Genomic DNA, 138,577 nt, shown 5'->3' on the forward strand with positions numbered 1-138,577 from the left:
TGGCCAGTAGTATACTGAGGACAAGTCCAGACCTGCTGTGACCACAGTGACCCCAGTGAATTTGTAAGCACCCACAGGTTAAAGTTAGTTCCTCCCCAGGGCACAGCTGGATTCCAGTGGCAGAGTATGACCCTGCAGAGCTCAGTTTGCTAGGGATGGAATACATGAGAAGCCAGGTCATGCATTATGGCTAGTCCCATGTCCCCTGTCAGCAGGTCCACAGAACGGGGCCTGGAGCTAATGAGTCTCCAGGCTGCTTCATCCATGCAGGGGGCCCTCTGCCCTCTCTGCCTCCACTGAAGAGGGCTTTACAGACAGGACAGGTTCCAGGAAACAACTGTCAGTTTATTTGCTTACAAATCTATTTCTCCGGGGGCAGCAGGGCTTTGGTAGAGGGGCTGCAGCCTCTCAGTCGCCCCTCACCTTCCTCCTCACTGCCTGCACTAGCAGCTCCGAGTAGTGTTCCAGCAGGGCCTGCAGGTTTGGGCTGGCCAGGGGACAAAGTGTAGGTGGGGAGGGAGGGCCTGGGCTAGGCAGTGTGAGGGGTGGGGCCACGCTAGCTGCACCCACACAGTTGCTGGCTTCCAGCTGGTGGTGGATCCAGTGGAAGGCGGAGGCCAGCTCAGTCTGTGCCTGCTGCTGCTCCGCACCCAGCTGGTTGCTGGAGGCCAACTGTAAGGGGTGGCAAACTTGTTAGAGGACATCCAGGTTGTGTCAGGGAGCCCTCTCCACTGTCCCACCCTGCCCTGGGCTCCTTGGCTTACCATTCGGTAAAGGTCAAGGGCTTCTTGGAAGGCAGTCTGCAGCCTGTACAAGACTGATTCCACACTGTCTAGCTCAAGGGGTCCTGGGGGTGGGACTTCAGCTCGGCGCCCAGGCTCCCCACAGTGTCCAGGGCTGTCTGGGCTCCCACTCGATGCATCTAGGCGTAGAGAGGAGTAAATGGCTAGGATACTTTGACTTTCTAGATGGCCCAAGACAAGCCAGGTGGCTGGCCAGGCTAAAAGACTGCTTGTCCTGGACCACTGTCTCCGGCCCCTAGGCTCCTCTTTCCCATAGGGTTCTGCTGGCCGTTACCTATCCCCTAAAACCTTTTGCTGCCACCCTGAAACTTAAGCTGCACTGCCGGCCCTTCTCTTATTGTTCTCACTAGCTTCTATCACCATGATATGCTTGACACTTAAGGTTTTTGTCTGGGCTTCTCCCCTAGGGTAGGAATCAACCTTTGCTGTTTGCTACTGTGTCTCATGTATGCAGGAGCAGGAGCTGGAACAAAGGCCAGCATGTGCTCACCGACTATGTAAATGAGGGAATGGATGGGTGAACGAGTGAACCTGGCCCTCCCCAGTGGCCAGGCTGATGTCCCACTTGGGGAGGTGAGTCAAGCAGCACAGGGGACAGGCTAAGGCTCTAGCCGCCTCCCAAGGGCAGTACTCACCAGGAGTGGGCTCCAGGAGAGCAGGGGTGCTGCCAGGCATCCTAGACCTGGTCTCTAGAAGTTGGAGGCTGTTGGGGTGGGCAGGAGGGGTGAGGGGCCCAGAGGCTGAGGTCTTTGGAAGAAACACAGAACTGTGGAGTCCCAGGGTGCTCATGTCTTCAGGGCTGGGTGCTGAGAAGCTGGCTACTGTGACTGCCATACTAGGTGGGACATCCACAGCTTCCTGAGACCACACAGGTGTGGTGGGTGGCTCCAGTTGCGGTGGAGAGAGGAGCTGCTCACAGACACTGGATAAGGTCAGTCTCAGGCTGGCTCGGGCCTCATGGTTGCCCCAAGCAGGCAGTGCAGGCTCATGGCCTTTGACACTAGAAGTGAGTGCTACTGTAGTGGGAACAGCCTGGGGTTCCTGGCCGGGGGATACGGGCTTGTGGAGTGGCCTGGGTAGCTCGCCTGTCACAGGGCCCTCACTGTCCCCGAGAGAGGTGCTGCGAGTCATCTTGGCATGTGAGCTTGTTGTGGACTCCAGGTAAGAACACGGAGATGGGGCGGGAATACTCTGCTCCCGGCCTGTGGTCAGTCCAGACGTGGGTGTTGGAGGCTTCCTGTCTGTGGGTATCACTGAGGAAGGAGGGACACAGGATGCCAGGCCTGTGATGGGAGGGGCTGTAAAAGAAGTAGATGGTTCACTTGCACCCCTGCCTCCTAAAAAAGTTTCAAATCTGAACAGACACTCCCATGGCTCTGCTGGGTACCCAGGGCTGTTCCTCTAGGATTAGGGAGACTTACTTGGTAGACACGAGGCCTCTGGAGTCTCTTCAGCCATCTGCCCAGAGAGGACCTGCAAGCACAGCTCTTGGTAAGAGAAGGCCTCCTGGCTTGCAGCCCTGTGTCCTGAGAGAGTGACCCCAATACTCACATTGGTCCCATCTGAGGACATGTAGCCAGTACCTGCTCTCAGGGGCCCTGCTTTGGGCTGGTTGCCCCCTTGGCCCACAGGCTGAACCTCTGGAGACTTCATAAGGTGCAGGGGCAGCCGGGGAGGGAACCTGGGGAGGAAGCCAGGTGGGAAAGGCACGCTCACATAACCTTATCCTAGGGTAACTGAGGGGGTGTTTCTACCTGGGACTGGGGTAGAAAGAGGGGAGCATAGGTAGTTTCTAGCTTCTACCTGGAGGTCTTCTGGAGGCGGGAGAGGAACTGTGTGGAGATGCTCAGCCGGGGATTGAAGAAATAGTCATCAGTCTCTGAGATCTTTATGTCTCCCAGTGATCCAGGAAAGAGCTCTAGGAAGACACCCATAGGCCCTCAGGCTGCTGACATCTCAGATGCCTTAGGTATGAATGGAGGGGCCAAACTGTCTGCTCTCTTACCCATCTTTCACCACCTGACCATGGAAGACTGCTCAAGAACACCCACACTGTGCCTGGCACTAGACAGACACATACACACACCAGGACACCAGGGTGCAAGACAGACAGACAGACAGACAGACAGACAGACAGACAGACACACACACACACACACACACACACACACACACACACACACACACACACACACACACACACCAGGGTGCAAGTCAGGTCCTACCTTCAGCAGGGGCATCAGTAAGAGTCTCAAAATGGTGGCGGAGGAACTTCTCCTGCTCAGGCGTCTGGGGTAAGGAGCCATTGCCCAAGCCCGGCACCCCAGGCTGGGCAAGCTCGTCTGTACTTGAGTGCTCTGGATGGGAGGCAGGGTGGAGAGTTGTCAGCACTGAGTCACAGCAGGCGACGCTTGACAATGGAGAAATCCAGACTTGCCTGCCACATTCCTGGTTGCTACCAGGCTGAGAAGGAAATGGCAGTCTTCCATTGAGGAAACTGAGGCTCAGGGCTGATAGGAACCTTTACCTGGCTTACCTGTCATGGTGAGGTGAGGGCCAGGGTCCGTTCGAGGAGCTGAGACATGGGCGGCAGCAAAGCTGCACTCCAGTTCAGCCTCTGATTCCCCTGAGTCTGAAGGGAGAGGGGGTGTCAGGAGCCTGCCCGGGGGAGACGGCCCACTCCAGAGGCTTCGGAATTTGTTTCCCATCTGGAGGATGGGGTGATCTATATGTATCCCCTACATTCTATGGTCCAGCAAAGTCCCCCAATCAAGCAGGGGCAGAGCTGGGTGCTCAGCGAGTGGCTTAGCATACTCAGGTAATGGCAGGAACGCCTTTGTTTTCTGTGGCATTATCAACATCAGAAAACTGGATCACGGCCTCTACCAGTGCCCAGAGGCCATTGCAGACCATGAGGGTGCCTGGTTGCTCCCCACTCACCCTCAGGAGGGCTCTGATCCTTTGAACTGACGGAGGAGACCCTGAGATAGGAATCGCCTTGCTGGTCCTCAGGTCCTGCCTCTGCCTCCTCATAATACTCCCTGCAACACCGTCAGGGTGGGGTTATACAGGCAATGAAGAGCTGGCCTTGCCCGCAACCATGAGGCCCACACCCTGCTCCCAGAGCACACCCCAGCCTCTCCTGCCTCCAAACAAAACCCCTCATCCAACCCAGGACTGAACCAAGGAAAATGAGGCTGCAGCTGAGTCTGTCTGAGAGAGCCTCTCAACTCTCCCATGTCCACTCACACAAGCCACTGGGAGAACAGTTTTTCCAGGTAGGGCCTCTCACCAGGGCCCCCTCTCTGCAACTACGGCTCCCTGTGGTGCATAGGACATTCACCTGTGCATCCCTGTAACTGTCACTTCCACCTCTGGGGAGCAGAGGATGAGTTCTCTTGTCTCAGTGCCTTCCCTCTGTAGAGGCAGGTAGGAGGGGTGTCCTCGGCTGTCTTCTTTGGGGCTCCCTGACTAGGAGTGAAGAGCAGAGCCATTCTGAGGTAGCCAGATTCATCCCAGGTCCTTGAATGCTGCCAGCGGTTATGCACAAGTGGCAGAGGAGTGACCCCACGGACACCACTGCCAGACACCACATCAGAGACAGTGTGAAGTCAGCCCTTGGCCAGACCTCCTCCCCGATGTTGGCAAAAGCAGCCCCTTTATAGATAAGGTATAGTCTGGCCTAAGGCCAGAGGAGGCCTAACCTCTGTCTGTTTACAGGACAACCAAGAATAAGCAAAGCACTAACCGGACAGGCTCAGCGGCACACACACAAGGCCCCAGCATCCAGAGTCAGAGACAGACGGTCTCTGAGCTCACGGCCAGCCTAGTCTATGTAATGAGTTCCTGTCTAGCCAGAGTTACACGATCAGACTGTCTCAAAACACAACAAATCAGGCAAACCAGTTCATGAGAAGTGAGAACATGGGCTCCCTCAGTGGGGTGCGTGGGTACTGACTCTGGGTCAGGAGGTAGAACATGCTCTGTGGGGATGTAGGTGGCAAGTACCTCTGAGTGACAAAGGTAGCTCACCAGGCCTTCTCCCGGGGCCGTGTGTCCATTCTCTGGTGAGCACTGTACCACAGCAAAGAGGAAATGTATGCATGAGCATGGGAAAGGACTGCCCCCGAGGAAGGAAGAGTAAGGTCCGAGCCCTGCATCTGTGAGTCCTCTGAGGCAATAGAACCATTATTTGGAAAACTAAGACAAGAGAGGCAAGCCTCTTACCTCAGGTCAGAGGCAGGGAGGGGCTAATCTAGGGTTCACCCACTTGAGCGCTCCCCATTTAGAAGAGAAGTCTATCCTGGGGCCCAAGCTTGAAGAGCTTGGTCAAGCCTCTGAGTGACCCACTCCCAAAGATTGCTTGTTTGCCCTCCACCATTCTGTGACTCACTCTCCTCACCCAAGTGAGCAGCCACAGTACAGGGGACGGCTGGTGGGCTTGGGGGACTGGCTGTACCTCACTTAGCAGGCCTGCCAGGTTTTGTGGCTCTACTGAGTCCAGAACAGAGTCTTCAAGATTTCCAGGCTTCATGGGTGTAAAGTAGGAATCCAGGGCCCAGGCATCCAGGATGGTCTTGAGGGGTTCCTGCTCAGCCCGCTCTGCCCAACGGCCATGTGGCTGGTAGCTGCGCTTGGCGTGGAAGGCTGAGCTGTCTGTCACATCATCATCCCCTAGCTTGAGGGACAGGGACAATAATCAGGCAGCTAGCCATAGCCATTGGTCTGCTACTTTCAACAAGGACTATACAGATCTGCTGCTGTCTCCTGGCTTTACAACCCTTCAAGAGAACAGCTTCCCGAAATTATGAGCCTCCATCCCAAACCTATCTACCTTCCCTGCTACCACCCTTCTCTCCTTCCCTCTCCTCCTCCTCCTCCTCTTCTTCTTCTTCTTCCTCTTCCTCCCTCCTCCCCTCCCTGCCTGCCTCCCTCCCTCCCCCACCTCTCTCTCTGACCCAGCTCTCAAGAACCGGGACTACAGGTGTAAGCCACCAGGCCAGCTCAGAACCCTTACCAAGGTTTTGCCATCTCTCCACATGGGCGTCTCAGAGTTACTATGTTGGGGGCTCTACTTCTGATTCCCCCTTAGCTGCCCTCCTGAAGTCTCACCAGCCCCAATGATGCTTTGCAGTTCCTTAAGCCCCAAACTGGCAGTCATTCTTCTCATGATGTGTCCTGTCCCTCCCATGTCACTTGTATTTCACCAAAAGATTCTGTCAGCCATCACTCGAACACACCCAAACACAGCCCCGCTCCTCCTATCCTACCCACTGAGTCTCCCACCAAAGCTGCTGCTGGAGAGGACACGCTTGTGGTTTGTGTTAATTCTACATTTTCTTTTATTTATTTATTTTTTTAGCATACGTCTTTTTTTAAAAAATTTAATTATTTTTTATTCATACAAGTACACTGTAGCTGTTTTCAGACACACCAGAAGAGGGCGCCAGATCCCCTTACAGATGGTGGTGAGCCACCATGTGGTTGCTGGGAATTGAACTCAGGACCTCTGGAAGAGCAGTCAGTGTTCTCAACCACTGAGCCATCTCTCCAGCCCCCAATTCTACATTTTCTAATGAGCAACTGGGAGACAGCTGAATAGGCACTTAATGTCTCTGGGCCTCAAATTTCCTGTCTGTGAAATAGGGATAGGAAAAACCCCACTGAAGGTTTTGTTTTGTCTTTTCAAGGTGGGGTTTCTCTGTGTATCCCAGGCTGTCCTGGAACTCACTCTATAAACCAGGCTAGCCTGGAACTCAGAGATCTGCCGGCCCCTGCCTCCTGAGTGCTGGGCTTAAAGGTGTGCACCACCCACTGCTCAGCTAATTTTCTTAAATACTCAAATAACTTTTCACAATGTAAAGTAAAATTGTTTTACAGGAAATTAAGATATAAAGCAACCCAATAATAGACGAATTATTTCCACACCAGTGAAGACTGAGGAAAAGACAACACAGAGGCTTAGAAGTAAGGAGTAAGTAAGGAGTAAGTAAGGAGTAAGTTAGGAGTAAGTTAGGAGTAAGCAGAAGGGACAGGGGGTGGGGTTTGCAGAGGGGAACTGGGAAGGAGGATAACATTAGAAATGTAAATAAAGTAACCAATAAAAAAATGAAGAAAGAAAGAAAGTAAGCATCTTATCCAGGCTGAATATCACTGCATTGTAAAGTGTGGGCAGGGAGAAGCTGGGAGAAGATCAGGCCTGACCATGGGCTTGGCCTTGAGGATAAAATAAAGTCCTGAACCTTTGTTTAGCCCTTGCAGTAGTGGGGATTGGCCTGAGGCGTCGCAGAGCTACAACCCATTTCCAGTTGGCTCTTCACCACTGTCTTGTTGCTGAGACAGGGTCTTGTGCTCAATCTGATGTGTCCCTGGCTGGCCTGGAACTTGCTACATAGCAGAGGATGACCTAATCCCGTGTTTACCCTCTGGTGCTGGGCCTACAGATGTGCATCACTACAGTTGAGGGCGTCATGAGTGCTGACAAGCACTGTCACCTCCAACCCATCATTTTGTTAGAGACAGTCACATATACCGCAGGCTGGCCTTGAACGTCCATGAACTTCACATCCCTTCCTTCCCCTTCCTCCCAAATGCTGGGTGTTTGTCAGGGGTCTTACAGAGCTGCCCAGGGTGGTCATTTCCTCACTCCTCAGTGCACGCAGGCCCTGACCTGGTGACCGTCCTGTGACAGTCTCCTGAATACCTGGGATTACAGGCCTGTACCACAGCCCTGGCTCAAGGCCAGGTTCTGCTACCAGTCTCTACTCACAGGCTCCTAGCTGAGCCTTCGCCCTAGTACCAGTCTCTACTCACAGGGTCCTAGCTGAGCCTAGTACCAGCCACTCCTACTCCGTCACTGTCTTTGTAGTACTTCTTTCCCTTATATCCAATTGAATGGTCCCTCCTTTGAAACCCCTCTAGATTCTGCCCATTTCCTTCTGACCCTGCTCCCCAGCCTCTCTTCTAGGCCTCTTACCTTCCTGTCCCTTGACCTCTTTCCTGTCACTACTTCTTCAGCTCTGGAGACTTCAGCAGACACCCCTTGGCACTAAACCGACACCGTGAACAGTCTTTACTTCCCATTCTAGTGTCCTTTCCTCTTGCATATGTCGCTCCCACATACTACACGCTTACTTACTTAATGTGGGGTATACGCCCTCTCCCGCTCCCCTTCACAGGTGAGCAGGCCTTGGAGAGCTCCCGTCCCACCTCCAATGGTGAGGACAGTGGCAGGCATGGGGTGGACGGTTGTCTGAACCAAGGGCTGTCTCAGCTGAGACTGCAAAGACGAGGGGGTTCTCCACAGAAAAGAGACGCAGAGAGAAGAAAGGACTCCCTCAAGGGAGCACGTGGGGAGGGTTCCCCAGCCGGCCATCCTCCCAGCACACTCACCAGCCGCTTTGCCCACAGTGGCAGCTTGCCATTGGTCAGCAGGCACCGAGGATCTGCAGACAATGGTACGTGAGGACACGTCAGGCAACCTCAGAGATAGACCACACTGACAACTCAGTTTCTCCAACAAGGGTGGCGCAAGGACCATAGGTGGATCAAAAGATGTTCAACCTCACTAATTGTCAGAAAAATGGCAGTTTAAATACTAAGGTATACTGGTACTTATAAGACTCACCAAGTGTAAGAACTGGGGGAGAAGGGCTGGGTCTACTGCTACATGCCTATAATCTCAGCACTCAGGAGGCCCAGGCCGGAGAAGCAAGCGCTCCAGGACAGTCCGGGCTACAAAACCACAGCCTGTTTTCAAAAGACGAAACCAAGAGCACGGGTGGGCTGGGCTGCAGAGTGTTAGCCCCATGGGTAGGCTGGGCTGCAGAGTGTTAGCCCCATGGGTGGGCTGGGCTGCAGAGTGTTAGCCCCATGGGTGGGCTGGGCTGCAGAGTGAGCATGGCATGTGCAGGGCCCACCCTGAATTCCATCCACATCGCAGTGTCAGGGAAAGCAAGTGTGGCCTCACATACCATTTTGGATAACGTATGAATTTGGAGCACTTTTGGGGTTCCCTTTTAAAATATAAAATGTTCTGATGTCAGGATCCACTGTGCCTGTTCAGAAAAAAAACTCAACGCCCAAGTAGGTGACCCAGGAAGGTGGGTGCAGCTCCTCAATATAGTATGGAATTAGAAAAAAACTGAAGGGGGGGTGGTGGTGGTGGTGGTGATGGCACACACCTTTAATCCCAGCTCAGGAGGCGGAGGCAGGCAAATCTCTGTGAGTTCAAGGTCAGCCTGGTCTAGAGAGTTAGTTCCAGGACAGCCAGAAGTACACAAAGAAACCCTGTGTTTCCCCCACATCCACCCCCCAAAAAAGGAAAAGAAAAAGAGCAAACAGCTAAATGCCCACTTTTGTGGGAAATAACTATACAAGGATGCTGTGAAAGACAGACAGAAAGACAGGTTTCTGCTTTACATCCACTCATACATGGTCGGATAAGCTGTCTCTGGGAGCACAGAGCAGGAAGTGGCTCCAGTTCACCGTACTTCCATCCCTAATAGCATGTGTGCCGCAGTGCACACAGAATATTAGTGTTCAGGGGAAGGCTGACAATCTACACCAGCCTAGTCCTAGTGGTCACTGGAGCAGCAGACCACGAGTGTGAGGAGACAACACGAGAAATTACACCGGCTTTTTCCAGCTAAATTCTCATATTGTTATTCTGTATCAGGAAGCTGAAGTCCTTCTGTCCCTGGGGAGAGCCACTCTACAGGCACCCGGTTCTGCCTCTGCTTCCAGCCTCCCTTACAGCTGGAGGCATGAAGGCCAGTGAGAACTGTGAGAAGCCTGAAAGTGACCTCTGAGGAATGGCTTCCTCTGTGCGTGCGTGCGTGCGTGCGTGCGTGCGTGCGTGCGTGCAACTGCACCCAGGATCTCACATACACCAGGCAAACACTTAACCACAGAGCTCCTTCCTCAGCCTTTTTTTTTAGTGAGCCAGGTTCCCAGGCTCACCGAGTCCCAGGCCAGCCTGGAAGTCTGTACCCAGATTGGTTCTGAGGTTGCTCTCTTGTCTCTACCTCCTGAGCCCCTGTGATTACGGGTCCACCAGGAGCGTCTTTGAGAGAGACTGTCTTCCCTCTTTAGCCAGCTCTAATGCCTGGACTTGAGCAGCCATCTTGGAACCATAGGCAGACACAGGGCCCACAGCTAGCTTTTCATCAAATGGAGCTAGTGTTCACCCTTTGCAGAACAATGGCACCTCCATCCCTGGGAAACCCTTTGGGGAAGCTCCCTTAGTCCTCAACTACGCTCAGGCACCTAAGCAGAGCCGACTAAGTCAGCCTGCAGGATCTGGCTGAGCACAGCAACTGACTGGACACGGGCCACAATTTACTTGAGGAACACAGATCACAACTCCAGAACTCTGCTTGAGAATTAGGAAGGAGGGCTCACTTCTCTGCAGAGTTTTATAAGCCTACAGCTAATCGAGGCCTCTTCTCCCCTCAAAGGGGACAGTCTGCCTGCGCACAAAGGCAATGTGAAGGAAAGCAGAGGGAGAGGATGGAGAAAAAGATCTTCCTCTTCTTTCTGGTTTTGAGATAAGCCTTACTGACTATGCAGTTCAGGCTGGCCTGGGACTTGCAACCCTCCTCCTTCATCCAAAGAGCCGCATTCTATGTGTGAGCAACCACACTCAGCCAAATTCCTCTTTTTGAGACAGTTTCTCTATGTAGTACAGAGTGTCCTAGAACAACTTCCTATGTGGACCAGGCTGGTCGTGCATTCACAGAGATCTTTTGGGGTTAAAGGCAGTCCCAGGCCAGCCTCAGCTCACTGTGTGGCTAAATGCTGGGACAACGGGCAGGTGTACAACACTCAGTGGGAAAAGTATCTTCCTTTTGACATCACATGACTACCTGGGCCCAGCAAAACTTGACTAGGATTCATTTCGTCAGTGACATCACCAAATGGCTAGCTCAATGTTACACTCATAGTTGTGACCGCAGGCTCCCGGCCCTGCTCCCTCACCTGGGTCCAAGCTCTCTTTGGACGGTGTTTTCAGCGTCTCTTCTGGTTCACACTCCTCCTCCATCTCATCCTCTGTCTGCTCCCCAGGGCTCAGGGAACGGATCTCACTTGGGGTGGATGCAGAGGTCTCCTGGCTGGGAAGGGAAACAGAAAGGAGAGAACGTAGGTAATGGGGCGGGACAGGGGTTTGTCCAGAGCGGGGTCTGTCCAAAGTTTCAGTTCTGACTCTGGAGGTAGCCACAAGGAAGGGTATTAGCCTCAAAACTATAGCACCAGCAAGGCCCATTCCCTTGGTGCCTTGCCCAGTCATCCCTCACAGGCACCTGGGAGCCCGCATGGAGGCCCTTTCCATGGGGAAGAGCTGGCAGGAATAGACCTAGAGCAGAAAAGAAACCTCTGAACATTCCTGCTAAAATGAGCGCCCACCAACACCTTCAGTGGCAGATCGGAATCTGAGCCAGGCATCGTGGTTCATGCCTATAATCTTAACACTTAGGGGCTGAAGCAGGAGAAGCGCCTTGAGTTTAAGACCAGCCTGGGCAAGTTGGCCAGACTATACTAAAAGTCACTGTGGGAGTTCACTCCAAAGCATTCTGAGCAACGAATGTGTTTATGGGACTCAGAAGTGAATGACCAGCTCTGTGCTGAAGGGTAAGAGACACTCAGTGACACTGGAGTCCCCTGCTAACCCCCCTTCTCCACCGATGGGAAGGAAGCACCTTCTGGTACCAAGCATGAGGTCCCTGCACTTTAAAGCCTGTCCTAAGTAAGCAGTCTTTGGAACTCAGTTTCCAAAGTCTGGCATCCCAGCAGGCTAAGGCTAGGGAGGGCTCAGCCAGGGCTTCCTTGGCCAGGGCCACTTCATTGGTCTGGGGGTGGCAGGACCTGGGAGGGCCACTCCACTTCTGGTCCTTGGGCAGATGCTGCTGCTCCTGGTGGTTGATCTCCATCAAGTGCTGCTTCATGCAGGTGGTGATCTCGGGGCCCAGGTGCCAGATGAACACACAGCTGCGAAGACCGGGCACAAAGCAGAGCAACGTCCATGCGGGCCACAGCCACAGTCGGGCCTGGACCCCACGTCACCATGGCTAAGATCCTACCCCACAGATGCCCCATCGGCTTAGTTTAAGGGCTTTGGACCCTGGCTCAAGGTCCAGGCATCCCAGCAATCTAGGGCCTGCTTTGGGGCTTCAACAGCTTTGGGGAGAAATCAAAGGGAGAAACAAAAGACCTCCTTCCCCAGGACCAACTAATGCCATAGGACAGGGTACAGCATCGTGCTTTCAGACAGATGGGGGCCACCTCTCTCATAGAGCAAACCAAGGCTCAGAGGGGAAAGGACCTGTTAGCATTACAAGGAAATGACAGATCTGGTTGGAACTTAGGGCTAGAAATGACTCAAGGTGTACAGTGACCAAAGTGAGAGTACGCTGGGACTGAACCCCTCTCCCCATGATGCATGCCCACCTATTTCTAGAGTGAGGCCCACCCAGGGGCAGCCTCCACACTTGTCCTACCTGTCTCCGGATACTGTGATCAAGTGGCGGCAGTCATAGGTGAACTTCATGCCAGTGACAATTTCTGCAAGTAAAGGAGAGGCCATTCTTACTCTGGGTCAGGCTGTGGGAGCAGGGGAGGGGGCACAGACAGTCACCTACCTGAATGGCCAAACATCTTGGCAACACACTCGCCTGAGTAAAAGTCAATTACGGAGATGCTTTTGTCAGAGCAGCTTGTGGCCAGGAAGGTGCCTGAGGGGTCCACATGGACCTGAGGGAAGAGGCACATGTCACCTTGAGCTGTTTGCTTTATCCCTATTGGGAGGCCTGAGACAACATCTCAGTACACCCTGAGTGACCACCCCTCTTGTTCTGGACACTTGGTACAGGGAATCAACTCAGGGCCGTCTCATGACACCGTGGCCGGGCAGGAGTCTCTGCTCTCATTTTGCTGGTAAAGAATCAGCAGCTACCAGGGCAGAGATGGTGGTGGCCAGGCCCTGGGCTAAGGACTGAGATGGAAGACAGCCTTAAGATGGAGGTCGGTCTGTGCATCTCACAGATGACCAAGCAGGCCTAACACCTGCCCGCGGGCACGTGTTACACGGGCACAGCTGGGAACTGCTCAGGGGCCTCAGAACAGCTCCCTAGGCCCAGAGTCTCTGAGAAGTGCCCACCTGTCCTGTGGGAGAACAAGCCAGGAGAGGAATGAAAGTCTCTGCTTCTTCCAGCCACACCCTGTTGTCAAACTAGAGCCCACTCAGCAAGAGAGGAGTCCTCCTCCTACTCCAACTCAAGCACCCTTGGGTAGCCAGGCCGGAGTGGGCACTGCTCAGTGTATGGTAATAAGCACCGAGGACAGAGACTCGAGGAGGCAGGGTGGGGCTGTGTTGGGGCACATCTGAGGTTCACACTCACCTTCAGCAGGGACCCTTCGTCACCCTGAGAGCCCTTGTAGCACTTCTTCTGTTTCCCGCTCACTGTGTTGTAGACCCTGGGGAAGTGAGGCTGTCATGTGGGACCTGGCCCTGCTGCCCTCTGCACTAGGCGCCTCTTCTTCCTCCTGCCTATGATGTCTGGGAGGGAGCCCCCACCTCGAGCAGAAGCCATGTCCTAAGTACTGCTGATTTGGCATCTTTCACACAGCAAGTTTAGGGGCCAGCCCCAGGCAGGAGCCCATGAAGGACGCAGAGAACGCATTCGCCAGGCCAACCGTGATAGCTCCCGATTCTCCTCCTACAGGCCACCCATGAGTCCCAGGGCTCCATTTCAGCCCTGACCACTAGGCACTGTTCCTTTCATGGACTGTGAGCTTCATGAAGGAGGACTGGGCTACCTTGGTCCCCACTGTGACAGCAGCATTCTCCTGCCCAGATAGGAGCTCAAGTGAGACAGGTAAGTAAGCTATGAGTTTGTGACTTCTCCATGCCTACAGTCCCGGGAGAGCCAGAAGTCCTCTGCAGGGCTGCTGGCTAAGCTGGCTGGAGCTCCTCCTCCTCCAGCTTTGTGATCCTGGGCCTTCGGTAGGCTTCCAATGGCAACTTCCAATTTGCTATGTATCCAAAGCTGGCCTTGAACTCCCGATGTTTTTCCCCAGTGCTGGGATTACAGGCAGGCACTGCTATGTTGAGGATTAAGATCCTGACTCTCTCTTCCCCTTGAAAAGAGGCCGATCTTGCTTCGCTCTTTCTCAGCTACAGAGTGGAGCCGCTGTGACGTTGCATCTCTTACAGAGCTGAGTTCTCTCCCTCCCTCAGACGGCTGGGAGACAACCTTGAATTATAACTACTTTTATCAGTGCCTTGTAACTTGTAGGGCACATGAATCCTCCTACCCTCAGCCCCTCAGAAACCTACTTTGTCTTACAGAACTGAAAGGCCTCTCTCTCCTTTTGGGGCTCTCTCAATGCTGCCTATGTTAGCTGTATGGTGTTCAGGGAATAGAAGGGCCTACCATTGACTCTACTGTGTTTGCCACAGTATCCTGCCCTAACTCTCCTAATACTCCAGCGCTCTCTCCCTTTAAGAATCTCATCACACTACTAGAAGACTGTACCTTCCTAATATTCTGGGAACTGAAGGGCTGCCACTGCCTTTGGGACCCCTGCCATATTATATACATGGCTGCCTATATAAAGCTCTTTTGAAGGGTGATCTCATCTCAGCTTCCTAAGAACCTGCTATTACAGCAGTTATGATACATGCCTGCTTGAAGCACACTTCTAAGAAACAAAGGCTGGGTCCGTCAGCCTCACCAGCTTTTCAGGGAGGAGACGAACAGTGAGAAAAAGCAGGCAATCTCTCCTCAGGGAGAAGACAGTGAGCAAGCAAGAAAGATCTTACTAGGCCAAGCGGGAAGCAAGCTGGGGCCAGGACAGCAAAGGGCACAGAGAACTCCTTACCTTACATTGCGGTCCTGGCAGGCCACAGCCACATACTTTTGTGTGATGTCAATATCCATGTCATACAAGGTGGTCTTCTCTGCTACGTGGTGGGTACGGACAAAGTGCAGCCCATCCGAGGTCTGGCAGGGCAGGCAAAACCTTCAGAGGGCACCCCTGACAAGCTCCTGACCTTAGTTCCCCAGGAGGCCACCTCACTTTACCTGCTGGGCGCTGCGAAAGTAGATGCTCTTGTCGGCTCCGCAGCTGATCATCTGGACATCTCTGGTGCCTGGAAGAGAGAACAGGGGCTGCACAGGGCTGCCTTATGCTACACAGGAAGGAGGAAATAGGAAGCTGGGAAATCTACTTCAGGGCAAGCACCCAACTCTATTAGGGTCAGAAAGGTTCCTACTGGTGGGGAGGCCTTCTAAGACACAGTGTGTGAGGCAGGCTGGGCAGAGCATGGGCACACAGGGTACGAGGGGACAGCACTTTGAGATGAGGATGGTGGTATATGTAGGTAACCTCAGCACTCTGTACTCCAGGGCATGGGCAGTCGAGGCAGGAGGAACTCAAGTTCTACGCCAGCATGGCTACAGGAAGTCTTGTCACAGAAAACAAGAACTAAGGGCCAGGGATGTAGCTCAGTGGTACAACCCTTGTTTAACGTGCTCAAGGCCCCAGCGTTGTAAGACAAATCAGAACAAGTGCAAACTTTGTGCGTGATCCCAGCACTTAAGAAACAAGGTGGGAAGATCAACTCCAGATCATTCTTAGCCCACAGTCAGTTTGAGGCTAGTGTGGGCTGCACTCAAGAGCCCTGTTTATATAGCTGAGAATGCTCTTAAACAATCCACCTATCTCCACTTCCAAATACTGGGGTTACAGGCCCACGCTCCCACAGGTTAAAAGACTGTATCAGGTATCTTCCTGTCACCTACCTTTTCTTTTTTTTAACATTTATTAATATGTTGTATACGCAGTGTATAGTGTTCCTGAGGAGGGCAAAGGATAACTTGCAGGAACTAGTTCTCTTCCATTATGTGGGTTCCAAGGTCATCAGGCGTGGTGGCAAGCACTTTACCAGCGAGCCATCGTGCCTATGTCTTCCACCTTAGTTTTTTACTTAGGTCTTCACCTTTCACTGAAACTAGAGCTCCCAGATTCCTCATGTCTCTAGGCCTTCAACACTGGGATTACACGTAGCCTTTTATGTGGGTGCTAGGGATCAGAACTCAGCTCACCAGCTGACATGATCTGCTGATCTGCACTGCCAACTCAGTTGGAATAATGTAACATACGTGTCTGTGAGGAACCCTGCAGGGTTAACGGCGCAGGGATGACCCACCCCGAATGTGGGCAGCACTGCACGGAGTAGCCTCAGCACACACCTCTCTCTGTTCCTGACCGTGGATACTGTTTCCTACTCCTCATCATGCCTTCTTACCAACAACTGTATTTTCTCCTAAACCATGAACCAAAACAAGTAATTTTTTTTTTTCCAGAGCTGGGGACCGAACCCAGGGCCTTGTGCTTGCTAGGTAAGCGCTCTAGCACTGAGCTAAATCCCCAAGTCCTTTATTTTTGAGTCAAGTTTTCTCTGTGTGGCCCTGGCTGTCCTGGAACTCACTCTGTGGACCAGGTAGGCCTCGTACTCACATAGATCCACCTGCCTCTGCCTCTCAAGTACTGGGATTAAAGGTGCGAGACACCACTGCTGAGGCCTCACATTCAATTTTAAATTTTTTTTTTTTTTTTTCGGGGCTGGGGACCGAACCCAGGACCTTGCGCTTCCTAGGTAAGCGCTCTACCACTGAGCCAAATCCCCAACCCCCTCAATTTTAAATTTTTCTTCTTTTTTTTTTTCTTTTTTTTTTTCTTTTTTTCCGGGGCTGGGGACCGAACCCAGGACCTTGCGCTTCCTAGTCAAGCGCTCTACCACTGAGCCAAATCCCCAACCCCTCAATTTTAAATTTTAAAATAACATTATTGACATTAATTTTCATAACTCAGTAACCTGGGGCCGGCGGGTGGGAGGGAAGGAGCTTACCAGCAAACTTAATGGCAGTGATGGAGGAGGAGTGGTCATCCAGTGTCTGCTCCAGGTTGTAATTCTTCTCTACATTTAACACATGGATGAGCCGGTCCCGACTGGCTGAAGCCAGCAAAGTCACTCCTGTGAGTAGAGAAGACAAGCCTGGGCTAACAATAGCTGGATGCTTTTACCTCCCAGATAAGCAGGTAACTGAGATATCCAATGCTTGGAGAAGGGGTCCAGAGCTTCGGCCTAGCTGCCCCAAACCAACAAAGGTCAAGTTCTGGGCTCTGGGCGGTCTTTTTACAGAGCCCCCACACCCTTATCACCAGTCCAGTAAAGGCAAATATTGTGTGTGCACCACACTTATCTGCAGTAGACACCTCAGCACACCACAGCACTTCTGCTGAGTCCTACTGTGGAGTGCCATGGAAAGAAGCCCTGGTGTTCTCTAAGCCTCACTTCAAACCATGTCCCAGCTCTGAGTCTTGGCTACCCGGACCCCAGGGAGGCCTTGCTGATCACTTTCAGCCAATCCTTTCATTGGGCCTCCTCCCCCTTATCGGCCCTCAGACTCTGCCTGCTCTGGTCACCTAATAAAGTTTTATTAACACAGCCCGAGGCTGGGCTAGCTCAGAAAAGAGACGCTGATGGAGTGTGTGGAGGGTGAAAGTACAAAGATTGGTATAGAAGATCAATAGATCACAGCAGGATGGGACTCCACCTAGACTGGATAACATGGTGGTCTGAATGAGAAATGGCCCCCCTAGGCTCTCGTAGTTGAACAGACGTAGTCCTGTATGGAGAGGTAATGGAACCTCCGGGGCATAGAACCTTGTTGCTGGAAGTGTTATCAGTCACTGGGCACCAACTGTGAGGCTTTACAGCCTCACCCTGCTTCCTGCTCTCTCTGCTTCCTGTGTGCAGCGAAAATCATCAGCTAAGTTCCTGTTCTTGTCACATGCCATGCCTTCCTTGACATTAATGGCTCTATCCCTCTGGAACCATGAGGTAAAGGAAATTCTCTCTTCTATACATCGTCTTTGGTCATGGTATTTCATTACAGCAGCACAAAAGCAACTCAACACGGGATATTCCAAACACATATTGTCTGAACCAAAAGAAGAAGAAAACAGACAAACTCCAAACTGAGGGAATTCTACATGACTGGCCTTACACTGCAGAAGGCCAAAGTCCAAATACCTAGGTAAGACTGGGGAAGTTCTCCAGAATAGACGATAATAAAGCCAAGGTAGCTAAAAACGTGAACCTAGATTAGAAACAAGGGTTCTGTGGAAGACAATACTGAGGAACTGACAAAATTTGAGAAAGAACCATTGTATAACAACCTCATGGTATCAAAGTGGAACACAGATTTGATAAGTGTAGCACAGTGTTTCATATGTGTGTGCACATAAACAGATATATACACATGTGCATATACCTGTGGATACACACGATCAAGATGAGTCCCCGGGCATCAGCAATGATAGTGCTCCAACACTGGGCTACACCCCTAGCACACAGTCATGTAAATGGGGATGCTCTTCTCCTGAGGGTAGTGGAGGGTCAGGGGACATTATGCCTGAACTTTTTTTTTTTCTCTTTTTCTTTTTTCTTTTTTTTGGAGCTGGGGACTGAACCCAGGGCCTTAGCAAGCGCTCTACCGCTGAGCTAAATCCCCAACCCCATGCCTGAACTTTTACACCAGCAAAAACCCAAAATGTGCATGCTCTTATTTTGATCTGCATGTACACACACACACACGCATACGCGCAGAACAATGAGAAAAGCAGAGAAGTCATGCGCAGTCAAGGGGTCAGACTACATCTAAAAGAAAGACCTGGATCTAGACGAAAGGGCTGTACGTATTTGCTATAATACTCCTGCAACTTTCCTGTAGCCATTGACCATTTAAGAGCAGACCATGAGCTTATTCACATCCTCACTTGCACACCTTCGTCTCGGGCCTTGGAGGTTCTGAAACCAGCATGAGCCTTCGGCTGTCTTACTTTGTGGAATCCAAGGCAGCGAGATCCACAGTAGCAACAGGGCTCTTCCTGAAGATTCCCACTAGCTGCTGCTTTCTGTGGCTCTGCCTGCCTGACCTCTGAGCGTGGTGGGCTCACCTGTCTCAGGCTTGGAGTACTCCAGGCACAGCACCTCAGCATCATGGGCCTCCACCTTGATCAGCTCATCCATGAAGTGCAGCTCGTGGATCCTGGGAGACACACACTGCCGACTGTACCCTGTCCACAACTCCTGGCCTGCCTCTAGGCCAGGACTGCAGTCTTATTGTGTCAAGTAGTCTGAGATACCGAACCAGACATCCAGAACATGGCTGTGGTAAAGGGAGCAGTGCAGGGCCAAGGAGACCACAGGCTTGACCTCTTGTAGTTCACAGGCCAAAATATAACCACGGGGATTGAGGACAGTCCTCAGTAGCAAAAGCCATTTTTACAGAACTAAATGTCATAGGCAGTCTCTGCTGAAAAGGGCAAAGAGTCTGAGACCAGATTCATGGATTTACCATTTTTTTTTCTTTTCTTTTTGTTTTTTGAGACAAGCTTTCTTGTGTAGCCCTGGCTATCCTGGAACTCACAGAAATCCGCCTGCCTCTGCCTCCCAAGTGCTGGGATTAAAGGTGTGCACTACCATGGCCCAGCTGTTCTCTCTCTCTCTCTCTCTCTCTCTCTCTCTTTCTCTCTCTCTTTCTCTCCCCTCCCTCCCTCTCTTTCTCCCCCTCTCTCTATGTTTCTGCCTTCCTTCCTCTTTCCTCTCCCTTCTTTCATTTCTTTCTATCCTGATCACAGCTTCTCCTCCCCCTCCTCTCTTTCCAGTCTCTCCCTCTCACCCCACCCCCATCCCTTCTCCTCAGAAGAAAGGAGGCCTCCCATGAAAATAAAATCAGATTTATCTTCCCTGATCCTGGTGAGCTTCAGGATGAGGGAGAGATCTGTCTCAGAAGATAATAAGTGTAACAGTGATAGAAGCAGAGAGCCAACCTTGACCTTAGCCTCCATACAGGCACATACAAGCATGCACACCCACATCCACACGGACGCATAAGTAATAAAAATTACAACACATCTGGACATGGTAGTGCACACTTGTAATCCCAGATCTCAGGAGGTAGAAACAGGAGAATTAGGAGTTCAAGGCCACCCTGGCTATAAAAGACTGTTTTAAAGAAAGCCACACCAGGGGCTGGAGATGACTCAGCAGTTAGGAGCCCTGGCTGCTCTTCCAGAGGACCTGAGTTTGGTAGGTGACTCACAAGCACAAGTAACTTAAGCTCCAGGTGATCTGACATCCTTTTAGCCTCTTCTAGGGACAGGCACAGGCACAGGCACAGGCACAGGCACAGGCACAGGCACAGACACAGACACACACAGACACACAGACACACAGACACACAGACACACAGACACACACACACACACACACACACACACACACACACACATACACACAAAAGAAAAACAAAACAACCAAATAAAAGTAACGAACAACCTTGTGGGCCTTCTGTGCTCTACTGCACCGACCACTCTCAGTATCCAGCCCCTTACAGCTGGCTCCTCTCATCCACATTTCAGTTTCTGTGCCCAGTGCATGTGAGAGTGTTTAAGTCTCCCTGGCCAGCGAGGAAGCTATTCCATGAAGCTGCTGAGATGCTGGCAGCTACTATGACTTCAGGCCTTCGGGAAGCCCCCCTCTCCCGGTTGAAGTCCTGGGTGCTGCTGGTAGCTGGATCACTATCCACGGTCCTTACTCCCAACTAGCAGCTGAGGTGCCAAGACAGGACCCCTCCCCAGTGCCCTAAGACCCCAAGCCGAGGTCAGGAGGTGAACACCAGCCACTACCAGGGTCACTTGCCTCAGATTTCCACTGCGGTCGCCTGAGGCCAAGTGCTGGCCATCAGGACTGACCTGCATGACTCGAACCCCAGCTTTCATATCCATGGGCGTCCCGTTCTCACTACCCCGGTCTGGGAAGTGAGACATGTCCTGCAGGTGCTGGATGTCGTTCTCCACATAGACCACCTTCAGCAGGGACTGTGGGAAAGAGGCTATGATCAGAATTGTAGGGAGCTTACAGCAGCTCTGCGCTCAGTGCTCTCACAGCGCAGACCTTCCTGAGGAACACGGATCAAGTGGGGTGCTTCCTTGCAGTTAGAGGAGATGCTAGGCACTGAGAGAACGCGTGCGTGGCCCTTTCCCATCTGGCTGCACAAGGGTGACAGCTATCTTCTCACATGACGGAATAAGGAGATGGAGGACCCCTGAGTCTCTAAGAGCTTCCTGGAGCTGGATAAGCTGCCTCCAGACCTTCTGAAAAACTGTGAGTGCTCTCTGCCTGCATGCATGTGGACCACGCACGTGCCCTGTCGAGGAGGCCACAATCAGTCTTTGGTTACTCCGCAACTAGAGTTAACTGGCTGTGAGCTGCTGCAGAATGCTGGGAAGTGAACTCAGGTCCTTTACAAGAGCAACAAGTGGTCTCAATGCTGCGCCATCTCTCTCGCCCACACAGCCCTGCATGCATGAGAAAACCACACCTGCACAAGAGTTTTAAGATGTCCTTTTCCCCTGGGGTTGGGGATTTAGTTCAGTGGTAGAGCGCTTGCCTAGCAAGCGCAAGGCCCTGGGTTCGATCCCCAGCTCCGAAAAAGAAAAAAGAAGATGTCCTTTTCCTGTTGTGACTTTGTTTTTTAAGACAGAATCTCATGTAGCCCAGGCTGGCCTCAAATTTCTGACCCTCTTGCCTCTACTTCCTAAGCACTGGGTTTCTAAGTGTCTGACACCATGCCTAGCAAATCTTGCACTTTCTACCATGCAGAACAGTGCTGTTGCCTGGGGAGGGGATAACAAAGGAGCACTTGCCATGCATCTGATGCATTGCTGCCACACTGACCCTTCAAGGTTTTTCCATTCAACAAGTTTTATGTCACCCCAGGGCCTTTGCAGAGGTTCGTCCCCAAGTATGGAGTCTGTCTCCTCCTCTTTTCACCCCTCATACTGTGGCTAAAGTGTTTTTTTCCAGAAGAAGCTGCTACTTCTGCTGGCCGGACTCTTGGGATAGCATGACAGTGTTCCATGGTTATTAGCAGCCTGTCTTCTTCTTTTATGGTGATTCCTGCAGTTGTATTTGCATATGACTTGAAATTATTGAACCACTGTCTCTCACTAGACTTGGAGGTATTCTAATGGCAGAAGGGTACTTTAGCAAATCGTATAATAAATGATTCAGTTCCCAGAAAAGGTCCCTTGTTGATCTAGCAGTACTGAACTTCCTCAGCAGCCTCCCAGACCTCTTCCTACAATCCATCTAGCGCACCAGCTGAGATGTGACAGCCACTTAGATGAGTGACTCTGCCTACATCTATCTCTAGCTGGACTGCTAGGAAAGGATCCGGACACTGATACACACACACACACACACACACACACACACACACACACACACACACGCTTGAACAGAAAAAGCCAGGTGGAAAAGAAAGAAGCGAAATCACACCACAGAGCACAGGAAGGGGGAGGAGGAAGGGACACAGAGAAACAGAAACAGAAGTGCGCCATTCCAGGTTCCTGCCCCTGGGAGGCCTTTTTCCACAGGAAAGTCAGCACATTCCCAGAAACCAGAGTGCAGAGAAGCCACTCACATCGCTGAAGATGTTTTTCCGCCATTGAGTGTCAGAGCCGCTATCCATATTCCAGAAGCGGATGGTGTTGTCTGAGGAACAAGTCAGAAAAGTCCCGGATGGCAGGCAAGCTCTCTGGTCTTCGAATTCGGGGTACACCTACAGTCGCAGAGAACAAGGCAACACTGCAATGACAGATGATGATGGACTGCTGCATCTGGGTGAAAAACTAAGCTAAGGCTTGAAATGGTAGTCAACTATGCCTAATTGGGAGTTGAGGCAGGAGGATCAGAAGTTCACTTCAGACTTAGCTACATACTGAGTTCAAAACTAGTGTGGGCTACATAAATCCTTGTCCCAAACAGAAAAATAGAAGAAAAAAACCATTTTGAGGACTACATAACAAGATCCTAGTCTCCAAAACACAACACAAGAGCAGTGTCACACACCTGTAATCCCAGCACTTGGAAAAGGTAGATACATCTCTGAGTTCAAGGCCAGCTAGGGCTACACAGTGAGACCCTGTCTAAATGTGTGTGCGTGCGTGTGTGTGCGTGTGCGTCTCCCAGATAGAAAAAATGTTTTTAAAAAGTGACATTTTGGAATTCAATAATTGACACTCTTCAATTCTGGTATTTATGACATGGGAAAAAAACCCAAATGAATAATAGGATATTCTTATTCCATGATTTCCTGTCTTTGACAACTAGGAGTCGCCTTAGTGCCCTGCGTAACTGGCAGGATGGCAATGCAGGTCAGTGGTAAGGTCTTATATCGTATGGATAGAGCTGTGAGCTCAACCTCAGCAGCAAAACATGAAAGCGAAAATTAAACCACCCACACCAGCTCCACCCACACCAGTTATTCCAAAAAAAAAATATGGCTGGGTCCAGGTCTGGGACAAGAAATGTACAAGGAAAAGCTAGAGCATATTGGTTCCGTACCAGCCAGGTGCTACCAAAGACTATTTGGGTCGCTTCCAACCCCAGAAGCCAATGTAGAGAAGCTCCCACTGGCCAAGAATGGATAATTTGAACTCCAACAATATGGATGGCGACAATAAAAGCATGTCCACCATGATAAAATAGACAAGTTATGTAATGTGGTGAACTGAAACAACCAGGGACCATCAGCAGGCAGAGAATCAACTGCCTGCATTGTAAATGGGGAAGTCGAGGGAAAGAACCAAGCATTCACTGGCCACCACTGTAGCAAATGCACCAAGTGACCAAATACTACAGGAAAAGAACTCCTCAGCCATTTAATTGGGCCAACGAAAGAACTGACAGCATGAGGATAGCCCACAGTGAACCCCTTAACTAGGAAGTGGATCTGTGAGTTGAACCTTAATATCTGCTAACATCAGTCAATTAGCTGTACATAGCTTTCTCTTTATTTTCATTTTATGTTGAGAGTTTTGCCTGCATGCATGTACACCATGTGCATGCAAGGCCGACTGAGGCCAGATGGCGATGATCTCCTAGAACTGTGGTTGAGGGCCACCATGAGCCACAATCACACCCAGTTCTTCCCAGAGCAGCACCAGCCCTAGTCTCCCGGCCGGCCTGCCTGCTTTCCCTCCTTCCTCTTATTCTCTTTGTTACAGTCTCACTTTCGGTACAGCCCTGGAATTTGCTACAGCCTTAAACTTAGATGTGGCAGCCTCTGTCTTTAGAATACTGGGATTCAAAGAGCATGCATGGGTCACCAACCCTGTTCAAGTTTTCTTTTCTTTGAGACAGGTTCTCATGTAGCCCAGGTTGGCACTGAATATTCCGTACAGCCAAGGATGTCCTTGAACTCTCAATCTACCTGCCTCTACATCTCAAGTGTGGGAACTACAGGTGTGCCACCAATCTTAGCTCAGTTTTGTCTTTTAACACAATGGTTAAATGAGTTCTCTAAGCTCTACGGAGAATACTCAAGCTGAGTCCAAAGGGGACATAGCTGGACAGAGAGAGGGAAAGAGGTCTCACCTCTACATTCCAGACGAAGGAGCTGTGGAAGAGTTCTGACCATATCTTGCTGACTTCATTAATGTCCTTGACATCCCAGATGTAGACGCTGTGGTCTTTATAAACACAGGACAGCCACTGGTGGATGGGGTCAAAGGTCAGGGCCACTGTATCTGGGTAGACTGCTTCTGCTTTTCTGTGGAAAAGGAAGCTACCAAAGCCACACAGGTCAGTCACCATCAGGGCCTGTCAGCCATCCCTGTGTCTTTGTGGCTGGCCATCTTTCTACTCCAATCCCACTTCTTTGTCCTTTCTTTTCTTTTGTTTTGCTTCTAATATAGGTTACAAACCGGAAGTGCCTATATGGCTCAGAGAGCACATTCATTTTGTGAAAATGCCTGTATTTACTATTTATTGCTACATTAGAAATGAAAGACTGAGAAGTTACGAGAGCATGCAACTTCATGAAGATCATGAAACAATTGTGGCACCCACTGTGGCCTGCAGGTGTGCAGGGACCACACATGCCCTTGACGGTCACCGATGGTGAGATGATCAGCATTTGCCACTGCAATTGACACACCAACGACAACACTGACAGCAAATTCAAAACCAGGTGTGGTGGGCACACCCTAACTCATCCTAGCACTGGGAGGCAGAGGCAGGCAGATCTCTGAATTTGAGGCTAACCTGGTCTATAGAGTGATTTCAAGGACAGTCAGAGCTACACAGAAAAACCCTGTAAGAGGAGGAGGAGGAAGACAAAGAAGGAAGAAGGAATTAGAAAAAAGGGGAGGAAGAGGAGGAGGAAGAGAAGGAGGAGGAGGCAGAGGAGAAAATCATCATATGTGTGCTTGGTACCCAGAGGTCATAAGAGGGTGCCAGATCCTCTGGAAGCTGGACGTTCGTGAGCCCCCATGTAGGTGCTGGGAACTGAATTCAGGGCCTCTGGCAGGGCCATAAGTGCTCTTAACCACTGAGTCATATCTTCAGTCCCTTTTGTTTGAAATAGGATCTCACTATATAGCTAGCCTGGTACTTCTTTGATGGCATGTGGGTGTGAGTTGAACAAGGATGGCCTTGAACTCACAAAGATCTGCTGCAGGTGTGTGCCATAATCCTGGCTGAATTACTGACTGATTATCATTTCTATCCTCATTCCATTCAACCCAAGATCCAGAGGAAAATGAGCATGCGTCTGAGGCCTCCTCTCTTCTCTCCGGCCTCATTAATAACTGATCTAAAACAGCAGTGCAAAAGGCTAGAGTACTCGCTCCGTGCCACTCAATTCTCACCAAGAAGAGCCCTTTTGTTTTACAGATGAGGACGCAAACTCAGAGGGGCACACTGTTGAGGCCCCACTGCACACTGCAATAGGAGGAGCTCGGCAGTCTGGCTACTGCAGTAAACCAGGATCTGTAGCTTGCTCTTTCCTTCTCTTCCCTTTCCACCCCAAGCCACTCCCTCTCCAGCTTTCTCTTGGAGAAGTTGCTGCCCTTGGAACTGACAATCTCTAAAGAGGCAGCCCATCGTGATTAGATACCCATGCTACTTCCCATAAAGTCTCGCAACAAAGGGAACAGGCAGCTGGTTGACCCTCCCTTCCACTCCAGACATGGCATTCACATGATTCTGCATTCAAGGGCTTACCATGCAACCCGATCCAGCTAGCCCCATGAACCTCAGAGACGTAGGCTCGCCAGCTGTTCTCCATCAGCATTCCAACCACCCAGTCCCCCAACCCTCTGCCAGTTCTGCAACATACCGCACCATTTATACTGGCTATTAATAACACCACTGACTCCCATTCCAGATACTCTGGCCACAGCCCTGCCTAGCACACGTCGAGTCGCTGCTTTCTTCCTGCATTATCTCACGTGTGTACTTCTCATGGAGCTCCTCTTGTACTTAGGCTTCCTGCAGCAGAGGTTTGCTGCCAGATTTCTTGTTTTTATTTCTATTTATTTATTTTTTTTTTGGAGACAGGGTTTCTCTGTGTAGCCTTGGCTGTCCTGGAACTCTGTATATCAGGCTGGCCTTTAACCCAGAGATCCCGTCTCTGCCTCCCGAGTGCTGGGATTAAAGGCGGTAAGCACGATGCCTGGATGCTGGCAAAGATTTTCCTTGCCCAGATTCCTGCTTTCAGCCTTGGGCTGTCACTGAGTAGCTGCCTAATAAATGCTACAACCCAGGGGACACATTTGCTTGTCATCATTCCTGTTCTGATCATTTCGTCCCTGATGCAGGAGTGTCCCCTTACCCTGAAGCTTGCCTCTGGAGCAGGACTTTTATGCACACACACACCACCAGTGCTCAGAGCTAAGAACAGGGATGGGCTGGCAGGTAGACAGATGTGAGCGCATGCACGGATGCCATCGAATAGATTCTGGGCAGACCCTTCTTCCCCAGTGTAGGATAGTACCTGGAGTCCAGACCCTGGGCCACGTCTATTCCCAGGTAGTGCGGTTTGGGCAGGTTCGTGAGGTAGAGCAGGCTGTGGGCCTGGAAGATGCGGACTATCCCGTCTGTGCATCCACAGAAGATCAACTCGTCACTGACACAGAGGCAGGAAGACAAGGAGACCTGAGGGTATTTTACATGATTGTGAAATATCGTAACAGTCACCACTGAAGTATGCCAATATGCAGACAGAGGCCTGGGGCAGAGCTGCCACAGCTCTTCACAGAACAACCTAACTGTGTGTAAAAGAGTTGCTGGTGATACAGAGATGGCTCTTAAGATCACTTGGTTTTGGGGGCTGGGGATTTAGCTCAGTGGTAGAGCACTTACCTAGGAAGCGCAAGGCCCTGGGTTCGGTCCTCAGCTCCGAAAAAAAAGAAACAAAAAAACAAAAAAACAAAAAAAAAAAAAAACTTAAAAAAAAAAAAAAAGATCACTTGGTTTTGCAAAGGACCCAAGTTCAAGTCACACCTACATGGTGGCTCTCAACCATCTCTAACTCCAGTTCCAGGGGCTCTAATTCCCTCACCTGACCTCCACAGGCACCAGAAGCATAAGTGGTGCACATGCATACATGCAGGCAGAACAAACACAGACATACAATAAAAAGAACGTCTTCAGCAGACAGTGGCAGGTCACTTGTAGTAGCTGAGCTAAAGTTTAGACCCAGACACACAGAGAAAAGGGTTTAAGCGCCAGACCTTACACAGTCTCGTTTCCTATAGGGATTTATGAATCTCGGAGCTCTGTCAAAGTGTGTGTTATTCTTGGTTTTGTTTTGTTTTTTGAGACAGGGCCTCACTATGGAGCCTGAGACAGAGTGCTATTTTTGACAATCCTCTGGCCTCAGCCTCCCAAGCGCTAGGATTAGGGTGTGCACACCATACCTTACCAACAAAGGGGATTTCCTAACACCAACAGTGGTGGTGTCCAACTGTAATTCCAGCACTAGAAAAACTGAAGTCAAAGGATCACAAATTTGGGACCAGCCAGGGCTATGAAGAGACCTTATCTCAACAGAGGCAAACAAACAAAATAGCTTTTAAGTCACTATAAAGAGTGCCGACTGCTCTAGAAGGGGACAGGAGTTTGGCCCCCAGTGCCCACAGCAGGCGGCTCAAGACCACCTGCAACTCCAGAGCCTGTGCAGCCTCCACCCCTGCTGGCCTTACATGGTGACCAGAGTTTGGTTCCTAGCACCCACAGGGGTCAGTTCACAACCATCTAACTTCAGCTCCAAGACCCCTGACACCTTCTTCTGGCTTCTGTAGAAACCTGCACTCATTTACACACACATACACACACACACACACACACACACACACACACACACACACACACACACGCACGCACGCAAAAATAAAATAATTTTAAAAATGATATATAAGTTCCTCTAAGACGTAAAATTTGGAACACTTCCATATGCTATAAGCTCTTAAGACAAGTTCTGGGGGCAGTGACCAAGGCCAGCCCTGAAAATGGATAAAAAGCACATCACTTCCATGGGATTGCACTGCCAATCAATGGAAAACTGAGCGTGGAGCTTGGAGTGGGTTCACAGCTTGGACTCAACTTTCAGGTACTGGGAGAAAAAAATACAACTCCACAACGTATTAAAACACTGACCTTTAGTCTAAAGTGTTACACATTTGCACAGACTTTTCTTTTTTGACAGAAAAAAATAGTAAGGTCACCCCTTAAATTATGAAGAAAAAAAAGATTCCTGAATATTATCTCATGTAACTTCCTTGTCCTCTTTGAGGAAGGTAGTATTTCCATTTAAAATGTTTCCTGGTTTACTTATTTGTGCAGTGGGAAGGGATGCTCCTGCCACAACGCACGTGTGACAGTGAGAGGACAGTCTATGGGAGGGGACAGTCTCTCCTTCCATGAGGATCTCTAGGCTTGGAGGCAGGCACACTGACTTGTTCAGTCGTCTTACTGCTCAGTACTTGCTTTGACAGATGAGAAGATGAGGAAACTGAGGCTCAGAAAGGGAGAGTCACACACTGAACCTGTGCTGTCAGCCATGACACGAAGCCTAGCATGGCGGAGCACACCTGCAATCCCAGCACTCAGGAGGCTGAGGCAAGAGGACCTTGAGCTTGAGGACAGACTGAACTTCACAGTGAGAACAGGAAACACATCAAACATCTCAGCCCCTCCCTAGACCATCAGCAGGTGCATGGTGGAGCACCCCTCGACACACAAAGGGAAGACTGCCAGCAGAAAGGAAGAGGGGTACCTTTAGGTTGATCCACTTGTCCAGTACCCTCTTCTCATTGAACTGGCAGAGGAGGCCAGAGTAGGACACACAGAAGGTATTGCCTGCCATCCGGCCCCGGCCGCAGGCCACGCCACAAAAGATATTGTTGTGCAGCTCACCCAGGATGCCTGAGCGCCCTACCAGGGGCATTGTGCTGGTTACCTGGAAGCGTAGCAGGACATGTTAGAGACTACACCCTTGCCTCGTGCTCAGCAGGGCCATAGTAGGTCCTTTACTGACACAGCTGAAAAGAAGGACTTTTAAGAGAATATTCCATGTGGAGGAGAGGGAAGAAAAGCAGAACGCATACTCGGGGCAGAGGGGCCAGGAGGCAATGGTTCAACAGTGAGCTCTGGCCTGGGGGCAGAGCCCAGCAGGATTATTAGTCAGCACCTGGATGCCCGAGAAGCCAGGTGACCTGGGAGACCCTGCCACCAAGTTTCAGGTAGACAAAGGAGCCATGCTATGGGGGCAAAACCGGAATGGGGCAAAAACTCACCTTGGCCTCTGTAGAGGCTTCTAAGAACCAAAACCTAACATGCCGATTGCCAACAGTGACAAAATAGCTGCTGTCCTCAGAGAAGGAGAGGGCGATGACTCGACACGACACCTTGTTGGAAGCCACCACAATGTCTTTCTGAAAGAGTAGGCACAGAGCAGATCACAGCACCACCCACCATCTCCACACCGTGCTCTCCCTGCTCTCTCTCCCATTTTTCTTGGACCTGGCAGTGATCTAAACTCTAGGGGAAACTGTGTGCAACTCTGGTCATTCCTAGTCTCCAAGAAACCTAGTCCCCAAGAAGAGTGACAGAGGAAAAACTCCCACCACGGGCCAAGCTCAATAGCCGCACGTTGGGAATGACAACAGCAGGAGGGGAGGTAGGACCATACCATCTATGGCTACCACACAAAGAACTGTTGCTCTGGGCCCTGCCCCTCACCCCTCACAGAATAAGCTATGGGCTCCAGCTCACACGGGAGGTGGGAACCTCTACCCTGCCAGGCTGAGCTCAAAGTCACATGGTGGGTTTGAAGCAGACAAAGCCCAGCCTTAGACTGCATGTCAGGGAGCTGCAGCCCACACACCAAAGAGGCATATGCTAGAAAAACCATTTTACAGAAACAGTCAAGGCATTTGTCCACGGTCATAGCTAGTCAACATAAAAATAATACTTCTGTCATAACCTTACAGTGGGGGTGCTTGGTTCCCCATCTGTTCCCTACATCAACACAGACATGATGGCCCAAACTCTACCTTGCCACCAGGTGACCTCAGGGACAGAGGCCTCACCGTGAGCATGGTGCAACAGCAGGCAATAGGCTGGTAGGTGCTCCCTAATGCCCAAGATTTAGGGTGCTGGTGACTCCCTGCCTACCCATACACCCACATGCCCACTGGGTGCTCACCTTCCAGTCCCAAACATTGAGGACCATGTCATGTTGGTAGCCCATGGACACGATGTGCTTCATATTGGGTGAGAAGGCCACACAGGCCACACCATACTTATGGCCCAGCATCTCTGCCACCTGAGTCTTCTCTTCCACATCCCAGATGCGCACAGCTGGCCGGTGCCCATTCTGGGGGACAGAGAGGGAGTGAGGCCATTACTATTGCTGAACTATGTGCAAGGCAGAGTGTGATGGTTTGTACACGCTTGGGCCAGGGAGTGGCACTGTTAGGCGGTGTGGCCTTGTTGGAGTAGGTGTGTCACTGTGGGTGTGGGCTAGAGACCCCCATCCTAGCTGCCCAGAAGTCAGTCTTCTTCTAGCAGCCTTCAGATGAAGATGTAGAACTCTCAGCTCCTCCTGCACCAGGCCTGCCTGGACATTGCCATGCCCTCCACCTTGATGATAATGGACTGACCCTTTGAACCTGTAAGCCAGCCCCAATTAAATGTTGTCCTTCTAAGAGCTGCCTTGGTCGTGGTGTCTGTTCACAGCAGTAAACCCCCAACTAACATAGGGCTAGAGGGGCTGTTTAAGCTGAAGCTGCCACTGCTGTAACTTGTTCCCAAAAGCCACTCCCCTATTCACCACAGGGCTTTTCTAAAACTAGGAGCCAATTCAGGGATTCCCGGGCCTGCAGGAAGTAGAAGGAATGGCTCCCAGACCTTCCTTTTCCACCTGCTCAGTCAAGACTCACCTCTCCTGTCACTATGTACTTCCCATCTGGGGAGAAGGCCAGAGCACTCAGGGACTTCCTGGGGACAAGCAAAGGGGTCGTCACTGGTTCCACCAAGCACTGTGCTCTTGTCGTTCTACCCACTCCTGGTCCCCAAGGCTTGGAGAAGCGTCAGCTCCTACACAGCCACTGTAGCCTATGTGCCCAGCATGGCACTCAGGGAATGGAACAAAAGCAAAGGTCTCCTCCTCCCTCAATACCAAATCCAAACACTGTAGACCCAGAATCAAGGTTCTGTTTCCTTCCCCCCAGTGTGGAGTGAGCTCTCCAGGACCTTACTCACCTGTAACACAGCCCTGAAACTCAAGCGCAGGAAATAGTACAGGCTTAGCCTAACTAGAGGAGAGGTGCTCAAGGGTGGACCCTTGTATACAGGGCACAGATATACCTCATGGAGTGTTCTAGAAACCCCAACAACTGAAATGTTTCTAATACCCTGTGCGCATTAATGCACAGGGAGGCCGAAGGTCAGTCTTCAGTGTGGCTCCTCAGGAGCTATCTGCCTTATTTTCCTGAGACAGGGTCCCTTTCGAGGACCTAGGGCTCACCAGTTAGGCTAGACTAGCTGGTCAATGAGCACCAGGGATCCCCGCCTCTCTACCTTTCTAACACTGGGAATATAAGCCCATGTCACCATCCCTAGCTATATGTGTGTCCTGGGGACTGGATTTAGATCCTCATGCTTGCGTAACAAGGACTTTACCCACTGAGTATCTGTCCAGCCAGTCTCTGATCCTCTTACCTCCCCTGAACATGGGCCGACTTAGCTGGCATGCCTTTGGAAGCAAGCCCACGCCCAGACTGTCTAGCTTTAGCCCCTCATTTCAATCCAGTTTTTACACACTTTTGTTTTTGTTTTCTTAGACAGGATCTTATTGTGTAGCTCAGGCCTCACTTCACAATCCTCCTGCCTCAGCACCCTAAGTGCTGGAATTACAGGTTCATGTGCTTCTATGTGAGCCTGACAAGCCCACAGATGATTTACCATCCTCCCTGCCTGTGTATGTATCCGGTGACTTCTCTTTACGTCCATATGACATCCAGGGCCCTCTCTAAGATGCAAGGGGGTGATACAGCTTCTGCTTAAGAGTCCCTTCCCCCTTCTTACTCCCCTGCACTTGGGCCCATGGCTACTCTGCTGTTACTTGACCCTTCACCTCTGCTGCGCATCTGCCCTTGCATGTACATGGCTATCATTACTTCTGTTTGGGCTCAAACTCAGGGAGGCCTTCTGATATAGCTGTTCCCATTCTCTTTCCTAACAGCCCTGCAGGCATTTTCCTCTCCTTATCAGCTAGTAATCTGCTGGTGGGCTCATGGTCTGTCTCCCATGCTGTCTAGAACTCTAGAGGGCAGATCCTTGTCTCTGTTCACTTCTAGGTCACCAACTCCTGGAACAGTACTTAGCACAAAGCAGGTCCTATGAACACGGCTGAGGGAATGAACCCACAAACACCTCCAGGCTCTGTGGAGAGGAAAGGGGATTTGGGCCAGCACCCTGGTCCCCCAACCCTGGCCCATGCCCAGTCCCAGCCTACCTGGTAGTGTTAAATATATGTTGCTGCTTGTTCTCCTTGGGGTTCAAGACCACCACCACACAGCTGGGGAAAAGAAGGAAGTGAGTCTAAACTGGGGGCTTGGAAAAAGTACTGGGCCCAGGGACAATTCTCTCCCCAAAGAAAAACCCATGTGTCAACAAGGCTCCCCCTGGTTTTGTTTCTGGTTTTTGTCTCATCATGTAGCCTAGGCTGGCTCTGAACTCTTTCCTGCCTCTGGCTCCTGTGCCAAGAAGCTTTTAGTTTTAATGGTACTGAGGGTGGAACCCACGGTCTTAAATATGCTAGGCAAGCATTCTATGACTGAGTTGCATCTCCAGCTTTTATAAGCCTTCTTCTGGGCAGAAGATTCTCTCTCTGCTCTCCCCTTCCTCCAGATATTAATGCTGAGAAATCTTGGGCACTTGTCAACATTAATATATTCTTAAATAAAAACAAGCACTTCCTTCCTAAGGACTATTCTGGCAGGCCCTAGGCCTACACAGACCTTATGGCTATAACTGTCTTAAATCCTCACAGCTGCCTGGTGAGGCCAGGGCGCTTTCTACCTGATTTATTTTTGTCTGATTTAGAGGACTAAAGGGGAAGTTCTTTGCACAGGCCACCCAGCAGGTCAGAAATGGAGTGGAGATGTTGAGTGTTTGCCAGCTGGATTTAAGAGCCCAGCCTGTCCTCGATCTTAGACTGTTTCCCAAGGTCTCATGCATAGATACCATTTGCTACTCTGAGTCTACTGGGCCCTGTCTTGTTGGGGGAGGTGAAGAAGCTCTTTCACTGCCCAAGCAGCATTGGGCTAGACAAGTATCTCCTTCAGATCTCTCAACTACCCAAATGGAGTGTATTCCTAGGGAGAGCAGAGGAGCTAAGAAGAGCACATGCAGACGAGCTTGACATAAGTTTGGGTTTTAGCCACTTGAGTTTCCCATAACCTCACTTGTGATTAAAAAGCTTTCTAAGCGCTGCCTTGCTGGGTACTACTCTTGACACAGAGGGCCTGTGAAGTTCCCTCCACAGCCCTCAGGGACAGCAGCCTTCTACAGATGGAAAAACTAAGGCTCAGAGAGACGTCCCAGTGACTTCACCTCCAAATCCCTAACCAGTGACCGGCTGCTGAAGCCCACACATGTGCTTACCCTGCTAAGTAGGCCACATGGCCTGTGCCAGGGTCACAGGTGAGCCCGCTGCTGTTCTGGGCTGTGATGCCAAGCACCTTCTCAAGTGTCACCTGTAAAGAAAAGGGCTGTCAGAAAACTACTGCTCTAGCAGCCCGGACACGACACAGCTGCCTCAGCCATGAGTCTTAATTCTTGCTGCATTCCACACACACTCTGAGCTTCTGAAGTCATTCGTGCTGGTTACCAGCAACTAGCACTTGACCTGTGGCAGCATTCCCTTGCCTGCTGCAAGGGGAACAAGTACTAGCCAGGAAGAAGCTGGGCCTGCAGAGGAGGGAGAATGGCTGGTGACAAGGTGACCTCTGACTATGTGTCAAAGGATGCTGTAGATGAGAGACCTAAAATCCTGACAATCTGTGGAGAATATGCATTGCAGTCACCCTTATTTATTTATTTATTTACAGATAAGCCAGAAGGTCCTGCTGCTGGAAAACAGTAAGGCTGGTGTACCACACAGGGCAGACACGACACTGAGCAAAAGCAGACAGTGTTCCCTCATCAAATTCAGTCTTGAGTTTCCAAAAACAAGTCACATTATAATTTTTTAACAGGTTGAAGATAAAGGCCAATAATAGAATGCTGCCTAGCGTGTCTAAGGCCTTGGGTTTGAGTTCCAGCACTAAAAAAAGAAAAGAAAAGAAAATGTATTTTGAGACAAGGTCTATTTGTATAGTCCTGGCTGCTCTAGAATTCACTATGTAGACCAGGTTGGCCTCAAATACACAGAGCTTGGCCTGCCTCTGCCTCCTAAATGCTCAGATTAAAGGCCTGTACTACCATGCCCAGCTAAAAGATTTTTTTTAATCTCACAATAAAATTTATGTGCCAGAACTCCATCACAGTTGCTAAAACAGTAAATAAGAAACTACATACTACGAGAGTTGGGAGGGGTTGGGGATTTAGCTCAGTGGTAGAGCGCTTGCCTAGCAAGCACAAGGCCCTGGGTTCGGTCCCCAGCTCCGAAAAAAAGAACAAAAAAAGAGAGAGAGAGAGAGAGAGAGAGTTGGGGTACTTTCATATGTTAAATATACTGGTTTCAAATTACTGTAGAGAAAACAATCTTGGTAGCCGGCCTTTCATCTACTTTGTGGGTTCCTTTATGTTCCTTCCACCTTTCTCCTCCATCCCTCTTCTTCCACCCTTTGAACTCCCTAACACTAGGTAGAAGAGAAAAAGAAGTTAGGGGAAAGGGAGACATTGTTAGAGTACTTCCTGCTGATTAGAGGTGTCAAGTTCCTTGGGGCAAATTTGATCTTCACTGTCAGGACATCTAATTTCTTCTTTTTGTCTCAGGACTGCTTGACAAACTGCAACCAACCATAACCAGCAGCAGGCAACTTCATCCAACCAGCAACCAGCCAACCAGCCCCGTCTGTCAGGGCTCTAGCATTTACATATCCTCTGAAAAGTGACCAGAGTCAGAATATCACACACTCACAGAAACTATCCAAAACCATGCCCAGGGGCTGGAGAGATGGCTCAGTGGTTAAGAGCACTGACTGCTTTTCCAGAGGTCCTGAGTTCAAATCCCAGCAACCACATGGTGGCTCACAACCATCTGTAATAGGATCTGATGCCCTCTTCTGGTGTGTCTGAAGAGAGCTACAGTGTACTCATATAAAAATAAGTAAATCAGGGGTTGGGGATTTAGCTCAGTGGTAGAGCACTTGCTTAGCAAGCGCAAGGCCCTGGGTTTGGTCCCCAGCTCTGAAAAAAAAAAAAAAAGTAAATCTTAAAACAAAACAAAACAGAACAAAAAACCACGCCCCTGCAGCTGCACACAATCTGAAGCATCCCCATATCCCATACCTAGAAGTAAAACAACCATTCCTATAACATTTCTGTGTTTTTAAAGAAACCAAAATTCTCACCACACTTCTCGAGTCCAGTCCCTGGCCTCAGAATCGACCAGCAAACACAGGAATGTAAGTGCTAATGTTACTAAGTTATCACAATCAGACACTGTGCTCAGCCTCTGAGTAAGGGGCTCCTTAACACTCATGGCAGCCCTAAGATACAACCACCACTGTCACCCTCCACATGAGCAAACAGAGCCCCAGAGCAGCCACCCACCCAGAAGGAGCAAGAGCCAGGATTCTGGCACAGCCAACGGTTACTTAGTTTTACTGGGCTTTAGTGTAACCAGCCATTTTTAGAGTGCAGCTTTTGCAAGCCAGATGATCTCTGGGATGTGCTTGTCAAATGAGAAGCATAAGTGACGTAACCCAAAGCACAGGAACAACAGTGCTGACTGACACTGATAGAGCACCTGCAACGTGCCTGCCGGGTGTTGTTCTGAGGCTGAAGACACCCGAAACCACAGAATCTCACAGGTACCCTGTGAAGAGGCCAGGGAAAGTGTCACACATTTGTGATTCGAACACTCGGGAAAATGGCAGGAGTGGAAGCTGAAGGGCAGTTTGGGTTATAATAAGATATATGTTGTGGGGGATTCTACATCATTATTCTTGTGTTACAGCTAGGGTAACTGAGGCACAGGAAAGTTCCTAACTTGCTACAAGGAACAGAATTAATAAGAATAATTAACAGGGGGTTGGGGATTTAGCTCAGTGGTAGAGCGCTTGCCTAACAAGCGCAAGGCCCTGGGTTCAGTCCCCAGCTCCGAAAAAAAGAACCAAAAAAAAAAAAAAGAAAGCGGGTACAGGAAGGTGAAACATAGCCTCTGGACTCAACTGTGCGAACTTAAAATTCTGTTAATTATTCTTTTTTTCTTCTTTTTTCTTTTCTTTTTCTTTTTTCTTTTTTTTCGGAGCTGGGGACTGAACCCAGGGCCTTGCGCTTCCTAGGTAAGCGCTCTACCACTGAGCTAAATCCCCAGCCCCTGTACCCTCTTTCTGTATGTGCTTCTGGCATTCTCCTACATAAAGTTTAAGAACTCCCAGGCACTTTCAGGAACATGTAAGGGCCCTGAGAGAGAGTTAAAGTGAGTGTCTTTAGGCTGGGATCCAAGAACACCTCTCTGGACAGCAATATTCAGGCTAAAACTTGAGGGATAGGAAAAAACCAGATAGACAGAGTACAGCAAACACACCCAAGCAAAGGACTCATCGAGGAGTCAGAGAAGAACTTGCAACCTTAGGTAAAAAGAGAGCAGGCCAGTATGGCTGACCTCCAGGAGAGGAAGGACACAGAAGGTACGGCCAGGAAGGTCAGTTAGGGCTGCGTGTGCTAGCCCAGGCCTTTAATCCCAGCACTTGACAGAGACAAGTGGATCATGTGTGTTCAAGGCCAGCCTGGTCTACATAGAGAGTTCCAGAATAACCAGAGCTACATAATAGAGAGACCTGGTGGGCAAGGGTGGCTTGCCTAGAACCCAGAATCTGGGGAGAAGGGATACGTTACCTGAGGCACCAAAAACCCACCCAAGAGGGAAAAGAGCCAGCAGCAGCTGCCATGGATCCATCCTTTATGTGGACACTGTGTGCCAAGGGCACAGTCACAGTTCCACCTCCCTTCAATTCCACAGGACAGCTGTCATCTCCATTTTATACAAAGGCCTGTGTGTCCAGGCAATGACTAAAGAACCGTTCTTAAGGTGTTGCTGGGGAGTGCGGGTTGGAGTTTGTCCAAAGGACCTCACAGTTATCTGCAACTCCAGTTCCACAGGATCCAAGAAGAGGTCCTCTTCAGGACTCCTGAGGCACCAGGCACCCTCGTGGCACACAAACATACATGTAGGTAAAACACACATACACGTAAGAATAAATAAACCTTAAAAGAAAGCAGGAAATAAAAACTGTTGCTTTGGGGCCAGAGAGGTAGCTAAGTGTCAGGACATGGTCCAAGAACAAACTTGTATGAGATTTCTGAGGACTTGTGAGAAAACTGCAAGAAACCGAGACAAGAATCTCACTATCTCTGTTTCTTCAAAAACACAGAACTGAATTGTTCTTGAATTATGCTTTTGTGTCCCTGCAAGTGTAGCAGATAGGAATGAGTCTACTTCTATTCATTACACTATTGTTACTTCTTTTCGTGCTTCAATGGAAAAACATGTTTTTGCTATGTGTGTCACTTATCCTTGTGACTGTACACTTATCTCATGTGACTCCTCTTAACCCTCAGAGTACAAACTGTCTGATGCTGAGACTAAAGTTGGCATGAAGTATCACATGAGACTTTAGCCTCATTTATGACTCTATTCTCCCAGGTCCTACTGCCTCTAGAGTACCCAACAGCTTAGCAGGCAAAAGCCCTTGGGGACAAAGCTGACTCTGGGACAGTGGACTCTCAAAAGTTGACCTCAGCCAACCTGGTCTATACAACCAGTTCCAGGTCAGCCACGCTACACAGAGAAACCCTGACCCACCTCCCTCCCCAATTACTAATAGCATTCCTTCTACCTAAAGTAATTTTTTTCTATGACTCAAATTTTGTAGAATTGTTCTGTACACCCTCCTCCCCAGGCAGCGTTTCTAAGATTTTTACAAATAATTACTCCATAATTTTAAGCTGTAAATAAAATAAAAATCAGTTCTAGTGAAGGAACAGGAAAGCAATCAGGAATAGAAAAAGTCAGGAAGACCGGAAACGTTGAGCAAATGAGCCTTAAAGACCCAGGGGAGCCGGGCCAGCCTTTAATCCCAGCAGTTGGGAGACAGACAGGTAAATCTCTGAGCTCAAGGAAAGCCTCCTGGTCTACAGAATGAATTCCAGGACAGGCAGAACTAGACAAAGAAACCCTGTCTGGGAAGAGAGCGCCGGCGGAGGGAACGACACGCAAAAATAACAACAAAGGACCCAGGGGAATGTAACACAAAATAGGGGCCTGAAAGGGCACACCTTACCCAGAGGCGCCACAGAGGAGGCAAGAGCCAACAGCCCACCCTCTCCCTCAGACCCGGGTATGGCACCCTTGTTGTTATTGTGGTCCCCTGTTCCAATTTAAAAAACAAAACAAAACAAAACACTGGAATTAAATAAGTGACTTAGGTCACTGAACAGTAAAGTGAGACCAGGGATGATTTGTAAACGCAAAACATCTCCCGGGAGTTAAAACTAAAATAAAGCAATGTGCCAACTCTGGTTGGAGCCAGAAAGATGGGCGGCACCAAACTCTGAAGCCAGCACGAACGTAGAGGGAGCCTTTGCCAAGGGGGCGTGGCTTCCGGACCAGAAGAGCCTGGGAAGCCGCCTGAGGGAACAAGAAGTGATGGGAGGAACCAAGGAGGCACAGAGAAGCCTGGAGTTGGATAAACAGGGCGACCAGCCTCTCACCCGGTTCTGCACAGTGTCCTCGGGAGCCGCCGCGAGTCGCGTCCGCCGCCGGAGGCAGAGCGGTGGGGCAGGAGGCGGGGAGGACTGGTTTCTCCGCGCCGGAACTCCCGCCATGACAGAGGACAGCTTTTCTATCGTGTCACTCCGCGCGTAACCTCCGGCCGCTAAGGCAGCCATCATGCTGTCGGAGACCAGCGTCCGTTACGCTTCTTAACAGCCGCCTGTAGCCAGCACCTACTCGAATAGCGAATGGCCGCGGGAAAGCCGGCGCCGCCTCCCATTGGACGCAGCCGGTAGCCCGGCTGGCCAATCGCGAGGCTGCCGGGCAGGCTCATTGGCCAATGGGAGATAAGAGGCGGTGCTGAGGGAGGGTGGGGCCACGGCTTGTCCATTGCACTGCTTATTAAGCCTTGCAGTGTTTCTCTAACCTGTGCTTTCTCTATTCATAGATACACAGCTTTTAACTTTTATGAAGCTAAGACCTCAACCAGTTTTTTGCTACAGTCCCGGGAGGTTATTCAAGCTTGTACCAGTCTCCCGGATGTAGGGGTAGGGTGGAGCCAGAGAGCCCTGGACTTGGCCCGGGCTCGAGAACATCACCGCCCTACTCTTGCCTATGCAAATAGTGAGGATTAGGATAGGGAAGGCTGTAGTCAGTCGCTCTCCGTCCGCGTGACTGGGGCGTAGTCACGGTAGCTCGAGGAATACCGTGTACGCCTGCGCCCTCAGTTTTCCGTCACGTGTTGCAGTGTTGATCCTCCGTGGGTTGACATGAGGTGGACGGATTGCACCGGGCGGGACAGGGTTCGGCCCAGACTCCAGTGCTACTGCTGACTGGGCAGGACTGGCCCGGGTAGGACAGCTACACATAAGTACAGCAGTGCTCCAACACTGCGGGGCGCATGGGCACGGACACCCGGCCTGGGAGCTTCGACACGTGAGCGCAAGCATAGGGCGTGGCTCTGAGAGGGGCTGGGCTTGGTCCCTCTTTGGGTCTTGGGAACTATTGCTGTGAAGGTGCTGGGGTAGATCATTGCTACTTTGCCTTGGAAGGATGAGAGGGATGTGCGGGAACGTCGCTCTCCCTGTTCATCTCTTGGTTTCTTTTTCTCTTCAAGCTGTCTTCTAGGGCATCACAGGTTGAAGTATGCAACATTGTCTCCACCACTAGAATGTCAGCCAGCACTCTGAAGCAGACACATTTTATCTCGTTTTCTGTTGTTCCCAAGTCGCTAGACTAGTGCCTAACACATATATTGTCCATCAAATGTTTGTTGGAAGGGTTTGATTTTTAGCCCAGAAGTCTGTTGGGATTTGGGAATTACCGCACAAACTGCTCAGAAACCGATCTCAAGTTAAACAAGGCTGGTTTATTGAACACACATCCCAAGGCTAATTGATCACTCAGACCCAGGAACTCTAAGCCCTTGAATATTTTCCAGGGCCAGTTTATCTATGGGGAGAAAGCATCAGGATCTGATAAGCGGGTACAGGGAGGCCTGTGGGGTGGTTGGCCTTTTCCCAAGTTTTTTTTTTTTTTTTTTTAGTAGTTAAGACATAACGGTTCAGGCTGACCTCTATTTTGATGGGTCCTGAGTGAAGACTGAAGTTGGGGAATTTCTAAGAAGGAGGAGGAAGAGGAAAAGGGAAGAAGAGGAGGAAGGGGAAGCCTCAGATTATATGGCCAACTTGTCCTTGCTCAGAGCCAAACTATTTGTTCTTCTTCTACAGTTAAGTTGCTTTTATGTCAGCAGAATGAATAAGATGGCTGGCAGGCATGAAACAAGAGTTACAGCTAAGCTAGCAGGTGTTAGGACCAATGTTGGGGTTTAAATCTCGGCTTGTGCCTGGACAGAACATACCAAGCCAACATGGTTCCACGTGGAGAGGCTTAATGAGAGAAGAAGAGAGGAGAGGAAAGGCCAGCCACGAGCACGTGGAGGGAAGGGGGGGGTAGAGAGAAGGGACAGGGAAGACGGGAAGAGCAGAGCAGAGAAGAGAACAAAGAGAAAGAGGAGGGGGCAAGCAGCCCCTTATAGAGTGTCAGGCACAGCTGGCTGTTGCCAGGCAACTGTGGGGTGGAGCATACTTGGCTACTGCCAGGTAGCTGTGGGGGTGGAGCTTAGGCAGAATACCAACAGCAGGCTTCATCAATTCTGCATCCCAGCTCTCCTTTGAGGGAGTCTCCTGCAGGGTAGAGAGGGTCAGGGGAATCAATGAATGTGTTTAGATACATATTTTTGACGCTGGGTGTCCTGTGAGCATGTTGGCTCACATATGTAATCTGAGCACGTGAAGGCAGGAGTTCAAGGCCATCCTCAGCTCCAGTCTGAGGTGGAAACTTAAGAGTTCTTTGGAAAGTCAGTAGTGTTGGATGGTGTTTTGCTGGGACAAACATGTGAAGGAACATTTCGTTAAAGTGGACAGAGGTATGAAAGGCTAAGGCAAACTCAAGAAGGAACGTTTCACTGAAAGAGACACAGGAAAAAGGTTGTTCTGCTAAAGCAAGTACGTGAAAGGACACTTGAAGGATTCTTTGCTAACAACACACATGTATTGGTCCGCCTTACATTGCATAGTTGAGCTGCATTTGTCAGGACTCTGTGCAGAGAAACACACCAAAAACTTCTCGTAGTGTACTGCAGTTTCTTGCTGCTTCCAAGGACTCAGGCTGACCGGATGCACGTGCTGAGGCAAGACACGTGTGAAGGAGGCAAGGCATGTGGAGAACACATGATGTTTGGAGAATATAAATAGGACTCCCCCAAGCGACGGAGACAGAGCTTAGCTTGCTGGTACAGCTGGTTGAGCAGTGCTTGTGGGTATCTCATCTTCTCTGACCTTCACTTCCCTGAGAGAGGCACAGCCAAGAACTTCTCCTGGTGTTCCTGTTGGTCCCTCCTGCTGACTCAAGCCAAGGCTGAGGCCTGGCCGTCTCTGCTAGGTCATGTCACCACTGTTGCTAAGCTGACTTTACCAAACTGGACTACTGGCGTATCCGTGAAGTGTTTACAAGTGGATCGAGCTGCCGTGTACTGAACTGCAGATTCCCAGACAGCACAGATGGGAGTTGCTCTGAAGAACCTTTCTAAACAAGTCCACTCCCCCAACCCCCACCCCACGCACACCCTCCTGTCCTTTCTTTTCCATTACCTCTGGCAGGTGGTGGGCTACAAGGGATCATTAAAAATAAGATTTAAAAAAATTAAAATTATACCAGTCAATTAGAGACCAGCAAGGGCTACAAGTCTTCCTACATCAAAAAGCCAAAATGAAAACTAGCGGTTGTGGTAGTTCACAGAAGTAGAGGCAGGAGGATTAGTAGTTGAAGGTTAGATAAAGAGTTTTAGGCCAGACTGAGCTATGTGAGAGACTGTCTCAAAAACCAAAGACTTTAGATAAATAAATAGCACGACGGTACACAAAAGTCCTGACAAATCTTGTTTCCGTTCTGCTAAATCCTTCTGTATTGAGATAGGGGATCTCTGTAGATCTGGCGATCCCGGAACTCACTAAGGTAGATCTTCCTGCCTCTGCCTCATGTGTGCTGGGATTAAAGGTGTGTTCCACCATACCTGGTTTAGGACAGATCTTTCCGACAGGTTGCTAGGCATGTTGGTACTCGCCTATAATCTGAGCAGAGAGGTGAGAGCAGGCAGATCAGAAGCTCAAGGTCATCCTCTGCTATGTAGCAAGTTCGGACCAGTATGGGCGACGTGAGACTGTCTCAAAAACAAAGACAAACAAAAAGCAAACCCGCACGGGTGAAAGGTCAAACCCTGAAGAACTGAATACAGCAACAATCCTTTCTGTCAGGACAACTTGGGCCAGTCACCCATCCTTTAACTTGACCTTCAGAACACTCCCTGCTAGGGACACCCACAGCAACATCGAGAGACCTCGGCTGTGCGGTTGTGATTGCAAATGGAAAAATCTCAACTGAACGATTAGGAAATGGAGGGTAAGGAAAGCACATGGCAAACTACTCTTCACCTCCACATCCCCAGCATCTCCTCACCTCCCAACCAGACGCGCCACGGAGAGCTGCCCGCTAACCTGGCCTCCAATAGTAACACGCACAGACTATTTCCCGAGCATTTCCGTGCCCGGTACTGCCTGGAACACAGCGGCAGTGAGGAGAATGGCACCAGCTGTCTGCAGCAGCCAGATGACGTCATAACATTCAGGGTGCTTCGTTTTGTCTTGCTTGCATGTTTTCAGATAAGGTCTTATGTAGCCCTGGGTGACCTTGAACTCATGAAATTAAAAATAACTTTAAACTCGGGGGGCTAGAGAGATGGCTCAGCGGTTAAGAGCACTGTGTGCTCTCCCAAAGGACCTGGGTTCAATTCGCAGCAACCACATGGTGGCTCACAACTGTCAGTAACTCCAGCTCCAAGGGATCTGACACCCTCACACCAACACACATGAAATAAAATTAAGATGATTAAAAAATAATTTTTAACTCTTTTAAAAATATATATTGGCTGGGCAGTGGTGGTGCACGCGTGTAATCCCAGCACTAGGGAGGCGGAGGCAGGCAGATTTTGAGGTGAAGGTCAGCTTGGTCTACAGAGTGAGCTCCAGGACAAGCCAGGGATGCACAGAGAAACCCTGTCTTGAAAAAATACAGGGAGTTGGGGATTTAGCTCAGTGGTAGAGCGCTTGCTTAGCAAGCGCAAGGCCCTGGGTTTAGTCCTCAGCTCCAGAAAAAAAAAAACAAAAACAAAAAAACAACAACAACAAAAAAACAAAACTTTGAAAAATACATATATGTACATACATACATACATATATATATTTACATGCCAGGGATGTGCACAAGAGTATTGATGCTGGCAGAAGCCCAAAGAGGACACTGGGTCTCCTGGAACTAGAAGAGGTGCTGTAAGCTGGGTATGATATGTATGCTGGGAACTGAACCTCTCCCTCTCCTCCTCCCCCTACCTCTTCCCCTCTCTACCAGTCTTTGCATGACTGGTAGAAGCATAGTGCAAGCCTAATGACCTGAGTCCAGTCCTTGGAATCCACAGTGGAAGAAAAGAACTGACTCCTGAAAGTTGCCCTCTGACCTTCACACATGTAGACACGCATGGTATATGCCTGTCCTCCGCATTCCTCTCCCCAACATTAATAATACTAAAATAAATAATTTTTTTAAAAAGGGAAGAGGAGCCAGTTGTGGTAGCACACACCCTTAATTAATCCCAGCACTCGGGAGGCAGGGGCAAGTGGATCTCTGTGAGTTCGAGGTCAGCCTCATCTACAGACCGAGTTCCAGGACAGCCAAGGCTACATAGAGAAACCCTAACTCAACTACTTACCATCACCACCACCCAAAAAGATAGGAGAAATATTACCCAAAGAGGTCCAAGAGCAGGCCTGGTGCCAAGAAGCACAGGACATGGAACATAACAGGAAAGAGCTTCTAGGAAGTGAGTTGAAAGCCTGCCTGGGAGCCAAAGAGAACATTCTTAGGTCCTTTGGGGATTTGTTCCATGGACTTCTTATTTTTTTTTCTTTTTTTTTTTTTGGAGCTGGGGACTGAACCCAGGGCCTTGCGCTTGCTAGGCAATTGCTCTACCACTGAGCTAAATCCCCAACCCCCCATGGACTTCTTAATAAGGAATTACACCTTTTTTTTTTAAAAAAAAAGATTTATTTATTCATTTATTATATATAAGTACACTGTAGCTGTCTTCAGACACACCAGAAGAGGGCATCGGGTCTCCTTACAGATGGTTGTGAGCCACCATGTGGTTGCTGGGAATTGAACTCAGGACCTCTGGAAGAGCAGTCGGGTGCTCTTAACCGCTGAGCCATCTCTCCAGCCCATGGAATTACACCTTCTTAACAGTCACAGAGTCCTGAACTAATGGCTTAAGCAAGTTACAACGTCCGTGGACTAACAACATGAAGTTATACTGTAGTCAAAAATGCCCCAAGCTCTGGCTTACTACAGCCCAGGTACAGGTCTTGCTAACGCTATGGCTATGTCCCGTGTAGGTGTTCGTATCTCAGCTCTACAGTATTTTAGTTGGGGACCCAGCTTGGAGGAGCTGTCCCTACTTGGAGCATTTGGTCTTACGAGGGGAGGCAAAGGTTGATGCCTGTGGCTCGGCGGTTAAGAGCATTCTCTGCTCTTCCAAAGGACCTGCCTCATGTTCTTCAGGCACAGCAGTCGCATGTAGTAAACAGCTCATTGGTGGGGTAGGGATGAATGCCCTTCGTGCGGGGAGAGGCAGCAAAGGTTTCGAACAATGCAACTCCCCAGAGGATTTTGCTTCTCTTTAAGACTTATTTTTAATTCTTTATGTGTGGGGTATATGCGTGGGATGGCGGGTATCTGGAAAGACCAGAGGCATGAGATCCTCCTGGAGTTGCAGGCAGCTGTGAATCTCCCGGGGTGGGTATTGGGAACCAAACTTGACAGAGCAGGTCCTCTGCAAAAACAGTGTCCCCTCCTGCCTGTTGAGCCATGTCTCCAGCACCCTTGCATTTCTTTCGTATGAAACATGAGCAGAAGTTGACATACCAGCACTGGTGTAGCACCTCCAGCATCATCCAAGATGAGGGGTCCTCTCCTGCTCTGTCATCCTTAGCCTGTGGCTCCAAGATGGCTACCAGTGCCCCAGCTCCCATGCCCTTGGCTTTCCTAGAAGGGAGGAAACACAAAAAAAAAGGTCTCAACTCTAAACTGAGCAGCCAGCTCTCTTTGCAAGGCCTTCCTAGGAACCCCATTCAGGGGTGGCTTTGTCATTGGTCCCCAACAACTGCTAATGAGGCTGGGGTGAGGTCCTCTAGCTAGATATTTAACCACCCAGAAGAAATGGCTCATTATGTTAGTAAGAAAAGGCCTTTAGAGCATGCTGTCCTGTCCTGTCAGTGTGATCAGCTAGGCTAAGACACGTGAGGGAGAGGTGAACACTTGTCCAGTTAATGTAGGTGTCCAGAGGGAGGGCCCAACGTCATGAATGCCGATACCCAGAGGAATAGGAGGGAAAAAGACTAGACCTAGTTGTAGAGGGTTTTGTTATGCTAATCACCTTCTTCATTCTTTGAACCATCCTGATTCTGCTGCCCTTTTTCAGCTCGGCACCCGACACTACAGGAAAGAGTACACTGGTCAGAACATGGTTACACGACTCACCTGGGATAGATGCTATGACCTCAAAGTTGGACTTCTGTTAGGAAGGGAAAGAAGAGGGTAGATATTGGAGTAGTCCACTAGCAGGCTCTGTGTGCGGGGAGGGAAGAATGTTGCGTCAGTCAGTAGGTCTCATGTCTCTGTGTCCAGGAAGCACGGGGCTAGTGAGGACATTTGGCTCCCAGATGGAGGCCGAAGGGACTGCGACATTCAGACTCCCTGGCTATGTGCCCGGAGTTCTGTTGTGTGCCACAGTGTCTCTGAGCCAGCCCTTTCGTCCCTTTCACTCGTCCCTGCTCTGTGCAGCTTTTGTAAGAGAAGTCTTGCCCCGTCATCTCTCCGTCTCACTGACTTCTCCCTATTTGTCTTTTTTGGTTTCCTTCCCATAGTTTCTCTGATTGGTTGATGAGGGTTTTTTTTTTTTCAGTCAGGGACTCTATATAACCCATAATGGCCTGTAACTTGCTGTGTGGTCCAGGCTAGCCTCCTGCTTTTGCCTCCCAAGTTCTGGAATTACAGCCGTATGTCACCATGCTTCCTGTGGTTTATTTGTGTAAATATAAGCAAACTTGAACATACATTCTTATCTCCCTTTTTTTTTTAAAGATTTATTCATTTATTATATATAAACACACTGTAGCTGTCTTCAGATACACCAGAAGAGGGCATCGGATCTCATTATAGATGGTTGTGAGCCACCATGTGGTTGCTGGGAATTGAACTCAGGACCTCTGGAAGAGCAGCCGGTGCTCTTAACCACTGAGCCACCTCTCCAGCCCTCTTATCTCCCTTTGACTATAGTAATACTTTTTAAAATGTAAGTATGTGTTAGTGTGTGTATATGCCACATGTGTGTATGCACCCATAGAGGGAAAAAAGGGGACATAGAATCCCCTGGAACTGGAGTTACAGCAGGTGTGAACCACCTGCTGGGAATTGAACTCCAGTCACACACATACAGATGAAGCTCACTATGTAGCCCTGTCTGACCTCAAACTCACAGAAGTCTGCTTCCTGCCTGCTGAGGTTAAAGGCATCACCACAGCAGTTTTCCATTTCTGGTGTCACTTCTCGTTTATGTGCCAATATTTCATACTTAAAATCGATCGATTTGAAGAAGAACATTAAAGAAACGAGTGTGGGAAACCTCATGAAGGTCTTTGTATATGCGTGCCTGTACAAATGGTCTAGTGCCGTGTAGCAAACCAGCCCCATTTCCACCGAGAAACACTGATAAAACTGCCTCAGAGTTCCTGGCGGCTGCCTCAGGATGAACCGGCCAGAACTCAGTCATGTGGAAAGCAGGAGGCTGAACGCTCAGTTCTCTTACCCTCCTAAGTGCCGGGATCATAGGTTTGCGACACCAGACCCACTCTAACACTGTTTTAAAAACAAAACCGATACAGTAATGCTCTTAAAAGTATTGATCTGTGTGTGCCCATGTGTGCATGCGTGCGTGCATGCATGTGTGTGTGTGTACATGAGTGTGCCCGTGTGTGTACATGTGTGTGTGTATGTGCATACACATGTGCAGGTGCAGGTGCCAAATGTTAGCATCAGGAGTTCTTTTCTATTACTCTCACTGACCCCCTTATCCAATTTTTTGAGAGGTTTCTTTCTGAGCCTAGAGCGCACCATTTTGGTGACACTAGCCAGCAAGCTCTGCCTGTCTCCATCTCCCAGCACTGGGGTTCCAGCTATGCTCGGCCACTCCCTTCATGTGGCCGCTGGGGCTCCAAACGCAGATCCTCAGGCTTGCTCAGCAAGCACTTTACCCGTCGAGCCATCTCTCCAGCCCTCCCAAATTAAATTCTTATAGCTCTCTGATACAGTTTATTGCTTCTCCGGTTGCCTTACATTGGGCTTTCCCCGGATCTGGATTAATGTTTGATTGAATTTTTATTACATTTATTTGTCCATGTGACTGTGGTGTACATGGGGAGATCAGAAGATAACTTGCAGGAGTGAGTTCTCTCTCTTCGCTGTGAGGGTTCCGGGGATTGAACTCGCGTCACCAGGCTCGATGGGAAGCCAGTCCACCCACTGACGCATCTCACTGGCCTTCGTTTGTTTGTTCATTGGCAGAGACTCAAGCTTGCTATGTAGCCAATTTTGAACTTTAAATTGAACTTCAGATCCTCCTACACCACCCTCCCCCCAGTGCTGGGGTTATAAGCATGGACCCCCGCATCCAGTATGTATGGTGATAGAGGCAAACACTGGGGTTTGTTAAGGTAGACAAGTACTCTATCAGTCTAGCTACATTCCTGAGATGGGGAGAGGGACTACGAGGAGGTCTTACTATATAGCTCAGGCTGTTTTCAAATGCTTGGTAGTCCTCCTGCCTCAATGTGATGGTTTGTATGTGCTTGGCTCGGGGAGTGGCACTATTAGGAGGTGTGGCCATGTTGGAGTAGGTGTGTCACTGTGGGTGTGGGTTTAAGACCCTCATCCCAACTCCCTGGAAGTCAGTCTTCCACTAGCAGCCTTCAGATGAAGACGTAGAACTCTTTTTTTTTTTTTTTTCCCTTCCAGAGCTGGGGACCGAACGCAGGGCCTTGCGCTTGCTAGGCAAGCGCTCTACCACTGAGCTAAATCCCCAACCCCAAGACGTAGAACTCGCAGCTCCTCCTGCACCATGCCTGCCTGGATGCTGTCATGCTCCCCCCTTGATGCTAATGGACTGATTCTTTGAACGTGTAAGCCAGCCCCAATTAAATGTTGTCCTTCATAAGACTTGCCTTGGTCATGGTGTCTATTCACAGCAGTGAAACCATAACTAAGACACTCCATTTCCTTAATGCTGGGCTTATATGTGTGTTCCACCAGGTCCAGCTGTAGGTGGACGTTTCTTGGATGTGTATGTACATGTGTATGTGTGTATGCACACACACACACACACACACAGAGTTATATTGTGGAAGAATCCCTGCTCTATAGATAAGAAAGAAATGTTCTGGGGGCTGGAGAGATGGCTCAGCGGTTAAGAGCACTGACTGCTCTTCCAGAGGTCCTGAGTTCAAATCCCAGTAACCACATGGTGGCTCACAACCACCTGTAATGGGAGTTGGCACCCTCTTCTGGGATATCTGAAGACAGTTACAGTGTACTGATATATAATAAATAAATAAATTTTTTTTGTTCTTTTTTTTTTTTTCGGAGCTGGGGACCGAACCCAGGGCCTTGCGCTTCCTAGGCAAGCGCTCTACCACTGAGCTAAATCCCCAACCCCAATAAATAAATTTTTTTTAAAAAAAGAAAAGAAATGTTCTCCCTTGGCTTCAGATTCTCATATTCTGTATATCCAATCTTATAAACTCCTCCCTCAAAGTCATGCACAAGAACAGAGTTGGAGGCTGGCAATGGGCAGCCATGGCAGAACCCAGCTGGAAAAAGAAAGAATCAAGTTTGGATGAAAGGAGCAATGGAGATGGCTGGTACTGGAGCTCCAAAATAGGATGTGAGCATTAGAGAGCCAGCCTGAGAAGGAGGCATGAGCTTGGAGCTACGCCTAGGGTCCTCAGGTGTGAATATCTTCAGGTCAATGTACATGGCATGTGTGACTATCCTCAGGTCAGGGTGCATGGCAGGTGTGACTGTCCTCAGGTCAGGGTGCATGGCAGGTGTGACTGTTTTCAGGTCAGGGTGCATGGCAGGTGTGACTGTCCTCAGGTCAGGGTGCATGGCAGGTGTGACTGTCTTCAGGTCAGGGTGCATGGCAGGTGTGACTGTCTTCAGGTCAGGGTGCATGGCAGGTGTGACTGTCCTCAGGTCAGGGTGCATGGCAGGTGTGACTGTCCTCAGGTCAGGGTGCATGGCAGGTGTGACTGTCCTCAGGTCAGGGTGCATGGCAGGTGTGACTGTCCTCAGGTCAGGGTGCATGGCAGGTGTGACTGTCCTCAGGTCAGGGTGCATGGCAGGTGTGACTGTCTTCAGGTCAGGGTGCATGGCAGGTGTGACTGTCCTCAGGTCAGGGTGCATGGCAGGTGTGACTGTCCTCAGGTCAGGGTGCATGGCAGGTGTGACTGTTTTCAGGTCAGGGTGCATGGCAGGTGTGACTGTCCTCAGGTCAGGGTGCATGGCAGGTGTGACTGTCCTCAGGTCAGGGTGCATGGCAGGTGTGACTGTCCTCAGGTCAGGGTGCATGGCAGGTGTGACTGTCCTCAGGTCAGGGTGTATGGCAGGTGTGACTGTCCTCAGGTCAGGGTGCATGGCAGGTGTGACTGTCCTCAGGTCGGGGTGCATGGCAGGTGTGACTGTCCTCAGGGCAGGGTGCATGGCAGGTGTGACTGTCCTCAGGGCAGGGTGTATGGCAGGTGTGACTGTCCTCAGGTCAGGGTGCATGGCAGGTGTGACTGTCCTCAGGTCAGGGTGCATGGCAGGTGTGACTGTCCTCAGGTCAGGGTGCATGGCAGGTGTGATTATCAGGTCAGGGTGCATGGCAGGTGTGACTGTCCTCAGGGCAGGGTGCATGGCAGGTGTGACTGTCCTCAGGTCAGGGTGCATGGCAGGTGTGACTGTCCTCAGGGCAGGGTGCATGGCAGGTGTGACTGTCCTCAGGGCAGGGTGCATGGCATGTGTGACTGTCCTCAGGTCAGGGTACATGGCAGGTGTGACTGTCCTCAGGGCAGGGTGTATGGCAGGTGTGACTGTCCTCAGGTCAGGGTGCATGGCAGGTGTGACTGTCCTCAGGTCAGGGTGCATGGCAGGTGTGACTGTCCTCAGGTCAGGGTGTATGGCAGGTGTGACTGTCCTCAGGTCAGGGTGCATGGCAGGTGTGATTATCAGGTCAGGGTGCATGGCAGGTGTGACTGTCCTCAGGGCAGGGTGTATGGCAGGTGTGACTGTCCTCAGGTCAGGGTGTATGGCAGGTGTGACTGTCCTCAGGTCAGGGTGCATGGCAGGTGTGATTATCAGGTCAGGGTGCATGGCAGGTGTGACTGTCCTCAGGGCAGGGTGTATGGCAGGTGTGACTGTCCTCAGGTCAGGGTGCATGGCAGGTGTGACTGTCCTCAGGTCAGGGTGCATGGCAGGTGTGACTGTCCTCAGGTCAGGGTGCATGGCAGGTGTGACTGTCCTCAGGTCAGGGTGCATGGCAGGTGTGATTATCAGGTCAGGGTGCATGGCAGGTGTGACTGTCCTCAGGGCAGGGTGTATGGCAGGTGTGACTGTCCTCAGGTCCGCATGTATAGGGAACTGTGGCGCTTACCAACAACTCCACCATGTTGCAAGTTTCCCCTGAAGGATGGTCCCAGGCTGTGGGCCTGGCTGCAGCACATGGGCTGTGAGCACTGGGTGTCTAGCTGTCCCCAGTACTTTAGCAAGTGAGCATTCCCTACTTCCTGCTTTCAGTGGCAATGGGGGGTTCACTCCCTGCGGCCTGATACAGTACCCTCCACCTTCTCCAGGGCATCAACCGACAAGGTAAGGAGGCCCCCTGTAGAGGGGAAATAACCATAGAATCTGGACTCCAGCCACTTGCCCCCAGGTCAAGGTCCCTGTAGAGGCTAACCCCAGCCTTTAACACCTAAAGGAATACCCCTTGGAGTATTGCTCTGATGCCTTAACACCTCCCCCTCCATTTGTCTTCCAGATCCAAGAACCAGGAGCACCAAGGAGCCTGTGGCGCTACCATTTCTTCCTGGACCGGAAGTTTCATCTGTGCCCCAGGAGCCCAGCAGCACAGCCTCTGGCCCAGTGTATTTCATGGTCCTGGGACTGCTATCTCAGGGGAGACCATGAGGCAGCAGCCACCATGCTCCTGACCCCCTTGTCCACTTGCTTCCACAGGGCCAGGGCCTGGCAACCCCTGACTAGCACCCACAAGCCGGGTGAGAGGCTACTCTTGGGGTATTGCAACAGGGAGTTCACAGGAGCAGAGGCACCAAGAGCAGCACCAGGCACAGCTGTGAGCTTTGCAACAGCTGGCACAGCAGCTGCTGGGAGAGCCTGCTGACCTGTGGACACAAGTGTCCTCTGTGCTGCCTGAGAGCCTCTGGGACTGGCACCCAGGATATGAGCTCCACCTACAGGTCTCTGCTTTAAACCAGAGCTCAGTGTTTAAAGAGCCTTCTGGGGCTGGAGAGATGGCTCAGCGGTTATTGCTCTTCCAGAGGTCCTGAGTTCAAATCCCAGCAACCACATGGTGGTTCACAACCATCTGTAATGGGATCCGATGCCCTCTTCTGGTGTGTCTGAAGACAGCTACACTGTACTCATAGACATAAAATAAATAAAATCTTTAAAAAAAAAAGCCTTCTGTGGGGGTGTAGGAGTGTCCTTGCAGCAGAGGGCTTACCTATGAGGGCTAGCCCCTGGGTCCCACCTAGCACCCACCAAACAAAACAGCCCTTGAGAGTTGGTGTAGGCCTGCAATCCTAGCAAGTGAAGATAGAGGCAGGAGAAGTTTTTTTTTTTTCTGGGAGCTGGGGACCGAACCCAGGACCTTGTGCTCCCTAGGCAAGCGCTCTACCGCTGAGCTAAATCCCCAACCCCGATAGAGGCAGGAGGATGACAGCAAGTTCAAGGCCAGTTTAGGCCATGTCCAACTGCAATTCAAACAAGTAGGCACTAAAACCTGCTAACACCAGGCAACATCAGTCAGAGTTGAGGGACGGCTGCTCGACGGAGGCATAATTAGTTTGTGGAGCACATTCTCCGTGCCAGACTAACTTAGAAAACTACTGAGACCAAGATGTGCTCTTGTGCCAATTTCCAGATCTAAGAGCCAATAGTCTTAACTTGCCCCAAAGCAGGTAGGCATTAAAAACTGTGAAGCCAGGCTGGAGAGATTGGAGAGATGGCTCAGGAGTTAAGAGCACTGGCTGCTCTTCCAGAGGTTCTGAGTTCAATTCCCAGCAACCACATGGTGGCTCACAGCCATCTGTAATGGGATCTGATGCCCTCTTTTGGTGTGTCTGACGACAGTGACAGTGTACTCATATCCATTAAACAAATAAATAAATCTTTTTTTTAATTTAAATTACCTCTTTTTTAAAAAAAAGAGTTATTTGTTTTATGTAAATATACTGTACACTGTGGGAATTGAACTCAAGACCTCTGGAAGACCTGTCAGTGCTCTTAACCACTGAGCCATCTCTTCAGCCCCAAACATATATACCCACCAGGGAGGCACCTGGGTTTGAACTGGGGACCGCTTGATCTGCAGTCAAATGCTCTATCACTGAGCTATATGCCCTTTGCTTCTAATTTTTATGTATGTGAGTACATTGTCGCTGTCCTCAGACACACCAGAAGAGGGCACCAGATTCCATTACAGATGGTTGTGAGCCACCATGTGGTTGCTGGGAATTGAACCCAGGACCTCTGAAAGAGCAGTCAGTGTTCTTAACCACTGAGCCATCTCTCCAGTCCAATAAAAATAAAATCTTAAACAAATAAAAATAAATCTTAAACAAACAAACAAACAAACAAAAAAACAAAAAAGAAACTTCCAAGCCAGGAACCAGACTAGGGCATGTGCGCCCTGGATGGAACTGCCCTGTTGGGAAGCTCCCTACCTGGCCTCCATAGAACTTGTGTTAGCCCCTCCAGGCTGTCTAAAGCCTGGGTAGCTCCAATATTGTACTTTTGGGGGATGTAAAATAAACCAACCCTCTCCTTATGACCCCATGGAGGCTCAGTGGTAGAGCTTGTCTGGCATGTGTGAGGTGCTAGGCTCAAACTTTAGTACTACCACAAGAGAAGCCCCCACGGTGGAACGTGAAGCCCCAGACTGACAGAAATAGGATCGGATAGGAACTCCCATGTACCTCGAGTAGAGGAGTTTCTGACGGTGCGGGGGTGCCATTGGCCACACCCCATAGGCAATACCGTTTGGTTGGTTTGTGGTGACTCAGGAGGAGACAGGTTCATTTTCCCAGGCCACACTCGTCAGATGGAGCTGCGGAGTGGCTGTCCCTGGTGCTTTGAGACGGTGGCCTGGGCACCAGTAGTACAGTGGGGCCGGGACAGAGCTCAGACTGGGGCCTGGGGCTCTCCATGGAGCGTGCTGGGGTCCCCTGGCTGACACTGTTTCTCTACTTCCCTTCCCCATTCAGCCTCTGTCTCTTCCTAATCCATCTCATCTCGGCATCTCTGCCACAGTCACCGACTTCCTGCCTCCGCCTTGCTGTGCCCCACCTGTCTTCCCATCTCCCCATGTCACTCTTCACCTGTGCCTTTGCATGCCTCTGTCTGTACAGGTTGGTTCTCCCTGGATTCATCTCCCCTCTCCCAGGCCCCCGTGACTGTCTCTGGCCTCACCTCCGCTGCCTTGTCTCCACACATCTCTCCGTCCTGACCTCGCCGTTCCTCACAGTATGCCTGTCGATCTTCCTTGTGGTCTCCGTCTACCACTTCCTGTGTGAGGAATCATAAACCTTCACCATCACCTGTGGAAGGCCTGACAAGGCTGTGGTCCATGCTCAAGGCCCTATACCTGCCACCCGGGATGCTAAACCCAAGCCCCTGGACACTCAGATACCAGTGTGTAAGTGACAAGAGTGACGATGTTGACAGAGATAGACGATGGACAAGTTATCACACTTGGCATTGGCCTGGCCCTGCAGCTCACACCTGGGGGGTAGTGGGGAGCAACATCCCCAGCATCTGCCACACTTGAGTCTTGTATGTGTCCCCAGACTGAGCTGCCCCTCAGCCCTCATCCTCTAGGATGCTCACCCTCTGGGGTGGCCATCCCCTGCCACACCCAAGTCAAACGCTTCGTGTTCTGTAAAGAAAGCTCCGATCAGAACAAGAGTCATCTGCTTCAGGGGAGCTGTGCCTGGTTCTTAAGAGCCCTGGTGTGCCTTGCCGAGCCTGTTGTGGGGTGACACGGCCCCAAGCCATCCCTTCCTTGGAGTTCATGTCCACTTCAGTGGAAGGTGAACTTGTAAACTAATAAACCAGATCACTCCGAACCAATGAAGACTGAAGTGTGCTTGACACAGGGTGTCTGCGGCACCTGGGTGGAGAGGGAGCCTGTCTGGAGGGCACTTGGGTTAGTCAATGTAAGAAGAACTCTGCAGGGCCCCTCCCGTCTGGGTCATCAGAGTAAGGAAGGCTGGATTGCCCTAGAGAAAACCCAAGGGGTGGGTGCGATTTCTATAAAGAGCAAGTTGTCACTGAAAAGGTACTTGTGGGTAAATATTAAGGAAGGGAGGGAACCATCCAGGTGTCTGTGGGAAGAGCTCCTAGGCAGAAGGGACGGTGAGGATGTGGTACAGGCTGCAGTGAGGTTCACGAACCACCACCCTTCAGCAGGTGGCTAATAACCTTTTTGTCCTGGGTGATGAGGGTAAGAGTGATGAGGAAGATGACTGACCATAGAGGGAGTTAGGACTGAGATTTACAAAGAGCTGACACAGTACCAGACTCACCACTGCTCAAAACGACCTGGTTTGCTGAGTGGAGGAAAACACCCGTTCCCACCCATGTCCTTTTAGTCCTCCTCTCTACCTCATCCTGTTCCGGATTCTATGCTTGTCACATCCTTCCAGGGGGACGGTCTCCCCTTCCTCTAGAGATCCTGAGTGTCTAGCCCCTTCCCGTTGCCTCTAGCGTCTGCCTCAACGCTGTCTCCCAGCATCTCCTCCCCTCCACCCCCCCCCGTGTCTTGCCACTGCGCATGCTCCGCCAGCCGCCCCTCCTTCATCCCCATCCCCCGCCTCTGTCTGGGCCTCGTCCCCTTCTCTCTGTCTCCCTCTCGTCCCCCCCATTCGTCCCCTGACACCGACACCCCGATACTCCTGCACTCTCTTCAGTCTCAGCCTAGCTCTCCAATCCGCGCTATCCGAGGTAAGAAGGGAGGCTGGGGAGAAGGGGAGGGGCGAAGCATCCTGCATCCCTAGATAAACAAACCCCGGGAGGGGGCGGCGGAGACCCAGGGGCCTGGCACCCGAAGAGAAGAATGGGAGGCTGGGCCTGAGGGAAGTAGCAGGCGTTGGGGCCCATATCTCTGGCCTTCTAGTGAGTAAAGGGGATCCCTTTGGTCGCCCAAATCCAGAGCTGAGGACTAGGGGGCCTCCTGTGGCTCTTGGGGCTTCTGTGGGGCTTGGACCCCCGCGCTGTGGGGAGCCCTCTCTAGCTGACCTCTATCTTAAGGTTTGCCTCCAGGCCACCCCCAACTTTGCACCGGCCCCCAAGGGCTACTGAGGACCATGACTAAGACGGATCCTGCCCCAATGGCCCCTCCACCCCGAGGGGAGGAGGAAGAGGAGGAGGAGGAAGATGAACCGGTCCCAGAAGCCCCCAGCCCCACCCAGGAGCGCCGGCAAAAGCCAGTTGTGCACCCCTCAGCACCTGCTCCGCTCCCCAAAGACTACGGTAACCACTGTCCCCACCCTGGAATCTGGTCTGGAGCTGTAGGCGATGGTGGGTGGGTGGCTTGGCTGTGTTGACGGTGATAGTGGGGGTATGCTGAAGGGGTCCATGGGAATCTTAGTAGCAGAGCCTTTTAGACCTCTCCTCTTCATTAATTACGTTCATCTATTAGAGAATGGGGGTTGGAGAAATTCTAGTCCTCCATTCATGACATATCAATTCAGTCGTTTAGTCATTCAACAAACACTGTCTGGAAGCTACTGCCAGCCTAACTTTATGCTAGGAACTGGAGCTACAGCACAGAGCAAGGCTTTCCTGAGGCTTTGCCGAGAGAATTCCCCAATCACAGCCCCACAAACGAGGCTAAATATGAGATTACAGGAGACAATGAGATTGATTTTTATCAAGCACAGAATGCTGCCAGAGGTTTTAAGAGACACGGTTCTCCTTAAGAGGTAGCATGTGGGGAAAACCCAGGTTGGAGCCGGGAGGGGGAGGCTGTAGGAGAATTAAATACAGGAGTCAAGGGTCTGAGGTGGAAGGAAGGGTGTGAGGAAGGGGCTGAGAGTAGCTGGGGAAACGAAGTGCCTATTCATTCCATTCATGGAGGACGGAGGATCCAGGCATGAGCCTTGCTCCCAGAGAGACCCAACAAGTGAAAGGATACACGAGTGCACAGTGGAGTGTGTGCTGTCAGAGTATCAAAAGGCAGAGGCTTCCAGCACGAAACGCTGGTAGTTGGCTGGGTCTTTCTGATTAGGTGCATTGCAGACTGAGGCCAGAGGGGAGGAAGCAGCTATAAGCAGCTTGGAGCAATAGCTCCAGTTGGAGAAGAGTCTGTGCAAATGCCCAGGGGCAGAAATGCCAAAGAGTCTGTGCAAAGGCCCAGAGGCAGAAATGCGTTTGGGATGGTGAGACCACAGAACTGCATTTAGGAAGTAATCAGAATGGGGACAGGTCTGGGAGTGGCTTCCAGGCCTCACCCAGGGCTTTCCCTGAATTCTGAGTGTGAAAAGGAGAAAACAGTGTGTGCGTGTGTGTAACCTAAAAATAGAGTAGTGACAGATTCTACGGGAAGCCTTGTTAATTACATTTTAATTGATTTTTGTGTGTGCTTGCGCGTGCATGCCATGGCGCGTGTGTGCCAGTCAGGTGACACATTTCTGTCGATCTTTTCTCTCCTTTCACCCTGTGAGTCCCAGGGATCGAACTTGGGTCATGAGGCTTGGTGACAAGCCTTTACCAGCAGAGCCATCCTACTGGCTTTTGATTGACAGTCTTGAAAGCTTCTTCCTGCTTGTGATTAGAGAGAGATGGAGCTTAACCCTGGGCTGGATGTGGGAGAGAGGTTTGAGGACCTCTCCGGAGAAGAGGCTGGTAATTCCCAGGGGCTGCCAAACTAGTGCTAGATTCAGAGAGTTGGGGGATGGGGCAGGAAGGATCCTAGCTGGAGAGGTGGCTCAGTTGATAAAGTCCTTGCCATGTAGCTGTATTTAGTTAGATCCCCAACACACACACAAAAGGGTTGGTAGGCATTGGCTGCTGGAATCTGTAAGCCCAGCGCTGGGGAGTCAGAAACAGGAGGATGCCTGGGGCTGACCCTGTCTCAAAACTAAGGTGACCATCAGAGGGAGACAGACGACATCAACCTCTGTTCCCACGGTGCACACTCTCCATATGTGTATACACACAGCCACACACAACAGTATCGTCTGGGAGTCTGGGGTGCAGCGGGAGGGTCCACCCCATGGGCCCTCGGAGTAGTCCTGCTTGTAGAACAAAGGTTCTGGCAATGTGGCGTATTCAGGGAGAAAGCTAAAGGTGGTGTTTGTTGGCTCCGTTCATGTAGTACTTCTGAAGAGATCCAGTAGGCCTTTCCTGCACGGTGGTGTACTGTGAAGTAGGCAGTGTAGGCACACCCAGCTGTGGGCCTTGAGGCGTAAGGAAGGCGGCACAGAAACATAGTGTGTGTGTGAAGCGGTCTGCAGCGAAGGCGACAACCGAGAATGGAAGAGAGAAAAGAGAGAGGGGAAACTCGGGCTGTGGTTCAGCTTGGATTTTGTCCTCAGCAGGGAAAGGACTAGATAGAAGGAAAAAGGGTAAGGGAGAAAAAAGAGTAGAGAAAGGAACACTGGGGAAGGAACATACATACCATTTTGGGGGTTTGCAGTACACCAAGACATCTCGGACACCAAGACATCTCGGACAGGAGGCCAGGGCTAGCGGTTTAGACTGGGTGGTGTGAGGAGGCCTCTCTTTGGATTTGGGTTTGCAAAGCCTTGTGGAGGCCTGAGGGAGGACACTGGAAACAGCAGTGCAGAGAGGCCGGAATTTGCTTGGCACATTGGAGGGACAGAAGGTCGGTTGGCTGAAGGGGCCTAAGGGAGCAGGATGTCGCAGAAGATAAAAGGGACCAGATTGTCCAGAGCCTTGTGCACCACCGGGAGGCCTGTGGACAGTACTGTGTGAAGGAAGGATGGGAGCCAGAGAAAGGTTCTGAGCCAGGAAAGGCTGTGACATCAGTGGATGGGGACAGACTCCTGTTCATAGGTGCTATTTATTACTTTGTTATTATTATTTTTTAAATTATGTATGCTCATGTACATCTGCGTGTGGGTATACCACATGAATGCAGGTGCTTGAGAAGCCCAGAGGTGTCAGGTCACCTCAGAACAAGAGTTGTAGGCAGTCGTGAGCCACATGAGGAGGGTGCTGGGATCTAAGCTTAAGTCCTCAGCAAGAGCAGCAGGTGACCTGAACCGCTACCTCATCTCCCCAGCCTCCAGACGTTTTAAAGAAACATTCGAGTTCCTTAAAAATCAAACAAGAACAACAACAGAAATAGGAAAGATTTCGGGCATATTTATTTATTTGAGACAGGGTCTCATTGTACAGCCCCAGGTGGCCTAGAACTCCTGTTTTAGACCAGGCTGTCTTAGAACTCACAGAGCTCCATTTGTTTCTTGTCTGGCTGAGCTTTTTAGATAACGATTAAAGAGGAAAACTAGCCTCTCCTCTTGGATTTTTTTTTTTTTTTTTTTTTTTTTGGTTCTTTTTTTTCGGAGCTGGGGACCGAACCCAGGGCCTTGCGCTTCCTAGGTAAGCGCTCTACCACTGAGCTAAATCCCCAGCCCCTTCCTCTTGGAATTTAACCAGGCTGTGTCCATTCTGTTTGTGTACGCGTGTGCACAGGTATAAGGTGCTGATGACAGAATCCAGGGCCTTGTGTATGTCAAGCCAGCGTCAACTGCTGAGCTACGTCTCCAGCGGCTTCATTGTGGAGGCGGGGTCTTGCTATGAAGATCAGGCTGACGTGGACTTAGCCGTGTAGCCAGTCAGTCTGTGGTAGCCTCGAATTCCCAAGCGCTGAGAGGACAGGCCTGTGGTACTACATCCAGCTCACTGTGCCCATAGTTTGACCTGGTGACTGGGGCCCAGAGCCTTAGCAGGACCCTTGGATGTGCAGCTAGAAAGGTGCTGAACCTGCAGCCACTTTCTCTCAGAGGGTAAAATTACCCGATTATGGGGTTGGGGATTTAGCTCAGTGGTAGAGCGCTTACCTAGGAGGTGCAAGGCCCTGGGTTCGGTCCCCAGCTCCGGAAAAAAAAAAAAAAGAAAAAAAAAGAAAAAAAATTACCCAATTGTCCAATTTCTTAAGACGCTGGGGGTCTATACGTTACTCATTTAGCATTCTCCTCTTTACGTTGAAACATGCTAGTCTTCCAGAAAAAACCTGTGGGTTGACTGTGGCCCGCGTGCCACCACTTCAAACTGTGTATTCAGGACTCTTTAAAGGCAACATGGCAGAGGCTCCTTCCCTGGTGATGCAAAGGGGAGGCAGCTTGCCTAGGGTGAGTCTGGACTTCTTTCTCCAGCTTTTACCTTCTTCGACCCCAATGACCCTGCGTGCCAGGAGATTCTCTTTGATCCGAAGACCACCATCCCAGAGCTGTTTGCCATCGTACGCCAGTGGGTTCCCCAAGTCCAGCACAAGATAGACGTCATTGGCAATGAGGTAGGAGCACTTGGGGAGGCCGGGGACGGAGGAGACCTGGTTCCCCGTGTTTGGGTAATCCTATGATGTTATCTGGTGCTCACAGATTCTGCGTCGGGGCTGCCATGTGAATGATCGTGACGGCCTCACAGATATGACACTGCTCCATTATGCGTGCAAGGCTGGGGCCCATGGAGTTGGTAAGAGCCCAGACCCCAAAATCTAGGCTCCCAGCCCTGATATCCCAAAACCACCGAGGACTCATGCCCTAAAAGCACATCTGGAAACTGCTATCCAAGGCTCCAAAACGCATAACTGAGACACCAGGGTCCCTACCGACATGTTGGGCACTTGTATTGGAAAATGACTTCCTAGCTGACCCTGGCCCTTTGCAGGAGACCCTGCGGCCGCTGTGCGCCTCTCGCAGCAGCTGCTGGCGCTAGGCGCAGATGTGACTCTGCGCAGCCGCTGGACCAACATGAACGCACTTCACTATGCGGCCTATTTCGACGTGCCAGACCTTGTGCGTGTGCTGCTGAAAGGGGCGAGGCCCAGGGGTGAGGAGGCGGAGCCTTGCTGGGATGGGGAGGGGCCTGGATGAGGGGTGGAGTTTCTTGGAGGAGGGGGCCCAGGGTTTTGAGAGTGTGGGGGCCACCATCCATCTGGTTAAGGGGGAAAAAATCCCAAGACGAAAGGATAAAAGACTGAGGCTTAACTTTGAAGGGTGCGGGGATTCAAACAGGAAACAAGGGCTAGAGGGGCATGCGCATGCGCACAGGGTAGGGGGGGCTGTTGGCCAGGGTATGTAGTGATTGGCTTATATACAGGATGGACAACAATGGGATAGAAGGGCAGGTTGGGAAAGATGCTTAGAGCCAGGAACCCCGAGCAGAGGTGAGGCTCCATGCAGATGCTGCAGGAGGTCACTCACTCTTACCCTTCCCTCACATGCCCACTTCGCAGTGGTGAACTCCACCTGTAGTGACTTCAACCATGGCTCAGCTCTGCACATCGCTGCCTCGAATCTGTGCCTGGGCGCCGCCAAATGTTTACTGGAGCATGGTGCCAACCCAGCGCTGAGGGTACTGCCACCCACCCCTTCATCTCCTCCCTCCTGCCCCCCCCCCCCTTTCCCTTCAGCGGTGGAGCAAGCCCACTCCTAAAGCATCAGGAAACCTCTGCACGTTTTACAAATGAAATCACACCCGAGATTCACGGAGTAGTCATTCTGCAGCACGTCACTTCTGTTTACTATAAGCCCCGTTTTACGATGGGGAGGCTGAAGTGAAGAGATCAAAAGAATTGCCCAGGATATGCTATGAGGAGTGCGTTCGTTTCTTTTAGTTCTGGGTGACTAGAATCAGTGATGTAACAGGCTCCAGCCTGGAGTCTTGCAGATTGACTTTGAATCTCGTCTTTTTTTTTTTTTTTTTTTTTTTTTTAATGTTTGGTTTTGAGATCAGGTCTCACTATGTACATAGCCCTGGCTGGTCTGAAACTCTGTAGACCAGGCTGGCCTCAAACCCTCAGAGATCTGCCTGCTTCTGCTTCTGCCTCCCTTGCACTGGAACTAAAGGTGCGCGCTACCACTATCTGCCTTTCGAGACAGGGTTCCACTATGTAGGCCTGGCTGGCCCGGAACTCCCTCTGTATACTTGGCAGACATGTACAACTACACCCAGGTCACATCCTATTTCCACATTGGCCTAGGGTGTAAGATAACACAATTCCTGCTTTACCCAATCTGGGGGTCTGAGGTGCGGTCTCCAAAGGGGTAGTATGGCTTGTCCCACTCGGTCCCCATTTCTTGTGTTCTCTCTGATCCACAGAATCGAAAAGGACAGGTACCAGCGGAAGTGGTCCCAGACCCCATGGACATGTCCCTTGACAAGGCAGAGGCAGCCCTGGTGGCCAAGGAACTGCGGACGCTGCTAGAAGAGGCTGTGCCACTGTCCTGCACCCTTCCTAAAGTCACACTACCCAACTATGACAACGTCCCAGGCAATCTCATGCTCAGCGCGCTGGGCCTGCGTCTAGGAGACCGAGTGCTCCTCGATGGCCAGAAGGTTAGGGGTTGGGGTGAGGGGAGGGAAGGACTCAGCTCTCTCATCCCTCCTGTAGCTGGGTGCATGGGCTACAGATGGAATATGCACCCCATGCTGAGCTCTGACAGACCTGTCCCCTGACAGTGACAGCCCATTGCAGTCACAGCTGAAACCGTGCTTAGCATAGCTCTCTGTGTACTGTGGCTCTGCTGGAAGGCCTGTGACACACTTCACCCTCGGGCACAAAGTCATAGCTTTCACTGGGATGTTATAGGCTGGAGAGCCTCAGGGCGAGGCCTGCCTAGAAGCTAAGGGACCCAGGAGAAGAGAAGCAGGAAGTGTCTTGAGTTTTAGCAATCAGAGGAGGAGCTGAGGAAGAGGCAGATTAAGTGTGCCCCATCCACACACTTCAGCTTTCATTGCCTTGCCTGGTGTCCCTCGGGCCATGCCTATTTGTTCTTTAGGACAGAGGGTCGTGTGAACCCCAGCTCTGCTCTCGTGGAGTTCTGACAATGGAGTAGACAGTAAAGTCCTGCTGTGGCTCTGGTCATTCCCAGTGACAGCAAGGACTGTGACAAACATTCGGTGCCTGGATTTAGGAAACAGATCCTGGCTGGAGGCAGGAGTGGTTTTAGCTGGAGTGTTCTGAAAAGGATTCCTGAGGAGGTGATGTTCAAGCTGAGAGAAGCTCCCAGAGGCCTGGCTGCTGATAGGAAGGAACAGGGTGAAAACAGAGGAATTCTGGGACAGGAGGGGAGCTGGAGGGATTGGAAGATCGCACCAGACCTGCAGACCTCGTGAAGGAAGTAGGACTTGGTGTGTGTGTGTGTGTGTGTGTGTGTGTGTGTGTGTGTGTGTGTAACGAGAAACTGTATGAGTTATGTTTTGTTTCCCAACTGAAAGCTCCTGGGACCGTGAACCGGCCCGGAGGTAAAGGTGATCGCCTCGCAGGTGTGTCAGCGTAAGTTCAGCCACCAGAAACCTTGTAAAGTAGAACTGATTCAAAGACATTCTCTTTTAATTCACACACATGTACCACGGCACTCGAACACACCCCCTACACACCATTCACACGCACATATGGGCATGTGCACGCACATGAATTCTAATAATACTACTAATAATAGTGGGTTTTGGTTTCGTTGTTGTTGGTTTTTTTTTTTTTTCTTTTTTTCTTTTTTTCGGAGCTGGGGACCGAACCCAGGGCCTTGCGCTTGCTAGGCAAGTGCTCTACCGTTGAGCTAAATCCCCAACCCCTGTTTATGTTTTCTTGGACATGATCTCTCTACATAGACCAGGCTGGCCTCAAACTTGGAGATTAATGTGCCTCCGCCTTCTGAGTGCTGGCATTAGAGGCATGTATGACCACACCCGGCAATAATTTATTTTACTCTATTGAGACAAGAGTCTCACTGTACAGGTAGCCTTGTCTGGTCAGGAATTAGTAATTAGATGAGTCTGGCCTCAAACTCCCAGAGATCTGTTTTTGCCTCCCTGGTCCTGGGATCAAAGGTGTGCACCATCGTGCCTGGCTGATAATAACATTTTTAAAGAGCTCGCCATGGCTCACCCGGAAAACTTCCTGTAACTCACCAGACAGTTTGCGGGTATGGGCCAACTCTTCGTATTTTATATCCCAGAAGAGGCTCCAAAAGAAGGGTCTTTTGTCCTTAATTGTGGGATACCCAACACTGTAGCTTGCCCAGGTCCAGTTCAGGTTTGTCACACACCAGCAGTAGGTCCTGGGATAGTGATTCTCCTGTCTGTCAGCTTCTCCAACTGTAAATGAGATGGTAGTGCCACCTCAGGCAGGTTGGGGGTGCATGTCAGAGAGTTAGAGGCCTTTAGAAGAGAGTACGGCACAGAGCCCAGCCCCACACAAACCAGTCAGCAGGCTAGCTCTGTCGGTCTGTCTGTGGTGCTGGAGATGGAGCTCGTGCTTCAGATATATAGGCCAATGCTCCGTCACCGAGCCGCGTCTCCAGTTTTACTTAGCCTGTTCTTCACACAGAGAACTCACAGCTAGGAGTGAGAGCTGAAGTAGCTCAGAATGCTTGCCCGTTAACATGAGCACCAAATGGCTGTGTGTGGTGGCACATTCCTGCAGTCCTAGCTCTCAGGAGGCAGAAGCAGGGGAGTCAGAAGTCCAAGGCCAGCCTGGGCTACTTGAAACCCTGACTCAAAAAAAAAGAATACAAGGTGTGTGAAAATTAGGAGGTCTCATGGAACTATAGTAACCACAGTCACCGAGAACTCTACAGCTAAGTATTTTTTTTAAAAAAATATGTGTATGTTTTTAAATGTGTGCACAGTAGTGCAGTACCCCAGGAGTCCAGAAGAGGGCATTGGATCCCCAGAGCTACAGTCACAAGTGGTTATGAGCCTTCTGGCTGGGTGCTGGGAACCAAACTTCTGCCATCTTGACATCTTAACCATTGACCCGTCTCTCCAACATCCTATGTGTCTTCAAAAATGTTCCCTCCTCTACTCTTTTTTAAAAAAATGTGGGTTGGGGATTTAGCTCAGCGGTAGAGCGCTTGCCTAGCAGGCACAAGGCCCTGGGTTCGATCCCCAGCTCCGAAAAAAAAAAAAAAAAAAAAAAAAGAAAAAATGTATTTGTTATATATTAAGTACACTGTAGCTGTCTTCAGACACACCAGAAGAGGGCATCAGATCCCATTACAGATGGTTGTGAGCCACCATGTGGTTGCTGGGGAATTGAACTCAGGACCTCTGGAGGAGCAGTCAGTGCTCTTAACCACTGAGCCACCTCTCCAGTTCCCCTCCCCCACTTTTAAGCCAGGTGTGATGCCATGTGCCAGCACTGGGGGAGACTAAGGCAGGAAGAGGTCCAGGCCTAGCTCAAGGGGGTGGGGGAGCACAGATTAACTGAGACAGGGTCTCACTCTGTAGCCTAGGCTGGACTAGAACTTGCTATGTGATCATGGTTGGCCCCAATCTTCCTGCAATTCTGCCTCAGCAAAGTGTTGGGGTTGCAGACACGAGTCACCAGACGTGGCGTCAAACTTTTAGTTGTATGTCACCTGTAGCTATGACCGTTCACTGCAGTGGGTAAGACAGTTCTGAGACAATCGTTTTTGCTTGTGGCGATGGAACCCAGGGCCTTATGTGTAGTGGCAAGCACTCTACCACTGAGCTCTGTATGCCAGTCCCCTTAACGTCCTCATTAAGTGGATGCAATCTTCGTTCCCATTTGGTGGATAAGGAAGCTGAGGCCTAAAGAGTCCTACATAGTCACAGAGCCAATAAGGGCTAGAGCTCAGATTTGAACCTGGTTCCTGCATCCATTTCTGCCTTGCTGCCTGTCACTGTGGTCTCCAAGGCCCCCGTCCAAACCATGTTATTCTTGTCTCCCCAGACGGGCACGCTGAGGTTCTGCGGGACCACCGAGTTCGCCAGTGGCCAGTGGGTGGGCGTGGAGCTAGATGAACCGGAAGGCAAGAACGACGGCAGCGTTGGGGGTGTCCGGTACTTCATCTGCCCTCCCAAGCAGGGTCAGTCTCTAACTGGGGCCTGGGGCCAGCGGGATGGTATGCTCAGTTCTGATACTGCTGCCTGGGGAAAGGGGATGGGGACGGGGACACAGCAATGGCCAAGGGTCTCTTCTGGCTTGGGCAATGCTACACTCAGTCTCTGCCCCCTCCCCAGGTCTCTTTGCATCTGTGTCCAAGGTCTCCAAGGCAGTGGATGCACCCCCCTCATCTGTTACCTCCACGCCCCGCACTCCCCGGATGGACTTCTCCCGTGTAACGGGCAAAGGCCGGAGGGAACACAAAGGTCAGAAGTGTGGCCGGATGGGTGGGAAGAGGCAGCCTTGGGGACATTGTGTGGGAGCTCAGCTTCTGTTCTCCTCCACTCCAGCTGTAGAGAATAAGCTCACTCCCTGCTTCAGTGACTTGGTTTCCCCCCTGACTCACCACTAGCCCCACCCAGCTTTCAGAAGGACTTCTGGGGTTCCCAGCCCCCTGAGACTTAGTTTCCTCTCAGGCTCGAAGACCTCTCTCAATTTTAGGGAAGAATCTGTCTCTAGGGGTTACTGTTTCAGAAGTTTCTGGTGTTTATGAATAGAGGTTCTCTCAGACTAAAATTCAACCTTATCTTACCACTGTCCCCCCTTTCTCTGAGGGGTGTGTCCATGTATGGACAAGTGTTGGCAGGCATTCTCATAAATAACATGCCTGCTTGTGTGGAGCTCCGCCTGCGTCTGCCTCCTGAGTGCTGGGATTGAAGGAGTTTGCCGCCACTGTTGGCTTCCACTTAAGGGACAGAATCTCACAAAACACTGAACACGAAGATATTATATTTGGCTAGGCCGGCCAGCACACAAGCTTTGGGGATCTGCCTGTCTCCACCTTCTTGATGCCTGCGACTGCCCCTGGCTTTTCACATTGAGTGTTAGGGATCCAAACTCAGGTTCTCAAAGTGGAGCTGAGCTCAACCCTCGGGGTTTGCACAGGCTGATCTTGAACACCTTGGCTCGATGGGCGATGGTGGCACACACCTTTAATCCCAGCCCTAGGGAAGCAGAGGCAGGTGGAACTCTGTGGGTTCAAGGTCAGCCTGGTTTACAGAGCGAGTTCTAGGGCCACACAAACCCTGGCTCAGAAAACAAAAGCAAAAATAAAAGACCCACTTTAGGTCAAGTGACTTTGTCTCAGTCTCCTGAGTCCTGGGACTACAGTCCCACACCACTACCGTCAGCTCCCTTTCTTTTTTTTTTTTTTCTTTTTTTTCAGAGCTGGGGACTGAACCCAGGGCCTTGCGCTTGCTAGGCAAGCGCTCTACCACTGAGCTAAATCCCCAACCCCTCCCTTTCTTTTTCTGTCTGGTCACGCTAGGGATTGTATTCAGGACTTGAATATACGCTAAGCAAGTGAGCATATGCCTCCTAAGCCATGCCTCCAACTTTCTTCCCTGTGTTATCGAAGGGAAATTTTGGGGCTCCTGACTTCCATCTCCATTTTTCCTTTGGTCTCCATATCTTTACCTTTCATTCCCAGGGAAGAAGAAGTCCCCATCTTCCCCATCTCTGGGCAGCCTGCAGCAGCGTGAAGGGGCCAAAGCTGAAGTTGGAGACCAAGTCCTTGTGGCAGGCCAGAAGCAGGGGATTGTGCGTTTCTATGGGAAGACGGACTTTGCTCCAGGTGAGGGTGGGCTCTGGGCTGGGATGTGGCTCAGATGCATAAGGGCCTGGGTTGCACCCTTAGCGCTGAGGTTGAGGCCTCCTGGTGATGCCCTGTTGCAGGTTACTGGTATGGCATTGAGCTGGACCAGCCCACGGGCAAGCATGACGGCTCTGTGTTCGGTGTCCGGTACTTTACCTGTGCCCCGAGGCACGGGGTCTTTGCACCAGCATCTCGTATCCAGAGGTGAGCCTCGCTGTACCCCTCCACTCAGGAAGCCACATAGAGCCCATGTCTCCCCTCAGATGGTCCTTTTGGACAGGCACGACATGGTTGGTTGTTCCACTGTACCTTTTTTCCTTTGGGCTCCCAGGGGTTCATCTCCTAGCCCTTTGTGGTTCTGAATATTCTATGTGTCTCCCTAGGATTGGTGGATCCACTGATCCCCCTGGAGACAGTGTTGGAGCAAAAAAAGTGCATCAAGTGACAAGTGAGTTGGGGGCCAGGATGGGGGAAGGACTGTGGGTTCTCAGCCATATGTTAGTAACAATCTCTGGCATTTAGTTTGATACACATGGCCCAGAAAAATAGGAGACAGGGTCCCAAGAAGATAGGGACTATAGATAGGGAGAAGTTAACAAGGGTATGAGGGTTTGGGATACGGTTTAGTTGTAGAGCCCCTGCCTAGAATCCCCCAGTGAGGGATTAGGGGTGGAGCATAGCTCAACATGCATAAGGCCCTGGGTTCAATCCTAAGCACTGAGAAAAAGACAAAAACCGTCTGTGGGGCTGGAGAGATGGCTCAGTGGTTAAGGGCACTGGCCTTTCTTCCAAAGGGCCAGAGTGGCAGTTCACAATTGTCTGTAACTCAAGATTCAGGGGAACCTGACTCCCTCACACAGACATGCATGCAGGCAGAATACCAGTGCACATACAAAAGATCAAAAATCTGCACTACCAACATTCCTGGAGTGGAAGTGGAAGGATTGCAAATTTTAGACCAACCTCAACTGCAGAGGGAGAAAATGAACGAAACCCAACCTAACAAAAACAAGGGTCTAAGTAGACACTGGGGAAGTGGGGTTCGATGGGAGAATTGGGGGTGTGGATAATTAATGGGTAATGGGAGGGAGAAGTGAGTACTAATAAGAGGTTCAAGTGCATATTGAAATTGAAGGAATCTATCAAGGTCTGGAGACACAGATAGATATGACAGAGTATGTGTGGGCTGGGGTTTCTGATAACACAGGTGCCTTTACTGTCACCTCTCTTGAGACCTTGCCTTCCTCTCTAGTGACACAGCCCAAACGCACCTTCACAACAGTCCGGACCCCAAAGGACATTGCATCAGAGAACTCTATCTCCAGGTGCGTGGCTAACCTAGCAGAAGGTTAGAGACGTCTGCAAGGCCATGGTGCCCAAGGCCCTACTTGGGCTGGGAATGGAAGTTAAGTTGTAAGTAGAGTGGATGTGATGGGGGCGCTGCCTGTAACTGCAGCACCCAGTGGGCGGGAGGACCATGGATTCCGTGCCTTCCTGAGCCACGTGGTGTGAGACTGTCTCATCCATGAAACCCGCTTTAAGAAAGAGAAAGAAGGAGAGGGGAAAGAGGCAGGTGGATCTCTGTGACTCCAAGGACATCGTGCAATTTGGTCTACAAAAAAAAAACGAGTTCCGGGGCTGGGGATTTAGCTCAGTGGTAGAGCGCTTACCTAGGAAGCGCAAGGCCCTGGGTTCAGTCCCCAGCTCCGAAAAAAAGAACAAAAAAAAAAAAAAAAAAAACCAAAAAACCGAGTTCCAGGACACAGAGAGAAGCCTGTCTTTTTAAAAAAAAAAAAAAAAAAAAGCGGTCGACACCTCTGTCTCCTGCTCGGGATACGTGTCGGCCCGGAGATCTCCGTAATAGATCTCCATAATAAACCTCACCTTTGCTTATTACCAAAAAAAAAAAAAAAAAAAAAGCAAAAAGCCAGGCAGTGATGGTGCACACCTTTAGTCTCAGCACTAGGGGGCAGCCTAGTCTACATAGCAAGTTCCGAGACAGCCCAAGCTACACAAAGAAGCTCTGTCTTGAAAAACCAAACGAAAAAACGCAAAGTGTGCCACCCTTGCCTCGTACAGTGGCTCATGTAGCAACGAGGAGCCTGAGGCAGAAGGATTGCCCTCAGTCTGAGAACAGCTTAGGGTAGTGAGACCCTGTCCCACAAACACAATGAAGGGGGAGGGAGGGAGAGCATCTTTAGAGAGCAGGGCTTGCCTGGCTCCTAGAGACTTCATCTGAGGAAGCAGAGGCTCCCCAATCCCCCCAACACACACACTCACACACACACACTCACACGCGCACACACACATACACTCACACGCGCACACACATACACACACTCATGCACACACACTCACACACGCGCACACACACGCGCACGCGCGCACACACACACACACACACTCACACGCGCACGCACACACACAGAGCACAAACCTAAACGGGCAGAGGCAGAACACCAGGCACGGAAGTGGAGCGAGGGAGCCAGATGTCCCTCGCCTGTACCCACCTGACCGGTCTTCCTCTTTCAGGTTACTCTTCTGCTGCTGGTTTCCTTGGATGCTGAGGGCGGAGATGCAGTCTTAGAGACCTGGATACCTAACACAGAGACAGAGTCCCCTCTAGCATCTCCTGACACAAGGAGACCCCAGTCACCCTAAGATAGAGATTCCCAGTGACACCTCCAGAATAGAAACCCCGTTAGCCAGCCCTCGATTACTGAGGTCCCATTATTAACAGATCTCCCATGACGACTCCCCCAAATACAGACCTCATGTTACCCCAAAAGAGATTCCCTGAGTAGCACCTTCAGGCTAGTCCCTGTCCCCTACCCCTCAGAGCAGATTTCCCCCAATAAACATTTTCCACATCACCCAAGGGATGCTGACCCTCTCCACGACAGGACGTTCTTGAGTTACCAGTGGATTAGAGTCCCATGAATGAAGACCCCCCCCACCCCGGTTCTCCTTAAGCATAGGTCATACCTCCAGAATAGCCAGCCACATCACTATCCCCATGTAACATCAGTCTCCTCAAAATGGCGTGACCCCAAGGTCACTAGAAAGACCTTATACTCTCCTCTCCTTCTCAGAGATGCCCTCCATTCACTTAAGTCCCTGTTCTCACCCCTGAACAAGACACCTACTTAACCGGCCCACTCACCTCAATTACAAACACCAAAATCGTCCTGGAAGCATGAATTACAGGACAGCAAGTCTTCCTGCCCTCTGCACCCTTGAGAAACCCCCAGTGCCTTGTATGAAGCCCACCCCACATGGCCCACAGTCCCTGTGCTGGCCAAGGCTCCCAGAAAATTCTCTATTTTTTAAAGTAATAACTTCCCCCCCTTTGGGGGGATCCCCAAATTTGGAGACCCCATTCTAGAACACTGGGGAGTTCAAATTCCAGAGAGAATATATATTATATATAATCCCCAATTCCCCATGCCTCCAAGCCCTACAATCTCTAGAAGACCCCAAATTTCTAATTCCCAGGACTTCCCCCTACCCAAGTCACAGAATCTTCAAATCCCCAGGGAATCCCAAACTTAAGATACCAATCCCAAACCCTCAGGAAATCCCCCAACACAAGGTCCTTAGGACCGGGAGGAAGGAACCTGTTGCCAGGAGAACATCCCAGGCTCTCAGGGCATCTCAAACCTGACTCCCAGGCACCAGGAGACCCCAAACAGAAAGTCCCATCTTTGGAACAAGGATAGGACTCTAATACCCTTAGTCCATGGATCTTTAATTTCCCAACCTCCAAACTCCATGGGCCCCACCCTCAAGGGAACCCCCAAGTTCCAAATCTCTGATAACTAATATGTGCAGGGCCCCAGGGCTCTAACAGGACCCCAAATCATGGAGTCCCTACTTCAATCTACCTTCTGGTCACAGGTCCAAGACACTAAATCTGAGTCATTGGCCCCAAAGGACTTCACAGCACCTGGGCCAGACCAACAGCCTGAGGGAGAACCTGAGGGCCCCGTGGGTCCAGAGCAGACCTGGGGCCCTGACCACCAAGGACAGCTCACGACTGCCCCTTCACTGCATGTCCCTAAACTCAGCATGACTCCTGTCCTCTTCAATAAAGACGTTTCTATGGCCTTCTTGTGTCAGGTCTCTGGGGGTTTACTACATTGACCTTGTGCTCTTGCTGGGTAGGAATGGTGGACGTTTTGCTTTGTTTTGTTTTGTTTTTTATAACGTCTTTTCTCTGTGTCAGTGGCGTAGGACCTGCAGCTTGCCATACAGAAGGCTAAGTCCTTCAGACTCCCTGCAGCCCGCCTCGCTGTGGGTCTCATCCAAGTCCACACGGATGTGCGTGTCGGTTAGGTTCTGGAGTCCTGGTTGGTAGGAGCCAGGCGAAGTCCCGCCCCTGAATTTAGGACGCAGCCTATTCTTGAGCGAGAATAGCGGGGTGCTGAGTGAGAGCGCTGATTGGCTGGAGGGCGGGCCCATAAGGTTCTTTGAGTATGCCCAGTGGTCTAAAACCTCCTACGTCAGTAATACTGGGCGGAAGTGACTGGGGGGGCGTGCGACCATGAGCATGTTGAGTCTGGAAATTGGAGAAGACGTTGTGGACGGTCAGATTTATTTTTGGGAGGGGGGTTTCGGGGGAGCTGTAGAGGTGAATGTCCAAAGGGCTGAAAGTGGAGATCTAAGGGGACTCAGGGTGGGAGCTCTAGGGGACTCTAGTGTGGAATCTTGACATCCAGGGTCTGGGGTCTGAGAGGTTCTACCGGGGAAAGAAGCTTTAGCAATCGGGCTCAGGTCCGGGGGTGCTGTAATGAAGGGGACACTCGGCAAAGGAAGTCAGAGAGGGTTCCGAGTGGGGTGATAAGAGGAAGCTGGGAGTGGACAAGTCTGAGAAAGCTCAGATTAGGGGAGCAGAGGTGCTCAGAACGGGAGATGTGAAGGAGCTGAGGTGACAGGAGGGTCCTTAGGCTCTGAGGGACCTATGCTTATGGTTGCATTCGAGAAAAGCTTCATTTGTGGGCTCAGAGAATGTTCTCTGGGAGGCTTGGGAAGACTCACGTATACTTTGGTGGGCATCGATGGACAGAGCGATGGAGGAGTATACTGACTGTTGATATCAGAGCTGGGATCTGGGGGTTGGAGGAGGAGGAGTGATCCTCGGGTGGCTTTTGAGAAATTGAAGACTCCAGCTTTAAACACAGGAGTTTATAGGAAGTCTGAGGGTAGGATCTGGCCCCTGATAGGCTAGAAGGAAGGCTGGTCACAGCTTAAAGATAGGAGACTTAGTGACTTACCCCTCCCCACAGGACGGCACACAAGGAGTTGATATCCATGGAGGAGCAGGACGCCAGGATCCCAGCACTGGAACCATTCAGGGTGGAACAGGTTGGCAAGACTGGGGTGTAGGGAACGGACGGGTGTGAGGTGGGTGGGTTGACAGATCGATTCCTGGGTCTCTTGGTTGGACTGCCCCAGCTCGCCTCAGAGTCTAGTCCTCTGCCCACTTCCAACCTGCAGGTTCATAGGCCATCCCAAGTCCCTCTCAACTTCTTTTTTTCGGAGCTGGGGACCGAACCCAGGGCCTTGCAGTTGCTAGGCAAGCGCTCTACCACTGAGCTAAATCCCCAACCCCCAAGTCCCTCTCAAAAGGGAAAGGTTGCCCAGTCATGATAGGATCCCTGTGTTGGGCAAAGCTGCTTTTAAAAACCTTCCTAATGCGGGGACCCTTTAATACAGTTCCTCATGTTGTTCTACCATAAAATTATTTTGGTTGTTACTGCATAATTATTTTATGAATCATAGAGTAAATGGCTATATTTCCTGCTGGTTGGATCTGTTGACCCGAAGAGGTCGCGACCCACAGGTTGAGAACCACTGTCCTAAAGGCAGTCTTTCCTTCATAGGCGCCACCTCTAATCTACTATGTCCCTGACTTCATCTCCAAGGAAGAGGAGGAGTATTTGCTTCGACAGGTGACCACAGTGCCCCTCTTTCTTTTCTTTTTTTTTAGTGTGTGTGTGTGTGTGTGTGTGTGTGTCAAACGGCATAAACGTTTATTGGGGGAGGGGCCATCAATCGTCCTTGGCTGCTGCTTTCCTCATGGCTGCCAGCACGTTTCTCAGCTCCTCCTGCTTCCTTTTGGCATGAGTGCGCATGCCCACCCTCTTTTTTTCTGCTTGTCCTTGAACACCTCGAGCAACTCCCTGGCCCATTGTTCATAGGGCGTGAAGCCGTACTCCTCCCGGATCATGTCTCACATGAACTTGGTATACTTGAGGCCCACAGCCATGGGGTAGCGCGGCGCCATGGCTGCTGCTCTCCTAGGGTGGTCGGAACTGGACCCCCTCCCCCAAGTGCTCTTCTAGCCTGCCTTTCTTGTCTTCTCACAATTCTTTTCCAACACTCAGCCTCCATATGAGAACCGCAGAACTTCGGTGGGAACCCTGGCAAGGAGAGTCCCTTAGCACACCCTCGATCCTCTCCACTCCTCTTTCAGACATTCCCTGGTCTGTCTGAAAGAGCTTTCTCAGTCAGATGTGGTGGCACAGACTTGCAATCCCAGCTAGGAAGGCTGAAGCAGGAGGATCCCAATTTCAGGCCTTTTGGTGTTTTAGATTCGTGTGTGTGTGTGTGTGTGTGTGTGTGTGTGTGTGTGTGTGTGTGTGTGTGTGTGTGCCTGCTGTGGGGTCCATGCTAGGCACACACACTACCATCAGGACACACCTCTGCCAGCTTAAGGGTGCACTTTATAAAGCTCACATTCTCTACCCTGAGATAGTCCAGTTTAACCTTTAAAACAAGGGTGTTATTGAGATCACATTCCTGACAGGAATAGCCCAGTGCAAATCCCAGAGCCTTGGGAACAAAGTCTCAGAGCTCCTTTTCCCTATGTTGAGACGTCCCAAGTTGTGTGTGGTGGCCCGTGCCTGCAGTGCCAGCTCTGGGTAGGAGGATGCAGGAGAATCAGGAGATTTTGAAAACAGTCTGGGATACATGAGACCCTATTTCTCCCACTCCCACCCCCTGCCACAAAAAAGGGGGGGAGGATCGGGACCCATACCACATCAAGAGAAAAATCCCGTTCATAGCTGTGGTGCAATCTGGATAGAGCATGTGTTACCCCATTGATTGCCAAAGTTGATTCAGCCGGTGTCTGGCTTGGCAAGTGTCTCTGTGCTTCCCCCACACCTTCATGAGACTCCTCGAAGCTAAACTCTCAATAAAGCAACCTCCCTGGATAGAGGAGGACCATTTTCCAGTCAAGGTTATGTGAATAACTGCTCTCCCCAACTAGAACCACCAGACTGAATAGCTGCTCTTCCCAACTAGGACCCCAGACAAGCTATGGATAGTCCCGTTTTCACCCTACGTGAAGGCCCTTATGTGGGCATGTGTAGAAAAGTCGTGAAAACCCCATCCCTCACCTTCTAGGTTTTCAATGCCCCAAAGCCAAAGTGGACCCAGCTGTCCGGGAGGAAGCTTCAGAACTGGGGTAGGTGTTCCTGGCTAGAGATGTGATCGGGAAAGACGAGAAGAACTCAGGTTTAATGGTTTCAAAGTATGTGGGGCTATCTCCAAGGGTCCCAGGCGTCCCAGAGCAAGGAGGACTTAGGGCTTGGTGGTGGTCTTGAGGGACGTAGGCATCTACTGGTTAGTTGGGAGTATCTCGAAGGGCCAAGTGCTTTGAAGGAAGCTTCAGAGAGATCCAGTGGCGGTCTCCAAACCTCAGTGGGTAATGTTGCTTCCAGCCACTGGGACATCCTTAATGGGGGTACCAGATTCCAAGACTCTTTGGGTGCCTTCAAGAGTCCCTTGCACTCTGCAGGTGGGCTCCCCCACCCCCGGGGGATGGTCCCTGAGCGACTCCCTCCATGGCTTCAACGCTACGTGGACAAAGTGTCTGACCTCAGCCTTTTTGGGGGTCTCCCAGCTAACCATGTCCTTGTGAACCAGTACCTGCCTGGGGAGGGCATCATGGTAACCGCACATCCTCATCCCACTTCCCCTGCTGAATCCCTCCCCCAGATCTCCAAGTCATTAAGAGGAGGGCAGCCATCATGCTCGCCTCCCCTGACTAGGCACACTCCGCCTAGGCACGTCCCTCCCTGTCCCAGCTTGGGACCCCACTTTGACTTAGTGGAGTGGGGTAGCCTCCTGCCCTGGCCATCTCTGGTGCCCCCTTCCTCCCCAGCCTCATGAAGATGGACCATTGTACTACCCAACAGTCAGCACCATTAGCCTGGGCTCCCATACTGTCCTTGACTTCTATGAACCTCGGCAGCCAGACGATGACGTCCCTCCAGAACAGGTGGGTCCTGAGATGATGTCCCAAGCTTTTAGGCGCATTCTGACGTCTGACCCCATATACTCCAGGACAGTCTGACTGTACTTGCATCTAGAGTATTCCTGACACCCAGATATGTTCCTCTATGGGTATCCCTACTGTCTCCCAGATACCCAGTCCAAACCCAGCCAATGTGTATGGTGCTCCAGCTGCCATGATAGCCACTGATACTCCTTTCTCTGTGGTATTGGATGGCTAAGGGTATGAGTGACTGCGTCCCTCCCACAGACCGCTTGAGCTCAACATGGTGTTCCAACAAACTGTTTTTTTAGAAATTACTATTTACTTATTTTTGTGAACAGGTTTATGTAGCCCAGGCGGGCCTCACGTTTGTGTCTTCCTGTCCCATTCTCGTTACAAGCATGGCTCCAACACACATTCTCGATATTCTCGGGATATCCCAATGTGTCATTCACTCATGTGTACCCCAGTGTCCTCCCAGACTGCAGGCTGCACCTTAACACCAGTGTCCTGAAACTCTAGTCATGTGCCCTATGACCCCTAGATTCTCCTTAACCCCACATGGCTCTGTTGGGGATACCCAACACCCTTATCTCTGACATCTAGCTCTTAAGTCATGCATCCTTGATACCCCAGTGTTCATAGAATCCTCCCCCACCCCACCCCACCCCCCAACACCGTGGCTAGATGTTTCTCAGCTTCACTCCCTAAACTTCCCTCTTTTTCAACCCTTCCACCCAGGCAGGCTTGCTGCAATTCCTGACTAAAGCCTCCCTAACATCCAGAGTCCTGGGATAGGCCACTCCCTTTATCCTCTGTATTAGAGCCTGACCCCAGCAGTGTACCCCCAGATTAGCTCTGTGTAAGTATCCCTGGGACTGCCCATTTTCTGTCCCAGCCCCTCAGATGCCAGTGAAGGCTCCCACAGTGTAGTAACCCTTTATACCATCACCTGTACATAGGCCCTGGCTTCTCCCAAAGGGCTCCGTGCTCACACACGAGCACGGGCACGCACAAACACAGCCCAATAGCCTTGTCCCCAGAACCTATAGATTACCACTCCTCAACCATCAAAGCTTCCATCCCCCAAAGCAAACTCTTTTTCTCCTGGGGACTTGCTGACCCTTGCCCCCTGACCAACTGCTGGCGCCCGCTGACTTTTCACCCACTCCCAAACGCCGGATATCCACTGACCATTATTAATTGATTCCTGCAGCCCAGGCCTCCTCAGCAGCCCATCACCTCGCTGCTGGTGGAACCACGGAGCCTGCTGGTGCTCCGGGGCACGGCTTACACACGTCTGCTCCACGGCATCACAGCCACCCGCGTAGATGAGCTGGACTCCACCTCGCTGCCGCCCAATGCCGCTGCCTGCCAGTCGGCGTTGCCCGGAGCCCGCCTGGTGCGTGGCACCCGTGTCTCGCTGACCATTCGACGTGTACCCCGCGTGCTGCGCGCCAGCCTCCTGCTGAGCAAGTGACCACCAGGCTCCAAAACTCCTGACCTTGGAACCTTAGGGCAGAGGTAGCTGCCCAGGGTTATTTATTTTCCCAGTAACTGTGGAAACCACGGAGAAGTCACCATTCCAAATAAACAGAAAATACCTTTATTCATTTTGGATTTTTTTTTTTTTTTTTTTTTTTTTGGCTAGGTGGGAACTGATGCTTCAGTTTCTTTCTTCCTTCCCTCCCCCCTCTTCAGTACTGGAAGTAGAACCCAGGGCTTCTCGGATGCTATACAAATATTGCACTAGTAAAATATAACCCCAACAACAATCACGTTATTTTTTTAGTTTCTTGATAGGGCCTCAATAAGGTCTTGGCTAGTCTTGAACTTGAAACCCTTTTGCGTGAGATGACAGGCTTTAGCTGCCAGGTGCTTGGACATTTTTTTCAGTATTACACCCGAGACTTTAAATGAATGGGATGGACCCTGGTACTCAGATACAGCTGTCCTTGAAGGTGACAGGATCCAGGGTCTTGAGGAAATGGGTGGAGTTTTCTATCTCAAAGCCCCGTGGCATGGTGTGAGGGTGGTGTTGGAAGATTTAGGCTCTGCTGGGGAAGAAGGAGTTAAATGCCTCTGCACCTCAGCAGGGCATCAGATTTCTCGGGTCCAGGTTCTTCCAGGAAGGGGTGGAGCTAGGCTGGCTCCTGGGCCTCTCAGTAGCCTCGGTCCTGGGTAAGTCCTGCTAAGAAAGCATGGGACACTGTCTAAGAAAGAGGCTGTTACTGGACATCCTCACCTGACTATCCCCAAGTGCACAGCCATGGCCCAGTTTCCACTTCTTGGCCATGGATTCCCTCCAGAGCCTGTGAATCACCCCCTGGGAGGTCCTAGGGGGCTGGACGTTGCCGGACCTACCATCTGCCCTGCACCTGAGGAGGAGCCGAGCAGGTGGGGACTGGGGCTTGATAGGGAGCTCCAAGGGAGGGAGCTGTAAGAAGGGCCATGTGTGACCATGGTTGAATAAGGACATGGAGACAACTGGGGATGGGGTTTAGGTGGGAAAGAAGACACTGTGGCCCATCAACATTTCTTCTCTCTAGGCCAGAGCAGGTCCAGGCCTCCTTGGACGCGCCTGAGCATTTCATGGATGAACCGAAGAGCACTGAGTCTGCCACCAGCCCCTCAAAACTACCCCTGGCCTCTTCCCATGAGCATCAAGATGGGGGCAAGCCCTGTGAGGTGAGCTGACCACACCCTCTGTTCCAGTCCCACTTCCCGCCTGTCCCCTTCAATCTGCCTCTTGCTCTAGGAATGATATGATGATTCTGTAGGGGTGCTCGGTATCCGTGGAGGAAGGGACACCGTAAGGTTTGACAATCAGAATAGAAGTATTTCAGTTATTTCTAATCTTTTTGTATATTTACCGTGTGTGCGTCTAAGTGTGAGCAGAAACACAGGCATGTCATGCAGTCATGCATTCGGTTGCCAGAGGCCAGTGTCTCTCAGTCACTCACCACCATGGGTTTCAAGACAGGGCCCCCCATTGAACCTGGCTAGGTTGCCTGGCCAGTGAGCGCCACGGATCTGCCTGCCTCCACCTCTCCAGCACTGGTATTACTGAGCGACCGGTGCTACATGCATGGTTCTTTGTGTACTTACCTGCACAGCAAACACTTTATCAACTGAACCATCTTCCCGGTTCCCCCCAACCTCTTTATTTGAGATAGGCTTTCACTGTGTGGCCCGGGCTGCCCTTGAACCGTCGATTCTCTTGTCTCAGAGACCTGGGGTTATACGTATAATTTACCACCTTTGAGCTGGACATATGCCCATATTTACCAAGTAGGACATGAGATGTTTTATTAACGGCCGCATTCCCTTTGGGGGTACTCTCTTCCATTTCCCCTCCCGGTTTAGACCCATCTAAAGAGCTTTCTAGAAGGCTCGGGAACCTGAAGATCTTAAATTAGATGTCTCCAACATTAGGGTAAAGGGTTGCCAAGTGGGAGCAGCGCGAGTGTTGTTCTGGAGATGGGCACGCCTTCAGAGCAGCACCCACAAGGCAGCAGCTTGCTTGGGATAGGGGTAGCGTATTGGCCCACTGGCCCTGATTTGGGTCCCCTGGAATCTCCAGCACTCCGTCTCTGGTCTGGAAGTACTAGAAGCTGAACAGGACAGCCTACATCTTTGTCTGTTGGGGTTGAAGTTCCGGCTGCAGGACCTGGAACAAGGCCTTGCATCTTGGACGCTGGCCCACAACAGGATTGTCCAGCTGCAGGTCGGCAGTGGGAGGCCAGGATACAGGGGAGTGGGTAGTCCTTGTGTGAGTGTAAGCTTTCTTGGATAGAAAGTGGGTTTGTTGCATATCCTGACTTCTGCACAGGACAGGGAAGACAAAATGACTCCAGGCTCTGGGGTGGGGGATCTGGTATCACTGTCGTGTGTGAGTGTCGAACTGTGTGTTCCAGGCCCTGCAGGCAGAGCTCCAAGGGGCAGCCGAACGTGTGGATGCATTGCTTGTATTTGGTGAGGGCCTGGCAGAGAGGAGTGAGCCCAGAGCCTGGACATCCCTGGAGCAGGTCCTGAGGGCCCTTGGAACCCATCGAGACACCATCTTCCAACGGCTCTGGCAGCTGCAGGCCCAGTTGATCAGCTATAGCCTGGTATGACCTGCCCTGGTAGTCACCAGTCCAGACCCTAGTCCCCCCAACTCCCATGACATCTATCCTCTGCTCCAGGTGCTTGAGAAGGCCAACCTACTGGACCAGGACTTGGAAGTTGAGGGAGACTCAGACGGGCCAGCAGCTGGTGGAGTCTGGGGGCCCTGGGCACCCAGTATCTTCCCCACTCCTGCAGAGTTGGAGTGGGACCCAGCAGGGGATGTTGGGGGTCTTGGACCCTCAGGGCAAAAGATATCTCGGATACCAGGAGCTCCCTGTGAGCTGTGTGGCTACAGGGGATCCCAGAGCAGTGGACAGGGCTTTGAGGTGAGATCAGCCCCCTCAAAGGCTCCTTACTTGACTGGGCCCCACAAGGTACCTTTCTGCACCCTTCTAGTATGGCCTTTTCCTCTCAATGAGGACTTGGCCCTGTCTCTGCCTCTAAGCCTCTCTTGTTCAAATTATTATCATTATTATTATTATTATTATTATCATTATTATTATAGACAGATTCATGCTATGCGGTATAGGCTGGCCTTGAACTCACAATCCTCCTGCCTTAGTCTCTTCAGCGCTGGGGTTATAGGCATGCCCGCCTACGTGTCCACCCTAGCTGTCACCATGATTCTCTTGTGCACTCTGTATCTCCTTGCCTCCATGAATCCATTTGCCTCCCTCCTCTCTTCTGTCACTGTCGCCTCATTCCTCACTTCCCTGTGCTGTAGACACAATCCTGACCCTTCTCTAAGCACAGCAGCCACTCCCATCTCTAAGTCTTACCTACATGCCCGGCTCACGTCTCCCAGTTCAGTCCAGTTTCCTTATGCCACCTCTTCAGAGAGCCGCTGTGATCCAACTTAGCATCCCCACCATTACTTCCTGACGTTCCTCACCGCACCTTGACATGGTATATTTATGTGTTAACTTCCTACCTCTCAGGGTGAAATGCTAAGCTCCATGGAGACCAGGAAATTTTGCCCATTTCCCTTCTCACCAAGTCTCCTAGAATTGTGCCTGGCGTGTAATAGACACTCATTAAATATTTGTTGACAGGATGAATAAGTAAAGTTTCTCTCCTCTTGGTTTGGTTCTGCCCCTCTCTCTCTCTCCCATGAGATTCAAGTGTATCTGCATAATTTCTCCTCTGTGGCACCTCCTTCCAGACCCTTCTCTAACCATGCCTCCGGTCTTCCGAGAAACACGAACCTTTCTCTGCCCACAGGACCTGCTCTCACTGGGGCTTGGCCACCGGAAACATTTGGCGGCTCACCATCGAAGGCGTCTCCAGAAGCCTCAGGTGAGCTAGGCGCACCAGGGGATGTCGATCCGAGTAAGAGAGAGACCATGCATACTGACAGCCACACATGTGGAGGAACATTCTCTTCCCTCTGTAACTGAAAAGTCTAGACGTCACGGGTTCAGGACCTAACAAGCATCATCGTTCTGTCTCTGTCTTTTGGTCTCTTCTCTAACCCCAGCTGGAGTCCCTTTCCCCTGGTTTACTAACCCACCCTCTGACCCCCTGACCTACTTGCAGTCCAAAGTCCCAGGCTTGACTTCAACCTGCCCAGCTTGGGTGACAGGCTGCACCCTGAACTAGTCAGAGTGCTCCGACTGGCCAGGTCTGAGTCACATGCCCCCTCACAGAAGAGGGGAGAGCGGAAGCCAGCCTAGAGTGACCCTGAAGGTCTGAATGGAGAGGCACCCACACACTCACATATCATGACATCAGCAGTGTCAGGAAAAGGGGAGTGGATGCCTGAAGGACAGGTACAGATGCCCACCTCACTATCAATTCATGTGTGGTTCAGGGATGATAGAAAAGGAGGAGAGATAAGCCCAGCCCCGTGGGTCTAGAGTAGTGAGAGAATGTCCCCTCCAAGTGTCACTGACATTCCTGCTGCTGCTGTCTGCTATCTACCCTCAGGACAAGAAGAGGCAAGGACCTCCTAGTCTGCCCGATGCGATGCTGGAAGTGGATCGTGGGTGAGAGGCTTGAGAGACTGGGCTTGGGGGTTAGGAGAGAGGGAATCATGGTAGCGGCCCACCCTTGGTTTTAATACCGTGTCTCTTCTCAGGGTCCCAGCTCCTGCATCCAGGCGGCCCCTGACCTTCCTCCTTCTCCTTCTCTTCCTCCTTCTGGTGGGTGCCACATTGTTGCTGCCCTTGTCGGGGGTCCCCTGCTGTTCTCATACCCGGCTGGCCAGGACGCCCTACCTGGTGCTCAGCTATGTCAATGGGCTCCCTCCAATCTGAGTCCACCAGCCCAGACATGTGCATTAAATGTTCACTCTCAAGAGATGTCTGAGAATATTAACGCTTGAGAACTTGGAAACAGACACAGCTCGGATGTGTTCTGACAGCCCCTTCTGTCCTCTTTGTCTTGAAGGCAGAACGCAGAGAGCCTATCTTAGTTGTGGTTCCCTGAATTGTGACACAAAGATCAAATGCAACCCAAGCTGTTGACTGAGTGGTAGGAGAATGTGGACATGATCCAGGAAAGAGAGCAGGCCGCCATTGGTTGGCTTAAAGAGCTGGGGGCTGCAGTTAGTACGCAGAGTACCAAATGCCCGGAGACCCTAGGAAACCATGTGGAGCACGCCCAAACTGGTTCCAGGCTTCCACACCTCATTGGTGAGGTCTCCTTCTCGGGAGGTAGACACCGTAATACTTCCCATCTATCTGTCTATCCTTCCCATGAACACCAGTCTCAGGCCGAGGGAGAGAAAAAGAAAAGCACACTCGGCACCTGCCAAGGAAGCAGCTGCCAGGCTGGGGCAGGTGCTGTTGGTGCACTGCCAGCACCTGTCTCACGCCCATCCTGGAGATGTTCCCATATTCTGCATGGACCGGTATAGGCTGTCACTAGCTCAGGACTGAGACAGTCACTCTCCTTCATAGGATAATTTTTCCCCTTGGTAGTTTTACTCAGAGTTCAGGCTGACTTTGAACCTCCTGCCTCGACCTCCAGGGGGCTGGGATTACAGGTGTGTGTCACCAGGCCTAGCTAATATTTCTGTTCTGCGTTGCTTGGAATGAAACCCAGGCAGGGCCTGGAGCATGCCAGGCAAGTGGTCCACCATTGATCCGCAGCTCTGGTATGAAGTCCTGGGATTGTCCACACTGGGTTGCAGCCTGATCTCCTCAAATCTACGGTGTGAGGGAAGAGGTGGTAACACAAATACAAGAACAAAGCAGAGCCGGGTGCTAGCCCATGCTCATTGAACACAGCTCCTCCTCCCTGTGCTGGCCTCCAAGCTGCACACAGAAAGAATGTACGCCTCCTTGAATTGCCACAAGGCCCCACTGTAGCCAGGTGCCAAGAGAGGTCAGGGCCGAGGCCACCCAAGAGCGAGTGACTAAGGCCAAGTGATCCCTGACTTAATGGGAACAGGAGTTTGTGTGGTAACAGACATTCAGGACTTCTGGCACAACTAAATCCTAATGATGTCTTTGTTTCTGCCCTCCCACCCCACCCACCCATTTTGTCTTTGTCCATTCCCTAGTGGCTAGAGTGTCTATCAATTTATAGTCAACAGGATAGCTCTCCCTTTAAACTTCCATACTTAAGAGTCCCCAGGAGGGCTCAACTGGTTTAGGCCGTGTGTTCTGCCTTCAGGAGGGGCCAGTCAGGTCTGCTGGAATCATGGGGGCTAACCATGGGGAAGGGAGTGTGTCTTCAAAGTAGATGGAATGGCTACTGGAAATGCAAAATCGGGTACTGAAGAGGCCTGGGGAACAGTAGCTTCTAGGAAAGCCCACATTAAGATAATGCAAACCAGTAGCTAAGGGGTATATCAGGGAATCTGTCATCATGGTCTGTCTTCCTAAATACATCTATCTCTACCTACCCACTTATCTACCTACCTACATATCTGTGTGCACACAGGCAGATGGACATAGATTGCCATAGTTCTTTCTCATCTCCTGTGTGTTCCCTGGGATTTAAACTCAGCTAGTCAGGCCTGTCACCAAGCTCCCTTTTCCACTGAACCTTCTCTCTGGCCCCCTTTCCTTCCTTTTAGAGACAAGGTTGCTCTATGTAGCTCAGGCCCTTGGGGCCAGGAGATGAGACAGGAGACTGGGATATGTCAAGGGTACAGGTTGGGTAGGACTTCAGTAGTCACTTTCAGACCTGGAGTTGAGATGGCACCAAGATCAACAGGGTCACCTTGGGGTTGGAAGAGAATCCCAGTGGTTATCTCACTTGCTCAGCAAGCACAAGGCCATAAACAGAGCAAACACAGATTAGCATGTGTTGTGGTAGAATGAGCCTGTAATCTGGAGGTGAACGGAGGAGTTGCAAGCCATTATCCCTTACATGACCAGATTGAGGCCGGCCTGGGTTAAGTGAGTCCATGTCTTAAAAACAACAAAAACTACCCAACCAAGATCACCTTGCTAAATAAAACCGAAGCTGAGAGATGAGCAGAGAGCTAACATCCTATGGCAGGAGGGTGGGAGTGATGTAACAAAGTGAGATAAAAGCCATATGAAAACAGTGTCACAGGCTCTTTATGTCACACACCAAGCCTCAGCTGGGGTTCCATTTTCCTCCCTTTTGTTCCCGCCTGCCTCTCCAACCTTGGCATGGCAGTACGTGCCAATAATCTTGGAGTTCAGAGGCTGAGGCAGAAGGAGCTGACGCTGAGAGCAGCCGAGGTTATATTCTAACAAGACCCTGTCTCAAAAGAAAAAGCAAAGGCCCCTAATGAAAGAATCAACAAGATTATTAAGACAACAAGGAAGAAAGCACACCTCACATTTATTCCCTTTATACAAGAATCCTGAGGAAGACTGACAAGAATAGGGGCTAGGGATTCTCCAGAAGTCTCAGGCTCATCAGCTGGGGTGAGTTACTGTAACCTCCCTTACAATCCTGGTTCTTCACAACAAGTCGGGCAGTGGTTTTCCAAACCGGACCGCGAAGCTTCTCATGGTTCATCAGGGTGTTCCATTAAACATGCACGGCAAAAAGGCCGTTTTCTCGGCATTAAAAACAGCAAAAGGCAGGGAGTGGGGAGGTGTATGTGTTCTTAGAAGTCAAGAGAGGTGTCACGCCCCGAGGGGAGGAGAACGTGAGTCTGTGCTCTCTTTGACTTTGGGTTGGTGAATCCCAGCATACATTGTTCAGCCAGCCGGTGCCACCGGATGCCCGGAACCTCCTTGGTGAGGGAGTGTCTGACCTCTCACCATGCATCGAGAAAATTCCGTTGTCTCTTAAGACATCTCAGCTTCCATTTGGATGAGTTCCCGATCTTCCTCCCAAACTGTCAAAAGGAACCTTTCTCTGGGTCTGTCACCGTCCATCGGATCGCGTTTCCCGTGCTCCCGTGCCTTCACAAGGATTCTTTAGGGCATCACTATCGTCCAGCCTGTTCCCCGGGGCTGTCGCGTCGACGGGTTCTTCAGTAGGGCCCCGCGGGCGCACGAAAGTACCCATGGCCGTGGCGTGGCCGGAACGCAGCAGCTGTAGCTGGCGCCGTCCCCGGCGATACAGATACTCGATACGCAGCACGTCGGAGCGCGGAAGGCTGGCGTGCTGCCGGAACTCGGCCCGCACCCGTGCCTCGGCGCCCGGCTTCCCGCGCCCGGCGCGCAGCAGTTCGCGGTACAGGCTCAGAACTTGCCTCTGCAGCCGGCTAAGCCGGCTCATGACCGCTGCGTCGCGGTCAGTCGCCCGGACCCTACCGGAAGGACCGCCCCGACAGACAGTGCTGAGAAGCTAACGGGCAGGGCCACAGTCACGTCCGCCAGAAGTCCCGCCTCCTGCTAACCGGTGCCGCCGCATCCGATTGGCTAGTACTGCAGTACGTCGTGGCGGCCCTGGAAGTGGACCGGGTCTCTAGTGCTCCGGTTCACCCTAAAGGGTAGTCTTTGAGTGGCCTACAGTCCTGGTTGTTTCTGAACTTGAGTTGAAGCAGGGGGCAGAGCCTAAGCGGTTAGATGTTAGAAGAGAATAGGAGGAGATAGTTCTGAGTCCTGGGAGGACTGGGAGCGAAGAGTTCGAATCCGGGAATAACCAGGGGGCATAGGGATATTGGGAAGAGACAAGCAGTTTTTAAAAAGATTTTTACTGTTTGGGGGGCTGGAAAGTGCATAAACTGACGACATGACCACTCCATGGTATGGTTAAGGGAAAGCTGTTTGTTGAATTGTTTGTTGTAGATATGAGAGAGAGGACAGCCAGAGACATCTAGAAGAGTCCAGAATAGACAGAGGAAGTAGATTGGACATAGCCAGAGCTGTCTGTGAGAGAGGAGAAAATAGTGTTGGGGTTCAGGATTAACCACACAAATCACTGGGTGACACCAGTGTCAGTAGGGTATCGAGACGGTTTATTGAGCACACATTCCAAGACTGATTAATCAGGCATGCAGACCTCAGGCAGTTCTCAGGGCCAGTTTTTATATGGGGGAAACCCCTGAACAGATGCATTTGGCTCTCTTGACAGAGCAGCACTGTCTGACCTTTAAGCTCATTGGCTGGGTCTAGAGGCAGGAAGGCTAGGAAATCCCCAGAGGTCTCCAGGGAGGCTCTAACCGACAACATGATGTTATGGTCAGGGAACATTAGGTCAGGTTAAGGTCATGAGCCACAAAATGAAGGTTGAGGCAATATGGCAGAACCGTTGTCAGGTTTAACCCTTAACAAATAGCAGGAGATAAGGCTGCAGGCTCTTTGTTTTATTGACAGGCCCCACATGTAGCTATACATCCCTTCTAGAGGTGAGGGAAAGGATGCCAAGTTTCTCAAGTTCCTGAGCTGTGCTGGCTTTGTTTCACCACCAGAAATCCTCCTGCAGTCCAGGGTGAGCTCATTTCTGGATATTTGGACTGCCCTTTGGAATTGGGGGAATTGGAGTTTCCCTTGGAGCTGACAGAAAGTTCAGCTTTTTTCTTTTTTTTTTTTTTCTTTTTTTCTTTTTTTCGGAGCTGGGGACCGAACCCAGGGCCTTATGCTTGCTAGGCAAGCGCTCTACCACTGAGCTAAATCCCCAACCCCCGAAAGTTCAGCTTTTAAATGTAGCCAGTCTCTGTTACTTTGTGGGTTTTTCTTTTTCTTTCTTTTTTTTTTTTTTTTTTTTTTTTGGTTCTTTTTTTTGGAGCTGGGGACGGAACCCCGGGCCTTGCGCTTCCTAGGTAAGCGCTCTACCACTGAGCTAAATCCCCAGCCCCATGGGTTTTTCTTTATCCCACCCTTTATCCCTGCCCTCCATTCTACCCCCTTCACTAAATAGAAGAGAAAGAAGGGGAGAGGAGAGGGAATGGGGAGAGAGAGGGGGAGAGAGAGAGAGAGAGAGAGAGAGAGAGAGAGAGAGAAGGACAGAGAGAGAGAGAGATGGAGTTACAGCTTGTAGTGAGCCAACATGGTATGGGTGCTTGGAATGAACCCAGGTCCTCTGGAAGAGCAGTCAGTGCTCTCAACCACTCAGCCCTCTCTCCAGCATGTATGTATGTGAACACATTGGACAGGCCAGAGGAGAGGGTCAGAGCCCATGAAGTCTACAGGCTTCACCCATTGTGAATCTAATGGGTGCTGAGTGTAGGAGAAACAAGGCAGCGGTGGACCGACTCCATTTCAGTAGGCTGCGATAGCTTCATTGAAACATTTCTGTGGGATGAAGGTTGGGTGCATTTAATGGCGATGGGGGACATGTTTATGTGCACACACATATATAGGTAGCCACGAGGAACTTACAGGGATCTTTTGTAATTTGGCTGAGAGCAGAGTGGGTTGTTTTTCAATACCCAGGCATATTGTTTCTGCAGTTGGAACAGAAGACTGGGGCTGAGCCATCTTTTATGGCTAAAGGCTGTGTCAGGAGCCCTTTGCCTGCTTCTCTGAAGCAAAGAGAGGTGGAGTGGGGAGGGAGGGGAAGAAGAAGAGGAGGAGGAGGAGGAGGAAGAGAGGAAGGGAGAAGATCGAGGGAAGGAGGGAGGGAGGGAGGGAGAGAAAGAGAAGTCGGCCTGCCAAGCAGAGTCAGGGTGGGTCAGGGTCTGTTGGCAGATTTCCTGGCCTGCTGAGGTATGGGATGATAAGAGGACGTACACTTGGAGCTCAAGGCTCAGGGCTGAAGATTCTGTTGACCTTGGTGGAAGGAACATGGAGGCCTTTGGATGGGAACAGATGTCCTGTGTATATTTCAGCAGTTGTTTCTATTAGCTTGTGGCTTTGCTTCCCACAGTACTGCGAGGTATAAAAAGGCTATAAAAAAGAAACTGGAGGCTGCTGCAGTATCGGCTGGCAGTCCTCCCAAATCTATCTCTTGTCTTTGCATCCTCTTTCTCTCTCTCCCAGACTCGTCCTCACTCCCCACACAGACTGTTCGACTTCCGTTGGGGCCAGCGCAGGGCTATTGCCCCACACAGCCTGATTCAATTCTAATGACCTGAGACTATTATTACCCAATACTGAGACTTGAACTCAGGTCCTCTGGAAGGACAGCAAGTCCTCCTAACTGCTGAGCCATCTCTCCAGTTTCCTCCCTTTGTGAAAGGTGCAGGGCCTTGCCATGTTGCAACCATGGGAAAGTCCTTACGAACTCTTGGCCTAGACTGGCAGTCTTCAAGCCTCCCCAGGGTATCAGTCCTCTAGGCTGTGAAGTGTCATTCTAATTACATTCGGGGTGGGGACTGGGAGTGGGGGTGGGAGGGTAATGGACCCTGCCCACCTTGAGTTTCTTAGGACAAGGAATGAGGGATCAAAGTCCTCTGCCCAGTGCACTTCTATGTCTCTCCTTGTGTAGGTGAGCTAAGTCGCTGGTGTTCTGTTTTATAAAAGAAGCCACGTATATGTTTGGTGGAGGTGCGGTATGGTGGGGGAAGGGGTAAAGGAGTGCCTTTGTGGGCCCATGCTGAGGGATCACTTCCCCCTGAGGTACCAGCCACAAGAGCATGTGGGGGTGGGTGGGGTGGGGAGGGGGGTAGGGAGGGGAATGGGGATAGAAGAGGCAGAGGGGAAAGAGAGGAAGAGAGCAAGAGAAGAGAGTGAGGAGGGGGCAAGCAGCCCCTTTTATAACCAGTCAGGCATACCTGGCTGTTGCCCAGTAACTGGTGCTGAGCCTAAAAGTTATGCTAACAACTGGGCCACAGTCCTTATTACATTTTATATATGTTCCTATAAGAAGCCTTGGTGGTGGTGGTGTGTGTGTATGTGTGTGTGTGTGTGTGTGTGTGTGTGTCTGTACTCAGTGATCTGTCTCATCTCTCTTATCTATGTCTTAATGTGGTCTTGCTGAGGCCATAACCTGTTTTACCTGGTGGTGCACACCTTTAATCCCAGCACCTGGGAGGCAGAGGCAGGCAGATCTCTGAGTTCAAGGCTAGCCTGGTCTACAGAATAAGTTCAAGGTCAGCCAGGGAAACCCTGTCTTGAAAAACAAAACAAAACAAAAACCCAAAACCCTCAAACCCTGTTTTATTATTTTTTCTATCTAAGTTGTTTACTGAACACTTACTTTATGCCAGGCACAACTCTGCATACTTTAATGTTTAATTATTTGTTTTCTGTGATTTATGCTCTACAGGGCTGGAGATGTATGAAACCCTGGGTTTGATCCCCGACATTGAGTAAAACTAGTTTATGGTGCTGTACCTGTTATTCCAGCCTAGATACATAGCAAGACTCTGCCTCAAAACTGAACAGCACAAAGATTCTGAAGGGGCAAAGCGAAGTGTACACCAGCACAGATGGGTACACCAGCACAGATGGGTACACCAGCACAGATGCGTACACCAGCACAGATGGGTACACCAGCACAGATGGGTACACCAGCACAGATGGGTACACCAGCACAGGTGGGTACACCAGCACAGATGGGTACACCAGCGCAGATGGGTACACCAGCACAGGTGGGTACACCAGCACAGGTGGGTACACCAGCACAGGTGGGTACACCAGCACAGGTGGGTACACCAGCACAGATGGGTACACCAGCACAGGTGGGTACACCAGCACAGGTGGGTACATCAGCACAGATGGGTACACCAGCGCAGGTGGGTACACCAGCGCAGATGGGTACACCAGCGCAGATGGGTACACCAGCGCAGATGGGTACACCAGCGCAGATGGGTACACCAGCGCAGATGGGTACACCAGCGCAGATGGGTACACCACTGCGGATGGGTACACCAGCGCAGATGGGTACACCAGCGCAGATGGGTACACCAGCGCAGATGGGTACACCAGCGCAGATGGGTACACCACTGCGGATGGGTACACCAGCACAGATGGGTACACCAGCGCAGATGGGTACACCACTGCGGATGGGTACACCAGCGCAGATGGGTACACCAGCACAGATGGGTACACCAGTGCAGATGGGTACACCACTGCGGATGGGTACACCAGTGCAGATGGGTACACCAGCGCAGATGGGTACACCAGCGCAGATGGGTACACCAGCACAGATGGGTACACCAGTGCAGATGGGTACACCAGCGCAGATGGGTACACCACTGCGGATGGGTACACCAGTGCAGATGGGTACACCAGCGCAGATGGGTACACCAGCGCAGATGGGTACACCAGCACAGATGGGTACACCAGCACAGATGGGTACACCAGTGCAGATGGGTACACCACTGCGGATGGGTACACCAGCGCAGATGGGTACACCAGCGCAGATGGGTACACCAGCGCAGATGGGTACACCAGCACAGATGGGTACACCAGCGCAGATGGGTACACCAGCGCAGATGGGTACACCACTGCGGATGGGTACACCAGCACAGATGGGTACACCAGCGCAGATGGGTACACCACTGCGGATGGGTACACCAGCGCAGATGGGTACACCAGCGCAGATGGGTACACCAGCGCAGATGGGTACACCAGCGCAGATGGGTACACCAGCGCAGATGGGTACACCAGCGCAGATGGGTACACCAGCGCAGATGGGTACACCAGCGCAGATGGGTACACCACTGCGGATGGGTACACCAGCGCAGATGGGTACACCAGCGCAGATGGGTACACCAGCGCAGATGGGTACACCAGCGCAGATGGGTACACCAGCGCAGATGGGTACACCAGCGCAGATGGGTACACCACTGCGGATGGGTACACCACTGCGGATGGGTACACCAGCGCGGATGGGTACACCAGCGCGGATGGGTACACCAGCGCGGATGGGTACACCAGCGCGGATGGGTACACCAGCGCGGATGGGTACACCAGCGCGGATGGGTACACCAGCGCGGATGGGTACACCAGCGCGGATGGGTACACCAGCGCGGATGGGTACACCAGCGCGGATGGGTACACCAGTGCGGATGGGTACACCAGTGCGGATGGGTACACCAGCGCAGATGGGTACACCACTGCAGATGTATCTGTTCTTTTGGCTTGCTCCTCTTGCTGAGGCCATCTCTTGATTCCCAGGATTCAATGGATTTTAAACTTCCATTCATTTCTACCAAGTGGCCTTTTGCCTCTAAGATAACTTTGCCAAACAGGTTGACAGACTTGCTTTATTTTCCTGTGGCCTGGAGGAGTCATAAAACCTGAAACACTTACTGTTCCCCCTGCCCCTGCTTCCCCAAGGCCTTCTGACCCCTGACCCCTCAATCTGCCTTTGGAGACTAGTCTTGCTCTCAGTTTGTAAGGTTTCCTAGGTGACATACTTTCTCTTGAAAGACCCCCAGAGCGGGGAGACCCTCACTCAAGTTTTGGGATGATGCGACCCCCCAAGAACTCACAAGAGACCGTCCTTGCTGTAATCACATGAGGTTTATTGATAGGAACCAGTGCACTGGGGTCGAGACTCGTATCCCATGCAGGGGTAGAGGAGTTCAACCCCGAGTAGCTGAGAGAAGGGGTATTTAAAGGAAGAAGCCACAACCCAAGGGGGTAGGGATGACGTCATTGGAAAATGTCGAGAATATCAGTGAAAAATCACAAGGAGAAGCTTCCTGTTTCTCAAGATTGTTTTCAAGATTGTAATCTAATTTTATGGTCAGCTAGTTCCTGGGAGAAGCTTCCTGTTATCTTACTAGGTCGGAATCCCTTACTTACGGGCCTATCTTATGCCCTTTTATCTAGTTCCTGGGAGAGCAGGCTCAAGAAATGTGACCTTTTACTTACTTACTGGCAGAGGGCAGGGCTGGAATTTGAGGTATTTAGGGCTTCTTAGGGGTGAGATAGCATTTCAAAACTTCTGACTTCTCGGCTGCATTTTTCATTCTTTCACTCTCAGCTTCCAGATGTGGACAGATTCCCCAAGACCTGTGCCATCAGCTGGCTAATGTGATTGGTTTAGAGATAAGAAATGGCTTTGGGACAATGAGGATCTGCCCTGAGCCTTTTGCTCAGATGGAGACAGAAATGGTGGCTCCCAACCAGGATTGTCATTGCTGCCTAGTTTCTAACTAGGAGTGGTGGCCCCACCTGTGTCCCACAGACACAACAGGGGTCTGAGAATCCAGCTGTAGCCCCATTGAATTTGTAAAGTACAGGTGAGGGGTAGGTACAGGATAGAAGGAGGCCTGTCATTGGTGGAGAAGGAAGGATGGGCGGGAGAGAAGTTTGAAGGAAGAGGAGGAGACTAGAACAGAGAGGAGAGACAGGACAGAGGAGAGGGTGAGAAGCCATGGCAGGTGACGTTAAGATTCTGCTCTGTGTATTTACAAGTTGTTATTAATGTTCCTAAGGGATGGATTGTAGGGAGCGGCCAGCAAAACAAAGATGGCGCCGACATCCAGCCCCGTCTGGATGTAGACAACTTACCACGCATGCTCAGGCTTGTCCCCTTGCTAGGGCGGCCGTATGAAAATGAGGTGATCCAGCGCCCTCCTGTGGTGAACAATAGTACTGCGCATGCGCGGGGTTTTGTACCTGGTGTCAGTCTGGCTGGGGCGGTACTATGCAAATGGGTGGTTCATGCCACGCCAATCTCTGGAGGACAAGTAGCTGGGATGACAGTGGGGTGATAGTGGGGTGACTCATGCCCCGCCAATCCCTGAAAGAATATTAGCATACTGTTGTGTATATAAGGCGCGAGCGACTTTGCCGCTCGTGGTCCCCGTATCAGCAATGAAGGTGTCCTGCAGTAAAGGCTGTTGAAAAGAATCCAACTGTGTTGCGTCTTCCTTGCCGGCCGAGGAGGTGGGCGCGACAATGGATGGTACCCCTGGCTTTGTATGTTTTAGCGGGCAGTTATATCTTGTCAATTGGATCTAAGATTATTGTGTTGCGTGTTCTTTAATGTGTAGATTTAAGTAATATAATGGATTGTGGGGCGACTGGTCTGGGCCACTGCGGAGTTAGGATGTGTTTCCGCCAAGATATCCAGGAGATATCTTGGGGCACCGCAGTGCCGGACCTAGGGAGGTAAAAGACACCTATACCGTTTTTATTTTTATATTTTTACAACAGCAGTAGCTATCTTCAAATATCCGCCCCTCGTTTCTTCCCCGGAATGGGGACGCTTAGCTACACACCTGGCCGCTGTGTTAAAGATGAACCCTCCATCTCCCTTGTACGCAGATGATAACGTTCTGCAGCGTGTTGATGTGTGGGAAGTAGAAGGCAGTGACGTGCCTTTCTGGCCTGTGGACTTAGAAGAGACTCAGTCCCTTTGAGTGCACACACCCCTCTGTCCTGCGTGTGTGTAGAAGTGGCGGGAATCAGCTTACGACACTGTCCCTGGGGAGCATAGCCAGACTCACATTAGAAAGCTCATCCAGGCATCGAGGCACATGCCTGCAAACCCACCATTTTCCAGGTGAAGACAGGAAGATCGGGAGTTCAAGGCCAGCCTGGGCTACAGAAGACCCTGTCATGGGAGGAAGAGGACTAGAGAGATGGCTTAAGAGCACTTTGGGTGGGAATGGCTCCCGTAGATTCATAGATTGGCATGAGGGAATGGCACTTTGTAAGTATGGCCTTTTGGAGGAAGTATGTCACCTTGGGCTTTGAGATTTCAAACACTCACACCAGGCCCAGTACCACAGACTTCCTGATGCCTGCCCATCCACATGTAACTGTCTGAGCTCCTTAACCAGCACCATGCCTGCCTGTGCACCCCCGTGCTTCCCACCATAGCATGGTGGAAAACCATGGGCTAAACCTCTGAGCCTGTAAGCCAGCCTCAAAGAACGGTTTTCCTTTGCAGGCGTTGCCGCAGTCATGGTGTCTCTGCATAGCAATAGAAAACCAGAATTAAGACAGGAGTTCCTAGTATCTATGTAGAGTGACTCCTAACTGCTATAGCTCAAGTTCCAGAGGATATGGTGCCACCTTCTGGCCTCTGAGGGCACCTTCACACACACACACACACACACACACACACACACACACACACCCCTACATGTCTAATGTCTACCTTCAACAAATGTGTGTGCAATACCAGTGGAGGCCAGAAGAGGGTGTCAGATCCCCTTGGAACTGGAGCTATGGCTGGTTGTGAACCAGGATGTAGGGCTGAGACCCAAATCCAGTTCCTCTGCAGAGAGTTATATACGCTTAACTGCTGAGCTGTCTCTTCAGCCCACTTAGAGTTAATGAGTGGATGGACTCTTTTACATTTATGTATGTATGTATGTATGTATGTATGTATTTATTTATTTATTTGGGGCTGGTGCTGCTTACATGCCATGGTGCCAGTGTGAATGTCAAAGAACAACTTGTGCAAGTCAGTTCCCTCCACAATATAGGCCGGGCTCTAAGACTTGCCTGTACCCACTGAGCTATCTTACCCATCTCTGAATGGGTCTTGAGTGACTGGTTCTCTTCCACAGTGTATGACAGATGATAACACAAAGACCAGCTACTGTTTTTACTTCATCACTGCTGGAGAACAAGTCCAGGACCTAGTCCTAGCTGGGGTTCCTTTTGCTATGATGAAGTACCACGACCAGAAGTAACTTAAGGAGGAAAGGGTTTGCTTTGTGTACATATTCTGAATCATTGTTGGGTAAGGGAAGCCAAGGCAGAAATTCAAGCAGGCAGAAACCTGCAGAGGCTATGAAGTGCTGCTTTCTGGCTTGCTTGGTCTGCTTTCTTCCTTCCTTTCCTCCTCGTCTTCCTCCTCCTCATCTTCCTCCTTCTTCTTCCTCCTCCTCCTTCCTCCACCTCCCTCCTCCTTCTTCCTCTTCCTCTCTCTCCTCCTTCCCCCCTCCTCCTCTTTTTCCTCTTCCTCCTCCTCCTCCCCCCACCTCCTTCTCCTCCATTTGATCTTTCAAGATAAAACTTTACTGTGTAGCTCTGGCTGTCCTGGAACTTACTCTGTGGACCAGGCTGGTCTCACACTCACAACAATCTGCCTGTCTCTGCCTCTGCAGTGTTGGCACACCCAGCTCAACTTACCTTCTTATAGCATGCAGGACCATCAACCCAGAGATGGCCCCACCCACAATGGGCTGGGCCCTCCTCCATCAACCACTAATTAAGAAAATGCCCTACAAAGCTGGAGGTGGTGGTACGCATCCTTAATCTTAGCACTGTGGAAGCAGAGGCAGGTGGACCCCTGTGAGTTCAAGGCCAGCCTGGTCTAACAGAGCAGTCAGTGCTACACAGAGAAACAGATTCTTGAAAAACCAAACCAAACAAAAACGGACATAAAACTAGCCAGCATTGTCGGCCCATTGTAGGCTACTCTGGGCAACTAGAAACGGGAAGTTGCGCATGCGCCTTTGTCCGCCTCACCCCCAAATCCTGTGGCTGCGGCCAGGTTCAGGGTAGCAGACTGCGCTCAGCGGGAGGTATCCGCCCACACACCAGTAGCTGCATTTAGCTGTAGTCACGGACACAGGTGGCACTGCTCAGCACCGAGCCCTGTCGCTCGCACATTGGTCACACTCACAGCAGTAGCTGCCACTGGCGCTGTGCCCAGCACAGCTCTTCCTTTTGTGCTCCAGTGGTCTGGGAACACAAACTGCAGGAACCATCTCGAGGCTGGGGTGGGCAGTGGCGGCAGTAATGTCACAGACCCCGAGTGACGTAGAGACACAGACGGCATACGGTAGAGAACAGAGTTCCCTGGCAGGATACTTATGGGTGGATAAGGAAGAAGGACAGAGGTTGTGGGAAGGAGTGGGAAGGAGCAACCTGGGTACGGAAGAGACTAGAGCATAAGAAGCAGGGTCCCTAAAAGCCGCAATAATGCCATATGTGCCAGGTTGTGACCTAGATCAGCAAGAAGTGGAAGTCTGTCTGCACAGAGCTGACAGGCCCGGGAGACAGGACCAGAGGTAGTTGCTTAGAGAGAAGAGTAATTCCAGGATCATGCTCACCTATGCGGAGGGCATATAGTGGGGGAAAGGCTATCAGGCAGTCAGAAGTCACCTCCTGACAGGATCAGAGAGGTGAATGAAGAAGGCATTAGAAAATAGGGGCTCTGGAATCCATGAGAGCCACATTATTCTCTGGTACTTTTTGCTGTGTTTTATAAAAAGATAAGAAGGGGGTATGTTTGGTGGAAGGAAGCTCAGAAGGGTGTGGGGGAAGGAGGTGCCTCTGCAGGCCCATGCTGAGGCATCCCTTCCCCTTAAGGTACCAATCACAAAACAGTATAGTATAGAATAGAGTTTATTCAGGCCATGGAGAGGGGAGTTGAAAGGCAGAGAGAGAGAGAGAGAGAGAGAGAGAGAGAGGGAGAGAGAGAGGGAGAGAAGAGAAGAGGAGAGGAGTAGAAACTGGATGTGGTATGAGGAGAGAGACGGGGGAGGTGAATGGAGAGAGGTGGGAAGAGGGTAAGGAAGCAGAGAGAGAGAGAGGAGGGGGCAAGCAGCCCCTTTTATAGTGAGTCAGGCACACCTGGCAGTTGCCAGGTAACTGTGGGGCAGAGCCTAGACTAAATGCCAACATTTTTCATTTCGGTGATGGGTAAAGAATTTCACTGATTTGTGTCAGCCTGGCCGAGAAGCTACTTGGAAAGCTGAGGTTAGAGAGTCAAAAACTCTATATTACCCTGGCTTACACAACTAGGTGAAAACCAGCCTGGTCTACATAACGAGTTTGCAGCCACCGAGTGTCTGTGTTGAAACAACAACAAAACTTGGTAGGAGAACACTTATTTAGCATGCGCAGGGCCCTGGGTTCCATCTCCAGGACCATGGGAGAGGGGGAGGGGGAGAGGCTGAGATCAAAGCGGAGTGCAGTGACACTTGTCATAATTGCTCCTGAGCCTGAGGCAGGAGACTGGAGTTTGGAACAGCCTGGGCAACAGAGAGAGACCCAGTATTAATTAAGAAGAAGAAGAAGTAGGAGGCACCAGAGGTTAGTAAATTGGGACAGTCATTAGGAATCATAAAATGATTCAGTGGGAAGCTGGCCAGAGGCACCATGGAAGTCAAAAAGGATTCAGTTGGGGGGATCAATGGTGTACTAATTGGAAGGTCCGACCTACTGAGAGGTCAGTGGAAGTTAAATGGGGGGTAATGACAGCTGGGGGCGAGGTGCAGACACCAAGCAGTGGGAGGTCCAAGAAGAGGGCAGACAGAGGAACTAGTGAACCAGCCCAAGGATTGCTGAGGGTCAGGGTGAGTGAGTGGCTTTGGGTACCCATGGGGCGGTGGGGTCAGAAGGTGAGTCACTGAAAAAATGGCAAGAAAGCACAGTGGGTGGAGAGGACGGGTCAGGGGCAGGTCAGTTAGAACGCTGGCAGAGAGGCCCAGGGAAGGCTGTCGGCAAGGAGTTCAAAGCAGAGTGTCATGGTACTGAAAGACCACCGGGGTGGGGAAGACCCCCACTCAAATCTCTAGACGATGCAACCCCCCCAAGAACTCACGAGGAACCGGTCTTGATGTAATGAACAAGAGGTGTATTTGAGGAACCAGAGCTCTGGGGACAACACATATCTCACACAGGAGACAGAGGAGATGACCCCGAGCCCAATTAGGGGAAGGGATTTATAGGGAAAATTACATAGGCAGTTGGCAACAGTCACACAAAGCAATTTCATTGGTTTGTAACTTGGGCTCAGTTCAACTCTAGGCCACCCTGCTTCTGGGGCAAGCTGACCCTAATTCTCATTTTTCTCAGGACTGTTGAGTCAGGCCTCATCGAGGTGAGATGGTTTGTGGTGCCTATAGCCAGGCTACATCCCCAAAACATGTTACGTTATTCTTTGCTGTGAGATGCACTTGTCCTCACAGCGGGGTCAGGGGGATAGTTTAAAATCTTTATTCTTTCAGGACCTGCCTCCTGTCATCTCTGCGCTTGGGATGTGGGAGTGGGAGGATCATGAGATCAAGGCCAGCCTCAGCTACACAGTGAGGGCCAGTGGGGGAGTGGGGGGGTGGGGGAGGGCCATCAAAGCCAGACGGGAAGGAGCCCGGCAGCCATTGCAGTTGCTGGAGTACTAAGACAGAGCCAGATTCTGGAAGACCAAGAAATCAAATCCACAGCAGGTATGGTGGCTCATGCACAAAGGGAGGCCAGCCTGGGCTACACCGTGAATTCTATCTACATCGTTGTGACTGTCCTAGTTATTGCTCTATTGCTGTGAGGAGACACCACAACCATGGAAACGTAAAAAGAAAGCATGTAATTGGGGGCTTGCTTTCAGTTTCAAGGTGATCACGATGGGGAGTGTGCTGGCAGGCAGGCCCAAAGCTGGACAGTAGCTGAGAATCACATGATCTGCAAGCTGCAGGCAAAGAGAGAACTGGACTAGTATGAGCTTTTGAAACCTCAGAACCCATCCTTAGTGACAAAGCTCTTCCAACAAGGCCACACCTCTTAATCCTTCTAGAACAGTTCCGCTAACTGGGCCTAAGCATTAAACACGTGCGCTTATAGGGTCCATTCCCATTCAAACCACTACACTCGGCGGTCAAGCCTGACCCAAACCAAAAACAACAAAACCAAGTCCTGTAACTTTGGGCTTTTCCACTTGAACTAGTTACCAAATAACGACTTGGAAGCTTAATAAATGCCTAGGCCTTAAGCTTTGGTTCGTTCCTGCTACCTCATAATTCTCCTGCTTAAACTAGTCTACGTTCTCCACATGGCTGGTCACCTCTCCTCAGTTTCAAAAGTCCTCAAGTCCAGGGTTGGGGATTTAGCTCAGTGGTAGAGTGCTTGCCTAACAAGCGCAAGGCCCTGGGTTCGGTCCCCAGCTCCGAAAAAAAGAAAAAAGAAAAAAAAAGAAAAAAAAGTCCTCAAGTCCAGGTGACAAATCTCTCCCCTGACTAGGTCCTAGAGTTCCAATGTCTCTCCTGGAACTCCCACCTTCCACTTTCTGCCTTTTACTATTAGGCTGCTGGCTATTTTATTGACCAGGTCATGCTTCCACACAGTGCACAAGAGATCATCCCTACAAGGTCCAACCACTCATCCCAAAATCTCAAATAGGAAAAAGTAAGGGACAAAAACTTTAAAGGGATTTATTTTTAAGATTTATTTATTAATTATATATAAGTACACTGTTGCTGTCTTCAGACAAACCAGAAGAGGACATCGGATCCCATTTTACAGATGGTTGTGAACCACCATGTGGTTGCTGGGATTTGAACTCAGGACCTCTGGAAGAGCAGTCGTGCTCTAACCACTGAGCCATCTCTCCAGCCCCAGGGTTGTTCTTTTAAAGACAACATCTCATTATGTACTCTCCGCCAGCCAGGAGCTCACTATGTAGAGCAGGGTTGCCTTGAATGCCTGGTGCCTAAGGAGGACAGAAAAGGGCATGGGATCCCATCAAAGTGGAGCTCCAGACACTCATGAGCACGTGGGTGCTGGGAACCAACCCTGTGTCCTCTGTAAGGGGGCTAAGTGCTCTTAAACACTGAGCCATCTCTGCAGCCGCAGGAAATAACTTAACAAGGAGACCAGTACCCACGGTCCTGGGTCAGCAACACTGACCAGGGAAGAGACAGAGAAGGGGATGGGTGAGAAACACAGGAAGCTAATTACTGTTGGTCAGTCTGTGGTCTGGTTATGTTATCCCGGAACTAGTCAGTCTTGTTCTTGTCCTGATAAAGTTGCTGTTGCTTGGGGGGGGGGAGTTCATCTGTGGTGGTGGGGAGATCATCTCAACAGATCTCTTCCTCCAGGAACCTGAGAGGACTGCAGGCCAGAAGAACACAGAGCAATGGAAAAAGACAAAATGGAGGCAAAGATGCCAAGTTTTTGTCCTGTTTTAAACTACCTGTCAGGCATGGGCAGGCCCAAGTACAAAGTCACTGCTTTTTATCAAAAGAGGCCTCCAATTTCTCAGGACTGGGCCTGTAGCTCAGTGGTTTCCATCCCTAACACTGAAAAGAAAGGGGAGGAGGGAGAAGAGGGGAAAGAAGGAACATTAAGAAGCACGTCTTACATTTTTGGTTGTGAGCCTAGCTTTGGACAGCTACCCATCTCTCGGTTGGATGGTGGTGGCACACACCATTAATCCCAGCACTTGGGAGGCAGAGGCTGCCAGATTTCTTTTCAAGGCCAGCCTGGTGTACATAACGAGTTCCAGAACAACCAAGGCTACACAGGGAAACCCTGTCTCACAAACAAAAACAAAACAAAGAAGGAAGAAAAAGAAAAGCAAGTCTTTGTGTGTTTGTTACACAATTTTTCTTTTAAAAAGATTAGGCAGCTGTAGCCCAGGCTAGCCTCAAACTTGCTATGTATCTGAGGTTGATCTCGAACTCCATTTTTCACACTGCCATGTCTGCCCTTGGCTTGTTTGGACTCTGTGTAGACCAGGCTGGTCTCAAATTGTGGCAATTTGCCTTGTGAGTGCTGAGATCGATAGGCCTGCTCTCCCCTGCCAACCCACAGTCTTCATTACACTCTGGTGCCCACAAAAGAGGGGTCTGTGGGAAAACTGTCAGTGATTCTGTTTGTTTTACAGTGAAGTTTTATCACTTATTTTGCAAGAAAAACGAGGCAGAGAAGCAGACAGACTCAATCAACAGGCTGAGACTGCTTTATTGGAAGATCAAGGGATCCCAACTTTTCCATGGATCAAGGTTGAGAGCATTTAGAGGGGCTGGAGGACATGTATTCACACACACACACACACACACACACACACACACACACACACACACGCGCACTTATACACACACATGGCTACCAGGAAGTTGGTGGGTTGCTTTCAATATCCTGACATAATGTTTCTGCAGATAGAGAGAAGGTCATGATGGGGTCAAGCAAACCTTTATAGCTAGGGTCTATGGTCCAGTACAGCCAGACTCAATTTTTCATAATCCTAGGCCATTTCCTGCGTAATATCCTCCTTGCATTCTCTAGGTGTCTGATAAATACTCTTAAAAACCCAAGGCACAGCCTTTCATGAGATTTACCACTGAGTCACCCCCTCATCCCCTCAAGGAGCTCCCATCATCTAATTTATTTTATTTTGAGATCCTGGGGATTAAGCACAGGACTTTACACATATTAAGCAATAGCTTTGAAATTCTTTTTTCAACAAGAACTTGTATAGGACACAGAGTGGCCTGGAATTTCTGATCCTTCTGCCTCCGTTTCCGGAGTGACAGGACGACCTTGTACTATTATGCCTCTGGGTTTACTTTCAGCCTGTGGACTGGTGTGATTCCATACAACCAGTTTCTAGGCGGGGATGCCCAAAGGATCCAGGGCTGGCCAATCAGATTACACCTTCCTCCCTGGGCTATTACAATTGGCCAACCAAGCGTATTGCACAACCAATGGGAAGAGGATGTCAGGTCTGTCTACAAAGTTGTTGGAGCCTCTGCTGCTACCACTAGGGTGAGGCTCTCCTCCGAGGTGAAACTAACAGGCCGAACGAGAAAGGAAAAGAGGGACTGAGACACGGAGCGAAGCCGGTTTCTCCTGTCTGTAGTAGATAATTCTACCTCTACAGAAGCCTTAAGACAAGAGTACATCCCGGACCCTGTGGTCTTTGAAGTTATGTCTGCTTCCAGAGCCGTTTGACTTCCTCTCTTTAGTTTCGGTGGGACCCCTGTCGCTGCTATCTTGCTAGGAGCAGAGTGGCGCATGAGTGTCCTGGCTGTGCTGGGAGTGGAGGCTTCCTGACATATTGGGCATATTGTGTCCCCAAGACTGCGCCTCTGACAAAGCTAGTTGGTTGGGTCAGAGTTGGACAGAAAGTGTGTGTGGAGGTTTTCTGTATTCAAGGGCAAGCCAGGATTTGTTTTTTCTTTTTAAAGATTTATTTATTTATTATATATAAGTACACTGTCGCTGTCTTCAGACACACCAGAAGAGGGCATCAGATCTCAGTACAGATGGTTGTGAGCCACCATGTGGTTGCTGGGAATTGAACTCAGGACCTCTGGAAGAGCAGTCGGGTGCTCTTAACCGCTGAGCCATCTCTCCAGCCCCAGAATTTGTTTAGAAGCATTTGAACCTAGACATAGAAAAGGCCTAAAGAGGGAGCAGAAAATACTGCTTCTTTCCCCTCAACTCCCCCAAATAAAGATAAGTGGGGACAGCTAGATGGCTCAGGTGGCAAAGGTGCTTGCTGCCAAGCACGATGACCTGAGTTCGAACCCTGGGACACACGTGGTAGAAGGAGAGAACTGACTCTTGTTAGTTGTCTCAGTTCTTAAGGAAAGGTAAGTCAAGAGGAGATCAAGAACGTGGAGGAAATACGGAGGGAATAAGTGGAAATACAGACTGGAAGTTGATGAAAGCTTGTGAAACGTAATGTCCGGCAGGGCAATAGCTTGTTTCCACCGCCTTCTGTGGCCTCATGCTCTTCCACCGCCTGAGCTACCAACTCAGCCCAAATATCAGACTTTGATATTTGTGGTTTGGTTTTGAGACAAAGCCTTGGATTTGTTATGTGGCCTAGATTGGCTTCAAAACTGACAATCCTCCTCTACTCCGGTGCTGCTGAGATAACAGGCTGTGCGTGTGTGTGTGTGTGTGTGTGTGTGTGTGTGTGTGTGTGTGTTTGCTGGGGAAAGGTAGAACCTATCTATGGCTTTGTGTGCACCCAGCAACACTCTGCTGCTGATCTGTACTCTCGCTCTTGGTATTTTGAGTATCCCCCACCCCCACCCTCCCTTCTGAAAACAAGTCCCAGGTGTTGCCGATGCTCCTGGGACATTTTGAAAACCGATGTCTTAAAATAGCGCCTCAGGCAGGGAGTGAGTGCTTTGTAAGCGTTCACTAAGAAATGAAATCCAATTTTTTTTCCTTCCAGGAGGCTGCGTATGGGAGTCCATCTTGTTTGATCCTGTCTGCCCGTAGAAGATTCTCACCACAGCCTAGGATAACTAAGCCCCAGACCCAGGTCTCCTCCTGCCCCAGGCCCCATTGACTCCGGCCACCCTTGAGGGGAAGACTCACAGCAGAGCTGGACGCCTGCCAAGGAGCTGCACTGGCACCGACTGTTTGGCTGGCAGCCACAGGCTTCCTGGCAGATACAGAGCACTTTGGAGTCTAGAAAGTGAGGCCCACTTTGCTCGTGCAGTTCCGGAAGCAGCTTCAGCAGTGAGTGTATCTGGATGGGTGCCAGTTGGCACCCCTTGCTCGGCCCCCTCAAGAGTCTAAGTGTTAGGCTGTGTCCGCACCTGTACTGCGGTGGCCACGGGATGGTCTAACCTTGGGCAAGGATACCGGGTAGCACAGGACTTAGGCCCCAGCAGTTGGGAGTCACGGCTGCACGGCTACTGATGTGACTGCAGAGGCCACACACGAGCTTGCAGTAGGTCACGGGCAGTGCAGTACTTGGGTAGCTGTCCCTGGTGAGCAGCAAACACGGGCCTCAGGACAATGAGCAAAGATGTCCTGCTTCCGGTGAGCTGAAAGAGCGGGTGGTTTCATATGCGCTCTCCCTGCATTAGGGGTGAGGGAGTAAGGAAGCATGTACAGGACTCGGGGAAAGAGGGTGTCCTGGCTAGTTTTATGATACCTTGACAGAAGCTAGAGTTGTCTCGGAGAGGAAGGCACCTTGGTTGAGAAAACGCCTCCGTAAGATCAGTCTAGGCAAGCCTGCGGGGCATTTTCTTAATTAGTGATTTTTATAGGCGAGCTCGGTCCATCCTGCGTGGGCTATCCTTGGGCAGATGGGCCTGGGTTCTGTGAGAGAGTAGACTGAGCAAGCCATGGAGAGGAAGCCAGTAAGCAGCTCCCCTCCACAACCTCTGCCTCAGCTGCCTCCAGACTCTTGCCCTGTCTGAGTTCCTGTCCTGACTTCCTTCAGTGATGCTCTACGATGTGGAAGTGTGAGCCCGACAAACCCTTTCCTCCCCAACTTGCTTTTTGGGTTTATGGTGTTTCCTCTCAGCAATGGAGACCTTGACCAAGATGGAGGGCAAGGGTGCCTGATGCCTTTGCAGAGGGGAGCTGGAGGGTGAGACGGGTTAAAAGAGATTCGAGGAGCGAGGTTCATGTCGGAGGACATACAGGACAACAGGGAAGCCAAGGCAAGAGGTGTAGGGCAAGGATGGAGAGCTCTGCTTGGGCAGAACCAAAGCCAGGAGCCTTGGGCAGATAAAGAGAAGGGGGCTGGTAGCTGTCCTTTGTCTCTGCACCCAGTGTCAACAAGGAAGCACCTTGTCTGAAAGGAAGGGCCTTTCACAGGGTAGTGGAGCCCAGCAGAGTACCCAGGGCCCTGGTACGAACCATTCATGGAGCTGCCAGCACAGTATAGGAAGACCGGAGGCATAAACTCTCCCTGGAGTTCTCCAGGGGTTACCCTTCCAACACAGCCACAGTGAAGTTCCTCACACCCTGCTACCACTCCAGGGCGGACACACAGGACAACATCTGCCTGCACATCTACAGGGATACGTGATTTGGCTGTATGACGTCAGGACTCTCTTGCTTTCTGTCTGCAGTCTGCTAGGACCACTCAGCCCTTTGAACACACATGCTGCTGAGCTCTGGCCAAACCCCACAGCATTTAAGACGTACGTGTAAGAAACCTGTTCAAAGCAGGTCTCCAGTCGAGAGCCCTGATGCGAGCTGTCCAGACTCTTTTGTGTTATCTTTTCTCCTTAGGTGGTCTGCCTTTCCCTTGATTACTAAGCTGTGGTATTTTTTTTTGTTGTTCTTTTTTAAATTAAGTCTGTTTGAGTCCTAGTGGTGTATATTAAATAAATATACATTGATTGTTTTATATTTTAAAAAAGTGCAGAGGCTGATCACGCATGCATGCATAAGTCTCCAGGATGACTGGGTTTGAGGCTAGGTCAGGAGTAGGCTCTGAGTCCCTAAAGTCTTGAAGGGCTGGGATTTGGGGATGTAAGAGAAGACATTGCTGTTTTGTATCTATTCCTTTTGTTTTGTTTTGAAACAGAGTCTCAGTCCGCAGCCCAGGCTGGCCTTGAACTCGTAGTCCTTCTGCCTTTGCTATGGAAGTGCTGCTAATGTCAGGTATGAAGTGGGAACTGGATTTCAGAGTACACACTTCAGGTTGGATAAATGTTGAGGGTCTGGGCCATGATAGAGTGAGTGGGTGTCAGGTTGGCACCGGGAGGAAGCATAAGGTCTCAGGACTAATTTGTGCATGGCACACTGAGATGGATCATGAACTCAGCCCAGGCAGACTCGGAGCCAGCTTTTCCAGACGAGCAACCAAGTGGTTGGATGGAGGCCCTGGGCACTTATGCCACGGGCTTAGCTTCCACCAGGGAAAGCCTTGCCCACTCAGTAGCTGGCAGGGTTCAGGGTTTGCAGTAGAGTTGAGCATCTACGGAAAGCACCTATCAGTCATGACATTTTGGAAATAGGGGTTCAGAGCCAACAACCCGTGGTACTGATGCAAGAACCTCAGAAGGTTGCCACAGATGCACAGATGCAGGCTGAACTGGTGGGATGCTGATGATTGGCAGGGTGTTACAGGATGCTGGTATAATGGAGTCTTTCCTTCTGCCCGTTTTCATGCATGAGTGTGGTGTGCATGTGGGTATGTACATGTTTGCATGTGTTGGGCATGTGGGGGAGAATACATGTTCTTGTGTGTGTGTGCATGTGCATGTTGGGAGCCTGGGGTTGGTGCTGGTAACACCCTTGACTGTGCCTCCACTGTGTTCACTGAAGCAGCATCGCTCAGTCAAACCCAGACCTTGTCAGTATGGCCACTGTCACAAACTTTTTCTGGAGAGCTCCTGTCTTCCTCTTCTGGGACTAAAATTACAGGTGGGCCACCATGCATTTTTCAGTGGATTTAAACCCATTGAGCAATCTCCAATTCCCCAGTAGTAGCATCTGGGTACACGCTGAAGGACAACCGACCAAGCAGCCATAGGCAACACCAGCACTGTGTCTGCATGGAGCTAAGCGTCTCTGGGCAGCTGGGCAGCGCATCTATGGGATCGCCCATTGCAGTTAGCGCACAGTCCCACTAGATGGCGCCTGTGTGCTGCTGGAAAAACCAGCACTTTATGGCTCAATCCCAAGGGGTGTGGGGGAGAGGTCTCCCCACAGCGTCCTAACTTTGTGGATTCTCCCAGTCTCAAACACAAGTTGGGAAAACCGGGGGTGAGAGTGGACAAGTTGGAGCCCTGGGGAATCAGTGTTACCAATTTTCCTTGGATCCCCAGGTAAGTGCAGGGGTTCGGGGAGGGCCCCGCTGAGCTCCAGAAGTCTGCGTGCAACACCTTTACATACTTGGGCCGCCATCTTCTTGACCAGTATCCTTTGGAAAATCCCAGAGAGTAAGGAAGTTGTGTCCTAAGAAACCAGATTTCCAGGCTTGGGAGGTGGCTCGGTGGGTGGGTAGAGCACTGGCTATACGGAGTGTGAGGCGCTGAGCACACCCCCGTGGGCCCGGTATTCTTACAACAAGATGGGAGGCAGAGAAAGGAGGGACCTTGGAAGTCACAGGTAGGCTAACTTGGTGTGGGTAGAGGCTAACGACAAAAGAGGTGTGAGGTGAGGACCCACAAGCAAGGGTGTCCTCTCACGTCCGTACATGTCCTGGTAGTGCTCTGTGACTCGAGACTTCTGGATTCACACATCATGCACAAAACACAAATATATTATAAGTAGTAACTTGTCAATTAAAAAAAGAAATCGGCACCCTCCTCTGCGAATAAAAACATTCAACACTGGCTGTGAGACTCAGAATTCGTGTGTGTGTGTGTGTGTGTGTGTGTGTGTGTGTGTGTGTGTCTGTGTCTGTGTCTGTGTCTGTGTGTCTGTGTTTTAATTAAAAAATTATTTTGGGGTTGGGGATTTAGCTCAGTGGTAGAGCGCTTGCCTAGCAGGCGCAAGGCCCTGGGTTCGGTCCCCAGCTCTGAAAAAAAGAAAAAAGAAAAAAAATTATTTTGAGATGGGGGGTGTCTCTCTATGTAGCCCTGGCTGCCCTAGAGCTCACTTTGTAGACCAGGCTGGCCTCAAACTTACTGGGCTCTGCCTGCCTCTGCCTCTTGAGTGCTGGGATTCAAGGTGTGTGCCACCATGATCAGCATATGTGGTGATGGTGGGGGTGGGGAGCTGTATGTGTCATAGCACACATGTGGAGGTCAGAGGACAACTTTCAGGATCCAGTTCTCTCCTTCCGCCATTGTGGGTTCCAGGGATCAAACTCAGGCCATCAGTCTTGGTGACAGGCACCTTTACCCTCTGAGGCATCTTACTGTTCTGTCCCAGAATTCCCACCTGCTAAAACAGACAGTCCACCAAGCCAGAAAACCATTCCCTTCTAGTGAAGCTGTATTAATTCTCAGGCCTCTAGAAATCACTGTCCTGGGGCCAAAAAAACCCCTTCATGCCCTAGAACCTAAGCCCGTAAGTGTTCTAATCCCCCAAGAGCAAGAACAAAGAATTCCTGGTCCGAGACCAACGAGTCTTTAACCATAAGAGCTGGGGTTCATCAACCCAGCTCCAGAGAACTAAATCCAGGCCACAGATATTGCTGTGCAGCTTGAATGTGAAGCATCTCCCGTAGGTGGACACGTGCGTTTGAACGTGGTGTCTCTAGCTGGCAGGGCTGTTTTGAAGCTATGGCCGCGCTAGCATGTGAGTAGTTGGGGGCGAATCTTTTCTCTTTTCAACCTTTTTATTGGATGTATTCATTTATTTGATGCATGTGTGTATGTGCGCCACAAGTATGCATGGTGCCTGCGAGGGTCAGAGGGGGAGCAGATCTCCCGGAACTGGAGTTAAAGATGGCTATAAACCACCATACGGGTGCAGGGAACTGAACCCTGATCCTCTGCAAGAGCACCGTGTGCTCCTAACCACTGACCCAACTCTCCAGCCCTGGCTGGGGCGTGGGCCTTGGAGGGGATGCCCACTTTTGTTTCCTGCCAGCATTCTCTGCTTCCTGATTCGTGAAGACTTGAACAAGCCATTCCATGAACTCCTGGTGCCACAACCTAAGATGCACCAGCTTCCTTTCCTTTCTTGGCATGATGGGTGGTGCCCCCGCCCTGTGAGTCCATGTGATCCTTTCCTCTCTTAGGTTGTTTCTGTCTGGTGTGGTAGATGGTTCTCCCTGGCAGAATGAGCAGTGCTCCCTAGCAGAATGAGCAGTGCTCCCTGGCAGAATGAGCAGTGCTCCCTGGCGTGATGGGTGGTGCTCCCACCCTGTGAGTCCATGTGATCCTTTCCTCTCTTAGGTTGTTTCTGTCTGGTGTGGTGGATGGTTCTCCCTGGCAGAATGAGCAGTGCTCCCTGGCAGAATGAGCAGTGCTCCTTGGCATAATGGGTGGTGCTCCCACCCTGTGTGTTCACATGATCCCTTCCTCTCTTAGGTTGTTTCTGTCTGGTGTGATGGACGATGCTCCCTGGCATGATGGACGGTGCTCCCTGGCATGATGGGTGGTGCTCCCACCCTCTGTGTTCATGTGATCCCTTCCTCCCTTAGGTTGTTTCCATCAGGAATCTTGTTACAGTGGCAAGAAAACTACATACACCTCTAACCTTCTCTTTTCAACAACTCAGCCCTCCTGCCCTGTACATACAGACTGTCCTTCCCCAGGTAGGAGAATAAGCCTCTGGAATTAAGGGACATGGCTCATAGCTCCAAGAATCTCCTTCCCAGGACGCCTGCAGGGTGAACACAGACACAGAGGAAGACAGATGTGCAGAAGTGTAGGGTTGTGTAAAATCCAGCACAGCAATTCCAGGCCCTGCATCTGTCCCACAGCGCTTAGGCTATGGAATTTGGGGACTGTGGCTGAGGTGCCAGGACAGTGCAGGACCCAGGCGTGGCACACATGCCTGTACTCCCAGACTTTGGGAGACTGAGGCAGGAGGACCTCAAGTTTAAAGTAGGACTTGGCACAGAGGCCAGTCTAAGGGGCGTGGCTCAGACCGCCACTGCATGGTAGGGCTGCATGGGAGGTACACTGGTCAGGACAGCTCACGTCACCGCACGCCGTCAACATGGGCAGTTACAACTGCATCCTGCAGTCACCCAGCTGCAGCCACTGATTCGCCTACAGGGGTGAGGGACGGACCAAAAGCTGGAGTTGACAGAGGAGGAGTGGGGGCCGGGGATGCTGAGGAAATTGGGTCTTTGAAGATCTTTGTGACTCTCTCCACGTTAGCTATTTGATCCCCACCACAGCCCTACACTTACGTCTTCTTATCATTTTGCGTCCACAGTGAAGACGCCCAGGGTCTTTATGGCTCAGTGGTAGACAGCACGTTTGCCTGGTGTTGATTGTGTTCTATTAGACATAGATGGTGGCAGGCCAGATGGCTCAGCAGGCCAAGGTGCTGGCTGCCAAGTGTGCAAGCCTGAGTTTGATGCCCAGATCCTGCACAGTGGATGAGAGAACCTTCTTCTGCAACCTGTCTTCTGAACTCCACATGCACATCATGGCTTGTGCCACCTCCACTCTCTTACCTGGGAAGGCACACATGCACAGTCCACACACATGCACACAGATGTACATAAATACATACACACAAATACATATACACACAACACACAGATATACATACACACATCCTACACACATGACACACATACAGAGACATGCTATACACACAAAGAGAGACACAGAGATAAATGCATACACACACATAGACATACAGACATTCATACACAAGATACACATACATACACAGATACATACACAGAAAGTACACACAGATATACATAAATGATATATACACAAGACACACACAGAGATGTACACACACACATATACACACAAGACACACAGATATACATACAGACATTCATACATAAGATACACATACATACACAGATACATACACAGAGAGTATACACAGTTATACATAAATGATATACACACAACACACACAGAAAGATGTATACACACATATATGTACATACATATATACATACACACATATACACACAACACACAGAGATGTACACACACACACATATATATACATACACACATATACACATGAGACACACAGATATGCATACACACAGACACACAGATATATACACACACAAACATATATACACATACACACAAGAGACATACATCTATCTACACAAGGACACACAGATAAACATATGCACATATGCATACACAGACAGATATACACACATACACACACAAGACAGAAAGACATACATACACACAGACACACAGAGATACCTACATTCACACATACACACACACACACACAAACTGTAAAAACTAAAGAAAAGAAAAAGAAACATAGGTGGACAGGTTTGTATCTTCCCGCAGTGTCAGGATTTATTGGCTAACTAATAAATTCACAAGCTTCATTGATTACATTGGCTGCAGTTTGTCAAGTGGTCCTGATTTCCATTGATAGCTGGCCATTCATTTTGCTTCTTCCTTCAACTTGCTATATGGCCATGGATGACCTGGAACTTCTGATCCTCCTGCCTCTGTGTCCTAGTGCTGGAGTTACAGGTGTGCACCCATCCCACCCAGTGTGCACCAAAGTGGGGATGGAACCCAGCCAGGGCTCTGTGCATGCTGGGCAAACATTCTGCCAGCTCGGCTATACCCTGCAGCCTCCAAACACAGGTTTTGTTTGTTTGTTTCTTTTTTTCGGAGCTGGGGACCGAACCCAGGGCCTTGCGCTTCCTAGGCAAGCGCTCTACCACTGAGCTAAATCCCCAACCCCAGGTTTTTATTCTAATCTTTTTTTTTTTTTTTTTTGGTTCTTTTTTTCGGAGCTGGGGACCGAACCCAGGGCCTTGCGCTTCCTAGGTAAGCGCTCTACCACTGAGCTAAATCCCCAGCCCCTTTATTCTAATCTTAATCACTAATATTACTGCTCAGACCACACATCAATACTTCACCTAATAATACACAGACATGCAGGTTACCGAATGGCTAAGAGAGGGTTCAAGAGGCTATATTTTTCAGAGAGGCTGTCCAGAAGTGTGGGGCAGAGAGGGGGACACAGGTGTCAAGGAAGGGGACTTTCACGTGCTAACCTGGAACTACATCATCGAGGTTGGCCTTGAACTGGTTGTCCCGTCTCTGCCTTCCAAGTGCTGGGGTTATGGGCATGTGCACCATGCCTGGCCTCTTTTCCCCATTGGTTCTCCTTACTTAGAATAACTAATTAAATACCCTACTCTAAAAGGTTATTCGATGCCAAGTTGCGGACCCTAAAAACATAAGCAGAGGAGCAATGCTAAACAGACTCAGCAAGTTGCATGCATGAACTTTTACACACGTGCACACACGTAACTTAAAAACAAAAGCAATGGAGATACTGCCTGAAGGTGGAGGGGCAGCTTTAAGGGAGAGGGCGGGGAACAGTGGGAGTGGAGAGCAGGACACGGGAATAAAGCGTTGAAGAGAACTGAACATATTATATTTGTGTATGTAATGTCATAATGAAACCCATTAGCGTATACAATTAATAAATGCTAACAAAATGACTATATATGTAATCTAGGACCAAGAACCTTACAGCAGGAACAATATCTATATCTATTATATCTAACCCTTATATCTAACCTGAGGAGAAATTTGGGGTGTCCAGTGGCTACACATGGTCCTAGAAGACTTGGAGGCTTTGGAAGCCAATGCCAGGGATGGTCACTGCAGTAAGCACTCTTACCGGGGCACTTAACATGACCTGGGCTCTGTTCCAAGCACTTTTCTTGTGTTAAACTCATTCCCTTCTCAGAGGAACTCGATGGGGAGGAGTGTAAGACCTTCAATCCCAGCTGTGCATGCCTCACAGTGTACTCCCAGCTCTGGAGGCTGAGGCAGAACGGCCGTGAGTTTAAGTCTGGGCTACATAGCGAGTTCCAGAGTTCTAGGCTAGCCTGGGTTATAGTGAGAATATCCCAAAACAACCCCACCCCCCCAAAAAAAACCCAAGCAAACAACAACAAAAACCACAACTGACCAACAAAATCCAACCCCCCTCAAAGTCACCCCTTATCCACAATCCCCAAACATACAAGGTGATCTAAGATGAAAGATGAGTTGTGGTTTTGATATTAAAATGAAAGTTCAGGGACTGGCTGGTGCTTTGGCAGTCGAGCACTGGCTACATGCCTAGAGGAGCAGGACTTGTTTCCCAGCACCCACATGGTGACTCACAACCGTCCTCTCCTCCCTCCATGGGCAGGGCATGACTCTGGTACACCAATATCCATGCAAACGAAACACCCATGTACATAGGAAAATCAATTAGCCAGTGTGGTGTGCACACCCTTAATCTCAGCACTTGAAAGGCAGAGGCAGACGGGTCTCTTGTTGGTTGAAGACCAGCCTGGTCTATAGAGAGTTCCAGGACAGCCAGGGCTACACAAAGAAACACTGTCAAAAAATAAAAAAATCCTCAACCCCCCCCCAACCCAACAACAACAAACTCCCACAATCAACAAACAACAAAAACAAAACAACAAACAAAAGAAAAACAAACACGAAGTCTGTCACAGGTCCAGGAAAGTGGCTCAGTCAGCACAGTGACTGCCTCGAAGGCGTGAGGACCTAAATTCAGATCCCGTCATCCATGTCAAGGCCAGTGTGGTGGCACCCACTTGTGGCCCTAATGCCTGAGGTGGGAGAGACAAAGACGATCCCTGGGCTTGTTGGCCAGATGGTCTATCTAATGGATGAACTTCAGATCCAGGGAGAGATCAAAAAAGACACCTCTGTGACTCTGGACTGCACACACACATGACCATGTGCACACACACATACACAAATAAACCCACAAGCCGACTAGAAGTCATATGTGGCAGCAGTGGTGGAGATGGTGGCAGCTGAAGATGGCAGCGGTAGCAGCTGCTTCTTCTCCTCATTGTCCCTCCTGCCCCCTGCCCCCTGCCCCCTGCCCCCTGCCCCCTGCCTCTTTGTTATTTTTGTTTTTTTTTTTGTTTTGTTTTTTTTTTTGAGTCAGGGTTTCTCTAGGTAACTCTGGCTGTCCTGGAATTTGCTGTGTAGACCAGGCTGGTCTCGAACTCACAGAGACCCGCTTGCCTCTGTTAATGGATGCTGGGCTGCCTGTCTAGGGCAGCGGGTCGCCACTCAGGGGAGGCAGAATGCAGTCTGTAATGGGGGTCTTCAGCCTGTGTTTTTCCCAGGTGGAAACCTGGGTTCTGGGAAGACTGCTGCGGCTCCCAGTCTCCTGGGTACCCAGGAGCCGCTTGGTACCACTAGGAGTTGGAAACAGGGGTCTCCTCAGGGCATCCACAGCCAGGCAGGAAGGGGAAGGCGGGGGAGGGGGGGCAGCGGAACCTGTGCGGGGGGAGGGGTTAGGGGTGGAGGCAGCGGAACCCACGGAACCCACGGAGTGGGGGCAATGGAATCCGATTTGGTCGAGCTGAGAGTGCTGAGGTGCTGGGACAGTGAAGGCTTCTCTGCAAGACTTAGGCATGGCTCTTTACGACAAAGATGGCTTCCCTCATGAGATGATCCTTGATGAAGTTTGCCTGTCCAAATTGCTTTATTTGATGGTGAATGTGGATGCATGCAGGGTGAACCAGGGATTAAATACCTTTTGTGGGAAGGAATGCCCAGGAAGGGAAGCTCATTGGCTAAACACTCAAGGCCTCTCTGGAGACCTCATTAGCATGGAGAACTCCAGGTTTTATGCTATGTGACCCATTGCCATGGGCCTCTCAGTGGTTATATGTTCCGGAGCAAGCAGAGTTCGGCAGAGAGCCGGCCCCATGCCTACCATTCTCAATTCTGAGTTTCTGGGGATTTGGGCTCACTTAGCCTTACCATTTCTTCTGTCTGATGGCATGGTCCACTTGCCCCACATCTGGACACACGTGGTTTCTTTTTTTTTTTTAATATTTATTTATTTATTTTATGTATGTGAGTGCACTGTAGCTGTCTTCAGACACACCAGAAGAGGGCATCAGATCTCATTACAGATGGTCGTGAGCCACCATGCGGTTGCTGGGAATTGATCTCAGGACCTCTGGAAGAGCAGTCTGTGCTCTTAACCGCTGAGCCATCTCTCCAGCCCCCACACACGTGGTTTCTTATAGGCTTAGTTTATGCCTTATAATGTGAGTATTTAGACAGTTTAACTGGTTTGGGGACATGGTTAGTGTACCAAACCAGCCAGATTCCCTGCACAGTCACCTGTACAAACTGTGAGTCACAACCATGGTTTCAGCATCAGCTTCAGCGGTGGCCGCAGCTGCAAGCCAGGGCTCAGCTTCAGGTCTCTATCTCCATGGTGCTGGATCTGGAGACAGGCTGCATTTGCATTTGGAGTCCTTCAGAACTGGCATCTTGAAAGCTGGGTGGAATTGTGCCGGCCTGTAACCACAGTGCTCTGGACACTGAGGCAGGAGGATTTCAAGTTAAAGATCAGGCTGAGCTACATTGTGAGACTCATGTGCACTCATATGTGTCCATGCACACACACACACACACAAACACACACACACACACCATCTTAAAACTGGTCACGAGCCCAGACGGCCTGGGCGATGGGCACACACTTAGGCTTGTGCTTTCCAAGGTGACAGGTGGTCCCATCAGAACACGCACAAGCATTGCCGGGGACTGGGTACTGAGGTGGCTTTACCAGGAGAGGAAGGGATTTCTGGGAAGGGTCCAGTTTTCCCTCCATCAGAGTTTGTGGAGCTTGGATGGAGAGAGAACAGCAGAGCTGGGTCCAGGTACTTGGCCTCCTCTCCGACCTGCCTCCGTATCTGGGCTCCCAGGCTCCCTGGCATTGGTTCCTCAGCATTCAGAAGTCAGCAGGTCTGTCAGCTGTGAATCAAGTAGGTTTGTATGCATCAGCAGAAAGAGAAGGCCAGGACTGAGGAACAATACGGCAGTGTTCAGCACAGCCTGGCTAGGGAAAAGGGCAGCAGTCAGCTACAGAACACCAGCTTCGTGTGAAGACAGCTGGATTCAGTTATGTAAAAATCCGGGGAGCGCCTGCAAGATGGGGGAAAGGCGCATGCCACCTAGCCTGGGCTCCCTGAGTTTGAGCCTAGGGGACCTGCATGGTGGAAGGAATGAATTCACTTATGCAAGCTCTTCTCCGACTTCCATGTAAACACTGTCACACATGCCTTGCCCAAGTCCCAGAGCCAAGTGGATCAAAGAACAACATATCCTGTGAGGACTTAGTTTGCCACATTGAGCATTCTTGAGAGTATCGTGTGTGTGTGCACATGTGTGTATGTGTGTGTATGAGTGCATGGCTGTGTTAATGAATGCACATGTGTGCATCCCCGTGTGCGAGTGCATGCATGTGTGTGTGTATGTACCTGTGTGCACATGTGTGTGCGAATGTGTGAGAGTGTATGTATGCACATGTGTGTGCATAGTGTGTGTGTGTGTTCACGTGCGCGCATGCGTACTGTGCTTCCCAGGAAGAGACACTCGTTTTTCATAGCTATGGGTACCTGAAGTCAACTTGAGTAGGTAGGCAATCTTGTTTGTTCTACAGACTGCTCTCCCTCCCTCTCTCTATCTCCCTCTTAATGGTGGCAGTGAACCCAGGGCCTCACACTCGTTACCGCTGAACCATATTCCCAGCCCTCCTCACTAGTGAATTCTAGGTCACTTCTTTATTGCTGAGCCATATTCCTCGTTCTTGCTCGTATGAGAGGGGGCCTTCCTGGGATCTCGGGTATATGGCACCAGGCCTGGACAGCTTTGTGTATTTTGTATCAAATAACATTCAGCACTTTGACATAAACTAGCACAGGAGCAGAGGACCGGCCCCTGCACATCTCCAGCATTAACGACGGCAAAAAACAAGCCAATGTTGACCTGGCTGTGGTGGTGCACACCTCTGATCCCAGCCTCCTGGTCGAGGCAAAAGCAGGCAGATCTCTGAGATTCCCAGTTAGCTTGTTTTACACAGAGAGTTCTGGGCCAGACGGGGTTATATGGTGAGGCTTCAGCTAAAAACAAAAACAAAAACAAAAACAAAAAAAACCTGAGACATAAAACTTGCTATACAAAATCTATTTATTGTCACAAAGAAATCACAGCCTTAGTGTAATCTGAACATATCTTTGTGGTGCTTAGTATCAAAATTGATGTGTCCTTTTTTTCCAAAATTGATATTATAATCATGTTGGATCACTGAGGCAAGAAGGCTTTGTGTGGGTAGGAGAGGGGCATCCAGGTGAGAATCAGGGCTTGTATTCCAAGACCTTCGGATATGCAGAACTTCTTATTTATTTATTTTCATTTCTGTTTTCAGTTAAGGTCTGTAGTAAGGCTGGTTTGGAATTCACTGGATAGCCAGGATGGTTTCACACTCAGAGAAATCCTACTGCTTCCGCCTGGCATGTTGGTGGTGTTCTCCACTTTTACAGAGGAGGAAGTGGGAGGTCAGAGAGGTGAAGCGACGACTTATGGGAGTTCATCTAGTTTGGGTCAGGGTTCCAAGCCTCTCCACTCCAGAATACAGCTCGAAGATGACAATAATAATGATAATAATAATAAACAATGATAATAATAATAATAATTAATAAATGTGGGCAGTGGTGGCACACACCTTTAATCCCAGCACTAGGAAAGCAGAGGCAGGTGGATCTCTGAGTCCAAGGCCAGCCTGGTCTATAGATAGTGTCTAGGACAGCCAGGGCTATATAAAAAAACCTCTCTCAAAAAAACCCCAAATTTTATATATGTATATGTATATTTATATGTAATGTATATGTATTTAAAAATAATAAGAGTAAATACTTTCGTCTGAGAATTTGTGAGACAGAGGCAAATTTCTATCTTTGTTTCTGAGAAACCCCAGATCCTTTCCGAACACAATTTCACTTTTCTTTTATCTCCACGGTTGAGAAAGAGCGCCTTAATTCCAAGGTTACCTGGAAATCTCAAGTGGAGAAGCCGCCTCTATTCTATTCAGCACCACGGCCAGCGCCTGACCACGTTTGGAGTCTGCGCAAAGCTTTGTGCAGCTTAGGCAAAGTGGTTCCTTTCCAATAGCCCCGGAGAATTTTGGGTACGAGCAGGCACCTGCTCTGAGCGTGGCCCTGGGCAATGATTTAGCGCCTTCGACTTCCAATTGGCTTCTCTATAAAATTGGGATAATAAAAAGACCTGCCTCCAGGGCGACTATGAGGAATATATTACATAATGTGCATACATTATATATAAAAGCACTTACCACTTAGTCCATAAAGCCCTGCCTATTTATAGACCTGTGACGCAGCAGTACCAAGGTGTGCACACACCACCAACACCACACACAGCCACTACTGCTGCCAGAGAGGTGGTCCAAAGCTTGTGGACCCGCCCAGCAAAAGACAACTTGCAGGCGCCAATGCTCTCCTGCTCAGTGGGTCCTGGGGACTCGAACTCAGGCCGTTAGGTTTAGCAACCAGTGAGATGAAGAGCCATCTCACCGGCCCTAATTTTAAATTTTACTTACTTACTTACTTTAGAGACAGGGTTTTATGCCTCCCTCACACATCGCTATGAACTTCTGGTGTTCAGGCTTCCAGAGTGCTGAGAGTATAGGCAAGCACTGGGAAGCAAACCCAGGGCTTTGTACATCCTCGGCAAGCACTCTGTCAGCTGGGTGAGCTCCACCACCTCCAGTCCCTCGTGTAGTGCTTATAAATCACTGTCAGGACTCTGGTGCTGCTGGCAGGTGGGGTGATTGTACTGGAGGATTTTGAGTAGAGAGGGGACATGATTTGAATTTTAAAGACGGTCTCCGGGCGGCTTCGTGAGGAATAGAATGTAGTTTTGTAAATTTTCCCAACCCTGATCCGCAACAGGTCGTCTTGCTTCTCCAGGCCCTGGTGACCCCTGCCACCCTTTTGCAGCAGTTGTACCTTGCTTGCTGACAACGATGTCCAATCAACAGGGCCACCGGATGAGTGGCATATTATGGGGACTTAGTAGGTCACTTGCATTCTGTTCTATACCTGCCGTTCCTGGAAGGAAGGGTTCAAGATGTAAGAATACTGACAGGAGGATTGTGTGTAGTAGGAGGGGTTCAGTCACCCCAGAAAGCTGAGTGCGAGTCGCCAGGCTGCAGCCGGGGCATCACCACAAGTGCCCAGCAGGTGGCGCCGCGACGTCGGGTCTAGGTAGGCTCGCCCACGTGGATTCCTCACCAGCCCTCGGGCGCCCGGGCGCCAGCTCACCGGTTCTGTCTGTAGCACCATCGTCGCGGCCCTTTGGGCGGTGGCAACACACACACAGCCGGAAGTCGGGTTTCTCAGCGCCCCCGTTTTCCAAGAAAGCTGTGATTAAGCGGCGGCCCTAGAAACCCACAAACGCAGCTGTTGAGTCTGAGTGAACCGGGAGCGCAGAGGAGGGAACCAGAATAGTTAGGTGGACTGGGAGGCCATTAAGGCAGGTTTGAATCCTCACTGTCTCTTTCAGGCCATGTGAACTTGCACTATACACCTAGCTTCTGTGGGCTTCAGGTCCCTCTTCTCAAAGAGCTGCTACACGCGCGCGCGCGCGCGCGCGCACACACACACACACACACACACACACAGAGAGAGAGAGAGAGAGAGAGAGAGAGAGAGAGAGAGAGAGAGAGAGAGAGAGATGGGGAGATGGTTTACTTTTTACCTGTCCTAGTCTGCTTCCAGAACCAGTTTGCCCTATCCACTGGCACAGTCTGTCCAAATAGATCTTGTCCTAACCAGCCAGGATCCTGTCCAGAGAAATTCCACTATCACAGAGCCATATCAGGCAGCCTTGTTACCCTTGGCTGTGAAGTCACCAGTCATCTTCTTTCTACATCCACAAGGGATCACTCAGCCCGTGGGAAATCCGGAGCAGTAAGGTGCGAGGGCAGGTAAGAAGGCAGCTATGACAGAGCATTAGGGGGCCTCCTGACCCTCTTCCCTGTGGGCACACTCCCGAAAAGGAGTAGGACCCCAGAGCCCCTGGAAGAGATAGGCTAGGACTCTTGCCTATTGGGAGCCAGAGGAGAGCTGTGTACACTTCAAGGCACTCGTGTGCCATTTTTAAGCTTGGCCCTGGCCCTCATCACTCTCCCTGGACCAACAAGGGATGTGCGCCTCCAGTCTGACCTGCTGCAGTCAGGGTAGGGATTAGAGGCAGATGGTAGGAGAGAGGGGAAGAGGGATTGGTTGAGGAGGTGAGACATGTTGGAGATGAACAGGAACATGACTCGGGAATGGCAAGGAATTACAAGGAGGAGGAGGAGGGGGGAGAGGAAGGTGTGAGGGAAGGATAGAGAGAGAGCATCGGGGAGAGAGTCAGGAAGGAGGAGGAGGAAAGTGGGTGGAGAGGGAAGAGCATATTCGAGAGACGTTAGGACCAGGGAAGGGCCTTTGAGTGAGAAGACCTGGTTTGTGTTTGGAGGGAGTGGAGGCTCTGTATCCCACAGAATGAATGGACCAACAGGGCAAAGGAAACCAACTCCCGAAGAACATTCTAGAAAAGAGGAGCAGCCTCCATAGCCTGCCAAGGAGGAAGACGCTTTTGGCTAGAAGTTCTGAGGCTCTAGGAAGGCTTGGACTGGGAGCCTGGGTTCTGAGGAAGGGAGCAGAGATTGCTGCTGTCTTATAGAAAACCTGGAGACTTGCACCCCTGAGTTTAGGGAAGGAGCTCTGCAGGCCTATTGCTTGGCCTGCAGGAGCAACTGGAGACAGAAGCAGGAGAGAGAGAATACTGTGGAAGGCTGGATATAGAGATCCGGAGGGTGGGGAGCTGAAGCCTCCAAGGGATAGCCTCCGACTAGGGACCTGGAGAGCCAGGGAGGCGTTCATGCAGCTGACAGATTTGGCATTAAGAAAGGTTTGGACCTGGATGGATGCTGTGACCAGGATTGCAGAGGGAGGCCCGTGGAGGGATCCAGGTAGTTAAAGCCAGTGTTGGAGCAGATGTGAACAAAGGAGGACAGGGAGGTGGGGTGGACACTCGAGTCATCGGAATACAAACTGGGAAGGAAAGGGGACCGGTTGGGAAGATGCTGAGGCAAGGCAGATTGCAAATCTATCTAGGAAAAGGGTACGAGGAAACTGTGGAAACCAGATCTGAAATTAGGACACCAGACACAGGCTCGGGTTGATAGCTAAGAGAGGAACAGAAGATGAAGGAGGGGGGTCCATCCTCAGCCCTGGGGCGGGGACGGCATTTAGAAGGAAGTGGAAGTGTTGATGTACCCATGGGGTTGAGGAGAGTGCACTGTGCCCCAGGGCTTCCAGGGAATAGGGGCCAGAACACATCCAGAGAAAAACCCTTCAGATTCCCGTGTTCTCACATTCTTGTCAGCTTTGCCTTCAGTACACCCGTGTGCGTTCTTAGGTTCTAAGACTTTCCAGCACTTAGCCGGGACATTGTGTAAGCGGCCGTTCTGTGTTCCCTCCCCGAGAACACTTAACTGTTGAGAATGAAGGTCAGGGCTGATCCTGGGGCCTTCCAGGTCCTTCTTCAGAATCAGGGACACTCTCGGTTCCCTCACAGGCAGCGGAACCACCCTGCTTCATACACGGTGTTCTTTAGCACAGGCCTCAATTCCCCTTCCCACAGGGGGTCAGGTAACTTTCTGAAGCACAGACTGAATGCTGTCTTTCTTTGTTCAGCACCCTCCCCAGCACGTTATGCTCTGGGGCAGCACTGGGGCAGCCAAGGTCACCTGTCGCCCTGCCCGTTCTCCCACTCGAAGCTCCATTCACAGCTCCCTCAAGCTTGTCCTTCAAGCATGACCTTGTCTTCCCGTCTGTCTCTGCCCCGCCCCAACCCCTCAGCACAGTTTCTGTGTATGACAGCCCTCTGACTATCCTGGAACTTTTAGATCAGGCTGGTCTCGGACTTGGAGATCTACCTGCCTCTGCCTCTGAGTGCTGGGATTAAAGACATACCACACACCATTACCACCACCTGAGGGTCTCTTTGCCCTGGCTTTCCTCCATCTTCCAACATCAGGCAGGATTGGCTACACAATCTGAAGGGCGGGATGCGGGGGGGACGGGGGGAGGGAAATGGTGATGAGCTAGTTCAAAATGTATTAAGAATTTCAAGGCGGGGTGGTGGGGGAGGAAGAATTTCAAGGCGAGGGCCGGGTGTGGCTATTTCCTGCCTGTAATCCCCACACTTGAGGCAACTGAAGCAGGAAGGCTGAGTTCAAGGTCATCCTGGGCTATGCCTGCAAGGCCCTGCCTTTCAAAGACAGTAACAGCAGATGTTAAACCATTTTAAGCACAGGACACATAAGAAAGTCCTGTCTTCAGCACATCTTGGCATTCCTATTAGTCTCAGTTGAGAGTCCCTGTGGGCTCCCAGGTCCCCCAGGACTGTCAGGATGTGGTGGTTCCTATAATCCTGTCACTTGAAGGTAGAGGCAAAGGGATTTGGAGTTCCAGGCCACTTTGGTCTCCAAGAGACCCTGCTCAAAACACCAGAGAACAAAAGTGTCCTTCATCCTTCCTGCCTATACTTTCTCAAGCCTACCCTGGCTACCACCTGTATCTACTTGTTCTATAAGAACTGGGGCCCCCCAGAGGGCATGGATCTGGGCCGTTTTTCATATCATATTTCATACATTCTAATCCCACTAACTGAGGTCAGGACAATGCCAAGCACTGACACCCCTCCAGACATGGGGGGTCCAGACTTTGCTGAGAAACCTTAGGATGGATTACTGGGCCCCACTATCCAGAGGAGACCTGCTGTCTTTTGTCCCCGTCTCCCCCCCCCCCCGCCCCCACACCTCATCAGGTTCTCCCATCAGGAGCCCATGGAGAGGGCAGTAGAAGCGTGGCCTCAAGAGAGGCCTGACAGAGGATCATGGGAATCTCCTGATATTATGCATTCATACCAGTCTCAGTCACCCCAAGAGTTGTGGCAGCATGGTGCTAGGAGAGTGTGGAAGCAAGATGGCAGTCACCAGGAGACAGTGCCTCAGCAGCCTAGGTTTGGTCCCCAGATTCTGCAGGGCACTTGCTTTGACCAGAGGGGCAATGGGCAGTCGATGTCATATCCTGACCTCGGGGAGTTGGTGGCTTCAGGTGGGCCAGGCTGTTTAACTTTAAATCCTAGATGCTGGTATTGTTTTTGCACAGGACTGAGGGGTGGTCTGGGTGTCCTGTGAAGTTCCAGGGGACTTGCTATGGAGACTGGCCTGTCCCCATAGCCACCATCACTTTCCATACATTTGATTAGGCTGTCACTGGGTGTGTGTCTTCATTCTAGCCCCATGTGTTGGACCTGGATTCACCTCAACAGCCCCAGCTTCTTTTGCTCTATCTGCTGGCTGCCTTGGACTGTGCTCCGCAAAGGTCCCCTCTTCTTATATTCCAGACAAATCACCGTCTATGGGATGGATCTTGGGATTAGAGACCTGGGTCTCCCCCTTGTCCCCTAGTTTTTACAATCTTCCTTCCCTCTGTTCTGGGTCAGCTGCTAGTAGTTCATACTGTCCTCTTCTGGGTAGGAAAGGAGGAGCCTGCTGATGACTTACATGTCACCCTAGGTCTAGCCTGGTCTAAGCCAGCCTCAGGTCTAGCCTGGTCTAAGTCGGCCTTCTGCCAGAACTGTGGCAGTATCTTCCTCCTCAGTTTCCCTGCTTCCCCTTGGCCCTCCACATACAAGGTCTGCCATGGGAGCTTCCCCGAGATCCAGGAAGATGTCTCTCCTCATAACTCAACATCCTCCAGTGGTCAGGTGTGATGGCATATGCCTGCAATTCCCGTGCTCAGGAAGCTGAGGCAGAAGGGTCATGAGTGAGGTCAAGGAGCCTGAGCTACTCATGCCGGTGAGAGTAAAATCCACCCTCCTCCTCTCATCACATCACCCGCTTCCTGCTTGGTTTTATACCAAGTCTCTCCCTTCGCCCCATTTCATCTCCGGCTTCCCTCACTCCCCTCTTTCTTACAACGAATACCTTATCACATGCTGATCCACGTTCATGGGACACGTTTCCCACGGCTTACTCCAGCCAGTGTGGTCCTCAGCCTCAGCTTGGGGCTTAACTCCTCTGCTGGAGTCAATTCCACGTCTCCCCGTGGGTCCCTTGCTTCCCACACATCCCTTTTTAACATTTGTGCCTGTCACAGATGGTGCCAGGGCAGGGCAGGGCAGGACTTGTGCCCGAATCTGCCCCATGACCCAGCTCACAGTTCAGATTTAACAGGCAGGTTTAGGAACAGTGCGCTCTGGCTCCCCCTCGAGGTGGGAGCGGGTATTTCCTATCTGGCACCGAGCCAGCCCTCCCATCGCCCAAGACTATGCCCTTACTTTGGCTGATAACCTCACATGATCTTAGCTGCTCAAAGGTAACAAAATGACAAAGGACCTCAGGTTGCTGCAGAACTGGTGAGGCCGAGTGCCTCATTCTCATGGTTAATGGTGGACATTTTGAAGGTCTCAAGTTCCACCAGAAAATTGGTTCTGTCATCTCACTAGAACTTTCTTTGTAGCAAACCCTGAGAATTCCAGTTTAGTCTCGGCCTGTCTTCACCCCGATCCTAACATCATCTTACCTCAGGTGACTGACAGGCCCACCTGGACCTGCCATCGGAGAAGCTGCTTGCACAGGGGATGCTATTCTTGCTATCGACCCCGTTCCTGGACCTCTAATGAGGCCTGGCCTTTTCCATGCCCAGTGTCTCATCCTATCAACTTCCAGGACACTTGTGTGAGGGGGCCTGGTGCAGTGACACAGTGGGGACCAGCTCAGGAAAGACATGAGGCCAAGTGTTCTGACTCACCCTGAACCAGGGCTCAGTCCCTGTCCATACTCATATCTGCCAGATCTGTTCAATGTGGCACCAGCCCGCCCCTCCCCCACAACACTGCAACCTTTCCCCTGGGAAACACAATGGCTTCTTGGGACACATTCACCCCTGTCTGCAGCTGTCAAAAGCCTTCTGTCTCTCTCTCTCTCTCTTTTTTTTTTTTTTTTTTTTGGTTCTTTTTTTCGGAGCTGGGGACCGAACCCAGGGCCTTGCGCTTCCTAGGTAAGCGCTCTACCACTGAGCTAAATCCCCAGCCCCCTTCTGTCATTTTCTTAAAGACTCAAAGCCCAATAGTTCAATCCTGCAACTGCTGCCAGATGCTTTTTGGGGGGCACCGGGTCTCATGCTGAAGCTTCAGCCTTTGAACTAGTGATCTCTTGCCTCAGTTTCCCGAGGTGTGAGGGAGTCGCTTCATCTGCAAAGCTCTCCTTGGCTCCAGCCTCTATCCTTCTCTCTTCCCCACTAGCCATCCTCTGGTTCCCTCATCTGCAGAGTCCCATGCCGACCATAGAGCAGCCTTCTCAGCTGTGCCCCTGCTCCCTAGTCCTGAGCCAGGGCAGCCAATGAGAGGACCTACCTCAAAGCCTCACTCTGGCTCCTCCCCTCCCCTCCCTCATGGTCTTTGAGCTCTGTAATCTATCCACTCACTTTCCTGAATGGCTGTCACACACCCCTCTTTTCTTCCAAGGCTTCCCTGGTTGAAGTTGGTCCTGACCTGCCCACACCCCTGCATTGACTTCCCACTGATTCCCGGCTTCTGGTCCACCTTCCTCAAGCAGCACTAGAAGGAGCTTCCTAAAGTCCACACCTAACTGATCCTACAACCTCCTCCCTAATCCCCAGGTGGAAATCCTCCATGGCTAGCCATCATCGTCAGGCTGGAGTCTGAGTACCTCGATGTGAGGGTGCTGGCCCCTCCCGCCTCACCAGGACCACAGCAACCCAAGGCCTGGTAACACTCAGCTTCTGTCCATGCTGTGCCCCCCGCCTGGACCCTCCCCTTCTGCTCTTTGCTCAGTGTTCCCCTTCAGATAGGCTTAGAGTACATCCCTCCTCTTCCAGGGAGCCTTCCCTGAACTACACTTCAGGCTGAGCCAGGCACCGCTTCTGGGATACACAAACCACTGGGCTTCCCTCAACTCTGTCTTTTGGAGTATGGCTGCTGTCTGAAGACAGGTCTCCCACTGGACTAAGGGCAGGACAACTTGAGTCGCTGAGTCCTCAGCACAAGACACAACACAGCACGGTCCCCAGAACATCTGTTGTCTGAATGGATGACTATAGATGACTATCCTAAACTCCTCTGCAGAGACCTCAAGCTGAACTACAGGAAGTGCCTTCCTCGGGAGGAGCTTCCTCAACCCCGCTCCTCCCCCTCCCCTCTGCAGCACCACTCAGTCCCCACAGACAGAGACAAGGGCAAGGGCACAGCCCAAACTTAGAAAAATAGGACTTTCTTGTTGTGCCCCGGTGACCCCGACACCCTCCCCATCAGAGTTTTAAAAACCGTGAGCAATTTGGTGAGTCTGAGGCCAGGTCCCGAGGGATGTCTGGATCCAGAGGAACCATAGAGGTGGGCCCTCGGCTAGGGTCCTGCAGGTTCGTGACTGGGCCCCCAGGGCTCACAGTCCAATTGGACCACAGTATGGGCCCTTGGTGCAGCAGGCTCAGGGGCAGGCGCACTGGGCACGGGGCCGAGGGCTCCGTTGGTCTGGGAGCAAACGCTGCTGACAGGTGCTGTGGCCTTGGCCTTGCCCGGCGGTTGGACTCCGTGCACCTTGTAGCGTAGAAGTAGCACGAAAATGAAGACCAGAACAGAAGCGACGATGACACCTCCCAGCGCAATAATCATGGTGCCGCCCAGGAACGGTGCGTGTGGTGCAGCACAAGGCCGAAGTGCAGGCTCCGTGGAGAACCGAGCGCAGCCCACGGGCCGTGTGGCTGTTAGCCCGGTGGCACTGTCCTCATAAACTGCGAGCACACACAGATCATAGGTACGGCCTGACGCCAGGTCAGTCAGCAGGAAGGAGCGACTGTCCGCTGGGATCATCCTGGGGAGAGCGGCAGATGGGGTCAGGACTGTGGTCACCCAGTACCCATGCTCCACCCGTCCTCACCCTGTGCCTCCTTCCAGCTAAGTTCCCTGCAGTCGGGCTGCCCCATTGCACCCCCGTTTCCTAATCAGCACCCTGACTTACTTTGCTTAGCTAACACCTAGTATGTCCGTCCAGTGGGCTAGCCAACTTCATCCTCCCACACAAACTCCCTATTTTGAGCACCTGTGGATCTCACACCCTATTTCTCTGAAGCCTAAGATATTCCATTCCTCTTTGAGAGATTTCTTCTCTAAGCCTTTTAGGGAGCTCATAGCGTCCCTCAAGGCCCTTTTAGCACCTAACCTCCTGCCCTGTTCAGCCAAGCCCTCAGCCTCACTACCGAAACTCACCCCTCAGCTTTGCTCTAACCTCGTCTGATTTCTACCCCCAACCCCCGCAGTCTTGCTAGGTAGCCAAGGCTGGCTGGTATCTTGTGAAGGCCCTGCCTCAGCCTCCGGAGTGCTGCAGCAGAACCATTTTAACAATACACCTGACCAATGGCCCCTTTCTCTAGCCTCCAGCCATCTTTCTGCCAGACGATCTCCCTGGGACTCCCGTTTTGCTTCTGTTTGCTTTATGCCCTTGAGGTGGGGGCACCATTCCTGGACTACAACACCAGGTCAGTGAGTGTTGTGGGGACAGCAACCCGCTGTTCCACCTCCAGCTCCAAAATCCATTTAATATATTGTCCTCGGACAGGACATATCCGATATTAACCTGGTAAGAGCTGATACTGCACTCAGTTAGCCACAAGGCAGGGAAGTGATTGGTTGTTTGTTTCAGGACAGGGTCTCAGGGAGCTTAGCCAAGGCTGGCTTGGACTCCTGACGGTCCTCCCTGTAACTCCGAGTTATAGCCATGCACCTCATGCTTGGCTGACTGACTTCTGTTCGGCACTAATTCCCCTACCCAGTTCCTTTACATTTCCCCAGCGTGCAGCCCCTGAACCCCTCTACCCTAACCACTGATCCCCGCTACCTCTGCTGCCGCCTTTCCTTCCAGCTTGCCAGTGAGTTTCCCTCCAGTCCCAGTACCTTGTTACCATCACCATCTCTACAGTGTTCTCCAGTTTCTGTTTAGCCTTACCCGTGTGTGTGTGTGTGGTACCTGTGTGCACATGTGTGTGCAAGTACGTGTGTGCATGCATGTGGCTGCATGTCTGTGCACAGGTGTGTGTGTGAGTGTGTAGTGTGTGTGAGAGTGTATAAGTGAGTGTGTGAGAGCGTGTGTGAGTGTGTGTATGTATGGTGTTAGTGTGTATATGGTTTGAGTGTGTATGTGGTTTGAGTGTGTATGTGGTGTGAGTATGTGGTGTGAGTGTGTATGTGGTGTGAGTGTGTGAGAGTGTGTGAGAAAGTGTGTGTGAGTGTGTGAGAAAGTGTGTATAAGTGAGTATGTGAGAGTGTGTGTGAGTATGTGTGTGGTGTGAGTGTGTGTATGGTGTGAGTGTGTATGTGGTCTGTGTGTGAGTGAGTGTGTGAGAGTGTGTGTGTTGGGACAGGCTGTCTATGTAGCTCCCACGTTGACCTGGAACTCTCAATCCCTTGCCTCAAGTCTCTCCAGGACTGAGATTGAGATCTGAGCCCACTACACTCTCAGTTTTCTCTGCCTCTCTCACCTAATTCTACATGGTCCTTTCACCTCGGGGTGCCCTGATGGAGACTGGGCCAGTTTTAGAGTCTGTTTTATTCCTACACTGCTTTAAGGAGAGCAACATGAGGACACCCACAATGACAAGGTGGCTGTCTCCAGACTGTCCCACTCCCCACCAGGCAAGGTGGCCCACCCTCCATGCAATCTCCTGAATAATGTCTCAAAAAAGGAGTGGAGAAGCCACATGTGGTAGCCTGTAGATGGGGAGGTGAAGGCAGGAGGGTTCAGGATTCAGTGTCATCCTTGACTTACATGGCCAGTTTGAAGCCAGCCAGGGCTAGATGAGCTCTAGTCTAAAACAGAAGAGGGGAGGGAAGAAGGGGGAGAGGGAGGGAGACAGAGAGTGGGATTAGGATTGAGAAGATGGGAACAAGATGTATGGCCAGGAAAGGGGGGGAATCCAGGCACTGGGTTTGCAAGGTGCTAACCCAGTCTGTGGAAAGTCAGTCATTTTGGGGCTGTTCTCCGGGCCCAGCCTGGTGTCTCGGACAGGGAGTCACCCACAGCTGCCTATACAAGGTCAGACTTTGGTGGGGAGTGTCAGCCACCACCACTTCTATCCACTTGTGGTCACGGCAGACGGACGACGTGCTAGCGGGCTTGCAGCTGGAAGCTACACTGACTGCCCTTTCAAAGTGTGTAAACTCCAGGCTTTGAGTTTGCAGCCCTGGGAGACAGGAGCATCAGGGTGGGTATTTCTGCCCACATAGTGCACCAGGCTGCTGCTCATTTGGATTTTGAGACAAGGTCTGGCTGTATAGTCCAGGATGCCCCTGGACTTGCTATCCTCCTGTCTCAACCGCTTGAGAGCTGGGAAGACAGACAGCCGTGCATCGACACGCCTGACCTAGCTTAGATTTGATTTAGCAAACCAAAAATTAGGATGTTACTCTAACCAGAACTCTGACGGGTAGGGCTCATTCTGCATGGACAAAAGACCTACACTCTATTTAGCCTCCTACCCCCAATTTCCCACTTAACCTTCACCCCTATTTCCCCTGCCTACCTCATTTGTCTTTTGCTGCCATCTCTGTACATCCCCCTCCTTTTCTCCTTCTCCTCCCCTCCCCCAGACAGTGTTTACTATAAATCTCTTCAAACTCCCTATGTAGACCAGGCTGGCCCTGAATCTGTCACAACCCTGATTCAACCTCTTGCAGATCCCTATTGTAGCCTCCCGTGAAAAGCCAAACTTCCTGATAAAAATTGTTTTTGGCCTCCCATAACCTCATTAACTTTCTCTTTCTTCAGTGCGGGGCTTAACCCCGGGGCCATGTGCTTGCCATTGTATACTCTACGTGAACTACACTGGAACCACCGCTAACCATTCACTTTTTATTCGTTTGGCCTGATCTTTCTCCCTCGATGCCTGATTTCTTTATATGTTTGTTACCATTAATTTTCTCAGCCTTGTTTCTTTCTACCTCTGCAGCCTGATTTTTTTTTTTCCTAACTCATTGTCCTCGGTTGAGCTTGTTGGCCTGCTGTCTGGTTGATTTACCCTCCTCGACTCAGATGCCTTCGCCACATCTGCCCTTTATTTCTTTTACCCTTTCTGCCCATCCGAGGTTATCATCGCTGCCTGATCTCGTTTGCCTTCACGTTCTGATTTCCTTTGGACCCTACGGTGTTATTTCCTTGAAGTGGCTCACAAGGGGTGTTCCTGGGTGGGCCCACAATGCCCTGCTCCCCCCCACCTCCCACCTCACTCCCCCACTGCCAAGCCCCTGCACCTGTAAACGAGGATGTCGTCGGCAGAGCTGTTGTACTGGATCTGGTACATGCGGATGCCTGGGACGGGCCGTTGATCTGGCCACTGGACAAGAGCTGCTGTGGCCCCATGCTCAGTCACTTGGACACCACGGTCGGTAGGGGCCACGGTGTCGGCCACTTTGGCGGAGGCCGAAGCCGCAGAGGGCGGGGTGAGGGCGTCGGGTTCCCCGTCCCGCGGGGGGTCACAGCTGGTGCTATTGGCTAGCTGGGGAGGTGGAGGGGGACCCACGGTCAGCTCAACAGCAGCAGTGGCCTCGCCAGCAGCATTGGCTGCAATGCAAGTGAATGTACCACCATCTTCTGGCTCAGTGACCAGTAGCTCCAGGGTCCCATTAGGGAAGGCACGGGCACGGCTGGAGTTGCCCAGCAGCCGACCCTGGGGTGATACCCAACGCACTCGTGGCTCTGGGTCCCCTACTGCCCGGCATCGCAGGGCAGCTGGCCGACCTGCGGGCACTGCCAGGGGAGGTGAGCGGTGGGTCACCACGGGTGGCTCACACACAAACTCCTCCTCACCCACGGCCCAGAAGTAGCGGCCCCCCAGAGCGGGTGGTGAGGCACAGGCCTCGAGGTCGTCTTCCCGAGCCAGGCGCCGCAGCCACACCAGTTCACAGTTGCAATGCAGGGGGTTTCCCCCGAAGGCCAGCACCAGAGCAGAGGCTGGTGAGCCTCTAGGCCGGGCAAGCAGTGGCAGGCGGGAAAAGAGTGGGTCAGGAGGAATGGTGGTCAGGCGGTTGGAGGTCATGTCCAGTCGCGCCAACTTGTGCAGGCGGGAAAAGGCTCCAGCAGGCACCGAAGCCAACAAATTGTGGTCAAGGCCCAACGTGTTGACATTGCCCAGGCGACCCAAAGCCTCCCAGGGCAGCTGCTCAAGGTTATTATAAGAGAGATCGAGGTCCTCCAGGGTCTCGGCACAGTCGTCTAGTGCACCAGCTGCCAGGGCTGCTAGCTGGTTGTTGCTCAAGATGAGGTGGCGCAAGTTGACTAAGCCGCGCAGCTGACCCTCGCCCAGCGAGGTCAGTCTATTGCCATCTAGGTGCAGGGCACGCAGGGCACGTAGGTCGGCGAAGGCGCCAGCTGCCACATGGCGGATGGTGTTTCTAGATAAGCTCAAATGCAGCAGGCCTGTCATGTTGGCCAGGTCTCGACGACGCACTGCCGCGATGAAGTTGTCTGCCAGGCGCAACTCCGCTGCGCGGCGATCCAGTGATGGCGGCACGAACAGAAGGCCCGCCCCTGGGCACAACACGCTTAGGGGCAGCGACTGGGTCTGGCAGCGGCAACGGCGGGGGCAGGGGCTGGATGTGGCCGGCTGGGGTGGAGATGAGGCGGGGGCCAGCGGTAGCAGGCAAAGGAGTAGTGGAAGGACGGCCATCGCGGGCAGGGGTGGCCTGTAGAGAAGGGAAGTGTTAGGACCAGAAGCCAGGAGAGATGGTCATATATGCTCAGAGAAGCAGGGATGGTGGTGGGGTGGGGTGTCAGAGATGTGTTATGAAGGCTCAGAGAGTCAACCAGGAGCCATGATGGTTAGAAAGCTGGCTAGAGATGGGCACAGGTGGGCAGAGGCTAGGCCAGATGGTCAAGGTGGAGAGGAAGTAAGCAATAGGTCTAGATACAGCCACAGAGAAGAGGCGGGCAGTTGGCAAGGATCATCAATCAGTAGAGGTCAGGCATGACTAAAGAGGGAAACTGAACCAAGATGGGGGAGCAGGTTGGAGTGGTCCTTCTAGGTCTGGACAAAGAGACAAAAGAGTTTTGACCTGGTCAAAAGCCAGTAAGAAAACCAGAGAGAGGAGAAAGGACAGATACACCAGAGTCAGCAGGGGACCAGGACAACTGGTCAGAGAAAAGGCTGTGGAGAGAGGTGGAGCATGGGTAGAAAGGCAGCCAAGTGGGGGTAGAGCGGGAGTTAGCGCAGGGTAGGAGGGAGAGAAGAGAGATGGTGCGAGGTGGACGAAGGAAACGGCAGGAGAGGACAGGGTAGCTGGGAGAAGACCAGAGGGTGTTAGATATGGCTAGGAATGGTCACAGACCCAGGAGAAGAGTCAGGAGTAGGCAAAGGTTGAGAAAGCCAGTGGATGAGAGACACACAGAAGTGTCATCGAGAGAGGCTGTGAGCAGATGTGACTGGAGAATATCAGGGCAGTGGACAAGGGTGTCAAGGCGGCTCAGAGAGCAAAGCAGAAACTATCACTAGGAGGAGAAGTGGAGAGAAAGGGGGTTAGAAGGATGCTGAGATGGCCAGACAGTCAGAAGCTAGACCCCTGGTGACATCGAGATCTAGAATCTCCTCAAAGAGGTCAGAGAGGGGCCATGTGCCCAGAGAGTGTTGGGGACACACATGAAAATGGTTTAGAATGCCACAGGGCACCTGGCACTTACCTACTTCCACCTGTAGCCCAAGAAACCCCACCCCCACCCCAAGTCCCTTCCCACCATGGGTATCTCTCAATGGCCTTACCTGAACTGGAAGCTACCCCAGGGAGCAGAGTCCTCAGGCTCCAAGGGGGTGAGGTCAGAACTCTGGAGGGGGCATCTGGTCAAGCCTTCCCTGTCCCCAGGGCCTTGGGGAAGGAACTGTCATGTCCCAGATCCAGTCTGTGGTTACAGCGTCTCCAAACTTGATTCTTGGGGTCCCAGAACATAAAAACTGGGCCTCTAGAGTCCAGCTTTAGAAATCAAGACCCCAGTGGCTCTTTAAGATCTCTCTCAGTGCCAGACTTGAGATAACAAACAGCCAGATGGGGAAGTTTAGGGTCTGAAGCCCACGTCCAGTCCTGGCATCGAAATTGGGATCCTGTTCAGATAGTAGGTGCTGAGTCAAGACTTGGAGGTCTCTAGCCCCAGATTTCAACACTCAGGTCTGCAGCAAGTACTTCAGGCCCCTCGGAATCCCACAGTTCAAACCTTGGAATTGAAGGCCTAAATCCCAGGGTTTCTCTCCCCAAATAGTGGGGTCCCAGGTATAGATTTGGGAATTCGCTCCCAGATGTCAACGTATCAGCCAGACAATTCAGAGTTCAGCTCCAAATTTGGGGCCTTAGATGCCAAATCTTGGGGTCCCCGGTCCAAATATTGGGGTCCATGCTTCAAAATCGTGGGGTTCAGTTTCCAAATCTTGGGGTCCCAGAGACGGATGTCGGGATTCCAGCCCCAGATATTGAGGTTCAAGGTCCGGGTCTTAGGGTTCCATGGCAGGAGCTCAGGGTGCTGATCCCAAATCAGGGTCCCACGCTCGGGGGTTTCAGAATATCTGGATCTGATCGCCGGCTGCAAGCGCCCCCGATGTCGGGGTGCCGGCCGACGGTCTGGGGCAGCAATGGCGCGATTGGGTTCGTGGCCTGTAGAGGAGACTGGCCCAGAAAGAGGGGGTCTGCTGTGGCGGGTAGGGGGGCAGCGGGGCAGCTCTAGGGCCAGGGTGGGGCGAGGCCTGGGCGCGGACAGACGGACAGACAGACAGGGCCACGCGGGAACCCGGGCACCGCAAGGCAGGCGGGGGCGCAGGGGGGAGGGGTCGCGTTCAGAGACCCCTCCCCCGCCGGGGCCGGGGCGGGGGCCGGGCGGGGGCCGGGCAGGCGGGCCGGGTCCGGGTGCTCCCGCGGCCTCCTCGCCGGGAACCCAGGGCCGTGCGCGTGCTCGCGCTTAAAGGCGCAGGCCCCGCGCGCGCGCTTGCTTAAAGGCGTAGGCAGCCCCCTCCTCCCTCCTCCCTCCTCCCTCCTCCCTTCTCTCAAAGACGCGCCCCTAGCACCACCTACCATGGAGACGCCCTGGAGCTGCTGGGCATAAGAATATCCCTGAATAAAGACGGACAGACACTGAGGCAAAGACACAGAACTGGAACCGATGAGAGAGACTAAAAGGATGGATAGGCTTCGGATGAGAGAGTGGAGTAGAAAGGGCGATACAGAAATACATCGGAGAGGGGAATACAGAGAGACAGAGAAAGACTCAGAAATAGAGACGAGGAGCAAGGACAAGTCAGAGACATGCTATCCATCTCTCCATCTCTCTCGTCTCTCTCCTCCGCCCCACATGCAGCACTGGACACTCCAGTCTTCATTCATATCCTTGTACATGGCCACCACTCTCCATGCCCGCTGTCTTCTGCCCCTCTGTCTCAGCACCACCTTCCCAGGAAGTCTGTCCCTAGTTCTGTCCAGTAACAGGTTTGTTCTTTTAAGCCAGAAGGGGTCGTTTCGCCGATTGGAAGGAGGAAAGTTGACACTATGACCTCGGATTAGAGTTGGAGCTCAAGACACCCAGAGCAGAGGTCCTGAGGGGGAGAGGGAGAGAAGATAGGAAATGGGTCAGAGTCAGGAGGCTGGACAGGTTAACCGAGGGAAATGAGTCTGCTGTCTCATCTTGTCTCTTCTTATTCCCACAGTAGACCCTGGTTGGACTTGCGCTAACACACACCTCAAGGGGAGAGACAGGAGGGGACAAAGTGGGAAAGGTGAGTGGTCCCACACTCTCCTACAGATAGTGTTTCAGGAGGAGGGGTGTGGGTAATGGCCCACAAGCCTTGCCTAGGAACGTGGATGTGAGCATAAGTGTGTTCTTCCAGAAGCCCTATTGCAAAGGAGACCCGGCCTGTGTGACCCGAGGTGGGCATAGAGCTAAGAAACCATCTGAACAGAGGAACAGCGTGACCTTGGAGGTGGCACGTGGATGCCCACCTACCCCAGCGGTTTCTGAGTTCTGCCGTAGGTTTCACAATACACTTTTGGCCCCTTCCACTTATGTCTAATGAAAAATTGCAGCTAAAATTAACTCGGCCCTGGGGTCTGCCTTTCCAGATCATTAGCAAAGTTCATCAGGGCTCTTGGCTCAGCACAGTGGGTACCGGACACTCGAAAGCCCAGGAAAAGGCTGCAGAAGCTTCAGAGACTGCAGGGGTGGTGGGATTGGGCCAGACATGGAGGTTATCCCGAGAGTAGGAGAATTCAGTGGAACTGGTGGATCTGGGGGTTGATACCAGGAAACCGAGGCAGAGGGGAGAGAAGAGTTCGGTAGGAAAGAGAAAGAATACAGAAGTGCTTTGGGGGCAATGCAGTAACGTTTTTGGCATGTGGAGGCTCAGTTCAGCTGGAGAACTTTAAGGAATCTTCAGAACATATCAGGATTGCAAAACCACTGTTGCCGATCTGGGTGCTACCTTTGGAGGCTCACTGGGATAAACCAGGGACATCCGCAATGGGGATGCCAGGAACATATGCCAGGAGCAGGGAGACAGAGGCAAGGAGGCTGCAATACGCTCGGCAGTTACTGCGGTTATCTGGCCACGGTTATGGTAGTTAACACTTGTGATGGTCCGTTTTGAGTGCTAGTCTGATTGGATTTGGAAATGCTCGTGAGTGCCTAAAGAAATGGCTCAGCGGGTAAGAGAACTAGAGGACCCAGGTTTCCTCTCCAGCACTCAGGGATCGGGCGCCCTCTTCTGGCCTCTGCAGGCACCAGGCATGGACATGGTGCGCACACACACATACATGTAGGCAGACACTAGCATAAGAATAAAGCAGCAATGGGGCTGGGGATTTAGCTCAGTGGTAGAGCGCTTACCTAGGAAGCGCAAGGCCCTGGGTTCGGTCCCCAGCTCCGAAAAAAAGAACCAAAAAAGAAAAAAAAAGAATAAAGCAGCAAAACACTCAAAAAGAATAAAAATCCACAAATCTTTATTTAAAAACATGTTTCCTGAGATGCAGGTGTAAGGGCACAGACCTGTAGTACCAGCTCTCAGAAGACTTGGGCAGGAAGATGACTGGTTTGAAACCTGGACCTCACAGATCCTGACTGAAATAAAGTAAATTAGCCAGGTGTGCTACTGTACACCTTTAGTCCCAGCACGTGGAAAGGCAGAGGCAGGAGAATCTCTTTGAGTTCAGGGCTAGCCTGGATTACTTGGCAAGTTCCAGGACAGCCAGGGTGAAGGAGGAGGAGGAGGAGGAGGAGGAGGAGGAGGAGGAGGAGGAGGAGGAGGAGGAGGAGGAGGAGGAGGAAGAAGAGGAGGAAGAGGAGGAGGAAGAGGAGGAGGGAGAGGAGGAGGGAGAGGAGGAGGGAGAGGAGGAGGGAGAGGAGGAGGGAGAGGAGGAGGAGGGAGAGGGGTAGGGGAGGAGGGGGGAGGGGGAGGGGGAGGAGAAAAAGAAGAGGAGGAGAAAGTGTGGAAAGAGAAAGGAAGGGAAAAGGGAAAGAAGAAGGAGAAGGAGGAAGAGGAGAGAAGAAGGAGGAGGAGGAGGAGGAGGAGGAGGAGGAGAAGAAGAAGAAGAAGAAGAAGAAGAAGAAGAAGAAGAAGAAGAAGAAGAAGAAGAAGAAGAAGAAGAGGAAGAGGAAGAAGAAGATAATGATGATAATTGATGATGACTATGGTGGCTAACATCTGTAATTCCTGCACTTGAGAGCCTGAGGTAAGCAGGCTGCTGGAAGTTTAAGGCCAGCCTGAACACCACAGTGACTCTCAGTTCATTTTGGAGATCTTGTCTTTAAAAGAACCGATAAGAAATTAGGTTAGCGTGTTGGTGGTAGTCCAGGTTAATGAATGGTCTAATCCGCTGGTGGATTCAGAATTTGAGTAGCTGATTAGAAAGTAGTGGAGCTGTGATCCGAGAGACAACTGGAGGAAGTAAGTCACTGGGAGCCTGTCTCTGGGGCTGTATCCTGTCCTGCCCCTTCTTGTTATAGCTCGAAGTTTCCTGTCCACCATAATGTGAGCTGTTTCTCTTTGCTTCCTGTCAATCAATATTCCTTCCACCATGATGTTCTGCTGAAACACATGGGGCCAAGATACTGAGCTCTCTAAGATCATGGGCCAAATTAAGTCTTTTCTCTAAACTCATTTCATTTTAAAGGATTGATTTATTTTTATTTTATGAGTGTTTTATGTTTTTACAAGTGTTTACAAGATTTAAGTGCAAGTGTTTCCTCTGCATGTACACATGTGAACACACCACTTGCATGCTTTAGATGACCTGGAACTGGAGTTACAAATGCTGTGAGCCACCAAGTGGATGCTGGGAGCAGAACCCGGGTCTTCTGCAAGAGCAGCCAGGGCCTATAACAGCTGAACTGTCTCTTGTCGGGAAACTCCACTGTTAAAGTCTAACATTACGGAAAGCCCTGAGCTCAGTGCAAAACAAAATGGCGGACTCCCTTTACCTACGGAAAGCCCTGAGCTCAGTGCAAAATGGCGGACTCCCTTCACCTACGGAAAGCCCTGAGCTCAGTGCAAAATGGCGGACTCCCTTTACCAACAGGGCTTCTCCTTCTCAGACCTTGTCTGAGGAGCCCCAAACCCCCATACCCTCTACTTGCAGGACGTCACATAGCCTTGGTGAGATTACAGGTTCAGCTTCCTCTCTCCTGATAAGAAACCCATTCAGCACCCGAGATCCCCGGAACGCCTCCTCCCCATGCTAATGAGGCATCTCACTACCCTAGCCTCCTGCCAGTGACCTTTGCCGCCCTGGATATTCCTACTCCCTTCCGCAAAACTCTATACCGTTGGTTTGCTCCGAGTAAAGTTGATCTGTCTCACCACAGCTGATCCTGGAATGTCGTCATTTCCGTTCATGCTCATGGTTCGTCCGAAACACTGTCGACTCAGCTCCCTTTGTCCTCATGTGCCGGTGGCCAATGACCCTGGGGAGAAGGGAGGACCACAATCTCTGTCACACCTTGATTTTATTTTTATTTGTGTGTATGTGTGTCCATGTGTATGATTTGTAGAGGCCAGAGGAAGGTGTTGGATCCCTGGGAGCTGGAGTTTCAGGCAGTTGACAGCTACCTAACAGGAACACTAAGTACTTGAGTGGACAATTAGAAGGTGGCGAAACTCGGACAATTAGAAGGTGGCCTGGGTGAGATAAATAGGTCCCTGGGGCTGGTCATCATAGGCTGGATGTGCCTTGTGCCTTGTGCCTTCTAGCGCTCCTGTGGTGCTCTTAATTGCTGAGCCATCTCTCCAGGTCATGGTATTTCCTCTCTCAAGTTGCCCTGTTCAAGTGTTGGGTCACTAGAGAGAAAGTTAAGTAATAACACAAGGCTGCAATTAAAGCAATGACCTGGACAGTTCAGGTCTCTGTCTAGCTGCCTTTAATGGACTAACACCCCAAAAGAGAAGAGAGAAGTCATATCTTCCGGCAGCCCAGAGTCATCAGGGCTGGGATGGGAGAAACCTGGCTTAGCGAGGCTTGAGCCTGTGATAAGGTCATGGTGGACAGGGCTGTCACAGGGAAAGCCAGGGCAAAACAATGAGGCCTGTGGTGACAAAGCAGGGGTCAGAGTGATCCAGGCCGTGACTAAGGAAGCAGAGGGGCATGGGCATGGGGGTCTCATAAGCAGAGTCCAGGACCTCCTATGGATTCCCTGAAACTGGGGGGCTTCCTGGAATCAGTGCATTGAGACCAAGTAAGCAGAGGAATTCTTGTGCTGTGTGTGTGGCTCGCCTGAGCCTTCACGCCATCACAAGTGCAGCCTGGGGGTCCCTCAGTGCCTGCGTCGGACCATGTGGGGCTGCACGTGCTATAACCCCTCATTAGTTCCCGGAAGGGGGTCCTGGTGGGATGGCTGTTTGGGGGGACTCTGCTTAATTGCCGCATTTGCTTAATTGCAACATCTGGAGACAGGGACGGAAACAGTGTAACAGCAGAAAGAATGAGGTTAAACTGCGGAGAGCTGAGGAGGCCCTGGGGGTGGGAGGGAGGCGAGGAGTCTGATCCAAACACAGTTCAGTGCACACAGATATTGCCCCATTATGTTCAGGCTTACCCAGGGTACACACCAGAACACACACCTGTACGGCGTGGACTGTAAGGGCCGTCGGAACCTACGTACACGTGCTAGCATATCT

General features: G+C 51.1%; 6 protein-coding genes, 2 long non-coding RNA genes and 1 pseudogene across 21 annotated transcripts; 4 read left to right on the forward strand and 5 right to left on the reverse strand.

Moving 5' to 3' along the window:
- Positions 1–324: 324 nt before the first annotated feature.
- Wdr62 (WD repeat domain 62) lies at positions 325–39,430 on the reverse strand. 4 transcript variants are annotated; one of them, XM_039111586.2, is made up of 33 exons: positions 39,175–39,429; positions 33,895–33,986; positions 32,744–32,806; positions 31,167–31,224; positions 30,431–30,601; positions 29,520–29,657; positions 29,000–29,182; positions 26,717–26,877; positions 24,316–24,505; positions 22,361–22,498; positions 20,575–20,753; positions 18,828–18,919; positions 16,714–16,839; positions 14,885–14,952; positions 14,682–14,803; positions 13,199–13,274; positions 12,440–12,551; positions 12,299–12,362; positions 11,667–11,789; positions 10,782–10,915; positions 8,196–8,248; positions 5,263–5,481; positions 4,812–4,877; positions 4,147–4,274; positions 3,744–3,844; positions 3,340–3,435; positions 3,029–3,160; positions 2,607–2,721; positions 2,355–2,484; positions 2,225–2,276; positions 1,439–2,101; positions 765–922; positions 325–672 (listed from the first exon to the last, which is right to left on the reverse strand). In XM_039111586.2, exons 1-33 carry the CDS (start codon positions 39,352–39,354, stop codon positions 409–411), a joined length of 4,647 nt encoding a protein of 1,548 aa, XP_038967514.1. In that variant the 5' UTR covers positions 39,355–39,429; the 3' UTR covers positions 325–408. The 4 variants fall into 4 exon arrangements, with proteins under 4 accessions (XP_038967514.1, NP_001178552.2, XP_006228859.1 ...); NM_001191623.2 differs by having other exon boundaries at positions 3,331–3,435; positions 39,175–39,354; XM_006228797.4 differs by lacking the exon at positions 4,812–4,877.
- Positions 39,431–39,918: 488 nt separating this feature from the next.
- Positions 39,919–52,574, forward strand: Thap8 (THAP domain containing 8). Its single transcript, NR_185096.1, has 3 exons — positions 39,919–40,111; positions 48,857–49,020; positions 51,915–52,574. It is a non-coding gene; the product is annotated as a THAP domain containing 8 (long non-coding RNA).
- On the reverse strand, positions 44,811–55,918 carry LOC120096980 (uncharacterized). Of its 4 annotated transcripts, XR_005493955.2 has the most exons (5): positions 55,781–55,918; positions 54,587–54,682; positions 46,221–46,279; positions 45,710–45,829; positions 44,811–45,617 (listed from the first exon to the last, which is right to left on the reverse strand). It is a non-coding gene; the product is annotated as an uncharacterized LOC120096980 (long non-coding RNA). The 4 variants fall into 4 exon arrangements; XR_005493954.2 differs by having other exon boundaries at positions 44,811–45,829; XR_010059968.1 differs by having other exon boundaries at positions 45,710–46,279.
- Clip3 (CAP-GLY domain containing linker protein 3) lies at positions 55,825–71,976 on the forward strand. Of its 2 annotated transcripts, none has more exons than XM_017590049.3 (14): positions 55,825–56,119; positions 56,438–56,647; positions 60,520–60,659; positions 60,745–60,838; positions 61,034–61,195; positions 61,602–61,720; positions 62,468–62,704; positions 66,063–66,198; positions 66,353–66,481; positions 67,705–67,848; positions 67,950–68,073; positions 68,253–68,317; positions 69,122–69,194; positions 70,402–71,976. In XM_017590049.3, the coding sequence occupies exons 2-14, from the start codon at positions 56,482–56,484 to the stop codon at positions 70,454–70,456; spliced, it is 1,644 nt and encodes a 547-aa protein (XP_017445538.1). In that variant the 5' UTR covers positions 55,825–56,119; positions 56,438–56,481; the 3' UTR covers positions 70,457–71,976. The 2 variants fall into 2 exon arrangements, with proteins under 2 accessions (XP_017445538.1, NP_001100971.1); NM_001107501.1 differs by having other exon boundaries at positions 55,984–56,119; positions 56,426–56,647; positions 70,402–70,743.
- Positions 71,977–72,311: 335 nt separating this feature from the next.
- On the forward strand, positions 72,312–77,762 carry Alkbh6 (alkB homolog 6). Of its 4 annotated transcripts, XR_005501802.2 has the most exons (8): positions 72,317–72,455; positions 73,155–73,233; positions 73,752–73,820; positions 75,280–75,340; positions 75,674–75,825; positions 76,040–76,156; positions 76,895–77,015; positions 77,370–77,508. XR_005501802.2 is itself a non-coding variant. In NM_001127450.1 (7 exons), exons 2-7 carry the CDS (start codon positions 73,180–73,182, stop codon positions 77,631–77,633), a joined length of 717 nt encoding a protein of 238 aa, NP_001120922.1. In that variant the 5' UTR covers positions 72,395–72,455; positions 73,155–73,179; the 3' UTR covers positions 77,634–77,762. The 4 variants fall into 4 exon arrangements, 3 of the variants coding, with proteins under 3 accessions (XP_038960415.1, NP_001120922.1, XP_063139690.1); NM_001127450.1 differs by lacking the exon at positions 76,895–77,015 and having other exon boundaries at positions 72,395–72,455; positions 77,370–77,762; XM_039104487.2 differs by lacking the exons at positions 75,280–75,340; positions 75,674–75,825; positions 76,040–76,156; positions 76,895–77,015 and having other exon boundaries at positions 72,312–72,455; positions 77,370–77,762.
- A 436-nt stretch (positions 77,763–78,198) lies between these two features.
- Positions 78,199–82,563, forward strand: Syne4 (spectrin repeat containing nuclear envelope family member 4). Of its 3 annotated transcripts, NM_001415792.1 has the most exons (8): positions 78,318–78,550; positions 78,703–78,841; positions 79,737–79,880; positions 80,071–80,265; positions 80,341–80,589; positions 81,485–81,559; positions 82,190–82,248; positions 82,341–82,563. In NM_001415792.1, the coding sequence occupies exons 1-8, from the start codon at positions 78,423–78,425 to the stop codon at positions 82,516–82,518; spliced, it is 1,167 nt and encodes a 388-aa protein (NP_001402721.1). In that variant the 5' UTR covers positions 78,318–78,422; the 3' UTR covers positions 82,519–82,563. The 3 variants fall into 3 exon arrangements, with proteins under 3 accessions (XP_008757465.1, NP_001402721.1, NP_001009283.1); XM_008759243.4 differs by lacking the exon at positions 80,341–80,589 and having other exon boundaries at positions 78,199–78,550; positions 82,341–82,559; NM_001009283.2 differs by lacking the exon at positions 79,737–79,880.
- Positions 82,564–84,994: 2,431 nt separating this feature from the next.
- On the reverse strand, positions 84,995–85,944 carry Sdhaf1 (succinate dehydrogenase complex assembly factor 1). The gene has a single exon (NM_001177687.1). The coding sequence runs from the start codon at positions 85,916–85,918 to the stop codon at positions 85,562–85,564; it is 357 nt and encodes a 118-aa protein (NP_001171158.1). The 5' UTR covers positions 85,919–85,944; the 3' UTR covers positions 84,995–85,561.
- Positions 85,945–125,647: 39,703 nt separating this feature from the next.
- Positions 125,648–132,334, reverse strand: Lrfn3 (leucine rich repeat and fibronectin type III domain containing 3). 2 transcript variants are annotated; one of them, XM_006228771.4, is made up of 3 exons: positions 132,197–132,334; positions 129,696–131,126; positions 125,652–126,264 (listed from the first exon to the last, which is right to left on the reverse strand). In XM_006228771.4, the coding sequence occupies exons 2-3, from the start codon at positions 131,108–131,110 to the stop codon at positions 125,799–125,801; spliced, it is 1,881 nt and encodes a 626-aa protein (XP_006228833.1). In that variant the 5' UTR covers positions 131,111–131,126; positions 132,197–132,334; the 3' UTR covers positions 125,652–125,798. The 2 variants fall into 2 exon arrangements, with proteins under 2 accessions (NP_001100972.1, XP_006228833.1); NM_001107502.1 differs by lacking the exon at positions 132,197–132,334 and having other exon boundaries at positions 125,648–126,264.
- Positions 126,896–127,076, reverse strand: Rnu2-57 (RNA, U2 small nuclear 57; annotated as a pseudogene).
- Positions 132,335–138,577: the final 6,243 nt, after the last annotated feature.

This window comes from Rattus norvegicus, chromosome 1 (genome assembly GCF_036323735.1).
Source record: "Rattus norvegicus strain BN/NHsdMcwi chromosome 1, GRCr8, whole genome shotgun sequence".
In the NCBI taxonomy this organism is placed as follows: Eukaryota; Metazoa; Chordata; class Mammalia; order Rodentia; family Muridae; genus Rattus; species Rattus norvegicus.

What these genes read in the sequence shown, in the direction of transcription:
- Sdhaf1 (NM_001177687.1), bottom strand. Translation starts at nt 85,918, where the DNA reads ATGAGCCGGCTTAGCCGGCTGCAGAGGCAAGTTCTGAGCCTGTACCGC.
- Syne4 (NM_001415792.1), top strand. Translation starts at nt 78,423, where the DNA reads ATGGCCCAGTTTCCACTTCTTGGCCATGGATTCCCTCCAGAGCCTGTG. An exon ending in GCAGTGGACAGGGCTTTGAG is followed by an intron (nt 80,590 to 81,484) that starts GTGAGATCAGCC and finishes CTCTGCCCACAG; the next exon opens with GACCTGCTCTCACTGGGGCT. An exon ending in ATGCTGGAAGTGGATCGTGG is followed by an intron (nt 82,249 to 82,340) that starts GTGAGAGGCTTG and finishes GTCTCTTCTCAG; the next exon opens with GGTCCCAGCTCCTGCATCCA.
- Clip3 (XM_017590049.3), top strand. Translation starts at nt 56,482, where the DNA reads ATGACTAAGACGGATCCTGCCCCAATGGCCCCTCCACCCCGAGGGGAG. An exon ending in GAAGACGGACTTTGCTCCAG is followed by an intron (nt 67,849 to 67,949) that starts GTGAGGGTGGGC and finishes GCCCTGTTGCAG; the next exon opens with GTTACTGGTATGGCATTGAG. An exon ending in CCAGCATCTCGTATCCAGAG is followed by an intron (nt 68,074 to 68,252) that starts GTGAGCCTCGCT and finishes GTGTCTCCCTAG; the next exon opens with GATTGGTGGATCCACTGATC.
- Alkbh6 (NM_001127450.1), top strand. Translation starts at nt 73,180, where the DNA reads ATGGAGGAGCAGGACGCCAGGATCCCAGCACTGGAACCATTCAGGGTG. An exon ending in AGGAGTATTTGCTTCGACAG is followed by an intron (nt 73,821 to 75,279) that starts GTGACCACAGTG and finishes CTCACCTTCTAG; the next exon opens with GTTTTCAATGCCCCAAAGCC. An exon ending in TGCCTGGGGAGGGCATCATG is followed by an intron (nt 75,826 to 76,039) that starts GTAACCGCACAT and finishes CTTCCTCCCCAG; the next exon opens with CCTCATGAAGATGGACCATT.
- Wdr62 (NM_001191623.2), bottom strand. Translation starts at nt 39,354, where the DNA reads ATGATGGCTGCCTTAGCGGCCGGAGGTTACGCGCGGAGTGACACGATA. An exon ending in GCCCAGGGTCTGGACTCCAG is followed by an intron (nt 24,506 to 26,716) that starts GTACTATCCTAC and finishes TGGCTTTGGTAG; the next exon opens with CTTCCTTTTCCACAGAAAAG. An exon ending in CACTGTGGGCAAAGCGGCTG is followed by an intron (nt 5,482 to 8,195) that starts GTGAGTGTGCTG and finishes CTGTCCCTCAAG; the next exon opens with CTAGGGGATGATGATGTGAC.
- Lrfn3 (NM_001107502.1), bottom strand. Translation starts at nt 131,110, where the DNA reads ATGGCCGTCCTTCCACTACTCCTTTGCCTGCTACCGCTGGCCCCCGCC. An exon ending in GACGACATCCTCGTTTACAG is followed by an intron (nt 126,265 to 129,695) that starts GTGCAGGGGCTT and finishes CGCTCTCCCCAG; the next exon opens with GATGATCCCAGCGGACAGTC.